Source organism: Octopus bimaculoides, chromosome 10, assembly GCF_046866305.1.
Source record: "Octopus bimaculoides isolate indiv1 chromosome 10, ASM4686630v1, whole genome shotgun sequence".
Lineage (NCBI taxonomy): Eukaryota > Metazoa > Mollusca > Cephalopoda > Octopoda > Octopodidae > Octopus > Octopus bimaculoides.
Genome location: NC_142937.1, coordinates 30,162,311 through 30,290,933, shown reverse-complemented (window position 1 = coordinate 30,290,933; position 128,623 = coordinate 30,162,311). Strand labels below are relative to the sequence as shown.

Genomic DNA, 128,623 nt, shown 5'->3' with positions numbered 1-128,623 from the left:
GGCACCAGAATATCGTATGGTATGGTATTATACAAAAACCATTCCAAAAGGATAGGTGATCAAAAAATTAAAATAAGCAACACGGATCTCAAAGATGATTGCAGTACGCACGTTTCATGCTACTCCATTTATTTAAGTAATGCGAGCATTACATTAAATGCAATATGAAGAGCAATCTTCAGCTGCACGAAAATACAGAAAATTACAGTAGAATAGACATATTATAATTGTGGCAACATTTCAAATCCAAGTGGGAGAAAGAATACATAAAAATCCAAGTGGGAGGAAGAATACATGAATCCATCTTGACATAGCCGAGTCTATCAGGCTAGTAATTGATTCTAGACAAAAGTTCTAACTGTCTCTGATTTTATTGTCTCTTATCTAGTGGTGATAGCATAAGGGACAATTACTTCTAAGGAAAGGGAAGGTGTAAGCAGTATGCATGGACAAAGCTATAAATGTATTAGATTATAAAGGTTTCCCTGGTCAGAGTAGTATCAGGTCATTTTACTACTATCAAAATGTTGAGGAATTAAAACCCTAGGTATATGGGTCAAATAGGATTTTTTTTCTTTTAGTCTGAATAGAGTATCAGTATGGTTATACAGATAACAATATTAGTTTAACCAATATTTTCACAATAAGAGGTATGTTAATAAAATAAATAAAAAGAGATGTAATTATTTTATACAAAAATCATGAAATAATGTCAGTATTGAATTCAGGGGCTATAGATAGGGTGTAAAGTTTAAGGATATTAAGTATATTGGGTTCATGAAAACTATTTTGAATTATCTTAAAAATTATAGCTGAAAATAAAATAATGATACTATTTAGGAGACACATAGGTAAGCTTTATTTTTATAATGTGAATAAAAATTATTATCAGATTTATATTAGTTTATAATAATGTGTTTACTAAGGTTTAAGGGACTGAAAAAAGAAAAGATGCTAGGAAATAACAAGGATATTCAATACAGGAACCTGATGATTGATTTAAGTAGATTAAATGTTAAGGTGAGAGATCAGGAATATATGTTATAAAGGTTCAATTACCAATTTAAAATTTTGTGCTAATTGATAGTCCTAGATGACCATGGTAGAAGTAAAGTACTATAATTTGATAACTTTAGCTACTTCTTAAGACCTATTTTTTTAAAAATTTAAAAGTGCGAGTAGAGCAGTGTACACATGATACCCTAAGGTCTAATCTATTATTGATTAGATTAGGATTATTTCTAAGTTTTAAAATTTCATATATTTCCATAGAACACAATTCACATCCATATCTATTATTTCTATAAGGTTGAGCTTTTCTTATAATTTCCCATTTAAGGCTAAAATTAATACCATTATCTTTTAACTCCCAAATTTTACTTGCCATTGTCGTACTATTTACCTTATGTCTAAGTCTAAACGAAGACCTATGGTTATATATTCTCTGTTTCAGGTTAATACTACATCCTATATAAATATAATTCTCGGTTATTGTACTAATGATGCATCTGTACACTACGTTACGGGTGCAACAAAATCCAAATAAAGGACAATGGGACTTTTTTCTACAGTTGCACATGATGGGGTTATCAACTCCACCTATATTATTTCTAATATCTCTATTATTATTATTACTACAATTATTTACACTAATATCATTTATCAATTCCTCAATTCCACTATTAGGTATATATTGATTATTACCATCATTATTTAATTCATTTCTTGATGTGCTATCAGTTGGACTTATTCCTTCAACATTAGGCATCATCATCATCATCATCATCATCGTTTAACGTCCGCTTTCCATGCTAGCATGGGTTGGACGATTTGACTGAGGACTGGTGAAACCGGATGGCAACACCAGGCTCCAGTCTGATTTGGCAGAGTTTCTACAGCTGGATGCCCTTCCTAACGCCAACCACTCAGAGAGTGTAGTGGGTGCTTTTACGTGTCACCCGCACGAAAACGGCCACGCTCGAAATGGTGTCTTTTATGTGCCACCCGCACAAGCCAGTCCAGGGGCACTGGCAACGATCTCGCTCGAAAATCCTACAGGAGCCAGTCAGGCGGTACTGGCAACGGCCACGCTCAAAATGGTGCATCTCATGTGCCACCCGCACAAGAACCAGTCCAGGGGCACTGGCAACGATCTTACTTGGCTTGCCGGGTCTTCTCACGCACAGCACATTTCCAAAGGTCTCGGTCAGTAGTCATCGCCTCGGTGAGGCCCAATGTACGAAGGTCTTGCCTCACCACCTCAGCCCAGGTCTTCCTGGGCCTACCTCTTCCACGGGTTCCCTCAACTGTTAGGGTGTGGCACTTTTTCACGCAGCTATCCTCCTCCATTCTCACCACATGTCCATACCAGCGCAATCGTCTCTCTTGCACGCCACAACTGATGCTTCTAATGTTCAGCTTTTCTCTCAAGATACTTACACTCTGACGGGTATTCACATTGACATTACACATCCAACGGAGCATACTGGCTTCATTCCTTGCGAGCTTACGTATGTCCTCAGCAGTTACAGCCCATGTTTCACTGCCATGTAGCATGGTTGTTCGTACGCATGCGTCATACAGTCTGCCTTTTACTCTGAGTGAGAGTCCCTTTGTCGCCAGCAGGGGTAAGAGCTCTCTAAACTTTGCCCAGGCTATTCTTATTCTAGCAGCTACACTTTCAGCGCACCCACCCCCACTACTAACTTGGTCGCCCAGATAGCGGAAGCTATCGACTACCTCTAGTTTTTCACCCTGGAATGAGATAGAAGTTGTTTTCTGTTTATTTGCAGTCTTTATTGCACCTGAACATCTGCCACAAACAAAAACTAACTTGCTAGTTAACCTGCCTTTGATGTTGCTGCACCTCTTATGTGTCCATAGCTTGCACCGGGTACATCTTATAGAGTTACTACCTATTCCTTTTCTACATACTGAGCAGGGCCATTAAATGCTCTTCATATTGCATTTAATGTAATGCTCGCATTACTAAAATAAATTGGAGTAGCATGAAACGTGCGTACTGCAATCACCTTTGAAATCCGTGTTGCTTATTTTTTGATTATATATATATATATATATATATATATATATATATATATATATATATACTGTGTCACGCTGAATATCCCTGAGAACTACGTTAAGGGTATACGTGTCTGTGGAGTGCTCAGCCACTTGCACGTTAATTTCACGAGCAGGCTGTTCCGTTTATCGGATCAACTGGAACCCTCGACGTCGTAAGCGAAGGAGTGCCAACAATAACAATAACAATGTTGTTCCAATAGATAAATAAAAAAATGAACATACAGTTTATTTATAAATATAAATATGAAATGGAAAACAAAAGAATAAATTGAAGAATTATAAATTCAATCCATTTTGAATATTTTATGCAAACAAAAGTCTCATCTCATTAATTACAGCTGTTTCCACTTCATTAATAGAACGAAGTTTTTCTAGAATAAACATATAAGTTTAAATATGTAACGATGCTTCATCAGACACATCTGCTTAAATATTCAAATTGAATTGAATTTATAATTCTTCAATTTATTCTTTTGTTTTCCATTTTTATGCATATATATATGTGTGTGTGTGTGTGTGAGTGTGTGTGTGTGTGTATGTATATATATATATATGTGTGTGTGTGTGTGTGTGTGTGTGTGTGTGTGTGTGTGTGTGTGTGTGTGTGTGTCTTCAAACCCACAAGAGTTAACAAGTGAGACAGAGACAGGCAGAAGCAAGAAAAATACTATACAAATATGTCTTTAAAAAGACTTTTCTTTTAAATTTACCAAAATTTAATTTTTCAATAATTTTTCAAAAATCTATTATTCATATTTACTGTTGAAAAGATCTCAAGGATCGAAACCGGTTCTGTAATGTTCTTTATAAAAGTATTTTAGCATTTTCTACTTTGTCTTTTTTCCATATATATATATATATATATATATATATATATATATATATATATATATAGATAGATAGATAGATAGATAGATAGATAGATAGATAGATAACGCCTAGTTTAGAATAGAGGCAGCTGATGAAGGAAAAATTCCTTAAGTGGCTTGTCTGTTTTCCTATGTGTTTGTTCTGTTGTCTGTAAACAAAGTCCGTTTATGTACTTTTTGATCCGTTTATTTTTTTGACGTCCTGTACCGGGATATGTATCTATATATACATGTAGATGTAGGTATGTACATATATGTATATATGCATGCATATGCTCATATATCATTTGTATTACATATATATATATATATATATATATATATATATATATATATATATATATATAAACAATATATGAGTATATGCATATATATGTACGTGTATGTATATACGTTCATCTACATGTACATATAGATACATAACTGGGTACATGACGTGGCAAAAGAACAAGGACAAAATGGTAAACAAGGTGCAACAAACAAGCAGGCCACATAGAAACATCCCCTTCATCAGCTGCTACCATTAAAACTCCAATATATATATATATATATATATATAGAAGGTTTAGATTTAGATTCAAGATTGAATATGGTGCTTATGCGTAGGCACCAGAATATCGTATGGTATGGTATTATACAAAAACCATTCCAAAAGGATAGGTGATCAAAAAATTAAAATAAGCAACACGGATCTCAAAGATGATTGCAGTACGCACGTTTCACGCTACTCCATTTATTTAAGTAATGCGAGCATTACATTAAATGCAATATGAAGAGCAATCTTCAGCTGCACGAAAATACAGAAAATTACAGTAGAATAGACATATTATAATTGTGGCAACATTTCAAATCCAAGTGGGAGAAAGAATACATAAAAATCCAAGTGGGAGGAAAAATACATGAATCCATCTTGACATAGCCGAGTCTATCAGGCTAGTAATTGATTCTAGACAAAAGTTCTAACTGTCTCTGATTTTATTGTCTCTTATCTAGTGGTGATAGCATAAGGGACAATTACTTCTAAGGAAAGGGAAGGTGTAAGCAGTATGCATGGACAAGGCTATAAATGTATTAGATTATAAAGGTTTCCCTGGTCAGAGTAGTATCAGGTCATTTTACTACTATCAAAATGTTGAGGAATTAAAACCCTAGGTATATGGGTCAAATAGGATTTTTTTCTTTTAGTCTGAATAGAGTATCAGTATGGTTATACAGATAACAATATTAGTTTAACCAATATTTTCACAATAAGAGGTATGTTAATAAAATAAATAAAAAGAGATGCAATTATTTTATACAAAAATCATGAAATAATGTCAGTATTGAATTCAGGGGCTATAGATAGGGTGTAAAGTTTAAGGATATTAAGTATATTGGGTTCATGAAAACTATTTTGAATTATCTTAAAAATTATAGCTGAAAATAAAATAATGATACTATTTAGGAGACACATAGGTAAGCTTTATTTTTATAATGTGAATAAAAATTATTATCAGATTTATATTAGTTTATAATAATGTGTTTACTAAGGTTTAAGGGACTGAAAAAAGAAAAGATGCTAGGAAATAACAAGGATATTCAATACAGGAACCTGATGATTGATTTAAGTAGATTAAATGTTAAGGTGAGAGATCAGGAATATATGTTATAAAGGTTCAATTACCAATTTAAAATTTTGTGCTAATTGATAGTCCTAGATGACCATGGTAGAAGTAAAGTACTATAATTTGATAACTTTAGCTACTTCTTAAGACCTATTTTTTAAAAAATTTAAAAATGCGAGTAGAGCAGTGTACACATGATACCCTAAGGTCTAATCTATTATTGATTAGATTAGGATTATTTCTAAGTTTTAAAATTTCATATATTTCCATAGAACACAATTCACATCCATATCTATTATTTCTATAAGGTTGAGCTTTTCTTACAATTTCCCATTTAAGACTAAAATTAATACCATTATCTTTTAACTCCCAAATTTTACTTGCCATTGTCGTACTATTTACCTTATGTCTAAGTCTAAACGAAGACCTATGGTTATATATTCTCTGTTTCAGGTTAATACTACATCCTATATAAATATAATTCTCGGTTATTGTACTAATGATGCATCTGTACACTATGTTACAGGTGCAACAAAATCCAAATAAAGGACAATGGGACTTTTTTCTACAGTTGCACATGATGGGGTTATCAACTCCACCTATATTATTTCTAATATCTCTATTATTATTATTACTACAATTATTTACACTAATATCATTTATCAATTCCTCAATTCCACTATTAGGTATATATTGATTATTACCATCATTATTTAATTCATTTCTTGATGTGCTATAAGTTGGACTTATTCCTTCAACATTAGGCATATTGATATTATATGAACTAGGTCCTTGATCACTATTATTTCTATTGGAGTTGGGCCTATCATCAACTTCAGTTAAAACCGCAACGTCATTACTGTTGCATTCTATTTGTTGGTTGAAATTATGGTTGGTAGGACTAAGCATATTGTTATTATCTTCATAATTTCTTTTGCCATTATTATTTTCACTTCTATTTGTATAATTATTAGTAGCATCATTATTGGTATTTGCTAGATTATTATGTGTATTCATATGACCACTATTTATAACTTCATTTAGATGTTCTTTTTGTTTAACCTAGCTATGATTGTACCTACATTAGGAAGGGTAGAGTAAGAAATTCTGACTGTATGACAAGAGAAGATTCTACTATATCTGTGGGAAGAAAGGAAATTTTTTTGTAAAATATTCATAAATTTTTTGTACAGATGCATCATTAGTACAATAACCGAGAATTATATTTATATAGGATGTAGTATTAACCTGAAACAGAGAATATATAACCATAGGTCTTCGTTTAGACTTAGACATAAGGCAAATAGTACGACATTGGCAAGTAAAATTTGGGAGTTAAAAGATAAAGGTATTAATTTTAGCCTTAAATGGGAAATTATAAGAAAAGCTCAACCTTATAGAAATAATAGATATGGATGTGAATTGTGTTCTATGGAAATATATGAAATTTTAAAACTTAGAAATAATCCTAATCTAATCAATAATAGATTAGACCTTAGGGTATCATGTGTACACTGCTCTACTCGCACTTTTAAATTTTTTAAAAAATAGGCCTTTATTAAGTAACTAAAGTTATCAAATTATAGTACTTTACTTCTATTATGGTCATCTAGGACTATCAATTAGCACATATTTATATTGGTAATTGAACCTTTATAACATATATTCCTGATCTCTCACCTTAACATCTAATCTACTTAAATCAATCATCAGGTTCCTGTATTGAATATCCTTGTTATTTCCTAACATCCTTTCTTTTTTCAGTCCCTTAAACCTTAGTAAACACATTATTATAAACTAATATAAATCCGATAATAATTTGTATTTTTTATTCACATTATATAAATAAAGCTTACCTATGTGTCTCCTAAATAGTATCATTATCTTATCTCCAGCTAAAAAATTTTTTTAAGATAATTCAAAATAGTTTTCATGATCACTATATACTTAATATCCTTAAATTTTACACCCTATCCAGAGCCCCTGAATTCAATACTGACATTATTTCATGATTTTTGTGGAAAATAATTACATCTCATTTTATTTATTTTATTAACATACCTCTTATTGTGAAAATATTGGTTAAGGTATTATTGTTATCTGTACCACTATACTGTTACTCTATTCAGACTAAAAGAAAAAAACCTATTTGACCCAAATACCTAGGGTTGTAATTCCTCAACATTAATTCCTCAACATTTTGATAGTAGTAAAATGACCTGATACTACTCTGACCAGTGAAACCTTTATATTCTAATACATTTTATAGCCTTGTCCATGCATACTGCTTACACCTTCCCTCTCTTTAGAAGTAATTGTCCCTTATGCTATCACCACTAGATAAGAAACAATAAAATCTGAGACAGTTAAAACTTTTGTCTAGAATCAATTACTATCCTGATAGACTCGGCTATGTCAAGATGGATTTATGTATTCTTCCTCACATTTGGATTTTTATGTATTCTCTCTCCCACTTGGATTTGAAATGTTGCCACATTTATAATATGTCTTTTCTACAGTAATTTTCTGCATTTTCGTGCAGCTGACGATTGCTCTTCATATTGCATTTAATGTAATGCTCGCATTACTAAAATAAATTGGAGTAGCATGAAACGTGCGTACTGCAATCACCTTTGAAATCCGTGTTGCTTATTTTTTGATTATATATATATATATATATATATACATATATATATATATATACTGTGTCACGCTGAATATCCCTGAGAACTACGTTAAGGGTATACGTGTCTGTGGAGTGCTCAGCCACTTGCACGTTAATTTCACGAGCAGGCTGTTCCGTTTATCGGATCAACTGGAACCCTCGACGTCGTAAGCGAAGGAGTGCCAACAATAACAATAACAATGTTGTTCCAATAGATAAATAAAAAAAATGAACATACAGTTTATTTATAAATATAAATATGAAATGGAAAACAAAAGAATAAATTGAAGAATTATAAATTCAATCCATTTTGAATATTTTATGCAAACAAAAGTCTCATCTCATTAATTACAGCTGTTTCCACTTCATTAATAGAACGAAGTTTTTCTAGAATAAACATATAAGTTTAAATATGTAACGATGCTTCATCAGACACATCTGCTTAAATATTCAAATTGAATTGAATTTATAATTCTTCAATTTATTCTTTTGTTTTCCATTTTTATGCATATATATATGTGTGTGTGTGTGTGTGAGTGTGTGTGTGTGTGAGTGTGTGTGTGTGTGTATGTATATATATATATATGTGTGTGTGTGTGTGTGTGTGTGTGTGTGTGTGTGTGTGTGTGTGTGTGTGTGTGTACAGAAAAATGAAAATGGAGGGGATCAAGAGGTGGTGTTGATCAACTTTTAGACATTATATTATGTCTATTTATTTATTCAAAAAAAATATGCAATTATAACAATATAATATATGTATAACATTATGCTTTACATATATAATATATAAAAATACCAGTAATTATTGAAATATATTACGTAGAGCATAGAAAGTAGGATAGTATCTTACAGCTGTTTCAGCCAAGAAGCCATAGCACTCCACTCTACCTCCATCCCTTCAGTGAACTAAAGTTTTTGGTAGATAAGTTTAAGGTACTCTGACGAAGCCCAGAAACACATACACCCAAGTACCTTATCTTATCTTGATCCCCTCCATTTTCTTATTGCCGTATAAATTAAGGGTAAAAAAACGTTTTACCTTCACCCATTTATTACATTCAGTAGTGTAATTGCCATGCAATGAAAAAACACTTGTGTATTAATAAATGGGTATTCTACCAGCAGTATATTGGATAGATATTATCCCTTAGGTGGTTGGATTCACAACCTCTAACTCTCTTGGAATTATATATGTGTGTGTGTGTGTGTGTGTGAGTGTGTGTGTCTGTGTGTGTGTATGTTATTATATATGTATGCATTATATGTATATATGTATATATATATATATATATATATATATATATATATATATATATATATATATATATATATATATATATATATATATATATATATATATATATGTATGTATGTATGTATATATATATAGGGGAATTTCAACCATGTTTCGTGGTCTGCTACCACAACAGCTCCTTTATAGGATCCAGTTAGCTCAAGACATCATCAGGAGGAACCACGTCCGGTTTCGGCCCCTACTTCTCTACCGTTTTGACGTGGCGCCCCCCCCCCCCCTTTCGAAGGTGTCTTCAGCTCTGGTGTTGGGTGCATTTCTTCTTTCTTCTATTCCCTGGCCTCTTCGATGCAGCATCAACCAGTGTCAGCGTCCGACTAACTCTCTTGTCAAATTCCCCTTTTTATACCTGCTGCTAGTCTCAAGCAGGCTGCCTCGGCAAGTTGTCACGTGACACTGTCTAAATTTCCCGCTGCTAGGGTCCAGTAGGCAGCCCCAGCAAGTTGTCACATGACACTGTCTAAACTTCCCGCTGCTAGGCTCCAGCAAGCAACCCCAGCAAGTTGTCACGTGACACTATCTAAACTTTAACTGATAATGGAGGGCGCGTAATCTTAGCCCACGCATGCTCTAACCGAGACCGTCACCTGTCAGTCAGCGAAACCACTTCAGTGTCAGCCTGTCTCACCTAATGATGTTATTTTCCTGCCGGCATGTTATGACTTTCAAGCCATATTTAGTTTTCTCGCTTCCAGGCCAGATTCCAAAAGTGGCGGGAACGCGGGGACCGGGGTATTGCTGTGCAAGGTAACTATTTCGAAGGAGATATATATATACACACACATATAGGAGGTGATATCAAAAAATTCCCAGACAATGTTTAATAAGAAAAATAAGTTATTTACCTATGTTTTAACATCATCTCCTTCGAAATAGTCACCTTGCACAGCAATACCCCGGTCCTCGCGTTCCCGCCACTTTTGGAATCCGGCCTGGAAGTTGTTTTCCCTAAACGAGTCAAGGACCTTCTGCGATTTGCTCTTTATCTTGACAATAGTATTAAAACAATAGTATTAAAACCATCCTACCTATACCCCGTACGACATCCTACCGCCTTTTGCGCGCCACCATTCGTTCTAATCTCTCCAAAATACACACCATCGACCGTCTTCTCCCTCTTGCTTTTTCCATCTTCTTCTCCTCTCAGTTACCCTCCCATGTAAACACTACGTTACGTTACATAATTCATTTAAATCATCTCTTTCATCAATTTGTCGCTCACACCAAAGTAAACTCCACTCACTCCGCCATTCCATCACACCCGATGCCACTACCCCTCTCCCTCCTTGATACGCTCCCCCACCCTCACCAAATCCCCATTCCTCCAAACCCCCACACACATACCCGCATCTCCTCCCTCCCAGCCTCCCACCATCCCCACCATTCCTCCTACTTCTATCCCATCCACCCCTTCTCCACTTCAGTCTGTTGTTACCGTTCCTCCAGATCTTCCCCTCTTTGAGGCGGAGCGCTCCCTCCTCAGTAGGGGTCTGCGCTTCAACCCCCTCACTCCATCTAGTAACGAATTTCAGACTCGGGCTGATATCCACACACACACAGCTTTGTGCGCCGTGTTAGGTTGCGTGCGCTTTTCCGCGACACTCCACTTGCATCTAATGAGGAGGACTGCTTCACCGACCTGGGCCGCCAACCATCCCAGTGGACACCAGCTACTGGCCAGTTCCAAGCAGTCGATCTTTTTGTGAGCGCCTGCTGGCGCATTGTGGACCGGTTTCACTTTTCAAGGCGTCCCCGTCATCTGAACATCTCCCCAGTCAAACTCTCGGCCCTTCGATGTCTCCGACGCCGCACTGACATCATCATAAAACCGGACGACAAGGGTGGAGCCGTGGTGGTATGGAGCGGACCTCTACAAGGCGGAAGCTCTCCGCCAACTTCAAGACACTTCCTTCAACTGCCCTCTGCCCTCTGATCACACGCCCAGGTACGAAAAGACTGTGTCCTCCACTATCCATGACCTCATCTCCTCCTCCTGTTTCCCCCATCGTCTCCAACCTCATTGTCCGCACCCCTCGCACCACCACAATTTACTTCCTCCCCAAAATCCACAAACCTAACAACCCTGGCCCCTCCATCGTCTCCGCCTGCAACTGCTCCACCGAAATCATCTCCAGATATCTTGACCGTGTCCTTGCCCCCCCCCTCTAGTGGCTTCCCTCCGCTCTCACAACCACGTGCTTCGTTTGTTCAACTCTTTCTCCTTTCTTACTGGTCCCTCTAAACTTCTCTTCACTCTCGACATCCAGAACCTTTACACGGTTATCCCTCACCACGAGGAGCTGCGTGCACTCCAACATTTCCTTGACCTTCGATCCAACCCTCAACCCGACACATGCACACTCGTTCGTCTGACCGAACTTGTCCTCTCACTCAACTGCTTCTGGTTCGCTAGTGATTTTTACCAGCATTCTCGAGAGTGGCCATGGGAACGAGAATGGGCCGCAACTATGCGAACTTGTTCGTTGGCTACGTTGAGGCCCAAATATTCTCAAGTTTCACTGGTCCCACTCCCGAACTATACGGCGGTTATATTGACCACTGTATCGAGGCAACCTTACTCTCCCGCGAACATCTAGACTCCTTCCTCTCTTTTGCCAAATCTTTCCATCCTGCCCTCCACTTCTCCTGCACTATCTATGACACCTCTGTCTCATTTCTTGACATTTCGGTCAGCATTCATCACTCCACTCTCATCACCTCCATCCACTACAAACACACAGAGTCACACTCATGCCTCAACTTCTCCTCCTCCCACCCTAAACACACCAAGCTTTCCATCCCCTATTCCCAATTCCTCCGTCTACACAGGCTCTGTAGTGACGACCATGACTTTGAGACTCAGTCTCAACTCATGGCACGCCACTTCATCTTATGTGGATATTCCCTCACCACTATCCACACCGCCTTTGCCAAAGCACGTTCCGTGGACCGTGCATCTGCTCTCTCTCCCCGCACCCGCCCCGCCGTCTCCCGTTTCTCCTCACCTACCATCCCACCACCCTACCTCTCCAACGCACCATTCACCGAGCTTTCAGGCGACTCCAGTCCGACGCCTCCACTTAGCACATCTTCCCTAACCGACCTCTTCCCTCCTTCAAACGAGCCCACAACCTACAAGACCTCTTGGTCCACAGCTTCTTCCCCAACCCAACTTTCCAACCCGGCTCGTTCCCCTGTTCCCACCCACGCTGCCGCACTTGCCCTTACCTCTCCAACACCACCCTCCTCACTGGCACCCATCATCGACCCTATCATATCACCGACTCCTTCATCTGCACTTCTACCAATGTCATCTACTGCATCTCCTGCTCTCTCTCTCTCTCTCTCTCTCTCTCTCTCTCTCTCTCTCTCTCTCTCTCTCTCTCTCTCTCTCTCTGCCCTTCTCTATACATCGGGCAAACGGGACGCCACCTGGCTGACCGGTTCACGGAACACCTCCGAGAAATCCGACTCGGCAATGACACCCCAGTCTCGCGCCATTTCCGCTCTACCAGTCACTCTTTGCAACACCTGTCTGTGTTCGGATTGTCCTTGCACAGGAGGTGGGTAGGAGTGAAGAGAAGAGAGGAGAGTAGGAGTGAAAAGAAGAAGTAGTAGTCGGAGCAAGAGAGGTGAGGTGGCTGAGAGAAAGTAGGTGTGAGAGGGAGAGAGGGGAGCAGGTTAGATGAGAAGTGGAGGAGAGTTGAGCCCATGTGGCGCAAAGGAGCGAAGAGAGAAGATTAATCCCTGTTCATGGTGCACACGGGTGTCCGGATATTGTTATGAAAGACCAAATCAATAAAATCTGTTTACTGATTGACATGAGCATACCTTGGGATCATAATATCTCGACAAAAAAAGCTTGATAAGCTCAGGAAATATAATGATTCGCTGACTGAAATTGAGAAAAAATGTGGCATCTGAAGACGGTTAGAATACAAGTGATTGTAGGAGAACTTGGAATGATTAAAAAAGGGAACTGAAAGTGATTTGCAGATGATCCCTGGCTTACCACCCATACAGGAAGTGCAAAAGATTGTCTTAACTGGTCACAAGTATTGAGAAGAACATTGTTGCTCTTTCCTTTTCTTTTCATCTTTTATTGTCTTTCTTTCCTCTTTTTCATCGTTTTCTTTATTCCCCTGCTCTCACCTGTCTTTCTTCCCCCTTTTTTTTCTATCTCATGACTTTGTAAATGAACAACCTGGTGTATACAATGATTTTCTTTGCTCTAGGTATTGGGAAGACACTCAGCAAGAAATGGAAACGAAAGTGAAAGAAGATAATAATAATAATAATAATAATAATAATAATAATAATAACAACTACTACTACTACTACAATGAAAACAACAACGACAAAAGCAATGATAATAATATAAATAGAATAATTTCGTAATAGTTAAGTATGTGAAGAAAACCTGTTGAGGATCTGCCAAGGTTAACTTTTCTGATGTTTGTCTGAGAAGTTAAGGTTTGGGTATCATCAACACAAACACAACCATCAACAACAACAACAACAACAACAATAATAAATAGTATGAAGAGGATAAGCAAATCCATTTCAAATAGAAACATGTGATGTGGGGATTGTAGATTATTGAAAACTTTGAAAGAAAATATCTTTGATTTTAAGATCGATGAGGATTAATTTGAGGCTAAACACCCACCACAATACAATTAGCAAGAACAATATAACCACTACACCACACACACACATTCCAAGAGCCACGTTTCGATGCACACAACAAGGAATACAGAATAGAGGAAGAGCAACTGTCAAGCTCTGACCAAGTCCACCTTTCCCATTTCACAATGGCTACAACAAAAACATAAGAGGATAGACTGGACAGTGGAAAGAGAAAAGTATGTCCAAACTGCAACTTTTCACCCCTTATGTTAAACCATGTCAAATCCTGATGACCATCCAAACAGTGTCTAGATGATTCCTATAAATGTGCCACCCAACATTTACCAGTGACCGGCCACTTGTGTTTGTCCGTAATGGTTGAATTTCTGTCCCTTCAAAGTACTTCATCAGACTCTCTTCATCTAAATAGATGAACAGAATCCTCCAGCATAAATTAAAAGAGGGTTATTTCAATAATGACTTGAAACCTGAACATCTCAGATCCACATCAATCACCCTTCTACCATTGCTAATATTTTCTCACTAGATGTGGATGCTATGTGCAATTGGCTACCTCACTTCATGCAAGTTCTTGGCTTACCTGATCATGTAAAAACACCGACTTGCACACACCATTCCACATATCTTATTCGATGGCTACTCTTCTAGACTCGTCCTCTGAGAGGAGACTCCACAGCACAATGGTTTCTTTCCTCATAGCCGCATGGATATCACTACCTCACATTTATAATAACAACATTATATTACTACCTCTGCATGTTTGGAAGATCAGTTAGAAATAGTAGCTGAATCTCCTTCATCTTACTACATAATCTCTTGTGTATGTTTACATGTATTTGTTTGACAAAGACCCTTCGGCTTGGATTTCATTCAATCAATGGCCCCTATTTTACCAGGTAATTTGATGTCTGTCTTGTCAGTATCTGTGCACAATCTTCTACCCGGCCACTTGTCTCACAATAAGAAATATTGAACTTCAATGGTTATATTGCTGTGTTTATGCAAGCCTAGCAGGCAACTTGGATGAAACATCACATGACTGTCCTTTGTTTGTTATGTTCAGCCAATCGCAACAGGGAACTTTTGGCACATTCGTTTGCCTCAAAAAGCTGAGTAAAATCTCTATAAAACCTTTTTTTTCTATTTCAACAAACAAGAATTGTTGTCTGATGATCCACACGAAATGTTTTTTTTTTCAGTTTCATGCAAATATAACTCACCCTATCTCTCTCCCTCTCTATCTATCCCTCCCTCTCTATCTATCCCTCCCTCTCTATCTATCCCTCCCTCTCTCTCTCCCTCTCTCTTCCGCTCTCTCTCTCCTCCCTCTCTCTCTCACCTACACACACACACGCACACACACGTTATAAATAGACATACACATCACTCTTTGCTTGCATTGTTTGTTATCTGAAATGTTTCATAAATTTTCTCACGACAATTTCTTCGTTAAATATAAACAACATCAAACATTATCATGGCATGGAATTTCCTGTAATAACTGTTGTTGTTTTCCTTGTTTGCTGTTGTTGTTTCGAATTTCTTGTTTTGCTTTGATCTGGTGTGGTCAATTTAATATTTTTAATGGAATAAAACATCTGTTCTCGTATTTCAGAATAGTCTTTAGCATATTTTCATTTGTGTGTATGTGTGTGTGTGTGTGTGTGTGTGTGTGTGTGTGTGTGTGTGTGTGTGTGTGTGTGTGTGAATTATCTGTAAGTATGTCTGCATTTGCATTCAGACACTACAAAACAACCCCACTCCCAATCAAACTATGTTATTATTCACCATCTCACAAAGGATAATGATCCGTAACAAAGAGGAGAGCAAAAAATAGACAAATGGAGGAGCCTGACCGGCCGCTATCAGCTTCTGCTGGTTGCAGCAGAGAACTCAGGTGTTCTCAGACCCTGCATGGATGTGTAGGAGTTACATAGTTTGAAACAGGTTTGTCATTGCCTAATTCACGAATCATGGGATGTTACAACAGTGACCGCCCTTGGCAAGCGTTCTAGAAACTTCTAAGAAATTGGATTTATGCCCCTTTTCCAATAATTGACCAATAAGTTGGAACCCTGAGGTTCCAACTTATTGGTCAATTATTGGAAAGTATTTCCCTTATGACAAAGGTAAGAGATATTGTTCGCTGTGTAATCTAGAATTATATTTTTTATTAGTCTCTAAGGGTAAGTTGATAAATAAACTCCCATATAATGCTTTCAGATGTACCCATTATCCGAGACACACATTTCTCTGGTTTAAATGAGTTATAAATTTCAGTATGATCGGGTAATATAGTGCATTATAGTATAATATTAGGTATTAAGGCAGACCATATCAATGTATAATTTACTAATAGCAATTGTATTCGTATTTGTGGTTATTTGCTAAAGTTTCTAGAGATAATATAATATAGATTTCCATTGATTTAGATGTTATTTCCAGGAATCAATATTTGTAATATGTGATTGTTTATAATTAATAACATTATGAGGGGTTTTCTCACTTTGACGGACCTTTATTTAAGGAGGAATTTATTTAAGGAAAAATTTGAATATGAACCAGACTTAGAGACGATGTTTTTGGTGTTTACTTTTTGCTCTTTACCTTTTACCCTGAAGATGTGTAAGGCAATTTATTTATTTAACTTGAATTTAAGAGTTAAATATAATTTTATACAGAAATGTCGACATAGGAATAAATTTCAATGATAATGGATATTAGCGTCACAACTCTCATTAAAATTTTTGCGATATATATATATATATATATATATATATATATATATATATATATATTTACACACACACCACAAACACGCAAATACAGTCGTTGTCTTCCCCTCCCCCTCTCACTCCCATACAACACCCAATCCCAAACGCTAGTCTTCCATTCACATTCCTCCCCTCTCCCCCATACCACCACTTACATTCCTACACGCACTCTCACACGTGATACGTATATTATATATGCATGAAAGGAGATAGAAATACTCGCTAACAGAGGCAGACACATTTAGAACTTGTTTGAAGCAGTTGACATATTTGTTCTGATAGGTTTGTTCACCATGGACTACGAAGAAGTGATTGGAACAATTGGAGGATGTGGTCTTTATCAGAAACTGATGCTAGCTTTCCTCTTCTCTTCAACCATTATGGATGGTTTACAAATTGGAAGCATGATATTTATTGTACCTGAATTAGATTACAGGTAAGTTTATAATAATGATTTCCACGTATTATTATTTATTCCAGGTGGGTGGTTGAAATGGTGGCGCTTCGACCAAAAATTCCTTAAAACATTTTTTTCCTTTGTTGTTTGGGATTAAAAACCTTTCTTACTCCCCCACCACCATCATGAGTTTACGATACCTGAAATTTTTACACTTGATTTTATCGACCTTTTGAGCTCATCCCTGCATTTTCTCTTTCCATAATTCCTTGAAGGGTCATGGGGGAAGAGTGCTCAGGTACCTCACCCATAGGGTCCTATCAGAAGCAACTTCTTAAATCTCTTTCTCACACACCTAGTTATATACTTGAAGAGGGAAGCTCAACAAGGAGATCCCGCTATAATTAGAGCCCTATTTTTTGTCTCCTTTTTAAAAACCCCTTCAGGCATCAATAAATAAAATACTAAGGATGTAACGTCATTGATCTTGATCAAGGGTTCCCTCATCCCTCCCTCCAGAAATCCTGTTTGGTTTTATATTGCTGAAAGCTGCCTTCGTTATTTTATTTATATATATATATAAATATATATATATATATATGTATATATATATATATATATATATATATATATATATATATATATATATATATATATATATATGCATGTCTCTGTGTCCATGTTTTATTGCCAAACTGCTAGGTTACAGGAGTGTAAACAAACCAACACTGGTTGTCAAGCAGTGGTGATTAACTAGTACAAACATATGCACACAGACACACACACAAATGATAGACTTCTACAGGGTGCCACACTGTGGGACTGAACCTGAAGTCACGTGGTTGCCAAGTGAGTTTCTTAACCACACAGCCATAACTGTGTTGCATTCTGTAAAATAATGAGCACCAAATGTAGTTAGAGTCAACGACAGGTTGGTTCTTTCGTTACCAAACCGCCCAAAGCCGCCCGAAAAAAATTTTGGTTCATGTGACCAAGCCGCCCAAAACCGCCCGTAATCACCTATTCATATTTAAATGAGAATATCTGAGCAAATCTCATTAGTACATTCGTGAAAACACGTGATTATTTGTGTAAACAGTTCAGCTATAGTTTTGTACGACGATCAACATGTTTTTTTAATTTTGTGAATTTTGGGAGATTTTTTTCCAAATTTGTTCCTGTTGTGTTTTCAAAATTTGTAATCCTGACAAAAAAATGGATACGAATTTTATTCTGTCAAGCAGCGAGTCAGAATTCGAAGTATTTTCCGTTGAAGACCTTGATAAATCTAACTCTGTAACCGAAAAAAAAAAAGCACGTGGTATTTGATAATGAATCTGAGGTTTCATTTTCCGAAAATGAAAGCAGTGAATCCGAGAGCTCCGATGATAGCGATAAAGAGAATGAATTAGTACCTGAATGGAGTGAAAAATTAAAAACTCCTTTCAGTGATTTTTCTGAAGAAACTGGACCAAGTCACAGTCTTACCCAGGAGAGTAAAGCTTTAGACTATTTCTTTTTGCTTTTTCCGATGTGCCTATTTGAATTGATTACGGCGGAAACAAACCGTTACGCTAAATGTAAACAAAGCGTAAAAAAGGATAGTTTGAGGTTTCCCATAAACTTGAATGAAATTAAAGCATATTTTGCCATAAATATTATCATGGGCATTAGAAAGTTACCTAGAATAACAAATTACTGGAGTAGTGATGAACCCTTTGGCGACGAATATGTCTCGAGTATAATGACGAGGATACGGTTTTTAAAATTGACTCAATATCTACATGTAAGAGACACGAGCAGTACACCAGTACGTGGAAAACCAGACTTTGATCCCTTATTTAAAATAAGACCCCTCATTGACTTGTGTTCAAAGCACATATAAAACAGTTTATAGATAAGGATATGGTGGGCTATAAAGGCTGAGTGCGTTTTCAACAGTATATGCCAGGAAAGCGCACAAAATGGGGGATCAAAGTTTGGAAAAGATTTGTGAATCAAATACTGGGTACTGCTCTGGATTTTAATTTTATACTGGCAAAAGAGACAGTAATAAATCCAGTAATGTGCACAACTCTTCTATAATAATATTTTGTTGTATACCCAATTGAATATTAGCTAATAACCCATTTTCTATAGCGATGTTTGAACAAAAATTTAAATAATTTTATATTTTGTTGAATTTACCTGTATTTACCTGTAATTAAAGTCACTTTGTGACAAAAATTTTGGTATAGAATTGGTTGAGAACCTTTCGTTAATTTATCTTCCAAAAATCACATTAATATGTTGATAAATAAAAAAGTTAGAGTTGTTTAATGAAACCAGCCTAAATTTATGATTATGTTAGAAATTAATTGAAACACATAAGGGGTGTAATTTGGTTAGAAATATGGTAACGAAAGGGTTAGCAAAGAGTTCCAGAGGTGGTCGAACCTCCAGTAGCGAGTCAACAACCCGAATGGATGGATGGATAGATGTCTGGATAGCAGAAGGTATTTTGGTACATTAGTAATTTTTTAGAATCTGTGCTTTCTCTTCTGGATTCGGTCTTTAGAATTTATTTTGACCGATGACAATATCATAAAGAAATACATATAAATGTGTATGTGTATATATATATTATATATAATATATATGTGTATATATATATATATATATATATATATATATATATATATATATATATATATATATATATATATATACGCGCAAACACACACATAACATTGCAATGGAATCTGTCCTTTGCCATTCCTGCCCAAGGGCTAAAACTTACGATCACTACTAGCATGTATTATAACTGAGAAAAAAAGGGTTAATTTAACAAGAGACCCTTTGAAAAATACCCTGACGAGACACATCTATACCAAGGTATGCACCACAGTAAGTTGCACAGTATCCCCCCATGAGGGATCGATGTATGATGGGTCTGAATGATCATTGTGACCAATAAAGTTTTATCATATATTCTAGCTCTATCATTTATTATTATATATATTGAATGGCACGTAAATAGCACCATGTGAGCGTGATCGTTACCAGCGTCGCCTTGCTGGCACTTGTGCCGGTGGCACGTGAAAAAACATTCGAGCGAGGTCGTTGCCAGTGCCACTGGACTGGCTTCTGTGCAGGTGGCATGTAAAAAACACCATTTTGAGCTTGGCCGTTGCCAGTACCGCCCGACTGCCTCCCCCCCCCCCCCGTGCCGGTAGCACGTAAAAGCACCCACTACACACTCGGAGTGGTTGGCGTTAGGAAGGGCATCCAGGTGTAGAAACTCTGCCAGATCAAATTGGAACCTGGTGCAGCCTTCTGGTGCGCCAGTCCTCAGTCAGATCATCCAACCCATGCTAGCATGGAAGGCGGACGTTAAACGATGACGATGATGATGATGATGAAAGTTACAGATAAGGAAATATTTTTATTCTCAAACGCAGGATAATGCTAATAATATATTTTTCAGAAAAATCTGTTGGTGGCCAGTCATGAAACTCGAACTCACATCCCTGTGATTACGCGTCAAGTTCTTTACCATTAAGCTAAACTGCTCCAATGACAAATTCTTCTGCAAATTTAGGATATATAAATCTAGCTTTATAAGACGCTAACGTACGTTAAATGCAACTTACGTTGAAATATATATATAGTTGAATTTAATAACTGTATATGTGAATTTAAGATTTGTATATTAAATATGTGTATCAAATTTATTTGCATCATAGTTAGTTTTTAAGATATAAATACAAATAAATGATTTCTTAAGAAAAACTCCATAGAAGACTCAAAAACCTTCATATGTTTTGATTCTAGTCATTTGGTAATACATTATTCAAAACATTTGGGAATGAACTGAATAAATATAAGGGCCTCTTCCAGAAGGAGGGACACAATGTGAAAGTTACTCCGCCAGGAGATGTGACCCACAGAGGAGAACTTTGTTTTTTAAAGCGTATATCGTAAAAAATTTTAAAATCGATATGGCCTCGAAGGAGGCAATAGAAAAGTGCCTGCAGCCTATATGGAAGGACATCACCAGGGGGGAAAAGTTCGCCTCTGTAGAAGTGAGATTCGTCACGGAAGAAAAAGCCAAGCAGCATTCCACCTCCCCGCTCAAGTCGTGAAGGTAGGAGAAATACCACCAGGTGTGGATGTTGCCTGGCTTATGGCGGCATTGACATTGGACTTGGAGGACAAAATAACGATCCTCCAGGTCACAAATTCTACCAACAAAATTGGCAGGGACAGGGATTAGAAATGTTAAGCAGTAGTTACTGCTGAAATCAGACTGAGTGGACTGCAGGTTTTTTCACACACACACACACCCACCAAATGGCTAGGAGGAGTTTATTTCTCCATGCCAACGTGGAGGGGGAGGAGTTGCAGTTCAGGCTCAGGAAAAATCTGGAATTTGAGGTAAGAATTGTTCTTGTAAACCCGAAGAGCAGGTTGGTTGTCCTTGACGTGAAGCACAGCAGCGGTAAGTCCTTCAGGTTTGCAGCTGTCTTTGCTCCTTGCGAAGCAGGGCACTCTGACTATTTCAGAAGCCTAGAGAATTTTCTAGGAACGTCCCATACTTTAGTATTGTTAGGTTTTAACACAATCTGCGATGTATGCATAGATTGTGTTGGTTCAAACCCGGGTAGGAGAGGAAACCCTTGTCTTAGCGGTCTGATAAGTCGTTTTCAGCTGGCAGACCAATTCAGACTGGATCACTCTGACGTCCCATTGTGGACATGGGCGAATAACGATCTTATCTAGACAGGATTGTTGTTAGAATTAAAGATGAGAACATTGTTGTCCACAACATCATATTGTCAACTATAGTGATCATAAATTTGTGACCTGTAGGTTTGACTTAGATAGTATGTGTAGAGAGAGACCCGGTTATTGGAAGCTAAACCGGTCACTTTTGGCCTTTGAATCCTACAGGAACCGGATTAGGCAGTCAGTGATGAGGGTATTAATTGGTACCGTCATTAACGACAAATGGTGGTGCACTCTCAAAAGACCCATTAAATTTGAGTCCTTCAGATTTAGTAAGGAGCTAGTCAATAATAGAAATAGAATAGAAAGGGTTTAGTTAAGGCTCTAGAAGCGGCAATGAGGTCAGGATCTGCATCTAGAGTTTTAGATGCGAGGTTGGCACTCGACGAACATCTCAAAGCTAAACACGAAGGATGCATTGTCAGAGCTAAGTTATGTGCAATGGAACAAGAGGCAATCAACGTTGCCGGATGGGCCCGTGTGTTAGAGACCCAACGTGGCAATAATGCAAAAATAAGGTCTTGAGGAGAATGAACCTGAGCATTTCACCCAGCTTTTCTGGAGTGGCGGTGGGCTGGAGCGTAGAGATGACCTCGCAGACTTTGCCGCGGTTACGGGGGCGGGAAGCAGAAAGTTGTGAAGAGCAGGTCACAGCTGCGGAGGTGGAGAAGGCATTGTTGAACTGCAGCGGGGACAAGTCGCCGGGACTAGATGATCTGTCTTATAGTACACTAGATACGTAGATACATTCACCCATGCATACAAAACACGCAGACGGGCACACATGGATAGGAAGGGGAGAGAGTTCGCTGAATTATTATTTTATTGTGTTGTATCTGGAAAATGTAAATTTGGTGCAGTGACAATGTCTTGAGATCTTCTCAGTATGCTTGTTTACCAAGTTTTCGTTACTTAACAGAATGTACAAGGCTTCCTCAAAGCACAAGTCACATATACTGGCTAACATATTATTAGGGTGTGCATCTTTTATTATTGACCATTCTGTTTCATATTTTACTTTTCTTTCTTTTAATCTCCATATTATGTCTGCTAGTGATGTTGTGTGTCTTTGGCTTGCCATTTGGAAAGAGGAGACATGATGGCGATAACGGACCTTGAATTGGTTTTCGGAGACAAAATTTACATATCGCCCGAGGAAACACAAATAGATCTCATAATGCAGAGAAACAGTTGCATAATTAAGTACCTGCACACCTGAAGAATTACGTTGCATAGAAACAATTGTAATGATTGGAAATAAGTGTCCAACTGTACTCTTTCTTGTTGATCCCAAATTATTTCAATTATATATATATATATATATACACATGCACACATACACACACACACACATATATATATATATATATATATATATATATATATATATATATATATATATATATATATATATATATATATATATATATATATATATATATACATATATATGTACATATATATATATACATATACATACACACATACCCACACGCATACATATATACACACATATATGATGTGCTTCTTTCAGTCTCCATCTACCAAATCCACTCACAAAGCTTTGGTCAGCCATATGGCCCTAGTAGAAAGCATTTGCCCAAGGTGCTGCCAAGTGGGACTGAACCTAAGACGAAATGGTTGAGAAGCAAGCTTCTTATCCAGATAACCAAACTTGTGTCTTAATTATAACATTTGAATACAATGAAACAGATAAAGAAAAAGAAAGTAAAAAGTGGTGGGGGAGGGGTAACGCTACAGGAGATGTAATTAAATTTAAATGAAAAATCAAAGAAACCTATTTTATATATTTTCCTAGGTGTGCTATTCCTGGTTACGACAACGACACGTATAAAATCCAAAGCGAAATCCATAAGGAACTGATCAAAGAATATATTCCAAAGAGTGAGGTTGAAGTGGAGGAGGTTTATGAAAAATGTTTGATATATTCCAATACCACAGAAAATGGAAATCGAACTACACAGAAGTGCAGCTCTTGGGTCTATGATAAAACCAACACGCACACCTCAATCACCACTGAGGTAAGGTTATTTTGAAAGTCACACGCCACATACAAGCTAATCTATCTATCCTTCTATCTACCTGCCAAGCTATTTACCTCTCCACCTAACAATCCCTCTATCTATTTATTTATCTATCTATCTATCTATCTATCTATCTATCTATCTATCTATCTATCTATCTATCTATCTATCTATCTATCTATCCATATACACACATATGTATCTATTATAGATACATACATATATATATACATATGCACATACATACACACACATATATATATATATATTTATAATAGGAGAAGGGATACAATATCCAGGCAGACACCGAATTTCTCTAAAATGCTAGGACTGGTTCCTTCAGATGGTGCATTTTATGGTAAACAGTTTATTTGTTGGCTATATAGAGTGTAAAGTACAATAAGGAGAATGAAGAATTTGAACATTCAAACTTTATGTTTAATTCCAGTTAATTTATTCATAATAATTATCCGACATGTGTTTCAATCGTATTAATTGTATATTGTTATATATTTATATGCAGTGATTTATGCATTATTAGTACGATCTCGTCGGGGTATATAAGTACGATATTGTTTGAATAAGAGTTTTCATCCGTTATTAATTTGAATTAAACTTGATAGTATTATAAAAGTATGGCCTTCCATCGATGAGCTGTTTTACTCAACAGACTCTTTGAGTAAAATTCAGCAACAACAGCAGTAGCAGTGTTTGTTGAAGTTGGCAAATTTCCTTGGTCAGTTGGGAAGCGGTTATTTATAGAATACTTTCGTTTGAAGGATTCTCGATACTTTATAGTCACGCGGATTTTTGATGAATTTCAGAGTTGATTATATTATTCGAATGTTTGTGAAGTTTATTAATAATAGTAGTCGATAATTACTAGGCACCACGTGGTTATTAAAAGAAGTACTCAGTTGTATTCTTAATTTTTATAATTTATTATTATTATTATTAAGTAGTTTTATTTTTATAGCGTGCTTTCACTTCACTACCGAGCGCAGCTCTGTGTGCCTTGGGTATGTGCTGTGGTTTGCTGTGATGCTCTTATGGTTACTGTATTGAAAGTGTTTTGCGTAGGATGTGTGCAGTGCCCAGTAGTGCTATTTTCTGTATGTTATATATATTTGTAAGTCCTGGTGTTTTGTTATGTATTTCTCTGAATATTTTTTTTATTATACCTAAGGCGCCTACTATGATAGGAATTGTTTCTGTTTTTAGATTCCACATTCGATTTACCTCTATTTCCAGGTCTTTGTATTTTGAAAGTTTCTCCATTTCTTTTAGAGAAACGTTGTCATCTGCTGGTATTGATGCATCAATTAGAAAGCATTTTTCTCTTTCATGATCTCTGACAACTATATCTGGTCTATTGGCCTTAATTTCTCTATCTGTGTGTATTGGCATATCCCAGAGTATGGTTGCTTTCTTGTTTTCTGTGGCCTTTTCTGACGTGTGTCTATACCATCTTTTTTCTGTTTTTATTTCATAGTGTAGCCAGGACTGGGCAGCCAGAGATAATATGATTTATTGTCTCTTGTCCATCGCCACACATTCTACAGTTACTTATGTTTCTTTTCATTATATGTTTTTGGTAATTTCTGGTGAGGAGGCTTTGGTCCTGTGCAGCAATTAAAAATTCTTCAGTCTCTGCTTTGACTCCTGAGCTTCTCAACCATTGCTGGGAATTTTCTCTGTCTATTTCTTTTGCATTTAGTTTAGCCCAGTATTTACCATGTAGGGGCTTTTCTTGCCATCGTTTTATCATGGTCCGTTGCTGTTCTAGTTTTAGTTTGGATTTCATTTGTTTTATAGCTTTTGTTATTTCTTCTTCTTCTTCTTCTTGGGTGGTGCATCCTAGATCCTGTCATTATTTTTCTTGTTTTCCTGTCTATTTTCGTTAGTTCGTTTAGTGTCCAGTTAAGGATATTGTAGCTGTAACTTATAACTGGGACGGCTAAAGGGATTTTGCATCAGCCGCAGATTTGGTCTGTGGCACTCAGCAGGTTGTCCCGCATGAATTCTCGGTTGCCCTCTATGTCACAAGTTTGTATCCCCTCCTCCCTCTCATCAAATTTCTCAATTAGAATCTCCCTAAATTTCTGACCATATGAAGGGTCTTTAAACTTCCAAATCCTTCTTTTCATCTGCTTCTAGGGAACCTTCTGGTTTGGAGTCTAACATAACTAATGACTAGTCTATGCTGGGTAGGGGGTACATTCTTCACCAGGGAGGGTCTTTGTATTTAAGAGCAACCATGCATTCCGCTGTTTGGTGAGAATGTAATCAATCAGTCACCTGATTGATAGGTTATCAGGTAACTGGCTGGCTTCCTGAGGCTGGTGTTGTAGATCAATAGGTTATTCGCATCACAGAACTGTAGTAGCCTTGTAACTTCTTCGTTTCGGGGACCAATTCCATGGACACCATGAAAGATACCAGTCTGCCATCTGACAGGCCCATTGAAATCCCCAACCACAAAGATGAGATCATTGTCACTTGTCTTTGAGGTAGCCTGCAGAAGAATATTATAAAAATGGTCCTTCTGTTCATTTGGTAGGCCTGCTTGTGGGGCATATACTATTCTGCAAGACTAGCCTGAGCATAATCACTCTATTGCACACTTTGACCTTATCCACCCATTTCTCAGCAAGAAGTAGGCCCACACCACCTTCCCCGTCATTGTTGCCTTTCCAGAAACTTTTATATCTACGTGTCTTACCTGTGAGGAACCTGGCTGAAGCCCCTCTCCACCTTAACTCTTGGATGCAGCAGCTTAAATCGACACGCCTCCGTTCAAGCATCTCAACAACCTCGTTTGATCTACCTTTCAATGTGCCTACATTGACAGTGCCAACTCTGAAAACTGAGAAAGGGACATGAGAAGGAACTTGGGAATAATAGTTTTTCGGCACCCGAAAAGAAGGTTTCAGTGATCGTTTGATAACAACACATCAGCTGTTCTCGCTTTGACCCATCATCTTTCAAACATGTTAAAACTGTTGCTCCTATTGGGGTGAGTGTAATGTAAGCTTTAATATTCTTGTTGCATGCAGTGGTGTGGGCGATTGTTGATGGCGGGGAAGGAGGGACAAAGGTATGCAAGTCTTCAGGTACAGAAGAGAAATTACCAAATAAAAACAAATGTGAAATATCATGATTAGAGGATATCATGACTTGCGAATTATGCTACTTAATCTCGAGCAACGGTGGGTATGCCTGCTAGTACGTATAAATATGTGTATGTATATTTACATATATATATGTGTACATGTTTACACATCATGTGTGTGTGTGTGAAAGAGAGAGAGAGAGAAAGAGAGAAAGTGAGTGCATATGTATAAAGTTGTTAGCTATGATCATGAAAAACATTCAAGTTGTTAATGGAAAGAAGTACATTTAATCTCTTCAAATCTTGAATATTGAATATTTCTCAATCATATAAAAGTTATTAATTTCGCTTTGGTTGTCACAGACGACATTGTGATTAACAGCTTTTATAATACAAACATTGAAATGTTATATGAAAAAAGTATTCATAACTTGTTGCTGTATGAATCCATACAATTTCATGGCGTCTGCATTTTATAAAAAGGGGTCGTTGTAATATTTAACCTTCGACCTATTTCTTTTCACTCGTTGCTCAATATAATTTTGCTTCAGACTTTGCAAGCGTCATAGATAAGCATTTCCCTCATAACCAAAAATATCCTTTATCTTTTATCTTTTACTGGTTTCAGTCATTAGACTGTGGCCATGCTAGGGCGTTGCTTGAAGAATTCTACTTGAGCGAACAATTCCAATAGTTATTGTTTTTCTATAAAGCTTGGAATTTAATCTATTGCTTACTTGTGCTTTAAATACGCCAACATCGGTTGACAAATAGTGGTGGGGAACACACACACACACACACACACACACACACACACACACACACACACATATATGGGGCTGGCAAGATTGAAGCAATCTCTAGTATAACCAGCCGAAATTGAAAAGATAATCTGGAACTCGACTGAAGAAAGAAAACTCCGAATGACCCGTCCTTGTTTTTCTGCATCGTCTGTCTGGATGTTTTGTTGTCCCCCCTTTTTTTTTTGTATCATTTAACCGTTTGGATGTTTTGTGTTCTTGTCCCATTTTTCGTATTCGGTCTTTGCATTGAGAAAGTGTGGTGTGTTAGTCTTGAAGACAGGCAAAATCAAATGTATGACGGGCTAACGATACCGTCGGGGAAGGTTATGAAACAGATAGAAGAGATGGGCTATAAGTACTTGCGGATTTTAGAAATGGATAAATTGATGGAGATAGAAATGATAGAAAAATTTAAGATGGAGTACTTGTGCACACTGAGACTGATCCTTAAGTCGAAATTAAACGGACGGAATAAGATCGAAGTTATCAACACCTGGGCAGTTTCACTCCTTAGATATGAAGCAGGGGTAATCGCATGGACAGTAGACGGACTAAACAACTTAGACAGAAGGACAAGGAAGTTGCTAACTAGATATGGGTCATTCCACCCAAAAAGTGTCACAGACAGACTGTAAGTACCAAGAAAAAGAGGGAGAAGAGGACTTATTGGATGCGAACACAGCATTAGAGCAGAAGAAAACAACATAGCATGGTATATAAAAAAAATTCCACGGAACGGCTATTATTATTAGAAGAAGGTCAGGCTTGTGTAGGATGAAAGATTGCAAAGATAAAGAACTGTACAAGAAAGTGAAAACGAATGAAAAAGAAAATAGGTGGGTAAAGAAAACAATGCATGGTCAATTTCATAGAGATATTGAAGATATGACAGACAGAGAAGAAAGATGGCTGTGGATGACTCAAAATGATCTATAACCGGAAATGGAGGCTCTAATCTGTGCTTCCCAAGAGCAAGCACTAAGAACAAGCTACATAAAATAGAGAATAGACAACATATCAGAAAGTGATAAGAGCAGAATCTGTGAACAAAACGGTGAAACCGTATGGCATATTACCAGCCAATGTACGCCACTAACCCAGAAAGAATATAAGAGACGTCACGACAATATAGCCAGGCTTGTCCATTCGACACTGCAACAAGTATGGACTTGACAGAGCAAAAGATTGGTATGACCACAAACCTGAAGGCATCGTCAAAAATAGAAATGCAAAGATCCTATGGAATTTTATGATTCAGTGCGACCATGAGATAGGGAATAGGAAGCCGGACATAGTCTTAATTGTGAAAGAAAACAAACTATGCTGGATCATAGATATAGCATGCCCAGCTGACAACAAAGCATGCGATAAGGAAGAAAGAAAAGTCGAGAGATATGACAGGTTAGCTTGGAAAGTAAAGCAGTTGTGGTCGATGAAAAAGGTAGCAGTAGTACCAATAATTGTCGGAGCCCTGGGAACAGTGAGCAAAATTCTCGAGAAGTACGTGGAACAAATAGGGGCTGCAATAAGGGCGGAGCACTTGCAGAAAACAGCACTGCTTGGAGCCGCTCGAATACTCCGGAAGCTGCTCGAAAAATAAGAGGTGTTACCTTAGTTCACTGGTAGTGAACAGCTGACACTGTAGTACATCTCCAGCGTTAGAAGTTGTGCAAAGGCAATAATAATAATAATAATAATAATAAAAATATGACCCAACTGGACAACGGCGAACAAACAAAAAATTGAGTAACTCTGAAAGACTGGAATATATACAATATCCTGTGAGTATTTAAAATTCCCTTCAAAATAAGTTAAGAAATTTACATGTATACAGTTTTCAAAGACACAAACTATGATATCCACAACTGTTGTGAACACTCATCCTTATATATATATACAATACAATATATACAACACAATATATACAATATATACAACACAATATATACATATCCTGTGAGTATCTAAAATTCCCTTCAAAATAAGTTAAGAAATTTACATATCTACAGTTTTAAAACACACAAACTTTGATATCCACCACTGTTGTAAACACTCATCCTTGAGTATCCGAAAAAGTAAAAAAGTAAACATACATTTTTTTTTTTTTTTAATTCTAAAAACATTAGTTTTCTCTGTGTGGACATACAAAAGACCATCTTCGGTGAATCTTAAAGCTTTCTGTGAAAATTTGACTCTTCTTGTTTTTTCTTTCCTTTCTCCCCGAGTATTCAGAAATGTAAACATCTTTTTTTATTGCAAAAACACAACTGTTTTCTCTAACTGGACATACAAAAGAACATCTCTAGAAAAGTCAACTTTAATTTCTACAATATTATCTTTATTTTCTCCCTGACTAGCCGAAATGTGCAATAACAGAAATGCACGTGGAATAATAATAATAAATTCTCTCTGGTCGAACACACCTTCTCTATTCACAAATAATACAGAACAGAGTAAGTCGGCCCGTCCTTAATTTTTCTTAAGGTCAAGGTCACTGTTGCTATTGTTTGCTGCTAGTAGTAGTAAACATTTGAACTCTTTTTGACCGATCCCATCCCATTCCACTCAAAAAACGGAGAAAAAAAATACATGAGCCGCTCTTACTACTACTACTGCTACTACTACTGGTGCTGCTATTACTGCTACTACTACTGCTGTTGCTGCTACTGCTGCTGCCACTACTACTACTGCTGCTGCTACCACTACTGCGCTGCTGCTGCTACCTCTGCTGCTGCTGCTACCACTGCTGCTGCTGCTGTCACTACTACTGATATTACTACCACTGCTGCTGTTGCTGTTACTACTGCTGTTGCCACCGCTGCTGCTGCTACTACTGTTACCGCTGCTGCAGCTGCTGCTGCTGCTACTACTGCCACTGGTACTGCTGATATGCTGTTACCACTGCTGCTGCTGATAGTGATGTTGTTGCTACTACTACAACTACTGGTGGTGGTGGTGGTGGTGATGCTGCTGCTAATGGTGAATATATTTGTAAAATAAAATTTTTTTTTAAAAATGAAACTTTAATTATAATTTAACTTTACTTTAAAAAAAAAAGAATTCAAGCAGTACACCAAATCACTTGTCCAATGGTTATAATGGAAGCGCGCCAGTCAGGAATCTGTCAGCCTGACGACGAAAAATTTTCAAATGGCAGAATATCTTCCCCGAATACGAACCTGGAAGGTCACTTAGACGGGATTTGTCCCAAATTAAACCCCCAAAGTTCACCACCACAACGACCACAAAATCAAAATTGTAAAAGAACTAAATGGAACCGAGAAGAATATAAATAAGTAATATACGCTTATTACTTTGCATTAAGTAGGCCAACCCAAGAGAAACACACCGCAAACTCCTACAGAATTTGGAGGAGCCGGAATCCAGCTAGCAGACCAAATCTAGACGAAAACAGATTAGCAACTGTTAGAAGAGATATCCTCAGAAATACCAGACTCACAGATGCAGAATTGACCTCTATTAAAAAAGCGGTAGAGAATGACCTAAATATAAGTCAGGAAAGAAATAATGAAGCAGAGGAGAGGAACGTTGGACCACAAGCATTGACTGAAAGGCGACCATCTGCCGAAACCACTCAAGAGCCCGAAGAAAAAGGAGAATATAATGACCCTAGGGAAAACAGCCAAGAAAATGATGCCGAAACAGAATTTGAAGACCACATATTTGCTGAACAACACAAAAAATCTATCACTGAAATGAAGCAGGAAGTTCTGAATGAGCTTGCAGTTGTAAGGCATACAAATATGAATGATAGGGAACCACTCCATAAACTCCCAAATGCACACCAACATAAAACACAAATAAAAATTGGCAACTGTGTTACACAAGAGATCATACAACAACTAAAACCCGATCTTAATAAGTTAAATGAAATTATCTACTCTGTTGCTAAGGTAATTGAAAGACGCTGTTTAACACCCAAAAAACCAACAATACCAAATTCGAAAAGAAAATCAAACTGGAGGAGTAGAATTGAAACTGAGATTGAATCGTTGCGAAGGGAGATATCAATATTAACTGAGCTAATCTCTGGAAATGATATAAAATCAAGAAAAAGCAGGAAGATTGTGAGGAAATATGGACTCTCAACAAGAGAAGAACTAATGTCAGCGAATGAAACACTGAAACAGAAAGTTCAAGCGAAGGCTCAGAGAATACGCAGATTTGAGAAAAGAATCAGATTCTACAGGCAAAATAAGATGTTCAAATCCAATGCTAAATCATTTTACAGGGAAATAGGGAAAGAAAAAATAACCATTGAAAACCCACCCCCAATGGAAGAAGTTGAAAACTTCTGGAAAGGGATCTGGAGTGATGAGAAACCATACAATGAAAATGCAGACTCGATCAAACGCACCCAAGATGCCTACAAAAATCTACAAGAACAGGTATGGGAAGACATCTCAGTCGCTGACCCAAGGAGGGCACTAACGAAGGCTCATAAGTGGAAATCCCCTGGTACTGATACAGTACCAAATTTCTGGCTCTCATCACTCTCGTCCGCACACAAAATCTTAGTAGTACTATTTAATAGTATTATGAAAGACCCAGAAAAAACTCCCCATTGGATGGCAAATGGTATTACTTACCTCCTCCCGAAAAATAACGAAACCAAAGATCCAAAGAACTACCGGCCTATAACATGTTTGTCTACTACCTATAAGATTTTGACATCTATTCTAGTGGAGAAAACATATACGTTTATGGAAGAGAATAACCTCTTTCCCACTGAACAAAAAGGATGCAGACGAGGCTCATACGGATGCAAAGATCAGCTCTTAATTAATCGCATGATCCTTGAGAACTGCCATAACAAGCGCAGAAATCTCAGCTCTTCATGGATTGATTATAAAAAAGCCTTTGACAGCATACCACATTCGTAGATTCTGAAATCGCTGGACATTTTCAAAATTTCTCCTGTGATTTCAGATTTTTTAAAGTATAATATGTCCCTATGGAACACAAAGCTGCAATTATATCATTCTAATGGAGTATTGCACTCAAACAATATTAGCATAAACTGTGGCATTTTCCAGGGTGACTCGCTCTCACCACTAATTTTCTGCATAGCACTGATACCACTCTCAAGTGAACTGAATAGAACAGGGTATGGCTATAAAATTGACAACAAGAAAATAAGCCATCTATTTTATATGGATGATTTAAAGCTATATGGCAAAGATGATGAAGAGCTTCAGGGACTATTACATACTGTGAAAGGATTCAGTGATGATATCAGGGTGGAGTTTGGCCTTGAAAAGTGTGCCAAAGCCACTTTTAAGAAAGGGAAACTAGTAAAGTTATGTTCAATAGAATTAGATGTCGAAACAGTAATAAAAGAACTTGAGCAGGAACAAACATATAAATACCTAGGAATAAATGAAGGCTCTGGTATCCAGCATGCAAGCATGAAAGAGAAGGTTAGGAAGGAATGTTATAGAAGAGTTCGAGCAGTTCTGAAGTCTGAGCTGAATGCTTATAATAAGCATTAGCCATAAATTCCTTAGCAGTCCCAGTTGTTCTTTATAGCTTCAATGTGCTTAACTGGAATACCAGTGAAATAGTCAGAATTGATAGAAAAATCCGCAGGCTACTGACTTGTAATAAGATGCACCATCCAAAGGCAGACGTGGATCGTCTTTTACCTCCTCGGGGAGGTCGAGGCTTGATCCAGCTTGAACTTACGTACAAAACCACCATAATCGGACTGGCCAAATACCTTGAAACAACCAACGATTGGATGCTGAAGCTTGTTGAAAAACATGAAAGACCGAAAAGACTTCACTCTATTCTGAAAGAGAGCAAAAAATTCGCTACCGAACTCTTAGATACCCACCAGCTTGATCAGGTTGAAGGAAATGCGCCAACTGCTGCTGCAAAGAAAATAAAATTAATTGCAAAGACAAAAGCACATGAAAAATTAGCTAGCAGATGGGAACAGAAACCTCTGCATGGCAAGTATGTGGCTCGTAGCAAACAAGCTGATGTCGACCAGAAACGCACGCATCAGTGGTTACGAAGTTCAGGGCTAAAAGCAGAGAGTGAAGGTTTCATATTGGCTGCTCAAGACCAAAGCTTATTAACCCGGAACTACCAAGCCAATGTGATAAAAAATGGAGCTGACCCAAAATGCCGATTTTGTAACGATGCGATTGAAACTATAGACCATCTAATCTCAGGGTGTAGAGTGTTAGCACCCGTAGAATATAAAGCAAGACATGACAGAGTTGGCCAGTATTTACAGCATTATAAAATCAAAAGCGCTGACAAATGGTATAAACACCATCCTGAAGCTGTGACTGAGGGAGAAAATGTATCGATTCTCTGGGACTTCGCCGTACATACCGACAAGACTATAAAAGCTAATAAACCGGATATTATCATAAAAGATCAGACAAAGAAGACGTGTTTATTAATTGACATGAGTATTCCCTGTGATCATAATATAGCGGCGAAAGAATTTGACAAGATCAGTAAATATAAAGACTTGCTAATAGAAATTGAAAAAATGTGGCACCTCAAGGCGACTACCATACCAGTGATTGTAGGATCTCTAGGAATGATAAAAAAAGGTACTGAAATCTATTTGAAAATGATACCAGGCTTACCATCTCTACAGGAGGTGCAAAAAATCGTGCTAACTGGAACGACTCATGTACTAAGAAGAGCATTATCGCTGTGAAAACAACATCCATTCACAATTTTTTTTTTTTTTTTTTCTTAAATACATGTTTTACCTATGAATTTGCGTGTGTAAATTGGGAATGCATACAACGTTTCTCTGCCCTAGGTGTACGGAAAACACTCGGCGAGAAATGGGAAAAAATTTGAAGAAAGAAGAAAAAAAATACATAGTAATAATAATGCCCGGATGCAGTACCAGGCAGTGGCTCTCATGGCTTCTGATCTTAATTGATTGGAAGTGTTATCATGTACATTGTTTTGTCTTGGTATAAAAGATGGGCTACAGCAAATATTCTGCTTAATACCACAGATTTGCTTGTCAGTTGTTTGACCTTAACCAGTTGAGCATGTCCCTTGGTGGCTGACGATATGTGCATCTCTGATCATGAGCAGAAGTAGTAGGGGAGCATCATAGCCATGTGTTGAGAGGAATTTTGGGGGATTTGAATAATTCACCTTTGGAAACATGGGTGTTTTGCTCAACATCCTTAAACAAACCTTATTCAAGGACCTTTTGAGTGGGATGGGCTACTCGACCTGAAGAAAATTCTAACTGGGCCCCCACCTGCGAGGTCATGCGCTGTTTATCTTGATATGAGATCACCATGTCACGCACATATGGTTGTGATGCATGTGCCTGGTGTACCCTTATTAGATGGGTAGTCACGATGGGTATAATGGACTTCGTATATTTTAACCCAGTCTCACTTTGATGGCATGCACTGTTCTATCACTCAATAATAATAATAATAATAATAATAATAATAATAATAATAATAATAATAATAATAATAATAATAATAATAACAATAATAATAATTATTATTATTATATTTGTACATCAGTCAAATCGGATTAATCCCATCAAGGAAAATGTTTCAAATCAATCCAAAAATGTTGTTATGCACATTTTTTGGTAACGAAAATTTTTAGGAGGTTGTTCAAAGCGTTTTCATTGCCCCTGCACCATCAAATTTTAGAAACTGTACACGCACTATGCCCTGCAATAGTAGCTCCTTTCCTATTATACAATCGATTCTGGGAGTGTTACATGACCGTTGTTCCTACAAAAAGTCCTTTGAATACAAACTGACTATGAAAGGGGTTTCCCAGAAACAGTGTTTCTACAATTCCAAAACATAAAATTATTATTATCAAAATTATAAAAGGTATACATTAAATAATTCTCATATTTCTCATTGCAGCTGAATCTCGTTTGCGATAAAGCAATTCTGGCAAGGCACACCTTTACCTTTTTCTTCATGGGCTACCTTTTTGCTATGATCATTTGTGGAATTTTATCAGACAGGTAAGTTTGGTGTGCCATATCTGCACATATTATATATTATAAGTCAGCTGCTAGAATAAAAATAGCCTAGGGAAAGTTCAGAGAGCTCTTACCTCTGCTGGCGACAAAGGGACTCTAACTCAGAGTAAAAGGCAGACTTTATGACGCATGTGTACGAACAGCCATGCTACATGGCAGTGAAACATGGGCTGTGACTGCTGAGGACATGCGTAAGCTTGCAAGAAACGAAGCCAGTATGCTCCGATGGACGTGTAATGTCAGTGTGCATACTCGACAGAGTGTAAGTACCTTGAGAGAAAAGTTAGACCTAAGAAGCATCAGATGTGGTGTGCAAGAGAGACGATTGCGCTGGTATGGACATGTGGCAATAATGCATGAGGATAGCTGTGTGAAAAAGTGCCACACCCTAGCAGTTGAGGGAACCTGTGGAAGAGGTAGAGCCAGGAAGACCTGGGATGAGGTGGTGAAGCACGACCTTCGAACTTTAGGACTCCCCGAGGCAATGACCAGTGACCGAGACCTTTGGAAATATGCAGTACGTGAGAAGTCCCAGCAAGGCAAGTGAGATCATAATCTGTGATCTCTGTCAGAAGTGTAGCCAGTTCACTAATCCATATCTTTACTTCATTGGACACTAAAAACCCTGCTTGTGAAGACCTGTTGAGGCAAGTGAATTTAGAATTTGAAATTTGAAATCTGAAATCGAAATCGAAGCGAATCCGACGACTGGCACCCATGCCAACCTCTCCTTCATTGAACACTAAACTCTGCTTGCGAAGACCTGTTGGGGCAAGTGAAATCGTAATTGAACCATACTCGATGACTGGCGCCTGCGCCAGTGGAATACTAACAGCACTGTCAAGCGTGTTCATTGCTAGAGCAGCTGTCTGGCTTCCGTGCTAGTGGCCCGTAAATAGCACCATTTCAGCGTAATCGCTACCAGCATTGCCTTCTAGCACTTGTGCTGGTGGCACGTTAGAAAATCATTCGAGCGAGGTCATTGCCAGTGCCGCTGAACTGGCTCCCGTGCAGGTAGCACGTAAAAAATACCTTTTTGAGCGTGGCCGTTGCCAATACCGTGTGACTGGCCCTCGTGCCGGTGGGACGTAAAAGGTACCCACTACACTCTCGGAGTGGTTGGCGTTAGGAAGGGCATCCAGCTGTAGAAATTCTGCCAGATCAGATTGGAGCCTGGTGCAGCCTTCTGGCTCACCAGTTCTCAGTCAAACCGTCCAACCCATGCCAGCATGGAAAGTGGACATTAAACGATGATGATGATGGTATACAGTAATACTTCACATTACTAGAACTCGCTTTACGAGACCCCCGGGTTTACACGTTTTATTTTTCTATCACAAGATCCAAATTTTAAACAACGTGCAAAAGTTTCTTTTACCGTAACAAATGTTTCTGCGTGTTACCAAGAAATCTATAGAGAGCAAAAAAGCTTCTAAACAAACAACTCTAGACTTGTCCCCTATTATAACAATGCCCTAGATTATAGTGGCTTCAAAGATAGGTTAATCTATAATCTATAATCCTTCTAATGAGAATCAAAATAAATAGATTTAATGGCATCAAAGTTAAAGTAATACAAAACCCCTCTAGTATTAATCAGAATAATAAGGATAAGAAACCTAAAAATAAGCCAATGAAAATTAGATGGTTTTCCCCTCCTTTTTCCTTTAGTATAAAAACTAACATAGATAAAACATTCCTGTCTCTCCTAGATAAACAGTTTCCAGCCACTCACAGATACAGGAAAATATTTAATAGGCGTTCTGTGAAAAAATCATATAGTTCCTGCCCCAATATGAAGAATATCATGACATGTGGTCAATACCAAAAGCCTAAATCCAGTTGCAATTGTGGCGACCCAGGATTCTGGCCACTTGACCAATGATGTATGATTAAATCTATGAATTATGAGACAGAAGTTACTGCAACCCTGAATAATAATACAACGGATAAGAGGACCTATATTGGATTATGTGAAGGTGAATTTTAAAATTGCTATGCCAATCCAATAGCCTCCTTCCTACATGGAGAGAAAAGTAAAGCTGCTAAGTTGGCTAGCTACGTATGGAGTTTGAAAGATAACGAAGCACTAGATGTGATTAAATGGAAAGTAATTGAGAAATCCATACCTTATGTCAATGGATTGAATAAATGTAGGCTTTGTTTGGTTGAAAGAGCGCCGATCTTGTTCAGATCTAAGATTCCTAACTCTCTACTGAACTCAGAAACTTTTAGTGGTTGCAAGCATTTCTATAAATATATTTTGAAGAATTGGAAAATTCTGCCTATTCCTGATTAACTTCATATCTTTCCAGCCTTTTCATTTAAGGTCTAAGGAGAATAGCTCTTTTAATTTTTACTTTTTATTTTTACATTTTAGTTTTCGTTTTCCGTTTTTCATTTTCCATTTTTTACTTTCTACGTTTTTTTTATATACAGTTTTTTGCCTTTCTTCTACTACTCAATTTTTTTAGTTCTTTGTCATTTGTGGTTCGCGCCCAAAGTGCATGTTTGAGTATTTCTCATTGTGTTAAACTATTAGTAGCGCTTAAAGGGCACATGTATTGTGTCCTTTAAGTAAATAATATTTATCTCTCACCAGATGGACTACTTGCTTTGCTGAAATTTCTATCAGTACATTATATATATTCTTTTAATTGCTTCAGCCATTTAGCTTTGTCCGTGCTGGAACGCTGCCTTGATTGTTTTTTTAATTAAAAACAAATCGACCCCAGGACTAATTTTTTAAAATTCTGCTTCTTATTCTATTGGTCTCTTTTGCTGATGAATTTATTTATTTATTTATTTATTTACTTATGAATTTAATCAGATGAATTTTAAGTTTGTCACTTTAATCTTTTTCAGATTTGGTCGGAAGAAAGTGATAATTGTGTGTTTATTTTTGCAAGGGTCAACTGGAATAGCAATGGCTTTAATCTCCAATATTTATACCATATATGGGTTACGTTTTATCACTGCTGTTGGTGGTGCTGGATCCTACGTTCCTTCGGTTGTCTTTGGTAAGCAAACAACAATAAAATACTATAAATGTCCACTTTTAAATTTGAATGCAAAGTAAACGCTATTTGCCAACATAATGTGGGCTGTCCTGAAAGGGACGATGTTATTGTTGTTTTAGCCCAAAGAAACATCGTTTCTAGCTAGTTATACGACACACTATCTGTCTCCTTGGTTGCTGAACTCTCTGTTCAAAGATATAAGGACACAGAGCTTTTGTGTCGTATAGCCAGCTAGAAACGATGTTTTTAAGAGTTAAAACAGCAGTACCATCGTCCCTTTCAGGACAGCCACATTATGTTGGAAAATAGCATTTGCTGCTTCAATGTCTTCTTGGCTCTGCCTCATCCACAGCTTCCCTTCACAGTTTATATACATCACATGACCAGTGAAGTTTCTTCTCCTGCACACTGCAACTGATGCCTTTTATACCCAATTTTTCGCTTAAGACATTTTCACCCTTTTGTATGTACACACTGACATTGCACATCCAGCAGAGCCTACTAGCTTCATTTCTTTCAAGCCTTTGCATGTCCTCTGTTTTTACACACAAGCATCATACAATCTGCCTTTCACTCTGAGAGAGAGGCCCTTTGTAACCAACAAAGGTAGCAGCCCTCTGAACTTTACCCAGATCATTCATATTCTAGCAACTGCCCTTTCAGAGTTTCCTCCTCCATTGCTAACTTAGATAATGGAAACTATCAACTATTTCTAAGGACATTTGGGTGTATCTCTTTCCTTTTAAATTCTCAATGTTTATAATACCTGTGCATCTGCCACACACAAAGACTAATTTCTCTGTTAACCATAAGTGGTCTACTTCTAGCAAATTGGATGTCCAATTAGTGTTCATCCCTCTTATATGTATGTTATATATATATATATATATATATATATATATATATATATATATATATATATATATATATATATATATATATATATATATATATATATATATATATATACATATGGAACAAAGAAGTGTGTTCCTCTGCAGGAAAGAATATAGGATAGGTGGTTTGGGGAGGTGAAAGTGCATCCGAGTCTTAAAATATGTAAATATAAAAAAAAGTTTAGGAAAAATTGATGGTACAAGGGAAACTTCAGGAAACCATGCTTAAACGGTCAAATGTTCATACAAACAATTAGATATTTTGAAGTTTTTAAAAGAGTCAGGGAAAAGTACCGAGTTTGATTTTCTTAACGGTTTCTTTCTCCTCAGCTGTTCTTTGATTATTGATCATCGTCTTCATGTATTGTTGGAGGTTATATTTTTTGATTCAAGTGGGGTGATGGCCCTCGAATTTATGTGTGGCTGTTGTCAATATTTTAGTTTGTTAACTTTTTTCTTTTTTTGCTTTATTTTTCTGATAATCATTTTTCTGTTTTGGGGAAATCTGCACTTAGTTTTCTTCACCGGTCTTGGTGGGGTGTGTTTAGCACATATGTTTGTGACAGGGTCTACATAGATCTTCCTAGATATTTTGGTGCTGGAGGAGATGTATGAAAGACCGGTCAACATGTGACAGCTCGTTTATGATTGGATCCCAGTCGGCACCATAGAGATCCATGGTATCAAATGAGTGGGGCTGGACAGAGGTCACTAGGGTTAGCTTTCGGCTGGTAGAATCTCAGTATACAGAGAACCATGTCATGATCTGGGTATATTAATTTGAATATTTCCTGAATTCAAATATGGCGATACAACAGAAACGGTCGACGGCTTTCTTTGGTGAATTCAACAATTAAAAATGTGATTTTCTCTATTCCTAGTTTTGTTGTCTAATACTCTGAATTTCTTGAAACTCTTCTAAATGCTATTTAGATCCATTCGGCATCCATGAGAAATTACGTTGGATGTGTATCCTACTTGCATTTATTGGTGTCTGATTGCTGGATACTGTTAACCAAATTCAGTTAAAGATGAGTGATTTATTGACGTCTGCCTGGATTTTTTAATTCCTTTTTTCTTCTTACTATATATGTGCGTGTGTGTGTGTGTGTGTGCGTATATGTATGTATGTATGTATTATTCTTTTCCTACTCTAGGTACAATACCCGAAATTTTGGGAGAGGGGACCAGTCGATTAGATCGACCTCAGTAAGCAACTGGTACTTAATTTATCAACCCTGAAAGGATGAAAGGCAAAGTCAACCTCGGCAGCATTTGAACTCAGATCGTAAAGACAGATGAAATACTGCTAAGCATTTTGCCCGGCGAGCTAATGTTCTCTATGTATGTATGTATGTATGTATGTGTGTATGTATGTATGCATGTATGTATGTATATTATATATCCCCTTTTTATATTATCATCTTCGTTATTGCTGTCATCATTGTTTCAAATTCTAGCTTCTGAAGTGTCTTCGGTGGACAGTAGAATGAAATCTTCCATTGCCGTCGAAATGATGTTTACCATCGGATACCTGATCCTTTCTCTGCTGACTTATTTTGTGAGGACCTGGAGGGCTTTGATGATCATAATATCAATCCCGTCACTGGTGCTCGGTATCGCCTATCTCTGGTAAGTAGGCATGTGTGTACGCATTCATATATGGGTGTATGGTCAATGGATTTATGTTTATGTGACTGTATGCATGTCTATGGGTGTAAGTATGGCTGAGTGTATGTATCAATGTATGCATGTATGATTGTATGCGTTTATATAAATGGATGGATTTAAGTATGTGTTGGTGTCATCATCATCCTCATCGTTTAACGTCCGCTTTCCATGCTAGCATGGGTTGGACGATTTGACTGAGGACTAGTGAAACCAGATGGCTATACCAGGCTCCAATCTAATTTGGTAGAGTTTCTACAGCTGGATGCCCTTCCTAACGCCAACCACTCCAAGAGTGTAGTGGGTGCTTTTACGTGCCACCGGCACGAAGGTCAGTCAGGCGGTACTGTCAACGGCCACGCTCAAAATGGTGTATTTTATGTGCCACCCGCACAAGAACCAGTCCAGCGGCACTGGCAACGATCTCGCTCGAAAGTCCTTACACATGCCACGGGCACAAGTGCCAGAAAGGCGACGCTGGGCACAGGTACTATCCCGATTTCGCTTTCGCTTGCCCCAATAAGTCTTCACAAGCTGAGTTTCGTGTCCAATGAAGCAGACGACGTTGGCATGGGTGCCAGTCGTCGAATTTAGTTCGGTTTCGATTCCACTTGCCTCAACAGGTCTTCGCAAGCGGAGTTTAGTTTCCAATGAAGGAAAGGTACGCATAAGTGGGCTGGCTACATCCCTGGCAGAGGCCTTGGATTTAGGTCTCACTTGCTTTGCCGGGTCTTCTCACGTACTGCATATTTCCAAAGGTCTCGGTCAGAAGTCATCGCCTCGGTGAGGCCCAATGTTCGAAGGTCTTGCTTCACCATTCATCCCAGGTTTTCCTGGGCCTACCTATTCCACAGGGTCCCTCAACTGCTAGGGTGTGGCACTTTTTCCCGCAGCTATCCTCGTCCATTCTCGCCATGTCCATACCAGCGCAATCGCCTTTCTTGCACACCACAACTTATGCTTTTTATGTTCAACTTTTCTCTCAAGATACTTACACTCTGTCGGGTATGCACACTGACATTACTCATCCATCGGAGCATACTGGCTTCATTCCTTGCGAGCTTACGCATGTCCTCAGCAGTCACGGCCCATGTTTCACTGCCATGTAGCATGGCTGTTCGTACACATGCGTCATACAGTCTGCCTTTTACTCTGAGTGAGAGTCCCTTTGTCGCCAGCAGAGGTAAAAGCTCTCTGAACTTTGCCCAGGCTATTCTTATACTAGCAGCTACACTTTCAACGCACCCACTCCCACTACTAACTTGGTCACCCAGATAGCGGAAGCTATCAACTACCTCTAGTTTTTCTCCCTGGAATGAGACAGAAGTTTGTTTACAGTGTTTATTGCACCTGAACATCTGCCACATACAAAAACTAACTTCCTAGTTAACATGCCTTTGATATTGCTGCACCTCTTATGTGTCCATAGCTTGCACTGGGTACATCTTATAGAGTTACTACCTACACCTTTTCTACATATTGAGCAGGGCCATCTACCTGAAGAGGTTTGTGTTGTATGGATGTATATATCTATATCTGTATGGGGGATGTATGGATAGATGGATGGATTTCTCTGTGCGTGTATGCGCGCGCGCGCTCATGTGTGCATGTATGTACAACCTGTCACATAGGCTGGTGGCCACTAAACTTGCAACCTTAACAAGCTCGCTTGGGAAGGAGGGTGGAGGTGGGGTGGGTGTTTATGTCGGACACCGTCCAGGATGAAAAACAAAACACGTCAAAGGACAGCTGGGGGTGAGGAACCCTTAGTCTTTGTTTAGATATCTCTCTGGGGGAAGGAAAACTCTGATCTAACATTTGTACTTTAGTTTGAATCCAATTATGAAGATTACTTCTTTTGGGGCAAAAGCATTCGATGTTTAGAGACGGGTAATTTAAGAAGCTTTAAATACAGGCTTCACCTGACTTTTAAACATCTTTATTGACATCATAGGTGCAGGCGTGACTGTGCGGTAAGATGTTTGCTTCCCAACTACATGGTTCTGGGTTCAGTCTCAGTGTATGGCAGCATGAACAAATGTCTATCTATCTACCAAACTGTCTGTCTGTATGTGTGTATGTTTGTGAGTGTGTACATATATATATGTGAGTGTGTACATATATATATATATGTGAGTGTGTGTGGTTGTACTTTCCGTTTTCTATTTGCAAGTTTCCTAGACGAATCTCCCCGATGGCTCCTCAATAAAAAGAGAACAAAAGACGCCAACATAATTCTTAGCAACATCGCCAAACTGAATAAAACAGTTCTGCCTCAAACAGAAATCGTCAACATTTTCTCATCGAACAATAAAAGAGTAGAAATCTGGAAAATGTTTACCATTCCTCAGCTTCTAAAACGGACCCTAATTTTGATGCTAAACTGGTGAGTGATATTACATTTACCATTTTCTGTGTACTCATTATCTTTTATCGTTTACTTGTTTCAATCATTTGACTGCGGCCATGCTGGGGCACCGCTTTCAAAGACTTTTACCAGAACTAATTGACCCCAGAATATTTTTATGCCTGGTGCTTATTCTATTGGTTTATTTTTAACCATTAAGTTATGGGGACATAAACAAACCAGCACTGGTCGTAAAGTGGTGGTGGATACAAATACATACACAAAGACACACACATACACATAGCTATATATATATATATATATATATATATATATATATATATATATATATATCTGCATGTATATATATAAATATATATATATGCATGTATGTATGTATGATGTGTATATATATATATATATATATATGTATGTGGGGGGGGGGATTAATGAGAGAAACGGAATATGGAAGATACGAGGATGTTTATTAATCACTACAGTTCTTTCAACCCAACTAGCATCGGTCCCACATGGGTGGGATTCTGTACATCTGGTTTAGGTGTATCAGTCGGTGTAGATGTGTCACCTCAGGTGATTTCAATAAGTATCTCACTAAAATAAACTCTGTTTCACAATATTTCTTCTTGGTTTTCGTATATAGAAATGGCAAATTAAGGTATACAGCTTTATTCTTATAGAAGATCCATAACAGATACGAAAAGAAACACACTATACAGCAAAATAGTATATACACATATGATGGGCTTCTTTCAGTTTCCGTCTACCAAGTCCACTCACATGACTTTGGTCAGCCCATGGTTAGGGTAGAAGACACTTGCTCAAAATACCGCGCACTGGGACTGAACCTGGAGCCATGTGGTTGGGGAGCAAGCTTCTTACAACACAGCCATGCATGTACCTAGATTGATCAGAATGATGCAGATATTCGTGGAAGTTTTCTTGCAAGAAATTCATGTGGAGTCAAACTTGAAAGAATATCAAAGATACTAAGTGTGCAAGGATGCTTACATGAAGATGAAATAAAGGAATTCTTTTGAGAGCAAAGCAAAGAATGATAAAATTAGAAGTAAAACTTAGTTGACCCGTTTGATATCATCAACCGACATGAGAATGTCCCTTGTTGTATCATACAGACTTCCTGTTTGATCTAATTTGAAATTTTCCATTAGAATTTCATGTTAATTTGTGTTCCAGACTCCAGATTAATTATGGGCAACTCATTTTATTTAATTTTTCATTATTTTTAAAATTAACTGAAACAAAACTAACATTTTGACAAAACCATGGTAACGAAAGGGTTAAATCTGAACAAGCTGTCTGATGTCCCTAAAAGTAGGTTGTTAAAGTATTGGCCATTCTCTGACAGGTTTGTGGTCAAGCCTGTGGCAGTGGAGACTTCCAACATTCTCAGCCCCTCGACCACATCCCTGCTCACCACTATCAGGGTGGAGACAGCTATCTGCAAGTGTGAGCCCCGTGGGTCAGAGTGGCTGTTCCAGTGTATCTGGGGCAACACCTTTTCTACTTTGTCTGCTGGGACCTTGAGGCAAACCGACAAACCATTTTAGGTAAATCTTTGCTGTGCGGAAAAGGAAGGATATGATGATTTAGGCAGAGCCCTTCATCAAATTTAGAAAACTATTTCACTAAGAATTACCGAAGGCTAACAAGTGTCAGAGACTACAGACAAATCAGTGAATTCTGCTTATCACAAAATGAACATAAACACTCCATGCACGCATAAACTAAAAAAGCCACATATACATACAAACCATCTACTCACCATTTATCCAACGCACTAAAGTTAACTGGCTCTCATTGGCTAACTCTGTCTCAGTTAAGTTGTCTTAGTTGTCTATATTAGACAGTTATTTGTATAACTCTACTTGCTGTTCGCCTCAATGTTCAAATTATCATAATTCTCTCTAAAAAGTTACGTAGCCATCTAACCAGGGTTTGGTCTGCAATTTTTGTGCAATTTTGCACATTATATAAAATGTTTCACTTCTTTTATATAGGATGATTGTGAGCATGGTATATTTCGGCCTTACTCTTAATGTTGACAAATTGTATGGCAATCTCTATATGAATTTTTTTTTGAATTCGGTTGTCGAGTTTCCAGCCTACATTCTGTGCATCCTTCTGTTAAATCGTGTTGGAAGAAGAAAATTGTATTCCAGCCTGATGATCTTGGCTGGAGTCATGTGTATTGCTGGAATATTTCCCATCCTCTTTGGCACTAAAGGTAAACAAATCATTATTATTGTTGTTGTTGTTGTTTTTTTCCTTTTTATCACAGGAGGCAAACCTTTTGTAACAGTTCTTCTAGACATTCTATTCCAGTTTCCTTTATATTCCCCTTGATGCCTTCTGATACTGTCCCCAAGGACCCAACAATAATTGGCACTATTTTCACCTTCTTCATTTTCCATAGCTGGGCTATTTCGTACTTAAAAGGGTTGTATTTATATATGTTTTCGCCTTCCTTCTTGACTATTCTTGGGTCAAAAAGGCATGCTACATCAACTATAAAGCACATATGGTGCATCTTGTTGACCACCACTAGGTTAGATCTGTTATGTTCTAGCACCTGGTCTGTTTGGATTGGAAAATACCAGAGGGTTTTGCAAGTCTCCACCTCCGCCACTCTCTCTGGTCTGTGCTCCTATCACGTCTTGCCTCTCTCTAGCACCCACTTGTCGCACAGTTTCCAATGTAGCACTTTCACTACCTGATCATGTCACCACAACTTGTAGTGGTTTTGGGCAAGTCTAGGGCATTCGTTCGACATATGGGCAATGGTTTCATCCACTCTCTTTTTTAGTGTTCCTTTCTTCTGCCAATCCCACTTATTTTTTCCAGCAACTTCTGTTGTGGTTACATAGAATTGTCTGTGTTGGCCCTTCCTGTGTAATTCTTCTTCATGTCCTTTTTGTTCTTCTTCCTTTGTTATTCCTTTTTCCTCTGTTCTTAATACTCCCTCATTCCTAACCGCCATTAGCAAGGTTTCCTTACTATCTCATTAAGATCTCGAGTTCGATATGCACGCAGTCTTCCACACTTATCAGTCCCCTTCCTCCATATACTCTCTTCATGTATCGGCGATCAGTGTCTGCACGTGGATGATGAGTTCCATGCATCGTTAGGAACTTCCTGTCCCTCTCCTTTAGCTTCTCTTCTATCCACTTCAGGATCCCAGCACCATACCGAGCTACTGCGACTGCGCGCGTGTTTATTGCCGAAATTGTGTCTGGTATTCAGCTTTGAGGACAATATTTTTCTCCCTCTCCGCAGGTATTCTCTTTTTGTCTTTTCCTTCATGTTGTGGTGTTTAATTCCATCTACCTCAAGTATTCCCAGGTATTTATAGCTAGACTGGGGTTCAATTGCCTTCATCATTTCACCACTTGGCAATCATATGCCTTCTGTCCTGACAAGCTTTCGTCGTCTCATCCCCATCATAGCACATTTTGAGAGTCCAAACTCCATCATAATATCATCAGCGAAAATCCGCACAGACTGGACAAGGCTGTCCAGTTCGGCCTCAGTTTTTGTGAATAGCTTCAGGTCGTCCATGAACAGCAAGTGGTTCAATTTTCTCTTACCTCTTCCCAGATCATACCCCAACTTTGTTTTCTGTAGTATTTCATTCAAGGGATCATTCTCAGTACATAGATCAGTGGAGACACACTGTTCCCCTGGAAGGTTCCTCTCTTGATTTTCACCTCTCCATATCAGGCCTCTCCTGTTTTCTGCTACTTCATACATTTCCATTATTATCCAGAAGTGTGTTATCATATCGTATGCTTTGCGATAGTAAATCTATGCCATGCTCAGGTATGTCTTCTCTTGCAGTTCCTGAAAATTGGATTACAAATTAAGAGCTGATCCTTCGTTCACCGGCCTCTCTTTCGGCACTCTTTCTGTTCAATAGGCAGCAGACCACTTCTTTCCAAGTATCTCTACAGTTCACCAGCCAAAACACCTAACATTGGTTTCTACATTAGCGAAATAAATATTATTGGTCGAAAGTTGGATGCAACATTCCCCTTTTCAGGATCCTTAACACATAACAATGTCTTTCCCTTAATCATTCAGGTAGGTACTGCGCCTTCCTGCAACCACTCATCTAAGTGTTGCATTATCCTTTCATGGAGCCTTCTCAGCTTCTTCATTCAATAACCTTGGACCCCATCCAGTCCTCGACTCTTGCAACTTAGGAATTTTTTAACTGTTTTATTATTTGGACTTCTATATTTCTTAACTTATCTTGGATTTTATGCAGCCACTCTGCTTAATCATTATGCTCTACAGGTTGGTTCCAGATCCCTGCTTTCCTCTGCATCTGGTATCATTGTTACATGTAATTTCCCATCTACTTCCTGAAACAGTTTCTTCTGATTTGCTTCAAACAATCTGTTTTGCCTGAACTGTCTTTTTCTGTTATCATATCTTTCCAGTTTTGCGTTGATTGCTCCTATTCTTTGTTTCAATTCTTCCAATATCACATCCTACCCTTTATCTCTTGTTCTTTATGTTCTTTCCAGCATTTTCTTTATGCTTTCCTTCTGCAATTCCCCTCTTCTCCACCTATCAACTTGTCCTAAACGTCTTTTTAACTTTGTTTCTCACAAATTCGTCTACGCCAATCTGGTTTTTTATGTTCTCTTCTTTTGTATCCAACTCTATATGCGGCAACAATAGCTGCAGCCCAAGTAATCTTGTTAGTTTCAGTTATATTTCTCATCTGGAATAGCCCAAGGACTGAATCTATCTTTTCGGTTTCAACTTTGAGCTGACGTCGATCAATGTACCTCAGATTGAGGGGTGCTTGATTCTGGTCTTCTCTAATATATCAGCACAGCATCCTCATTATGTCTTGCTGGTCATCATCGTATTCTTGTGACATAGCTCTTCCTATTACTTCTGCTTCATTTAGTGAGAATGCATTTACATTTACACTTTGCTCTACGTCTTCACTGCCGCCATTCTGTTCTCACTGGGAACGTTATCCGTTGGTGAAGTATTATTTCTATCTTCTACTTTCCTTTTTGTCTCTTCAATTTCCATATCTGTTAACCACCCTTTTGCTCTTATTGCTCTTGCCTGGTCGGCTAACCGTTGCTCACTTGTTTCGAAGAGTCTTATTTCATTCCATTTTGCTTCCATGTGTTGTCGGAATCCCCTTCTCGTAGGTTCACTCCTGATCCAGCATTCAATTACCGTTCAGTTTGCCTCCTTATCCCATTTTCTTCTCTGCCCCTGGCTTTGTGTATAAGTAGTCACTGGGTGATGACCGGGTCAGTGCTGCTCAACCACAGGCCACCTTCCGGGCGAAAGGCTTTCACCTTTGGTTCCAACCTTTTATTAAACATTTTCTCTCAACACTGATGTTTGTGTTTTAAGGTTGGCTACCAAGCGGTATTGTGAATGAGACTAGGGAGATGAAAACTGTAGAGAAGCCTACACATTGAAATTATGTACAGTTTAGTCAGCCATTGTGTCATATTATTGAATAATAAAACTTCCATTTAATCCGGTGTTTCCATTATTTTATCCAAACTCTTTTGGTATGACAGAATCATTGCTGCACCAGACAAAATGCTTAGCAGTATTTCTTCCAGTTTGTGTTCTAGATTCAAATCCTCACATGGTCGTTTTTGCCTTTCATTCTTTCACGATCAAAAGACTAAAGAACCAGTCAAGCAGTGGGTTTGATGTAATGTTCCGTATGGTCAAATGGTTAAGAAGCTTGCTTCACAACCCCATGGCTCCTGGTTCAATCCCACTGTGTAACATGCTGAGTTAATGTCATTTTCTATAACCTTGGCTCAACCCATACTTTCTACTTGCCTACTTGTACTTGCTTGTGGCATTCATCCGGGATGGATTGAACCAGCTCTGACAGGAGTTTCAGGGGGGACACAAGCTCCCATGTGGTCCCCAGTCACATGCACACACACACACACACACACACACACACACACACACACACACACGCACACACTTTGCTGGTGTTTGTTGCTGGTGTTTGTTGACCATCGCAGAGGATTCACTGACCAAGTCTCTGCCAATTATTGAAAGAGCCTGGGTTTCAAGGGGATTTCTAGAGACAGGCTTTAGCGAAAGCTAGGAAGTGACTCACTCCTTGTGGGCTTCCAGCATGTTGGGTTCCAACCCACAATTTGTGAGGGCTTTTACTTTGTGAAAGAGACTGGGTAGATAAAAACTGTAGAGAAGCCCACATATTGAAATTATGTACAGTTTAGTCAGCCATTAAGTCATTTTGATTTTACCTGAGAATTATATTAAGAGTCCACATGTCTGTGAAATACCGGAAAGGGTTTTTTTTCTTTTTTACTTAAGAATTCTGTCTTTTATCTTTTTCTTTTCAGCCCATCGATGGATGTTAACTGCCAGTTCAATATTCGGCCGTTTGTTTATCTCTGCAGCTTTTGGAATTGTGTATTTATACACTTTGGAATTATATCCAACTTGTATAAGAAACGGTGCATTGGGGGCTTTGTCAACCTTTGCTCGTATTGGCGGCGCTTTGGCACCTTACACTCTCAATTTTGTAAGTATTTAGATTCTTTCAGACTTCGTATTTGTTTTGTTGTTCGCCCCCTTTGCTAGTCCACCCATCGTGGGACCAGCACAACTAGTAAAGAGACAGAGCTAGGCTTATCTTTCCATGGATTTACATAACAACATACGAATAAGGAAATATTATCCGTCAGACCAGGCACAATGGCTATAAACCTTTTGTTACCGTATTTGGGATGAAACACTGTATTTGTTTCAAAAAATTTAGTAAAATAGCTGAGCCTTTTCTTACCACATTTCTGAAATAAACAACCTTTTGTTTCAATTAATTTTGAAATAACGAAGAATTTAGTGAAATAACTTTGTCATTATTAAGCTACTACTTCAAGTGGTGAGCTGGCAGAATCATTAACAGACTGGAACGAATGCTTAGCAGCATTTCGTCCGTCTTTACATTCTGAGTTGAAATTCCACTCCCTTTCATCTTTTCGATAAAATAAGTACCAGTTAGATATTGGGGTTGATGTAGTTGACCTACCCCAACTCCCTCTAAATTGCTGGCCTTGTGCCAAAATTTGAAACCGCTATTAAGCTACTGCTTGGAACCTAAAAGTGACATGCAATTTTGATGATCACCGTAAAACACAAAGTTTGTTTCATAGGACCAGTTATGGTCTGCACCAAGTTGGTATCAAAACGATTTGTTTTCAAAATATATTAATCAGCGAAGAATACATGTTGTCCATTTTCTTTGAATGGCATCTCCCAAATGGGTAAAACTGATGCAGTTGGTGCCCGACTTGGATATGTTTTGGCTCGATATCCGGAATAGGGTTTATACAGTCAGCGAATCAAAATGGAAAACGTTGTAGCATTGGAGACGGAAGAAGAAAGAAGACACAGTATTTCTGTAGACTAATCTTTTATCTTTTACTTGTTTCAGTCACTAAACTGTGGCTATGCATATATATATATATATATATATATATATATATATATATATATATATATATATATATATATATATATATATACATAAACAAATCTTGACTGTAAAAAGGATTTAGATAATCCTATCAGGTGGTGCTATTGAGTTAGACATGGCCTGGACCAATCCCGATCTTGATGAAACTTGACATATGTATGACGTTTGTGCCCATGTGGTCACTTGGAATTTCAAAAGAATCAATAATTTTTAATCAGCATTGATTTTTCAAAAATCAATAGGACATTTCAATGCAAATTCTTATATGAATGTTATTTTCTGCCGTAACTTTTCAACTTTTCAACTGATTTTCTTGAAATTTTATACACAGATGGAATATGCGCTATGCATGGGTTGAGATATTTACCAAGGCTACTCAAGCAAAGCATAAGATGATTTTTGATTAGCTGATTAACGAAATTTGGCCTTAATTGTTGTGGGGTTAAAATGTTCATCAATTATTTCAGCATTCTCAGGTTGTTGTAACATGTATTTTTTTAACACCTGCACTTCAAATTATCGATTCTAAACGTTGCAATCGATATTTGATTCTCACGATCAGTGGAACTATACCCATGAAACACAGTCATCAAATTAAGTACCTTTGCCCAAATAGTTTTTGTTTACTTTTCAAACTTTTATTTTCCTTTTTTCCCCAGCACTCTTTTACACTTCCTTTCTTGATGTTTCCATTGATTATATATTTGCAGCTTTCCACTCATCTGACCAAACGATTGTCATTTTCCGATTCCACACGTCTTTATTTGTATTATTGTTTCATGAATGAATACGCTTATGACTTCTATTATCTGTCCTATGTCTTGATTTCATATTTCATCTCAGAGAAATTAGGCATTGTAATGGGAACTGGGAATATCCCCGCTCCCAGGTATTACCGGGTACCTCAGCTAGTATACATATATATACTTATATACGTCTGCTGAAATTACCACAGGATGGTCATGGTGGGGACCCATTTGACCATAAGTATGCTTGTTCAGTAATGATCTGGGTCTAATCAACTACAACAACAAAATGAACAAAATATATTTTTAATTTGCTGTTTCTTTTTCTGTTTTTTTTTTCAGTCAGATTTGGTTTCTGGCAAGGTTGGTCGAATAATGCCGATGGTTCTTATGGGAACACTTTCCATAATCGCGGGGCTATTGTCATTGTTGTTACCTGAAACAAACAACCGGAAAATGATGGACAACTTCAATGATGTGACCAGATCTGGACAGCTGGAGTTAGTGTATGTGTCTCTCATATGATTTAAACATCATCACCACCATCATCATCATCACCATCAGTAGTTGCATCATGATTGTCATCATCATCATCATCATTACCGTTTTCATCAACATAACCATCACCATCACCATCACCAATGTAATTATCATCATCCCCATTGTCAACATCATTGCCATCATCATCATCATCGTTGTTATCATTATCATCATCATAGCCATCACCATGAACAACTTAGTAATTATCATTATCATCATCATCATTATGAAACAAGAAGCAAGCCTTTAATCGATCATTCGACTTGCTAGAAATTACACCCTGTCACCTTAAAGAAAAAAGGACACATTGAATATTGAGTGACCATGGTCAGAAAACAAGACAGGTTGTTTAAGGCTGGAATGCTTTTGACCCTAGGTTTCCTCAGTCAGAAATAATCTGGGTCACTTGGTGGCAGTTTTTTTGTTTGGGTAAGGGTCTGATCTCATGTCCATTGTGGAACTCTTCGACTTTGGTAACTCTGATGCAGTTAGAATTTCTCTTGTTGTGTTGTAAGTCAATGGCCACTGGGAGAAAGTGCCAGAAGAACAATGTCCTGGAGAGGAAAGATTAACTGTTGTGGTTAGCAGTGCTGTAGCATGGGCAAGACCAAAGGACAATTGCTCTGGACTCAATATTCTTAGAGACACAAGATTCCAAAAGAAAAATTAAAGTGGTTGTCTGGTAGGAAGTCTGCTTCCCAAGCACATGGTTCCAAGTTCAGTCCCACGGCATGTCACCTTGAGAAAGTGTTTTCTGTTATAACCTCGGGCCAACCAAAGCCTTATGAGTTGAATCGGTAGACAGAAACTGTATGAAGCCTGTTGTATGTATGTATAGATATAGTACGTTTTTGATGATTCTACCTATATTGGATCTACAAATTACATGTGTGTGTGTGTAGAAGAAGAAAAAGAAATGGAGATTGGGAAGTTAAGAATTGTTTATTGTTAACAACTAATCAATTATCATCCCTTACAGCTGTTTCAATTAATACTCAGTGATTATTAATTAAATATTAAATTCATATGACCTGAGCAGAACTTCAGAAAAAATATATATACCAATGGATGTCTTATATGTGTTTATGGATTCACTATAGCAGACTTATATATGAATATAAACTATGTTTTTATATAAACCTATTATTTTAAGGAAATTAATCCCCCCAAAATGTTACGTATTGAACCAGTACTTCCCTGGATGAAAGCATCCCCTCATGAGGTTAACACAATTCTTTGAGGCAGTGCTCCAGCCTGGCCTTAGTCTCATGTTTGAAACAAGAAATAACTGATAAAAAATTTTAAATAGCCCGTTTCCCCCACTTACTCATAATGTGATTGCTTTACCCCTTTTGTTGGCTGCCCTTGCAATGCCACTGGGGTTTAGTGCAAGGCAATAAAGGGTGGACACTGTAGGAGTGAAAAGAGGAGGGGAAAACGAGTGAGTCAGTGATACCTGAATGGATATGAGCCAAAACTAGCTAACTCCCAGGTGCACCAGCAGTGGAAGGGAAGGTTTGCACAACAATAACAACATCATTGATTTAATAAGAATCTTAATCATCATCTGCATCATCATCATCATCGTCATCACTAGCTGTAGCAATATCGTCCTCCTCCTCATCATCACCATCATCACTATTATCATCATATTTCAAATATTAAACATTATTTTGCTAAATGCCTGATTGGCTCTTTCCTCTTTTCCCTTCCAGTACTAAAAAGGATGCAATTCTAAAGGAAGAAACTCACCCTATGAAACCGAGACAACCTGAAGAGGATATAAACTCTTAATGTACGTATGTATGTATATACTTATGTATGTATGTATGTATGTATGTGAGCACGCACACACAGATGGACAGACAGACTGACTGACTGATAGATAGATAGATAGATAGACAGATAGATAGATCATAAAAGTAAACACAAGAAATGATACTAATGTACTACAGGATTGTAAAAGCATATGCTTATGTATATATGTGTGTGTACATACATACACACACACACACACACACATATATATATATATCTATATATATAAAAATGAGAATGTGTGTCTGTCTGTCTGTCTGTCTGTGTTTCCCTAAAACTCGAGAACTACACAACTAATTTCATTCAAATTTTACACATGTCTTACTTAGGGTTCCGGTTGTGTTTTAGTCAAAAAATTTTTTTAACTTCTTGCAGAGTTCGAGCCCACGGCAACATAATATCTCCTCCACTATTGAAGTATTACGTGTCAAAAGTAAAACAAAAACACTCATGTCAAATACTTTCACTTTAAAAATGAAACTATTCCACTAACTGAAACAATCACATTTCGATACTGTAATGACAGATACTTTCACTTTAATGGTGTGTGTATGTATATATATATATATATATATATATATATATATATATATATATACACAGAGAGAGAGAGAGAGAGAGAGAGAGAGGAAGAGAGAGAGATGTATATGTATACATATACATGTATATATACACGTATATGTATAGATATATATATATATAGATATAGATCTATATGCATACATGTATATGTATACATGTGTGTAGATGTATATATATAGGTGTACATGTAATATGTACACATATATAAATGCATACAGATATCTATACATATATACACCCATACACACACACATATATATGCACACAAACACACATTAGTCATTTGTTTTCTTATCCAAAACTACGTCAAAAGTATTGAATGGATCTTTAAGAAATTTGGAAATTATGTTCTATGAATAATGGCCATAACCCCCATGAAAATTCATATATTTTTTATGTTGATGAAATTTTAACCATACAGATTACACACAAATAAAATAATATTTCTAAAAGTTTTTCTTCTTAGAAGTTACAAAGACCCCTTCATGGGGACTTCACACCCACAATTTAGTCATTTTTCCTAAGCAAAGACGAATACAGTTGTACCATTGGTAGCTATAGGGTCACCCGAACATAACAGATGAGCATTATTTGTAATTCAACGGTACAACAGTGTAAGACTATCCTTTCAGATATACTTACATTGTGATTTCTGCAATGTGGTGCATAAATTGTCAAGTAAATGAGACTCATCTTTGCCTCCACTGATTCACTTGCAAAGTGATGAGTAAAATTATTTCGTTGCAGACCTCCTTTGAGTCTTTTTATTACCGCTGCGACACATATAGTCCCCAGTTGGTAACATTGATTTCAAGGCCTTCCCAGATGAGTGACTGGTTGTTCGAAGACATTTATTGATTGTAAATATTTTCTGCCCAGTTACCTATCGGTACAGTGGTCATTTGCAAACTCCAGAGGCGACACTTTCATTTCCCTTTACTCCAAACGTCACACATTGTTGTTTCTATTGAGTCATGCCCTTCCAATTGCTATAGATCCATAATGCATCTTAAAGCTGTACCTGTCAACTGTATGGTGAGGAATCCTACATTGGGGAGTAGTAACGACTAGGCTATGGTAGCTGACTGATTATCGTGATCATTCGTCTTTTGCTTTCCTGTAGCTTTGCTCTCTTTTACAAACCCAGTGAACATACATATATTTCCTATTTTAAAGAAATTCAAACAATACATATTACACACAAGTTAAAAAGATTCCCAACAATTAAACTTCTCTGGTTGACATTAATACACCCATCACCAATAGGGGCCTTAACTCCCACAATTTTCAGCTCCATGAGCTCCATTTTTCAGGAGCAAAATTCTTTTAAGGTCCATGTAGTGTCTTAGGCCAAAAATTTTTTTAACTTCCTGCATAGTCCGAGCCCACAGCAATATCTTATCTCCTCCACTATTTCAGTATTATGTGTCAAAAATGAAACAATAACATCACTCTACTGTAATGTCAGATACTTTCACTCTAACACTGAAACTATTCCACTATTTTAGTATTACCTGTCAAAAGTGAAACAATAACATGTCGCTACTGTAATTTCAAATATTTTCACTTTAATATTTTCAATTTCATACTGAAACTATTAAAGTGAGACTATACTCTCACATATATACAGGCATACTATAAGACCCAAGTAAAAACATTTCCCAACAATTCAACTTCTCTTGTTGACATTAACACCCCCACCCCCAATAGGGGCCTTCATTCCCACATTTTAGAGCTCCATGAGCTCCATTTTGCAGGAGCAAAATCTTTTTCACAGGTTCCAGAAGACTGAAATTTTGGAATATGCGCATAAAGATCAATAGTATGGTATACATGTCTCATGATTAGAATTTTTTTAGGGTGTGTAAAGAGGGAAAGAACCCTCATGTGCAATTTTGATGAAATTCGAATCATATGTATTCCAGTTCCTTACAGAAAATATAACAGAAAAGTCTCATTTTTCAATTGCATGTAACACGGGCAACGCCGGGTATCTCTGCTAGTATATATATAAGAATCAAATTTAGGCAAATCAAGTTCACATATTCATTTATATTTCTTCAGCCCCAGACCTAACTTGCATGAATTTCTCCAAAAGTATTACTCTATATATTATATCTATATATTTTTGATGTGTTTGCTGTATTGAATATACTTTTGGAGAAATTGGTGCATGCCGGATCTAGGACTTAAGAAATATCAATGAATATGTGAACTTGATTTGCCTAAATTTGTTTCTTACTTCTACATCATTCTAACGCCAATGGTTTGAATATCTTGAGCACTTCAAAGTGAAGTTTATGCATTGGAGAAAATATTTTTCCTTATAATCATATATATATATAAGACAAATAGTGCCACAGGGTACTGCCTTGAGACCACTGCTTTTCAGAATGGCCCTCTCAAATATGCCCTCAGCTGCCTGGATAGCCACCCTTGATAGCTACGCAGAAGATACGAAAGTCTCACCAGAAAATACAGATCCCCAGCGATGTTGCACACATTTAGCAGGAGTTGGACTCAATTTACAGATGGGCTGAGGACAATAATATGCAATTCAATGCTGAAAAATTACAAGCCCTGCGCTACCAGCATCCAAAACTGAATATAAAACTTACAAGGTACACTGGTCCACAGGGGATCTCAATCCCAGAGTCTAAATCAGTGAGGGACCTGGGTATCGACATTTTCAGGATGGCGACAAAGAGCAGACGACAGGCTGGATGGATCCTGAGAGCATTCAGAACCAGAGAGAAGGAAACCATGATGGACCTCTGGAGGATATTCGTCCTCAGCCGCCTGGACTATTGCTCCCAGCTATGGTCACCCAACAGTGTAAGATTAACGGCAGACCTTGAAGCAATCCAGCAAAGCTTCACAAAGAAGATCGTCTCTTTGCAACAGCTCAGCTATTGGGAAAGGCTGAAAGAGCTAAGAGTTTACTCCTTGGAGCAAAGGTGGGAGAGATATGCAGTAATATACATCTGGAAGATCCTGGAAGGAATTGTGCCAAATTTTGGCATTGAAAGCTACACCAATACCAGAAAGACTCAACTCTGCATAGTGCCAAAGATTGTAGTAATGCCGTCACACTTCAGGACCAGTTACTGCAACCGCCTGAGTTTCAGGGGCCCAAAGCTCTTTAATATTCTCCCAAAGAGCCTGAGGGACCTACACAAAGTGGATGTAGGTGTTTTTAAATCAAAACTGGACCTCTTCCTGTCGAGAGTCTGAGATGAACCTACCTCACGGCAAGAGGTGCAAATGAGGGTAGTGACTTCAAACTCCTTTATTCACCAAATGCCACATATCAGAGGAGTCTTTCAATAACAACAGTTTAGCAAAACGGTGGTGACCCAGCATAGCCGCAGCATTTGGCTGAAACTGATAAAAAAATATGTATGTATGTATATGGCGCTCTTAGAGACTGAGAATAAAATCAGACTCTCCCATGCTAAAGGAAAAGAAGAAAGAAGCCAGGGCGGTGGAAAATATAAAAAGCAACCCTAAAGCTTTCTACAAGTTCGCAAAAGAGTCTGCTTCAGTGAGATACAGGATAGGGCCACTGTTTGATTAAAAGGGCTCACTGACTGTAGACCCCAAGAGGATAAGGGAATCACTCATTAAAACAATTCCAAAGTGTTTTCACCTCCCCACTAGAAAACATGAAAATAAGCAGACTTAATGAGTTCTTCAACACCTCTAACCTACAAGAGAAAAAGGCGACCATCAATTACATTGACATTACAGAAGAGGATGTATTGAAGGCGGTGAGCTGGCAGAAACGCTAGGACGCTGGGCAAAATGCTTAGCAGTATTTCGTCTGCCTTTACGTTCCGAGTAACTAGACATGACAGAGTTGGTCAATATCCACACTGGTTAATATGTCAGCATTATAAAATCAAAGCTGCTGACAAATCGTATAAGCACCATCCTGAGGCTGGAACTGAGGGAGAAAACATAACGGTCCTTTGGGACTTTCCAGTATGTACAGACCAGACCATCAAAGCTAATTAACCAGATATTGTTGTGAAAGATGAAAACAATAAAATATGTTTACTGATTGACATGAGCATACCTTGGAGTCATAATATCTCGGCAAAAAAGCTTGATAAGCTCAGAAAATATAAAGATTTGCTGATTGAAATTGAAAAACTGTGGCATCTGAAGATGGTTGCAATACAAGTGATTGTAGGAGAACTTCGAATGATTAAAAAAGGGAACTGATAAATTATTTGAGAATGATCCCTGGCTTACCACCCTTACAGGAAGTGCAAAAGATTGTCTTAACTGGTCACAAGTATTGAGAAGGACATTGTTGCTCTTTCCTTTTCTTTTCCCCTTTTATTGTCTTTCTTTCCTCTTTTTCATTATTCTCCTGTCTTTCTTCTGATGTGTTTATTTTGATGGCCTACCAATGTATACAGTTTCTTTGTTCTAGGTGTTGGGAAAACACTCAGCAACAAATGGAAATGAAAGTGAAAGAAGAAGATAATGATAATAATAATAATAATAATAATAATAATAATAATAATAATAATAATAATAATAATAATAATAATAATAATAACTCAACTTTTGTCCCTTCAAAGTACTTCATCAGATTCCGATGAATTTTATTCTTCATCTAAATAGATGAACAGAATCCTCCAGCATAAATTAAAAGAGGGTTATTTCAATAATGACTTGAAACCTGAACATCTCAGATCCACATCAATCACCCTTCTACCATTGCTAATATTTTCTCACTAGATGTGGATGCTATGTGCAATTGGCTACCTCACTTCATGCAAGTTCTTGGCTTACCTGATCATGTAAAAACACCGACTTGCACACACCATTCCACATATCTTATTCGATGGCTACTCTTCTAGACTCGTCCTCTGAGAGGAGACTCCACAGCACAATGGTTTCTTTCCTCATAGCAGCATGGATATCACTACCTCACATTTATAATAACAACATTATATTACTACCTTTGCATGTTTGGAAGATCAGTTAGAAATAGTAGCTGAATCTCCCTCATCTTACTACATAATCTCTTGTGTATGTTTACATGTATTTGTTTGACAAAGACCCTTAGGCTTGAATTTCATTCAATCAATGGCCCCTATTTTACAAGGTAATTTGATGTCTGTCTTGTCAGTATCTGTGCACAATCTTCTACCCGGCCACTTGTCTCACAATAAGAAATATTGAATTCCAATGGTTATGTTGCTGTGTTTATGCAAGCCTAGCAGGCAACTTGGATGAAACATCACATGACTGTCCTTTGTTTGTTATGTTCAGCCAATCGCAACAGGGAACTTTTGGCACATTCGTTTGCCTCAAAAAGCTGAGTAAAATCTCTATAAAAACCTTTTTTTCTTTCTATTTCAACAAACAGGAATTGTTGTCTGATGAATCCACACGAGATGATTTTTTCAAACTCTCTCAAATACATAACTCACCCCATCTCTTTCTCCCTCTCTCTTTCTCTCTCGCACACGCACACACACACACACACGTTATAAACAGACATACACATCATTCTTTGCTTGCATTATTTGTTATTTGAAATGTTTCATAAATTTTCTCAAGACCATTTCTTCGTAAATATAAACAACATCAAACATTATCATGGCATGGAATTTCTTGTAATAACTGTTGTTGTTGTTTTCCTTGTTTGTTGTTGTTGTTTCAAATCTCTTGTTTCGTTTTGATCTGGTGTGGTCAATTTAATATTTTTAATGGAATAAAACATCTGTTCTCGTATGTCAGAATAGTCTTCAGCATCTTTTCATTTGCGTGCGTGTGTGTGTGTGTGTGGGGGGGAATTATTTGTAAGTATGTCTGCATTTGCATTCAGAAACTACAAAATAACCCCACCCCCAATCAAACTATGTTATTATTCACCATCTCACAAAGAATAATGATCCGTAATAAAGAGGACAGGAAAAATAGACAAATAGAGGAGCCTGACTGGCCGCTATCAGCTTGTGCTGGTTTCAGTAGAGACCTCAGGTGTTGTCAGACCCTGCATGGATGTGTAGGAGTTACATAGTTTGAAACAGGTTTGTCATTGCCGAATTCACGAATCATGGGATGTTACACACAGAGATCGCCCTTGCGAAGCATTCTAGAAACTTCTAAGAAATTGGATTTATGTCCCTTTTACTAATTCCAATGAGCTACGGAATGTTCTAGAATGTAATTTAGTCGCCAAGGTGAGCCAACAGTCTCTGGACTATGTATTAAATAGCTGCAGAACCTCGATCTCTTTTCGACCAACGGCCTTAGTCTTAGACACATTTCTGTGTTGAGAGCACACAGGTGTCGATACACCTGGCTCAAGAAACCAAATGCCTTAGAAGAGCAACGGGTACCTCAAAGATATTGGATCGTGCAACATGTGCTTTACGTCTTTTTGCACGAGAAGTAAACCAAAGTGGCATACGAAATTTACCTTCTGCAGATGGAACGTGATAAGGCAAGATAATATGTACTCATTCTTCATTTATGTGCCGTTTCAACCGAAGCAATGTTATTGGTGAATTCTTACCTGGTTCGGAACTGGTAATAGATTATTTGTGAAGTTCAAGAATGGCTCTCTCATTCATTCGAATCAAGAATGCAATTTTACCTTTCGTAACACGAGAATGTTACAAAGCCAAGTTACAATATTAACTATTATTATAGTAGCCAACGTTCAGGTTACAGTGGTGAACCCGGACTCAGAATATACATTCCTTCTCATTTTTCAACTTTGAACACGTTTTCTTCATCGTTTAACACGTGTTAACAACTTCTCATGGTGACCCTGCACATTTTTCTATACGAGGAATTTTCACCGAAATTTTTGGATTCTAGAGAAATCTTAATGTCTGGATTACGTGATATTTTCTATCTTCTTCTAACATGGCAATCATAAGTTCTTCTACTGCCGACCTTTCAGGTCATACGGCAACCCTCAAGGCCATTAAGTACTTGGCACACCAAGTTTCCTCCATATGTAATGTTCGTTCCTCTGCCGAACAATGTTCTCGGAATGGTTCTTCCTCTCCTTGTAGTCGTACAATCTCTCCGAACACCTCACATTGTCGGTATCATCGGCGTTTCAAGAACCAGGCCAGACGATATTTTCAACCATGTTCCTACTCACCACAGGACAGCTAATACAGTAGACCCTGGGACCTCCTGTTCTTTCCCGTCCGCGTTGGTTGGCACCGGAAAAAATCAAAGCAGCTCGAGTTGAATTCGAACACATGCTCCAGCTCGGACTTATTCGGCCATCTACGAGTCCATGGGCGTCTCCTTAGCACATAGCTCGTAAGGCTGATGCGGACTCCCACCTGGTGTGAGATTATAGACGTCTCAACGCCGCCGTCACCTACAAGATTTTTCGTCTACTCTACATGAGTGCAACGTTTTTTTCCAAGATAGACCTGGTACGCGCATACCACCAAATCCCAGTGAACGCGGAAGATATCCCCAAAACAGCTAAGACTACTCCACTTGGTTATTTCGAGTTTTTGTCCATACCGTTTGGATTATGCAATGCTGCAAGCACATTTCAGCGGTTCATGGATGAAGTCGTTCGTGGTATGGATTTCATTTACGCGTATGTGGACGACCTCCTCATCGCCAGTGCTACTGATGAACTTCTTCGTCAACATCTGACTCAACTCAGCGTCTGCAGTCCTACAACATCAAAGTTAACCCAGCAAAATGCGGGTTTGGCTCCAATATTTCGGAATTTTTGAGACACGTCATAGATTGTGATGGCATCCGTCCACTTCCTGCGAAAGTAGAAGCAACCCAGCAGCTCCCACCTCCAACTTCATTGCGACAGCTCCACCATTTCCTAGGACTGATTATCTTTTATCGCTGATTTATTCCAAACTGTGCGGAGAAACTATTACCTTTGACCAATCTGCTCAAGGATAGAAAGACGAACGACACAGTTGTTTCCTTTCCTCCAGCAGAGTTACGCGTTTTTGATACAGTGAACTCAGAGCTTGCCCAACTCTCTCATCTTACCTATTCTATTCCAGGAGCAAAGTTTGCATTAGCAGTTAATGCTTCAGATTTCCCAGTAGGTGCAGTTTTGCAACAAGTTGTTCATGGACAAATGTAACTGTTGGTGTTCTTCTCACGCCGTTTAAAATTCACTGAAACGCGATATAGTACATTTGGACGAGAATTCCTCGCCACTTATCCCACTGTCAAACATTTTTACCACTTTCTAGTGGGGCGAGATTTAGTGATCTTCACTAATCATAAATCGTTAACGTTCGCCCTTCATTCAAAGTCGGACAAGTACTCGCTGAGGGGCGGGGGTTCGACACCTGGATTTTATATCGCTATTTACGAACGACATCCGTCATATCTCAGGATCTCAAAATATCCCAATGGACGCGCAATTATCAAGATTTTCTGTTTCTTCGTTAACCCCTGCTGCAATAGATTTGGTCACGATAGCCTCCGACCAACCGCCCCTTCATTCAATTGACACCTCCTCTACTGCATACTCGCACTATCACTTCGAATACTTGCCTCTATCGTCAACAGATGAAAATATCCTCTGCGACGTCTCTACAGGTGCAGTGAGACCACTCGATCCTGACAATCACCGTCGAATCGTGTTCGACCCTCTACATTCTTTGTCCCATCCAGGCATTGCGGCCTCGGCCAGGCTTTTTACGGTTTGCTTCTTCTTGGATTTATGTCCCTTTTATTAATTCCAATGAGCCGAAGAACGTTCTAGAATGTAATTTAGTTGTCAGGACGAACCAACAGTCTCTGGATTATATATTAAATAACTGCAGAACCTCCATTTCTTTTCAAACACCGGACTTGGTCCTAGACACATCTCTGTGTTGAGAGCACATAGATTTCGATATACGTGGCCCAAGGAACTAAATGCCTTAGAGGAGCAACCGGATACTTCATAGTTATTAAATCGCACAACATATGCACTACTTCCTTTTACACGAGTAGTAAACCTAAGTGGCATACGAAATTCTCTCTTACATTTTAATTTACCTTCTACAGAAGGAACGCGACAAGGCAAGATAATATATACTCATTCTTCATTTATGAACCAAAGCAAGTTATTGGTGAATTCTCGCTTGGTTCGGAACTGTTAGTAAATTATCTCTGAAGTTCAAGAATGGCTCTTTCATTCATTCGAATCAAAAATGCATTTTACCTTTCGTAACACGGCCAAATTAGACCCTTAACTCTTATTACAGTATCCAACGTTCAGGTTACAGGGGCAACTACTTGTTACAGATGATTTCCTCCACAAAACCAGGATAGTTGTGGCTCATCTGAGAAATGTGCTCCGTGAGGACCCTGGCCATTCTCTCTGACAATACCTTTCCAATCATGTCCACGAGGCGTGGCTAAACACGCCATTTGGTCTGGGATGTACAACCTATTACTCCCCACCCATCATCTTCCACTGCTTAATCCACACCACCATCACCACTTTTTTCTTTTTCTTTGCTTTCGTGGTCCTCTGGCGAGAGTCATTGACACCTCTGTCGGATTGAAGATGGACTAGCCGAACTCTTATAACGAGTAGAGTTCAGTGGTAGTAGAAGTAGTAGTAGTAGTAGTAGGGGAAAGCGTTTTGGTAGCCCTCTTTACTCTGTTTACGTCGTAGACGCCATTATACCAAGGTTCCGAGTTCGCGTAAGTCGCTCGCTCGTTTCATGTAATTGTAACGTTGTTCTGTTGCGTGGTTTTCTACACTCGATTTTGGCTGCCTTGTGGCGATACCGCTAGCGTCTTCCCTCGGTTGAAAGGGCAAACGCTGTGAATACTGAGATGGACGATGAGAGGAGGACCTGAGAAGAAGTCTGGAGAGGATTGACAAAGTAATGGAAGACAGGAAGAAAATGAACTTTGCAGCTGGTGATAACGAAGAAAAAATCTGTATCAACGAAAAGGAAATGCAAAAAATACAAAGAAATGTTGAAGAGAGGTCACGAGGTGAAGGTGTCACCCCCACCCCATCTCTCATACTTTCATATCCCTCAAAACAATGCCCCACTCACTTGTGGGATCTCATCTTGCAAGTTACTCTCTAGTATTGGTGCCATGAAGGAACCACCCACTACACTCTGTAAAGTAGTTGGTGTTAAGAGTGGCATGAAACTGTACAAACCATGCCGAAGCAGACACTGGAGCTTGGTGCAGCCTCATGGCTTGTCAGTTCATGTTGAACCATCCAACCCATGCCAACACAGAAAAAAGGACGTTAAAATGAGATGACGATGAATTTCTCTTCATGGTAAAATGTTTCAATTAATACATTCATATTCTTTGACACAATCGTTTTTGCTTAAAATAATTCCCAGTTCATTTTTGGTCCTTGTAATCTCTGGAAACCTAAAAGTCTTGTTGATTATTGTATTAATGCAAAAAAGTAATGTTCAGACAAACAGAATATGAAAGCAATTCAGGATGTGTACACACACTCACGCACTCACACACTCACACACACATACTTGAAAGCCATATCTATTGAACAACAATGAAAGGAAGAAATCACATCATTTGAATCTGTGTTTTGTAGTGTTTTACAATTTGTAATGAAATATATTTTGGTGACAAGAAATGCTGGCACTTCTTCCTTTCTTGAGAATTTGGGAGAAGTCACATGACCCATGTGAGGTCACATGGGTTGTGAAGTTCTTGAGCCCACTGGATACTGTCAAATGACTGAATACTGTGAGCATAGGACATGGACATTAAAGGATGATGAGGAAGAGGAAGGACGACGACGACGAGGAGAAGGGGGAAATGGGGGAGGAAGAGGAATGAAAAGTAAATGCAGTTGGTGGCCAATAGTTCCAATGAGAATCTAAGGAATTCTTCATAACTTCACTATTTTGAACACAACGTGTACAGTATTGGTAGCGGATGTGATTTATTGCTCTTTTTCCTTTTTACGTTTTAAAATATTCCATTTGAATAACTCCATATAAAAGGAATAGAACAATGTCATTTCAACCGTAACAAACCAGGTGATACACACCCAGTGGTGCATGAAGTCAATGAGTTGCATAAGAAATAGTTTATGTATGTATATATGTATGTGTGTGTGTGTGTGTGTGCGTGTGCACATATGCACATGTGCATATGAATATATTTATTCGTTTGTGCATTTCTCTGAGTGTGCACAATGCAGAGGACTTTATGATTTACAATAACGAGTTCAAGAAACCAACCAGTCACCTGTTTACTTATTAATCTGGTGACCACACAAAGCAAGATTGATTACATTCTCACCAGAAAGTAAGAAAGCTGGTTGCTTATAAATGCAAAGCCTTTCCCAGGTGAAGAGTGCAAGACGACCCTTTCATGCTGGGATAAAATGGGAAGAAAATTGAAATACATGGAATTTAGCTTTCAGAATGCTACAACTTATACAAACTGGCCATCACCACCAACTGGCAGCAATCTGAAGGACACAAAATACAGCACCATGTGGTTTTTTCTAATAAAAATATATGATCTTCCATAAGTGATATTCTGAAAGTTTCATTTAATCTATTTCGAATTTTAATGTTTACAAGGGCGTCTATTTACTTCTGTCATGTCTGTGTAAATATAATTTAAAAACATATACATAGATACATGTACATAGACACATACATAGATACATATATATATATATATATATATATATATATATATATATATATATATATATATATATATATATATATATATATATATATATATATATATATATATATATATACACACATATACATAGATACATATACATACATACTGGAACAAGTGTATTAAATAAAAAATATTACAAATAAAATGCATCTAACTATTATTAAGTACACTGTATATATATTTACACACACACACATACCACACACCACAAACACACAAATACAGTCATTGTCTTCCCCTCCCACTCTCACTCCCATACAACACCCAATCCCAAACGCTAGCCTTTCACTCACATTCCTCCCCCTTTCCCTCGTACCACGACTTGCATTCCGACACGCTTTCTCACTTACACATCTGATACATATATTACGTATGTATGTATGAAAGGAGACAGATATTCTTGCAAACAGAGGCAGACACATTTAGAAATTGCTTGAAGCAAACGACACATTTGTTCTGATAGGTTTGTTCACCATGGACTACGAAGAAGTGATTGGGACAATTGGAGGATGTGGACTTTATCAGAAACTGATGCTAGCTTTCCTCTTCTCTTCAACCATTATGGATGGTTTACAAATTGGAAGCATGATATTTATTGTACCTGACTTAGATTACAGGTAAGTTTATAATAATGATTTCTTCGTATTATTATTTATTCCAGGTGTGTGGTTGAAATGGTGGCGCTTCAACCAAAAATTCCTTGAAACATTTTTTCCTTTGTTGTTTGGGGTTAAAAACATTTCTCACAACCCACCAACACTGCCATCACCATGGGTTTACGATACCTGTAAACTTTACACTTGATTTTATCGACCTATTGAGATCATCCCTGCATATTCTATGCCCATAATTCCTGGAAGGGTCATGGGAGCAGTGTCCTCATGTACCTCACCCATACGGTCCTATCAGAAGCAACTTCCTAAATCTTTTTCCCAGACACCTAGTTATAGACATGAAGAGGGAGGCTCAACAAGGAGATTCCTCTATAATTAGAGCTCTCTCTCTCTTTTGTCTCTCTTTTTGAAAATCCCTTCAGACATCAATAAATACAATACCAACGATGTAGTGTCATTGATTTTAATCAAGGGTACCCTCATCTCTCACTCCAGAAATCCTGTTTGGTTTTATATTGCTTAAAGCTGCCTTCGTTATTTTTTATATATTTTGGTACATTAGTAATTTTTTAGAATCTATGTTTTCTATATATATATATATATATATACACACATACACATTTATATATTTTTCTTTATGATATTGTCATCGGTCAAAATAAATTCTAAAGAACAAATCCAGAAGAGAAAGCATAGATTCTAAAAAATTACTAATGTACCAAAATACCTTCTGTTATCTAGACAGCCACCCATCTATTCTGGTTATTGACTCGCTACTGGAGGTGTGGCCACTTCTGGAACTCTTTGCTCTCTAATTAATAGAACCAACCTGTCGTTGACTCTAACTACATTTGGTGCTCATTATTTTACAGAATGCAACACAGTTATGACTGTGTGGTTAAGAAACTCACTTGGCAACCACGTGACTTCAGGTTCAGTCCCACTGTGTGGCACCCTGTAGAAGCCCATCATTTGTGTGTGTGTCTGTGTGCATATGTTTGTGTTAGTTAATCACCACTGCTTGACAACCAGCGTTGGTTTGCGCATATATATATGCGCAAACACACACGCACATGACACTGCAATGTAAGTTAAGGCTGACACAGTTGACTGAACAAGTTCAAACAATCAATGATTTGAACATTTTCTGTCAATTGTTTATAGAGAATGAACATGTGGTTAAATTTAAAACCTTTTGTACGTTTCCGCTACGTCAGTGCGTTAGTGTCATGTGACAGTATATTTTACGACTAAAAGGAAGGCCGACACGGTTAATTGAACATGTTTAGTTATAATCAAGGCGCTCCAAATTTCATCTGCTAGGAGAATGGACAGGAGTCGTTCGTATGTAGTCCAGTGGCTAAAATTTAGGTTGTTAGCTGTTTAGTTTCCTCATACGTGGCAGAATGAATTTTGTGTGTGAATGGTTATTTGTGTATATACTCTGTTAAAGTTTGTTATGTCTTGGTTTGTGCTTTTGTATGAAAGTATTCTCTTTGTTTATCCGTGCTTCAACTATGGTATTCGCTGAACACAGGTAGAGTGGGAAGACCTGGAATTTGGGAGACTTATTTTTTGTACATATGTCTATGTGGGCTCTCTGTGGGATCTGTCTAGTACTGGGGTCCCGTATTTGTTACCGGTGAATGGTCAGTCTATGTCTTAAAGTAAGCTTTGTTTGACCTATGTAATCTTCATTACATCCTTGACATTTGATAGTGTATATTAAATTCCTTGAAGAACATATAATGTGATATTTTACGGTAAAATCTGTCCTGATTTGAATTTGTATGTTGTGTCTTCAGTAAGGTTGATGCAGCTCCCGCAGTTGGGGCGGCCACACTTTTTGACTGTTGGTGTAGGAATTGTGGAAGGTAATTTAGCACTTGTGAGGAATAATTTGAGGGACTTTGATTGTCTTTTAACTTTGATTATTTTGTATATTTCGACTGCTTTTTTCATTCTTGAGTCTTGTTTTAGTACTAGGATGTTTCGGTGGATAATATTGTAAACCTCTGTGTTTCTTGGGTCGTATATTGTAATAAAGGGCAGATTATTGGATGTATCTGGAGCGTTTTTCATTTTTCGTAGTTCTTCGATATTTATTTCTTTCGCACATTCTATTCCATTGTATATTAGCATTAATGGATACTGTCTTTTAAGTAGTACTTGTTTAAGTTCCTGGAGTCTTTATTTTGAGACAATTGTGCAGATTCTTCTTGCTAGATTGAAGGGGATATTATTCTTCATGTGTTTGGGATGGCAAGAGGAGAATCGTATATATATATCCATAATAACTATTGCACTTCCTTTATCTGCTTCCTTAATTATAATTTCGCTATTGCTTTTCATTTCATGTATAATATCCCATTCCTATCCACTTGTATTGGACTTGATCTCAGGGTGTGGAAGTTCTTTATAAGGGAAGCTAGAAATAAAATCACAAAATTCATCTTACCTTTCGTAGGCTTGTAATTGCTCTTTTTTCTTACAATTGAATCGTCCTTGATTTCTATATTGTACAATTCCTCTGTTAGGCGTAGTTTTCTACAGAACTGTGGAATGTCGTTCTGTATTTCACTGGTGTTAGGGTGCTGCGGTGTTGGAGTAAATTTTAGGCTTTTTGACAAGACATTAATTCCTTCTACTGAGAAAGTATTTTTTTTTTTCGATAGTTTACTTATCTTCGGTTTGTGTTATTTGGTGTCGAGAACTCTGTCGGTTGGATCTCAAAAATGATTTTTAAAAGTATCCCTTTTATTACTATTTATATTTATATATCAGAGGACATTTTCTCTGTTAACTTTTGGTCTTTCGTATTGATTTTGTACATCTGTTGTTCTGGACTGCTTTTGTTTCTTTTTGTAATTGTCTTTTAAGTTGATATTTTTATCCATTGTGTATGTCTTCGGTTTTGGAGGAAGTTTAGTCCAGTTGCAGAGAAAACTTCGATTGTTTTGGTTGGATTATTTTGTTGTCAAATTAGTCTTGAATTGTCCTTATGGAGTTGGTGACTATCATTTCCATATTTAGGTGTTTGATTAATCAGTTGCGAATGGGGGTTGTGGATTTTAACTTTCTTTACGAATGGGTTCTCGGTAGCGTACTCATTTTTTTAAATGTGATTCATAATTGGAGAACCAAAGAGCACTTCTCTCCCACCATTGAAGAGATGTTAATTCTTCGTGTTCACATATTTCTTTCCAAAGTTTAATATTGTTTTCTCGGCCTTCGGATGTTTTTGAAATTTCCGTTTGCATTTGAGCATCAATCGTTTAAAATTTTTCTTCGTTGGAATTTGCTCTTAGCCATAATAGCTGGGTTTTCATTCAGAATTTGTTGAGAACCCTCTTTTCTATAAGTTTCTGTTGTTGTTCGGGTTCATCAGCAATAGGTTTTATTTCTAGTTTCATTGGGAGGATGATCGGCGTTGAAATGAGCCATTTTCATATATTTCTGCTTTGCCATTATTTTTAATGAAGTTCCAAAAGGCAAATTTACGGGCTGTGAAGTTTTTGGTTCCGTATATGTTTAATAGTGTTTTCGATTGCAGAGGTTTCTCGTTGCTGGTTGATGTTATCTTCTCGTTCAGCTTTTGGATTTTGTTCCAGCTTCTGGAGTATCACTTTCTATAGTTTGAGGGTTTGGACAACTGCTGTTTCTTCCGTTTTTCTTCTTTCTTCACGCGTTTCCTTAGTGTAGGCCTGTATCTCGTCGATTTTGTTGGGTAAGACTGTGAGCTTGGAGATCTCTTTCAGTTCTTTTAGTATCTCGAGGTTCAACGTGTTTTCGCTTTGGTCGGATTTTTGTGGCATTTTCGTTCCTCGTGTGGTGAGTATATATAGAAAACAAAGATATTTTATTCTACACGGGTAGAAATATAGAAAAAATAGAAGCTTAAAATGCATTGAAAATAATTAAAATATTTTATATCAAAATATTTGTAGCTTTAACCAGTTTCACAGTTTACACTGATTTTCAAAAAGTTCAAATAAAAAGGCGTGGCTTATGATGCAGCTATCTTGCATCTGACTAGTGTTTGGAGTTTGCCCTGTTTTTATAGGAGTTCATGGTTCCCTATAAAAACAGGGCAAACTTCAAACACTAGTCAGAAACAAGCCACACCTTTTTATTTGAACTTTTTGAAAATCAGTGTTAACTGTGAAACCGGTTAAAGCTTCAAATATTTTGATGTAAAATATTTTAACTATTCTCGGTGCATTTTCAGCTTCTATCTTTTGCTATAATTCTATATCTTTGTTTTCTATATCTCTCTCTCTCTCTCTCTCTCTCTCTATATATATATATATATATATATATATATACATATTCTTGATTTCAAAACCGTAATCTGAATAAGATTCAGTGATGATACGTATTTGGTAGGGTCCCCCGTATCTATCACTCCATTTTCCCCCTTTTTTCATCTTTCATTTTTTTTAATTTGCTTTTTTTACTCACCCACTCCCTTATTATTTGCCTGTCTTTGTTTCATCCCCTCTGTATCTTTGTTTAATAAAGAATAGAGTTTGAGACCGCCTACTAGAAGTTGTCGGAGATCTTTTTTTTTCTGCTGTGAAGGTATTTTCTTGATATTTTGTTAATTTGTATTGTTGTACTCTTTTGTATTTCTTGTTATTGTTGTAAAATTTTTATCTGCGTCATAGCAGATTTGTTATGTTTCCCCCCTCGTTGGATGGGGGAAATTTTAGATAATAATGACAACTTGTTCTGAAAACTTGACCTCTTCGGAGGAGGAAGATTCGTTAGCTAATGCCTTATTGGAAAAAAGCATTCAATCCTGGAAAAATGCTTCAAACACGCAACACGAAACTCAGCACAAAACTCAATCACGCAACAGAAAACTCAATCAGAAATTTCTACTTGGCCACGGCAGCAAGAATAACTAAAGAAGACTGTAGGAATGAACTGAATAAATATAAGGGCCTCTTCCAGAAGGAGGGGCACAATGTGAAAGTTACTCCGCCAGGAGATGTGACCCACAGAGGAGAACTGTGTTTTTTAAAACGTATATCGTAAAAAAATTTTAAATCGATATGGCCTCGAAGGAGGCAATGGAAAAGTTCCAGCAGCCTATATGGAAGGACATCACCAGGGGGGAAAAGTTCGCCTCTGTAGAAGTGAGATTCGTCACGGAAGAAAAAGCCAAGGAGCATTCCACCTCCCCGCTCAAGTCGTGAAGGTAGGAGAAATACCACCAGGTGTGGATGTTGCCTGGCTTATGGCGGCATTGACATTGGACTTGGAGGACAAAATAACGATCCTCCGGGTCACAAATTCTACCAACAAAATTGGCAGGGACAGGGATTAGAAATGTTAAGTGGCTTCTGCCAATTTGAACAAGATCCCCGATACTATAATAATCGGGAATGAAACTAATTTAAGGGTAATGGTGGAGAGGCGAAAGCCCAGGTGCTATAAGTATGGCTAAAAGGGCCACATAAGAGCTGAATACCCTCCACCAAACCAACAGCATCGTAAAAATCCACTGAAAATACGGCAAAACCAATGGGAAAACCAGATGAAAAAGCACCTGAAACCCAGCCACCAGCCCCAAAGGATTCAACGAAACCAATTAGAAGAACGGCAACAGAGAATGAAATACAACAACTACCCAAAGGAAACAATGAATGGACTACTGTCACCAATAAACAAAAAGGCAGAAAAAGGTAAGACAACTTTATGCTCTTGTTCAATGTAGGCTGCATAAATGTACGCAGCCTAGGGACGAATTGAAAGCAAAGCTTCCTCCTTGATGACCTCAGGTCGCTTAGATTGTATTTAGTAGTTACTACTGAAATCAGACTGAGTGGACTGCAGGTTTTTTCACCCCCTCCCCTACCAAATGGTTAGGATGAGTTTATTTCTCCATGCCAACCTGGAGGGGGAGGAGGAGTTGCAGTTCTGCTCAGGAAAAATCTGGAATTAGAGGTAAGAACTGTCCTTGTAGACCCGGAGGGCAGGTTGGTCGTCCTTGACGTGAAGCACAGCAGCGGTAAGTCCTTCAGGTTTGCAGCTGTCTATTCTCCTTGCACGCATAGATTATGTTGATTCAAACCCGGGTAGGAGAGGAAACCTTTGTCTCAGCGGTCTGCTAAGTCGTTCTCAGCTGGCAGACCAATTCAGACTGGATCACCCGGACGTCCCATTGTGGACATGGGCGAATAACAATCTTATCTAGACAAGCAAGATTATTGTTAGAATTAAAGATAAGAACATAGTTAGTTGTCCACAACATCATATTGTCAACTACAGTGATCATAAATTTGTGACCTGTAGTTTTAACTTCGATAGTATGTGTAGACAGGGACCCGGTCACTTTTGGCCTTTGAAGCCTACAGGAACCGGATTAGGCAGTCAGTGATGAGGGTATTATCTGGTACCATCATTAACAACAAATGGTGGTACACTCTCAAAAGACCCATTAAATTTGAGTCCTTCAGATTTAGTAAGGAGCTAGTCAGTAATAGAACTAGAATAGAAAGGGTTTTAGTTAAGGCTCTAGAAGAGGTAATGAGGTCAAGCTCTGCATCTAGAGTTTTAGATGCGAGGTTGGCACTCGATGAACATCTCAAAGCTAAACACGGAGGATGCATTGTCAGAGCTAAGTTATGTGCAATGGGACAAGAGGCAATCAACATGGCAATAATGCAAAAATAGGGTCTTTGATGTACCATGAGTGTTCAGTAAACGAACTTGAGGAGAACGAACCCAAGCAGTTCACCCAGCTTTTCTGGAGTGGCGGTGGGCTGGAGCGTAAAGATGACCTCGCAGACTTTCCCGCCAGTTTGCCGTGGTTACGGGGGCGGGAAGCGGAATGTTGTTATGGGCAGGTCACAGCTGCGGAGGTGGAGGAGGCATTGTTGAACTGCAGCGGGGACAAGTCGCTGGGACTAGATGATCTTCCCTACGAACTGTATTATAGTACGCCAGATACGTAGATACATACACCCATGCATACTAAACACGCAGACAGGCACGCATACGTCCTTATAAAACTACAATCAGACACACGCACACGTGGATAGGAGGAGAGAAGGAGAGAGTTCACTGAATTATTATTATTTTACTGTGTTATATCAGGAAAATGTAAATTTGGTGCAGTGACAATGTCATGAGATCTTCTCAGTATGCTTGTTTACCAAGTTTTCGTTACTTAAAAGAATGTACAAGGCTTCCTCAAAGCACAGGTCACATATACTGGCTAACATATTATTAGGGTATGCATCTTTTATTATTGACCATTCTGTTTCATATCTTACTTTTCCTTCTTTTAATCTCCATATTATGTCTACTAGTGATGTTGTGTGTCTCTGGCTTTACCTTTTGGAAAGAGGAGACATGGTGGCGATACCGGACCTTGAATTGGTTTTCGGAGACAATATTTACATATCGCCTGAGGAAACACAACTAGATCTCATAATGCAGGGAAACAGTTACATAATTAAGTACCTGCACACCTGAAGAACTAAGTTGCATAGAAACAATTGTAGTGATTGGAAATAAGTGTCCAACTGTACTTTTTCTTGTTGATCCCAAATTATTTCAATTATATATATATATATATATATATATATATATATATATATATATATATATATATATATATATATATATATATATATATATATATATATGTATACATATATATATATATATATACATATATATATACACGCAAAGATATACACACAGATACACACACGCATACACATACATATATACACACATATGATGGGCTTCTTTCAGTTTCCATCTACCAAATCCACTCACAAAGCTTTGGTCAGCCATATCGCCCTAGTAGAAAGCACTTGTCCAAGGTGCTGCCAAGTGGGATTGAACCTAAGACGAAATGGTTGAGAAGCAAGCTTCTTATCCAGATAACCAAACTTGTGTCTTAATTATAACATTTGAATACAATGAAACAGATAAAGAAAAAGAAAGTAAAAAGTGGTGGGGGAGGGGTAACGCTACAGGAGATGTAATTAAATTGAAATGAAAAATCAAAGAAACCTATTTTGTATATTTTCCTAGGTGTGCTATTCCTGGTTACGACAACGACACGTATAAAATCCAAAGTGAAATCCATAAAGAACTGATCAACGAATATATTCCAAAAAGTAAGGATGAAGGGGAGGTAGTTTATGAAAAATGTTTGATATATTCCAATACCACAGAAAATGGAAATCGAACTACACAGAAGTGCAGCTCTTGGGTGTATGATAAAACCAACACGCACACCTCAATCACCACTGAGGTAAGGTTATTTTGAAAGTCACACGCCACATACAAGCTAATCTATCTATCCTTCTATCTACCTGCCAAGCTATTTACCTCTCCACCTAACAATCCCTCTATCTATTTATTTATCTATCTATCTATCTATCTATCTATCTATCTATCTATCTATCTATCTATCCATATACACACATATGTATCTATTATAGATACATACATATATATATACATATGCACATACATACACACATATATATATATATATTTATAATAGGAGAAGGGATACAATATCCAGGCAGACACCGAATTTCTCTAAAATGCTAGGACTGGTTCCTTCAGATGGTGCATTTTATGGTAAACTTCCTTTAACATCTGAAGTTACAGTTTATTTGTTGGCTATATAGAGTGTAAAGTACAATAAGGAGAATGAAGAATTTGAACATTCAAACTTTAATTCCAGTTAATTTATTCATAATAATTATCCGACATGTGTTTCAATCGTATTAATTGTATATTGTTATATACTTATATGCAGCGATTTATGCATTATTAGTACGGTCTCTTCAGGGTATATAAGTACGACATTGTTTGAATAAGAGTTTTCCTCCGTTATTAATTTGAATTAAACTTGATAGTATTATTAAAGTATGGCCTTCCATCGATGAGCTGTTTTACTCAACAGACTCTTTGAGTAAAATTCAGCAACAAAAGCAGCAGCAGTGGTTGTTGAAGTTGGCAAATTTCCTTGGTCAGTTGGGACGCGGTTATTTATAGAATACTTTCGTTTGAAGGATTCTCCATACTTTATAGTCACGCGGCTTTTTGATGAATTTCAGAGTTGATTATATTATTTGAATGTTTGTGAAGTTTATTAATAATAGTAGTGGATAATTAATAGGCACCACGTGGTTATTAAAAGAAGTACTCAGTTGTATTCATAATTTTTCTAATTTATTATTATTATTATTATTATTATTATTATCATCATCATCATTATCGTTTATGGTTTCCTTTTATTTTAACTTTATTTCAGCTGCCTTAGTACCGGGCATCCTCCGGAGGCCAAGTGTAGCAAGGGCCTTTCGTTTCGCTATGCATGCTATCACCACATTTATTCAATTTTAGATGGAGAATGCTTTCTGTAGTATATGGGCTGTACCCATTAAGGTTATCTTTTGTAGTTCATGGAAATTGGAGTTACCAGGGAGTTACTTAATATACTCACCAGTACCCTTCTTTATCATTCCCAATGCACCAATTACTACTGGTATTATTATTGTTTTTTTTAGTGTTTTTTAGGTTATATTATATATAATCTTCTACATTGAATTCCGTTCCTATATTCTTTATGTGCGTCTTTATTAAATTATAGTTATTATAGCTACGTTTAGAGAAAAAAGTTTATTGAAATTATATAAATTAATGCGTTCTCTTATTTAAATTTTTAAAAAGTAAATGTTGTTTGTGTAAGCAATTGAAACTTCTTTCTTGCCTAGTGTTAACTAATTTATTTTTCGAAGTAAATATTTAGTATAATTTCTCCAGTCATAAATTTCATCTTTCGTCCCCTATTTTATAAGGTTTCATAGTACTCATAATTTCACATCCTAATGAATATTTGATATTTTCATCCTTGGGCGACCATATAAGCTTGCTAAGACTTGTTGAAAATTTTCTAATATTATTTCTAAACGAACTTTCATCATTTGCTATTCTTTGTTTAATAAGGCATGAGCTAGCCCCAACATGGTAATATCTATTTTTATCTCTTGTGATTACACATGTATAGACGGTATTTCTTACCTTACAGTTATTTTAAAATTTGCATTCCATTCTCCTAACGCAATTACATTTTCCATGTATTAATCTATCTACGTCTTTATTATTGTGTTTTATAATTTTTGTGTTTGTTTTATATTTTTTGCCGATTATCTCTATTATTACTGCTATCATAATAATCGATACTCTTTATAGTTGCCATGTCTTTTAGTTATAGGATCTGTAGATTTGTTTAACTGAACAGTTTCCCTTTTATCATTGTTTATTTTCCTAGCAGTGGTTTCAATAGAATTTAGATTAATCATCTTTCTGTCGTTTTAAAAATTTGTATTACTATTATCATCTTTAATTTGGTTTTCATTTTTATTTACCTTATTAATGTTATTGTCCCATGCTTTCGCAATTTGCTTGGTGTTGTGGGCGGCTATAATTTGGGCTAAATTTTTAGAGGTGGAGAACGCGATTTTGATACTTCGTTTATTAAATGAGTTATGGTATTTATTCATTACCGGAAAAATTTGTCTAGTGCTTCGTAGAACATTCTAGGTATTTTTGATTTAACTTGCTGAGCGAAGGAGATTATCATCCAGTCTATATTTTTAGAACGATTTCTTAACTTGGTATCGTAATTAGTGTTTATGGTCAGAGTTAACGTTTTCACTTTGTTTTCTATTGTACTAGAGTTTTTGAGTTTAATTTTATTATTGTAGTATCTTTTAGTTTCCACATTAACCACCAGATAAGGGGTCGGAGGACCTTGTCAAAGGCTTTCTCCAAGTCAACAAAGGCCAAGTACAGAGATGTATCTTTGGCTAGGTATTTCTCCTAAAGCTGCCTTACCAGAAATATAGCATCAGTGGTGCTTCTACCTGGAACAAAATCAAACTGCATTTCATCTAAGCTAACTCTCTCTCTAATTAGTTGGACTATGACTCTCTCCGTAACTTTCATCACCTGATCTAACAATTTGATATGTCTGTAATTGTTGCTATCTCAGGCATCACCATTACCTTTGTAGCAGTTGACTATAGTGCTGCTACACCAGTCAATGGGTTTGACTCCTTCGTGAAACACCTGATTTATAATACGGGTGAGTAGATCATAACCCACACCACCAGATATTTTAAACATCTCAGCAGTTATTCCTGATGGGCTGGGGGCTTTCCCTGTCTTCATATCCTTAATTACTTTATCTACCGAAGAACTATCAATTTGGGTAGCTTGTTCCTCAGTTGGGTTAACATTTGGCAGACTCTCATGCTCCCATTCATTCTTCATGTTCAGCGGTCTTTCATAATGGCATTTCCAAGCCTCTTTCTTTGCAGAATCGTTAAATGCAAGTGCACTATCATCCATGTGGACACATTTCTCTTCTATGACATCAGGATTTTTTCTCTCACACACTGTCTTGATATCCGAAACACTTCAGTTCTTCGGCCCTCACGTCGTTGAGCATAGGCAAACTTCTTTTCTGCTTCTCCTTTGGCTAGATACACCTGTCCCCTAACTTCCCTTCTGGCTATCTGATACAGCTTCCTGCTACCCCACTTCCAGGCCTGTTTCTTTGCTCTAATGGCCCTGTCTACCGCATCGTTCCACCACCATGTTACCCTAGGTCTGGAAGGGACTTTGCATCAGCCACAGATTTGGTCTGTGGCACTCAGCAGGTTGTCCCACAAGAATTCTCGGTTGCCCTCTATGTCACAAGTTTGTAGCCCCTCCTCCCTCTCATCAAATTTCTCAATTAGAATCTCCCTAAATCTCTGACCATATGAAGGGTCTTTAAACTTCCAAATCCTTCTTTTCGTCTGCTTCTTGGCAATCTTCTGGTTTGGAGTCTAACATAACTAATGACTAGTCTATGCTGGGTATGGATCTTTGTATTTAAGAGCAGCCATGCATTCCGCTGTTTGGTGAGAATGTAATCAATCTGGCTAGCACAGTCACCTGATTGATAGGTTACCAGGTAACTGGCTGTCTTCCTGAAGCTGGTGTTGTAGATCAATAGGATATTCGCATCACAGAACTGTAGTAGCCTTGTAACCTCTTCGTTTCGGGGACCAATTTCATGGACACCATGAAAGATACCAGTCTGCCATCCGACATGCCCATTTAAATCCCCAGCCACAAAGATGAGATCATTGCCACTTGTCTTTGAGGTAGCCTGCAGAAGAATATTATAAAAATGGTCCTTCTGTTCATTTGGTAGGTCTGCTTGTGGGGCATATACTATTCTGCAAGACTAGCCTGAGCATAATCACTCTATTGCACACTCTGAACTTATCCACCCATTTCTAAGCAAGAAGTAGGCCCACACCACCTTCCACGTCACTGTTGCCTTTCCAGAAGATTTTATATCTACGTGTCTTACCTGTGAGGAACCTGGCTGAAGCCCCTCTCCACCTTAACTCTTGGATGCAGCAGCTTAAATCGACACACCTCCGTTGAAGCATCTCAACAATCTCGCTTGATCTAGTTTTCAATGTGCCTACATTGACAGTGCCAACTCTGAAAACTGAGAAAGGGACATGAGAAAGAACTTGGGAATAATGGTTTTCGGCACCCAAAAAGAAGGTTTCAGTGTTCGTTTGATAACAACACATCAGCTGTTCTCGCTTTGACCCATCATCTTTCAAACATGTTAAAACTGTTGCTCCTATTGGGGTGAGTGTAATGTAAGCATTAATATTCTTGTTGCATGCAGTGGTGTGGGCGATTGTTGATGGCGGGGAAGGAGGGACAAAGGTATGCAAGTCTTCAGGTACAGAAGAGAAATTACCAAATAAAAACAAATGTGAAATATCATGATTAGAGGATATCATGACTTGCGAATTATGCTACTTAACCTCGAGCAACGGTGGGTATGCCTGCTAGTACGTATAAATATGTGTATGTATATTTACATATATATGTGTACATGTTTACACATCATGTGTGTGTGTGAAAGAGAGAGAGAGAGAAAGTGAGTGCATATGTATAAAGTTGTTAGCTATGATAATTAAAAACATTCAAGTTGTTAATGGAAAGAAGTACAGTTAATCTCTTCAAATTTTGAATATTGAATATTTCTCAATCATATAAAAGTTATTATTTTCGCTTTAGTTGTCACAGACGACATTGTGATTAACAGCTTTTATAATACAAACATTGAAATGTTATATGAAAGAAGTATTCAGAACTTGTTGCTGTATGAATCCATACAATTTCATGGCGTCTGCATTTTATAAAAAGGGGTCGTTGTAATATTTAACCTTCGACCTATTTCTTTTCACTCGATGCTCAATATAATTTTGCTCCAGACTTTGCAAGCGTCATAGATAAGCATTTCCCTCATAGCCATAAATATCCTTTATCTTTTATCTTTAACTGATTTCAGTCATTAGACTGTGGTCATGCTGGGGCATTGCTTGAAGAATTCTACTTGAGCGAACAATTCCAATAGTTATTGTTTTTCTATAAAGCCTGGAATTTAATCTATTGCTCACTTGTGCTTTAAACATGCCAACATCGGTTGACAAATAGTGGTGAGGAACACACACACACACACACACACACACACACACACATATGAGGCTGGCAAGATTGGACAGAATAAGATCGAAGTTATCAACACTTGGGCAGTTTCACTCCTTAGATATGAAGCAGGGGTAATCGCATGGACAGTAGACGAACTAAACAACTTAGACAGAAGGACAAGGAAGTTGCTAACTAGATATGGTTCATTCCACCAAAAAAGTGACACAGACAAACTGTATGTACCAAGAAAAAGAGGGGGAAGAGGACTTAGTGGATGCGAACACAACATTAGAGCAGAAGAAAACAACATAGCATGGTATATAAAAAATACCACAGAACCGCTATTATTAGAAGTAAGAAGGTCAGGCTTGTGTAGGATGAAAGATTGCAAAGATAAAGAACTGTACAAGAAAGTGAAAACGAATGAAACTGAAAATAGGTGGGTAAAGAAAAGAATGCATGGTCAATTTCATAGGGATGCTGAAGATAAGACAGACAGAGAAATAAGATGGCTGTGGGTGACTAAAAGTGATCTAAAACCGGAAATGGAGGCTCTAATCTGTACTGCCCAAGAGCAAGCACTAAGAACAAACTACATAAAATACAGAATAGACAACACATCAGAAAGTGATACGTGCAGAATCTGTGGACAAAACGGTGAAACCGTATGGCATATTACCAGCCAATGTACGCCACTAACCCAAAAAGAATATAAAAGACGCCACGACAATATAGCCAGGCATGTCCATTGGACACTTTGCAACAAGTATGGACTTGACAGAGCAAAAAATCGGTATGACCACAAACCTGAAGGCATCGTCAAAAATAGAAATGCAAAGATCCTATGGAATTTTATGATTCAGTGCGACCATGAGATAGGGAATAGGAAGCCGGACATAGTCTTAATTCAAAAAGAAAGCAAACTATGCTGGATCATAGACATAGCATGTCCAGCTGACAACAAGGTATGCGATAAGGAAGAAAGAAAAGTCGAGAGATATGACACGTTAGCTTGGGAAGTAAAGCAGTTGTGGTCGATGGAAAAGGTAGCAGTAGTACCAATAATTGTCGGAGCCCTAGGAACAGTGAGCAAAATTTCTCGAGAAGTACGTGGAACAAATAGGGGCTGCAATAAGGGCGGAGCACTTGCAGAAAACAGCACTGCTTGGAGCCGCTCGAATACTCCGGAAGTTGCTCGAAAAATAAGAGGTGTTACCATAGTTCACTGGTAGGGAACAGCTGACACTGTAGTACATCTCCAGCGTTAGAAGCTGTGCAAAGGCAATAATAATAATAATAATAATAATAATAATAATAATAATAATAATAATAATAATAGTAATAATAGTAATAATAATGCCCGGATGCAGTACCAGGCAGTGGCTCTCATGGCTTCTGATCTTAATTGATTGGAAGTGTTATCATGTACATTGTTTTGTCTTGGTATAAAAGATGGCCTACAGCAAATATTCTGCTTAATACCACAGATATGCTTGTCAGTTGTTTGACCTTAACCAGTTGAGCATGTCCCTTGGTGGCTGACGATATGTGCATCTCTGATCATGAGCAGAAGTAGTAGGGGTGCATCATAGCCATGTGTTGAGAGGAATTCTTTGGGTTTTGAATAATTCACCTTTGGAAACATGGGTGTTTTGCGAGGTCATGCGCTGTTTATCTTGATATGAGACCACCATGTCGCGCACATAAGGTTGTGATGCATGTGCCTGGTGTACCCTTATCAGACGAGTGGTCATGATGGGTATAATGGACATCGTATATTTTACCCCAGTCTCACTTTGATGGCATGCACTGCTCTATCACTTAATAATAATAATAATAACAACAACAACAACAACAACAACAACAACAACAATAATAATAATAATAATAATAATTATTATTATTATTATATCTGTACATCAGTCAAATCGGATTAATCCCATCAAAGAAAATGTTTCAAATCAATCCAAAAATGTTGTTATGCACATTTTTTGGTAACGAAAATTTTTAGGAGGTTGTTCAAAGCGTTTTCATTGCCCCTGCATCATCAAATTTTAGTGACTGTACATGCACTATGCTCTGTGATAGTAGCTCCTTTCCTATTATACAATCGATTCTGGGAGTGTCACATGACCGTTGTTCCTACAAAAAGTCCTTTGAATACAAACTGACTATGAAAGGGGTTTCCCAGAAACAGTGTTTCTACAATTCCAAAACAAAATTATTATCATTAAAATTATAAAATGTATACATTAAATAGTTTTCATATTTCTCATTGCAGCTGAATCTCGTTTGCGATAAAGCAATTCTGGCAAGGCACACCATTACCTTTTTCTTCATGGGCTACCTTTTTGCTATGATCATTTGTGGAATTTTATCAGACAGGTAAGTTTGGTGTGCCATATCTGCACATATTATATATTATAAGTCAGCTGCTAGAATAAGAATAGCCTGGGCAAAGTTCAGAGAGCTCTTACCTCTACTAGTGACAAAGGGCCTCTCACTCAGAGTAAAAGGCAGACTTTATGGCGCATGTGTACGAACAGCCATGCTACATGACAGTGAAACATGGGCTGTGACTGCTGAGGACATGCGTAAGCTTGCAAGAAACGAAGCCAGTATGCTCCGATGGATGTGTAATGTAAATGTGCATACTAGACAGAGTGTAAGTACCTTGAGAGAAAAGTTAGACCTAAGAAGCATCAGATATGGTGTGCAAGAGTGACGATTGCGCTGGTATGGACATGGGGAAAGAATGGATGAGGATAGCTGTGTGAAAACGTGCCACACCCTAGCAGTTGAGGGAACCTGCGGAAGAGGTAGACCCAGGAAGACCTGGGATGAGGTGGTGAAGCCCCACCTTCGAACTTTAGGCCTCACCGAGGCAATGACCAGTGACCAGGACCTTTGGAAATATGCAGTACGTGAGAAGACCCAGCAAGGCAAGTGAGAGCATAATCTGTGATCTCTGTCAGAAGTGTAGCCAGTTCACTAATCCATATCTTTACTTCATTGGACACTAAAAACCCTGCTTGCGAAGACTTGTTCAGGCAAGTGAATTTGGAATTTGAAATTTGAAATCTGAAATCGAAATCGAACCGAATCCGACGACTGGCACCCATGCCAACCTCTCCTTCATTAGACACTAAACTCTGCTTTCGAAGACCTGTTGGGGCAAGTGAAATCGTAATTGAACCATACTCGATGACTGACACCTGTGCCAGTGGAATACTAACAGCACTGTCCATCGTGTTCATTGCCAGAGCAGCTGTCCGGCTTCCGTGCTAGTAGCCCGTAAATAGCACCATTTGAATGTAATCGTAAACCAGCGTTGCCTTCTAGCACTTGTGCTGGTGGCACGTTAGAAAATCATTCGAGCGAGGTCGTTACCAGTGCCGCTGGACTGGCACCCGAGCAGGTGGCACATAAAAAACACCTTTTTGAGCGTGGCCGTTGCCAGTACCATGTGACTGGCCTTCGTGCCGGTGGCACGTAAAAGCACCCACTACACTCTCGGAGTGGTTGGCGTTAGGAAGGGCATCCAGCTGTAGAAACTCTGCCAGATCAGATTGGAGCCTGGTGCAGCCTTCTGGCTCACCAGTTCTCAGTCAAACCGTCCAACCCATGCCAGCATGGAAAGTGGACATTAAACGATGATGATGATGGTATACAGTAATACTTCACATTACTAGAACTCGCTTTACGAGACCCCCGGGTTTACACGTTTTATTTTTCTATCACAAGATCCAAATTTTAAACAACGTGCAAAAGTTTCTTTTACCGTAACAAATGCTTCTGCGTGTTACCAAGAAATCTATAGAGAGCAAAAAAAGCTTCTAAACAAATAACTCTAGACTTGTCCCCTATTATAACAATGCCTTAGCTTATAGTGGCTTCAAAGATAGGTTAATCTATAATCTATAATCCCTCTAATGAGAATCAAAATAAATAGATTTAATGGCATCAAAGTTAAAGTAATACAAAACCCCTCTAGTATTAATCAGAATAATAATGATAAGAAACCTAAAAATAAGCCAATGAAAATTAGATGGTTTTCCCCTCCTTTTTCCTTTAGTATAAAAACTAACATAGATAAAACATTCCTGTCTCTCCTAGATAAACAGTTTCCAGCCACTCACAGATACAGGAAAATATTTAATAGGCGTTCTGTGAAAAAATCATATAGTTCCTGCCCCAATATGAAGAGTATCATGACATGTGGTCAATACCAAAAGCCTAAATCCAGTTGCAATTGTGGCGACCCAGGATTCTGGCCACTTGACCAATGATGTATGATTAAATCTATGAATTATGAGACAGAAGTTACTGCAACCCTGAATAATAATACAACGGATAAGAGGACCTATATTGGATTATGTGAAGGTGAATTTTAAAATTGCTTTGCCAATCACATAGCCTCCTTCCGACAAAGGGAGAAAAGTAAAGCTACTAAGTTGGCTAGCTACGTATGGAGTTTGAAAGATAACGAAGCACTAGATGTGATAAAATGGAAAGTAATTGAGAAATACATACCTTATGTCAATGGATTGAATAAATGTAGGCTTTGTTTGGTTGAAAGAGCGCCGATCTTGTTCAGATCTAAGATTCCTAACTCTCTTCTGAACTCAGAAACTTTCAGTGGTTGCAAGCATTTCTATAAATATATTTTGAAGAATTGGAAAATTCTGCCTATTCCTGATTAACTTGATATCTTTCCAGCCTTTTCATTTAAGGTCTAAGGAGAATAGCTCTTTTAATTTTTACTTTTTATTTTTACATTTTAGTTTTCGTTTTCCGTTTTTCATTTTCCATTTTTTACTTTCTACGTTTTTTTTATATACAGTTTTTTGCCTTTCTTCTATTACTCAATTTTTTTAGTTCTTTGTCATTTGTGGTTTGCGCCCAAAGTGTATGTTTGAGTATTTCTCATTGTGTTAAACTATTAGTAGCGCTTAAAGGGCACATGTATTGTGTCCTTTAAGTAAATAATATTTATCTCTCACCAGATGGGCTACTTGCTTTGCTGAAATTTCTATCAGTACATTATATATATTCTTTTAATTGTTTCAGCCATTTAACTGTGGCCGTGCTGGAGCACTGCTTTGATTGGTTTTTAATTAAAAACAAATCGACCCCAGGACTTAATTTTTTAAAATTCTGCTTCTTATTCTATTGGTCTCTTTTGCTGATGAATTTATATATTTATTTATTTACTTATGAATTTAATCAGATGAATTTTAAGTTTGTCACTTTAATCTTTTTCAGATTTGGTCGGAAGAAAGTGATAATTGTATGTTTATTTTTGCAAGGGTCAACTGGAATAGCAGTGGCTTTAATCTCCAATATTTATACCATATATGGGTTACGTTTTATCACTGCTGTTGGTGGTGCTGGATCCTACGTTCCTTCGGTTGTCTTTGGTAAGCAAACAACAATAAAATACTATAAATGTCCACTTTTAAATTTGAATGCAAAGTAAACGCTATTTGCCAACATAATGTGGGCTGTCCTGAAAGGGACGATGTTACTGTTGTTTTAGCCCAATGAAACATCGTTTCTAGCTAGTTATACGACACACTATCTGTCTCCTTGGTTGCTGAACTCTCTGTTCAAAGATATAAGGACACAGAGCTTTTGTGTCGTATAGCCAGCTAGAAACAATGTTTCTAAGGGTTAAAACAGCAGTACCATTGTCCCTTTCAGGACAGCCACATTATGTTGGCAAATAGCATTTTCTGTTCCAATGTCTTCTTGGCTCTGCCTCATCCACAGCTTCCCTTCACAGTTTATATACATCAAATGACCAGTGAAGTTTCTTCTCTTGAACACTGCAACTGATGCCTTTTATACCCAATTTTTCGCTTAAGACATTTTCACCCTTTTGTATGTACACACTGACATTGCACATCCAGCAGAGCCTACTAGCTTCATTTCTTTCAAGCCTTTACATGTCCTCTGTTTTTACACACAAGCATCATACAATCTGCCTTTCACTCTGAGAGAGAGGCCCTTTGTAACCAACAAAGGTAGCAGCCCTCTGAACTTTACCCAGATCATTCATATTCTAGCAACTGCCCTTTCAGAGTTTCCTCTTCCATTGCTTAGTCACCTAGGTAATGGAAGCTATCGACTACTTCTAAGGACATTTGAGTGTATCTCTTTCCTTTATAATTCTCAGTGTTTATTGTACCTGTGCATCTGCCACATACAAAGACTAATTTCTCTGTTAACCTTCTTGTAATACCACTGCACTTCTTATATGTCCGTAACTTGCACTGGGCATACCATATAAAGTTTCTACCAACACCTTTTCTACATATGGAACAGGGCCATCTCACTGAAGAGATTAGAGAGTTACCTGTTTTCCTACTTACTGGGACTTTGGTCTTGCTAAACTAACTCTAAGGCCCATTGATTCCAGACCTTGCTTCCACACCTGAAATTTCTTCTCAAGTTCTGGTAGTGATTCAGCAATAAGAAAACGTCTCCCAGATGTACTCCCTGTGCCCAGAGATCGACTTGTCAAACTCTCCAGCTCCCTTTATGCTGTACTACTTGCATACAACCAGCCAGGCTTTTGTTTCCAGTCCATTCTTTGACATCGTCAGTCCACAAACGTCTTTGATGACCTCATTTTCTGTCTGTCTGTCCCTCCTTCTCTCTCCTTCTCTCTCTCCCTACACATTTTCAGTCAGGATGATTTTGAGCAATGATTCATGGCATACTCTTTACTCTTTTACTTGTTTCAGTCATTTGACTGCGACCATGCTGGAGCACCACCTTTAGTCGAGCAAATCTACCCTGGGACTTATTCTTTGTAAGCCTAGTACTTATTCTATCGGTCTCTTTTGCCGAACCGCTATGTACGGGGACATAAACACACCAGCATTGTTTGTCAAGCAATGCTAGGGGGACAAACACAGACACACAAACACACATACACATATATATGTACATATATACGATAGGCTTCTTTCAGTTTCCGTCTACCAAATCCACTCACAAGGCTTTGGTCGGCCCGAGGTTATAGTAGAAGACATTTGCCCAAGATGCCACGCAGTGGGACTGAACCCGGAACCATGTGGTTGGTAAGCAAGCTACTTACCACACAGCCACTCCTGCGCTAATCGATGACTTTTGATTTTCAGCTTTTCTAGTATTACAGTCTTTGTTACCCTCTCATTCCAGCTTGTCTTGCTTTTATTCTGGGAAAATCCACTTCCCAAAGGCTTCTATCATATTCCCCCACTACTCACAACTTTGACCAAGTTTCTGCCACCAAAAGTGCAATTGCCATAATATAACAATTTACTAGCTTCAATTTTAGGTGCAGTGTTATCTCGTTTGAGGTGAAGATCTTGTGCTTTCTTATAATGTTGTTTTAGCCTTGTTTCTTCTCCCTCCCTCCTTCCTTCTCTCTCTCTCTCTCTCTCTATCTCTCTCTCTCTCTCTCTCTCTAGATATATATATATATATATATATATATACACACACACACACACACACATATATATACACACACACACACACACACACACACACACACACACACACACATATATATATATATATATATATATATATATATATATATATATATATATATATATATATATATATATATATATATATATTTAAATAATAAGGGTGAAAAATTGAATATTAATTTGATTAATATTAATTTGAAACCAGTGGCCTAGCATATTGAAAAAATCTGAAGATTCAGAAAAATTATATTATATACATATAAGAGGTATGACCACTAAGTGGACATCCATTTTGCTAGAAGTAGACCACCTATGGTCTGACCACTAAGAAAAGATTGTTCTCAAGAAAATTCAGCAAACACCAGAACGTAAGCGAGCAAGACAAATGAAAAGATACAAAATATAATGATTAATCATAGACCGATTTCGTTGTCACCACTTACGTAATTGTTCACAACTCTTCAGTATGATCGTCTTGGCAATATAATTTGCAGAACTATACACGAGACATCCGCATGAGATTGAATATGTATACAGTTCTACCAATTACATTTGGGGTTATATTTCAAAAGTTTTTTCTCTAGGTTTTGTTTTGTTTCAGATACATGTATATATTCTTTCTTATGTGTGTGAGGCTTTGATTATCTGAAGATATTAAAGAAGTATATAAAAGAAGTGTATATATAGATATATTCTGTTTTATGGGTGAGAGTTTGGGGGTTATTTGCCTGTTTGTTTAGGGTATAATTTGTAGCTAAGTAAAAAATCCTACGAGTTTGTAGGTAAACTCGTGGTTACAAATATATATCTAAACGGTCAGTTTGGCTTTGTAGCTTTACAGCTTCCTACTGACTGTGGCAGAGGGAAGCAAGCCACGTCTGTACACTTCAAGTGTCCATGAGTATACGACAGGCTTCTTTCAGTTTCCATCTATCAAATCCACTCACAACTCATTGGTCAGCACAAGGCTATAGTAGAAGATACTTGCCCAAGGTGCCTTGATGCATTTTTGGGTATATTAATTTGAATATTTCCTGAATTCAAATATGGCGATACAACAGAAACGGTCGACGGCTTTCTTTGGTGAATTCAACAATTAAAAATGTGATTTCCTCTATTCCTACTTTTGTTGTCTAATACTCTGAATTTCTTGAAACTCTTCTAAATGCTATTTAGATCCATTCGTCATCCAGGAGGAATTACGTTGGATGTGTATTCTACTTGCATTTATTGGTGTCTGATTGTTGGATATTGTTAACCAAATTCAGTTAAAGATGAGTGATTTATTGACATCTGCCTGGATTTTTTAATTCCTTTTTTCTTCTTACTATACATGTGTGTGTGTGTGTGTGTGTGTGTGTGTGTGTGTGTGTGTGTGTGTGTGTGTGTGTGCATGTATGTATGTATGTATGTATTATTCTTTTATACTCTAGGCACAAGACCCGAAATTTTGGTGGAGAGGGCCAGTCGATTAGATCGACCTCAGTACGCAACTGGTACTTAATTTATCGACCCTGAAAGGATGAAAGGCAAGGTCAACCTCGGCAGCATTTGAACTCAGATCGTAAAGACAGATGAAATACTGCTAAGCATTTTGCCCGGCGAGCTAATGTTCTCTATGTATGTATGTATGTATGTATGTATGTATGTATGTGTGTATGTATGTATGCATGTATGTATGTATATTATATATCCCCTTTTTATATTATCATCTTCGTTATTGCTGTCATCATTGTTTCAAATTCTAGCTTCTGAAGTGTCTTCGGTGGACAGTAGAATGAAATCTTCCATTGCCGTCGAAATGATGTTTACCATCGGATACCTGATCCTTTCTCTGCTGACTTATTTTGTGAGGACCTGGAGGACTTTGATGATCATAATATCAATCCCGTCACTGGTGCTCGGTATCGCCTATCTCTGGTAAGTAGGCATGTGTGTACGCATTCATATATGGGTGTATGGTCAATGGATTTATGTTTATGTGACTGTATGCATGTCTATGGATGTAAGTATGGCTGAGTGTATGTATCAATGTATGCATGTATGTACGTATGATTGTATGGGTTTATATATATATGGATGGATTTAAGTATGTGCGGGTATATAGATGTATATATCTATATCTATGGGTGGGTAGATGGATGGATTTCTCTGCGTGTGTATGCGCGCATGTGTGTGTGTGTGTGTGTGTGGACATGTGTGCATGTATGTACAACCTGTCACATAGGCTGGTGGCCGCTAAACTTGCAACCCTAACAAGCTCGCTTCGGAAGGAGAGTGAGGGTGAGGTGGGTGATTATGTCGGACACCCTCCAGGATGAGAAACAAAACACTTCAAAGGACAGCTGGGGGTGAGGAACCCTTAGTCTTTGTTTAGATATCTCTCTAGGGGAAGGAAAACTCTGATCTAACACCTGTACCTTTGTTTGAATCCAATCAGTTCTTTTGGGGCAAAAGCATTCGATGTTTAGAGACGGGTAATTTAAGAAGCTTCAAATACAGGCTTCACCTGACTTTTAAACATCTTTATTAACATTATAGGTGCAGGCGTGACTGTGCGGTAAGATGTTTGCTTCCCAACTACATGGTTCTGGGTTCAGTCTCAGTGTATGGCACCATGAACAAATGTCAATCTATCTACCAAAGTGTATGTATGTGAATGTGTATGTATGTGCATGTGTGTACATATATATATGTGAGTGTGTTGTTGTTGTACTTTCCGTTTTCTATTTGCAAGTTTCCTAGACGAATCTCCCCGATGGCTCCTCAATAAAAAGAGAACAAAAGACGCCAACATAATTCTTAGCAACATCGCCAAACTGAATAAAACAGTTTTGCCTCAAACAGAAATCGTCAACATTTTCTCATCGAACAATAAAAGAGTAGAAATCTGGAAAATGTTTACCATTCCTCAGCTTCTAAAACGGACCCTAATTTTGATGCTAAACTGGTGAGTGATATTACATTTACCATTTTCTGTGTACTCATCTTTCATCGTTTACTTGTTTCAATCATTTGACTGCGGCCATGCTGGGGCACCGCCTTGAAAAACTTTTAGTTGAATTAATTGACCCCAGAATTTTTTATGCTTGATGTTGATTCTATTGGTTTCTTTTAAACCCTAAAGTTATAGGGACATAAACAAACCGGCACTGGTCGTAAAGTGGTGGTGAATACAAATACATACACAAAGACACACATATACACGTAGGTGTATATATATATATATATATATATATATATATATCTGCATGTATATATATATATATGTATATGCATGTATGTATGTATGATGTGTGTGTGTATATATGTGTGTGTGTGTGTGTGTGTGTGATAAATGAGAGAAACGGAATATGGAGGATAGGAGGATGTTTATTAATCACTACAGTTCTTTCGACCCAACTAGCATCGGTCCCACATGGGTGGGATTCTGTACATCTGGTTTAGGTGTATCAGTCGGCGTAGATGTGTCACCTCAGGTGATTTCAATAAGTATCTCACTAAAATAAACTCTGTTTCACAATATTTCTTCTTGGTCTTCGTATATAGAAATGGCAAATTAAGGTATACAGCTTTATTCTTATAGAAGATCCATAACAGATACGAAAAGAAACACACTATACAGCAAAATAGTATATACACATATGATGGGCTTCTTTCCGTTTCCGTCTACCAAGTCCAATCACATGACTTTGGTCAGCCCATGGTTAGGGTAGAAGACACTTGCTCAAAATACCGCGCACTGGGACTGAACCTGGAGCCATGTGGTTGGGGAGCAAGCTTCTTACAACACAGCCATGCATGTACCTAGATTGATCAGAATGATGCAGATATTCGTGGAAGTTTTCTTGCAAGAAATTCATGTGGAGTCAAACTTGAAAGAATATCAAAGATACTAAGTGTGCAAGGATGCTTACATGAAGATGAAATAAAGGAATTCTTTTGAGAGCAAAGCAAAGAATGATAAAATGAGAAGTAAAACTTAGTTGACCCTTTTGATATCATCAACCCACATGAGAATGTCCCTTTTTGTATCATACAGACTTCCTGTTTGATCTAATTTGAAATTTTCCATTAGAATTTCATGTTAATTTGTGTTCCAGACTGCAGATTAATTATGGGCAACTCATTTTATTTAATTTTTCATTATTTTCCAAATTAACTGAAACAAAACTAACATTTTGACAAAACCATGGTAACGAAGGGGTTAAATCTGAACAAGCTGGCCATTCTCTGACAGGTTTGTGGTCAAGCCTGTGGCAGTGAAGACTTCCGGCATTCTCAGCCCCTCGACCACATCCCTGCTCACCACTATCAGGGTGGAAACAGCCATCCGCAAGTGTGAGCCCCGTGGGTCAGAATGGCTGTTCCAGTGCATCTGGGGCAACACCTTTTCTACTTTGTCTGCTGGGACCTTGAGGCAAACCGACAAACCATTTTAGGTAAATCTTTGCTGTGCGGAAAAGGAAGGATATGATGATTTAGGCAGGGCCCTTCATCAAATTTAGAAAACTATTTCACTAAGAAGTACCGTAGGCTAACAAGTGTCAGAGACTACAGACAAATCAGTGAATTCTGCTTATCACAAAATACGTTTTACTCCATGAACATAAACACTCCATGAACATAAACACTCCATGCACGCATAAACTAAAAAAGCCACATATACATACAAACCATCTACTCACCATTTATCCAACACACTAAAGTTAACTGGCTCTCATTGGCTAACTCTGTCTCAGTTAAGTTGTCTTAGTTGTCTATATTAGACAGTTAGTTGTATAACTCTACTTGCTGTTGGTCTCAATGTTCAAATTATCATAATTCTCTCTAAAAAGTACGTAGCCATCTAACCAGGGTTTGGTCTGCAATATTTGTGCATTTTTGTACTTCATATAAAATGTTTCATTTCTTTTATATAGGATGATTGTGAGCATGGTATATTACGGCCTTACTCTTAATGTTGACAAATTGTATGGCAATCTCTATATGAATTTTTTTTTGAATTCGGTTGTCGAGTTTCCAGCCTACATTCTGTGCATCCTTCTGTTAAATCGTGTTGGAAGAAGAAAATTGTATTCCAGCCTGATGATTTTGGCTGGAGTCATGTGTATTGCTGGAATATTTCCCGTACTCTTTGGCACTAAAGGTAAACAAATCATTATTATTGTTGTTGTTTTTTTCTTTTTATCACAGGTTTTGTTGGAACTTCTGGTATTTTGCATGCGTAGCGGGCTTGCTACCTACAACCTACGGTACCATGCTATCCAGTCTTTACAGCTATCTAATATTTACCTGATTATTCTGATCGTGCCAAGGAGGCAAACCTTTTGTAACAGTTCTTCTGGGCACTCTATTCTGATTTCCTTTATATTCCTTTTGATGCCTTCTGATACTGTTCCCAAGGACCCAACAATAATTGGCACTATCTTCAACTTCTTCATTTTCCATAGCTGGTCTATTTCGTACTTAAAAGGGTTGTATTTATATATGTTTTCGCCTTCCTTCTTGACTATTCGTGGGTCAAAGGGGTATGCTACATCAACTATAAAGTACATGTGATGCATCCTGTTTACCATCATTAGGTTCGATCTGTTATGCTCTAGCACCTGTTCTGTTTGGATTGGAAAATCCCAGAGGGTTTTGCAAGTCTCCGACTCCGTCACTCTCTGCCGTTTGTGTTCATATCATGTCTTGCCTCTCTCTAGCCCCCACTTGTCGCACAGTTTCCAATGTAGCACTTTCGCTACCTGATCATGTCACCACAACTTGCAATGGTTTGGGGCAAGTCTAGGGCATTCGTTCGTCATATGGACAATGGTTTCGTCTACTCTCTTTTTTTAGCGTTCCTTTCTTCTGCCAATCCCACTTATTTTTCCAGCAACTTCTGTTGTGGTTACATGGAATTGACTGTGTTGGCCTTTCCTGTGTAATTCTTCTTCATGTCCTTTTTGTTCTTCTTCCTTTGTTATTCCTTTTTCCTCTGCTTTTAATACTCCCTCATTCCTAACTGCCATTAGCAAGTTTTCCTTACTTTGGGCTAGTTATCTCATTAAGCTCTCGAGTTCGATACGCACGCAGTCTTCCACACTTATTAGTTCCCTTCCTCCATTTATTCTCTTCATGTATAGACGATCAGTGTCTACACGTGGATGATGGGCTCCACGCATCGTTAGGAGCTTTCTTGACTTCCTGTCCATCTCCTTTAGCTCCTCCTCTGTCCACTTCAGGATCCCAGCACCATACCGAGCTACTGCGACTGCGCGCGTGTTTATTGCCGAAATTGTGTGTCTGGTATTCAGCTTTGAGGACAATATTTTTCTCTCTCGCCACAAGTATTCTCTTTTTGTCTTTTCCTTCATGTTGTGGTGTTTAATTCCATCTGCCTCAAGTATTCCCAGGTATTTATAGCTGGATTGAGGTTGAATTGCCTTCATCATTTCACCACTTGGCAATCATATGCCTTCTGTCCTGACAAGCTTTCGTCGTCTCATCCCCATCATAGCACATTTTGAGAGTCCAAACTCCATCTTAATATCATTAGCGAAAATCTACACAGACTGGACTAGGCTGTCCAGTTCTGCCTCAGTTTTTGTGAATAGCTTCAGGTCGTCCATGAACAGCAAGTGGTTCAGTTTTCGCTTACCTCTTCCCAGATCATACCCCAACTTTGTTTTCTGTAGTATTTCATTCAAGGGATCATTCTCAGTACATAGATCAGTGGTGGGACACTGTCTCCCTGGAAGATTCCTCTCTTGATTTTCACCTCTCCTAATACATTGATTCCCTGCTGTCAATTCCGTTTTCCAGCATTTCATGCTATTCCATATCAGGCCTCTCCTGTTTTCTGCTACTTCATACATTTCCATTATTATCCAGAAGTGTGTTATCATATCGTATGCTTTGCGATAGTAAATCTATGCCATGCTCAGGTATGTCTTCTCTTGCAGTTCCTGAAAATTGGATTACAAATTAAGAGCTGATCCTTCGTTCACCGGCCTCTCTTTCGGCACTCTTTCTGTTCAATAGGCAGCAGACCACTTCTTTCCAAGTATCTCTACAGTTCACCAGCCAAAACACCTAACATTGGTTTCTACATTAGCGAAATAAATATTATTGGTCGAAAGTTGGATGCAACATTCCCCTTTTCAGGATCCTTAACACATAACAATGTCTTTCCCTTAATCATTCAGGTAGGTACTGCGCCTTCCTGCAACCACTCATCTAAGTGTTGCATTATCCTTTCATGGAGCCCTCTCAGCTTCTTCATTCAATAACCTTGGACCCCATCCAGTCCTCGACTCTTGCAATTTAGGAATTTTTTAACTGTTTTATTATTTGGACTTCTATATTTCTTAACCTATCTTGGATTTCATGCAGCCACTCTGCTTAATCATTATGCTCTACAGGTTGGTTCCAGATCCCTGCTTTCCTCTGCATCTGGTATCATTGTTACATGTAATTTCCCATCTACTTCCTGAAACAGTTTCTTCTGATTTGCTTCAAACAATCTGTTTTGCCTGAACTGTCTTTTTCTGTAGTCATATCTTTCCAGTTTTGCGTTGATTGCTCCTATTCTTTGTTTCAATTCTTCCAATATCACATCCTACCCTTTATCTCTTATGCTATATGTTCTTTCCAGCATTTTCTTTATGCTTTCCTTCTTCAATTCCCCTCTTCTACACCTATCAACTTGTCCTAAACGTCTTTTTAACTTTGTTTCTCACAAATTCGTCTGCGCCAATATGGTTCTTTACGTTCTCTTCTTTTGTATCCAACTCTATATGCTGCAACAATAGCTGCAGCCCAAGTAATCTTGTTAGTTTCAGTTATATTTCTTATCTGGAATAGCCCAAGGACTGAATCTATCTTTTCGGCTTCAACTTTGAGCTGACGTCGATCAATGTACCTCAGATTGAGGGGTGCTTGATTCTGGTCTTCTCTAATATATCAGCACAGCATCCTCATTATGTCTTGCTGGTCATCATCGTATTCTTGTGACATAGCTCTTCCTATTACTTCTGCTTCATTTAGTGAGAATGCATTTACATTTACACTTTGCTCTACGTCTTCACTGCCGCCATTCTGTTCTCACTGGGAACGTTATCCGTTGGTGAAGTATTATTTCTATCTTCTACTTTCCTTTTTGTCTCTTCAATTTCCATATCTGTTAACCACCCTTTTGCTCTTATTGCTCTTGCCTGGCCGGCAGCCGTTGCTCACTTGTTTCGAAGAGTCTTATTTCATTCCATTTTGCTTCCATGTGTTGTCGGAATCCCCTTCTCGTAAGTTCACTCCTGATCCAGCATTCAATTACCGTTCGGTTTGCCTCCTTATCCCATCTTCTTCTCTGCCCCTGGCTTTGTGTATAAGTAGTCACTGGGTGATGACCGGGTCAGTGCTGCTCAACCACAGGCCACCTTCCGGGCGAAAGGCTTTCACCTTTGGTTCCAACCTTTTATTAAACATTTTCTCTCAACACTGATGTTTGTGTTTTAAGGTTAGCCACCAAGCGGTATTGTGAATGAGAGACTAGGGAGATGAAAACTGTAGAGAAGCCTACACATTGAAATTATGTACAGTTTAGTCAGCCATTGTGTCATATTATTGAATAATAAAACTTCCATTTAATCCGGTGTTTCCATTATTTTATCCAAACTCTTTTTGTATGGCAGAATCATTACTGCACCGGACAAAATGCTTAGTGGTATTTCTTCCGATTTGTGTTCTGGGTTCAAATCCTCACATTGTCGTTTTTGCCTTTCATTCTTTCACGATCAAAAGACTAAAGAACCAGTCAAGCAGTGGGTTTGATGTAATGTTCCGTATGGTCAAATGGTTAAGAAGCTTGCTTCACAACCCCATGGCTCCTGGTTCAATCCCACTGTGTAACATGCTGAGTTAATGTCATTTTCATAACCTTGGCTCAACCCATACTTTCTACTTGCCTACTTGTACTTGCTGTGGCATTCATCCGGGATGGATTGAACCAGCTCTGACAGGAGTTTCTTGTTCCTAGTTTCAGTGGGGACACAAGCTCCCATGTGATCCCCAGTCACATGCACACACACACACTTTGGGATAGTGTGATCCATAACAGCTCATCTTGCTGTTGTTTGTTGACCATCGCAGAGGATTCACTGACCAAGTCTCTGCCAATTATTGAAAGAGACATAGCCTAGGTTTCAAGGGGATTTCTAGAGACAGGCTTTAACAAAAGCTAAGGAGTGACTCACTCCCAGTGGGCTTCCAGCATGCTGGGCACCAACCCACAATTTGTGAGGGCTTGTACTTTCTGAATGAGACTGGGAAGACGAAAACTGTAGAGAAGCCCACATATTGAAATTATGTACAGTTTAGTCAGCCATTAAGTCATTTTGATTTTACCTGAGAATTATATTAAGAGTCCACATGTCTGTGAAATACCGGAAAGGGTTTTTATCCTTTTTTACTTAAGAATTCTGTCTTTTATCTTTTTCTTTTTCAGCCCATCGATGGATGTTAACTGCCAGTTCGATGTTAGGCCGTTTGTTTATCACTGCAACTTTTGGAATTGTGTATTTATACACTTTGGAATTATATCCAACTTGTATAAGAAACGGTGCATTGGGGGTTTTGTCCACCTTTGCACGTTTTGGCGGCGCTTTGGCACCTTACACTCTCAATGTTGTAAGTATTTAGATTCTTTCAGACTTCGTATTTGTTTTGTTGTTCACCTTTTTTGTTAGTCCACCAATCGTGGGACCAGCACAACTAGTAAAGAGACAGAGCTAGGTTTATCTTTCCATGGATTTACATAACAACATACGAATAAGGAAATATTATCCGTCAGACCAGGCACAATGGCTATAAACCTTTTGTTACCGTATTTGGGATGAAATACACTGTATTTGTTTCAAAGAATTTCGTAAACTAGCTGAGCCTTTTCTTACCACATTTCTGAAATAAACAACCTTTGTTTTAATTAATTTTGAAATAACGAAGAAATTTAATGAAATAACTTTGTCATTATTAAGCTGCTACTTCAGGTGGTGAGCTGGCAGAATCATTAACAGACTGGAACGAATGCTTAGCAGCATTTCGTCCGTCTTTACATTCTGAGTTGAAATTCCACTGAGGTCAACTTTGCCTTTTATCCCTTCGGGATCGATAAAATAAGTACCAGTTAGATATTGGGGTTGATGTAGTTGACCTACCCGAACTCCCTCTAAATTGCTGGCCTTGTGCCAAAATTTGAAACGTTATTAAGCTGCTGCTTGGAACCTAAAAATGACATGCAATTTTGATGACCACCGTAAAACACAAAGTTTGTTTCATAGGACCAGTTATGGTCTGCAGCAAGTTGGTATCAAAACGATTTATTTTCAAAATATATTAATCAGTGAAGAATACAAGTTGTCCATTTTCTTTGAATGCCATCTCCCAAATGGGTAAAACTGATGCAGTTGGTGCCTGACTTGGATATGTTTTGGCTCGATATCTGGAATAGGGGTTACAGTCAGCGAATCAAAATGGAAAACATTGTAGCATTGGAAACGAAAGAAGAAAGAAGACATAGTGTTTCTGTAGACTAATCTTTTATCTTTTACTTGTTTCAGTCACTAAACTGTGGCCATGCTGCAGCACTGCCTTGAAGAATTTCAGTTGAATGAATCAACCCCAGTGCTTATTATTTGGGGGCATCCAGCCGCAGAAACCATGCCACAACCGACATTTGGAATCCAGACATCTCCCTGCTAGCCAGCTCCGTATCAAGCCAGCATGGAGACCAGACTTTACATGATGATAATAAAGATGTATTTACTGTATCAGTGACTTTTGCCGATCTGCTAAGTTACATGGATATAAGCAAACCAACACTGATTGTCGAGCAGTGGTGGGGACAAGTACAAACATAGACACACACTCACATGTGCGCGCGCGCGTGTGCGTGTGTGTGTGTGTGTGTGTGTGTGTGTGTGTGTGTCTATACATGGCAAGCTTCTTTCCGTTCCTGTCTACCGAATCCACTCACAAGTCTTTGGCTGGCCCAAGGCTATGATAGAAGACACTTGCCCAAGGTGCCATGCAGTGGAACTGAACCTGTAACTGTGTGGTTGGGAACCAAGTTTCTTACCACACAACCATGACTGCATAGTTTTGTTGATCTTAACAACAGAAACTAATGGTTGGTGAATTTCTGCCAACCAATTCCATTGCTTTCTTTTGTAGATGTTATATTAGGTAGTTCCGAAAATAATGGCCACTCTAAATGTTGTGTTTTCAAATGCAATTCTTTAATTGTATTTTAATTATATTTTAGGTAAATTTCGACATACTTAATAATTGATGTATACTCTTTAATGATTTTCTACTTATTTCAGACAGGAAACATTCTTGAATCATAGGCATCCTTAATTATGAACATGATAAAAAAGGACCTTCGCTTACTTTTCTTGCATGAGTTCAAGCTTGGGCACAATGCCTCCCAAACTGCTGCCAATATCATCAGAGCATGGGGAGAGGGGTCCACAAGTGATCTCACAGTACAAAGGTGGTTTCAGAAATTCCCTAATGGTGGTGAGAACTTTGAAAATGAAGAAGGTAGAGGAAGGTCATGCAGTCTTGACACTGAACAAATGAAAGCGACTAATGAACAAAACCCACGTCAAAGAGTCAGAAAAATATCTCAGGCTCTTGGTGTCGGTATTGCAACGGTCTCATGCAACCTGTAGAAGATTGGTAAGGTGAAAAAGTTCAATAAATGGTTACTTCATGAGCTCAGTGAAAATCAAAAAGTTTGGCGTTTTGAAGTCTGCTCGATGCTCTTTCTGTGAAACACCAATGATCCTTTTCTTGACCGAATAGTCACTTGTGATGAAAAGTGGATCCTTTATGACAACCGTAAACGATCAGGCCAATGGCTTCATTCCCAAAGCCAAAGTTGCATCGGCAAAAGATTATGGTGACTGTCTGGTGGTCTGCAATTGGTGTTGTCCTTTACAGCTTTGTGGAAGCCAATCAAAGCATTACTGCAATCAACTCACTGAAATGCATGCTCACTTGCCAAAAATGAGACTTGCATTGGTGAATCGGCACGGCCAAATTCTGTTCCATGATAATGCAAAGCCACATGTTACCAGAATGACGCTGCAGAAACAGACTTGGGATATGAGACTTTACCATATCTTCCATATTCTCCTGATCTTTCACCCACTAACTACCATTTTTTAAAGCATTTAAACGTGTTTTTAAGTGATAAAACTTTCAGGTCCAAACCAGAGGTGGAATCAGCTTTCAAAGGTTTCTTAGCATCAAAGCCAATAATTTTTTATCAACGATGCATAAATAATCTCGTTGATCGATGGCAGAGATGCACAGATGTTTGCGGCTCATACTTTGAGACTAATCAAGACATTTCTATTGTTAAGTTTTCCAGAATAAAATTATGTTTCTGAAGTCGGCCATTACTTTCAGATCAACCTAATATTTGTGTAGCAGACATAACAGCACTCCAGTTCGAGTTTAATGCTACCTTTGTACTGAAAGGATCAGCATTTGATAAGGGCTGAAGTAGTTTCTAGCCCTTAAAAGGAATCCTGGTGTGTTCATATAAGTATATACAAAATTTGTTCAATCTGTTGTAACTATTTCCCCTTGCAAAAAAGAAAAACTGAAGAACTGTGTGAAATAGTAGCTAAATTTCCCTCACATCAAGACCTACCTTCTTAAAAATATAAAAGACTTTGGATGATATAAACCCATCGATATATCATTTAATGTACACAGTATTAAGGTATGAGCTACTAATAGCTTCTTGCAATGGAAACACATGTCTAGGCAGGTTTTCAGAACATGCCTTGTGTCTCCAAGTAATCTTTAGGCTCTGAGAACAGGGTTTGTTCCCTTTGAAGATCAGGAGACTGGTACATGAGACATCACAAGCAAGAACTGAGAAGCTAAATGCAAAAAGTGGAAAATATATAAATATATAGAATTAGAAAATATATTTATAGGTGCAGGAATGGCTGCGTGGTAAGAAACTTCCTTCCCAACCACATGGTTCCAGGTTCAGTCCCACTGCATGGTACCTTTGGCAAGTGTATTCCCTGTAGCCTCAGGTCGACTAAATCCTTGTGAGTGGATTTAATGGATGGAGATTGAAAGAATCCCATCGTATATATCTATATGTGTGTGTGTGTCTTTGTGTATGTGCTTCTCCCCCACCACTGCTTGATAACCAGTGTTGGTGAGTTTACATCCTGAAGTGGAAATATATAGTCAGTAAAAGGTGTTGATGTGGTTGCATGTATGTTATTACAATAGTTCATAAAGAGATGAAGAATAAATTCAAGGCCTATATATTTATTACGATGACGATAAATGGAATCAAAATATAGAATTTAATTGAATGAAGTAATTTATGCAAGAAAGTTAAGAGATAGGAAAGATAGAAATAACAGCTAAGTGGTGGCTTTCAGTCATGTGGTATAGAGAAATAGACGGACATAGCAATGACGTGAATGGCTCTAAGTCTAATCGACTAAGAAGTGAAAAGCTGGCTTAGCAAGCTGTTTTTATTAATGGAATGCTTGCCATTCTAGAAACTTCCAAGAGAAACGCTAAGCTTCTTGAATAATTAAAAACCACGTCTCATGACACAGATGCTTCGAGAAACTAAGAAAAGGGAGGTTACTCTATAATCTTTCTTACAAGGGAGATCATTCAACTATCTAGCTACGTAGACCACCACAATCCCAATGACTTAGCAGTCTGGCAAAAGGAATCAACAGAATAAATACCAGGATTTTAAAAAGTGCTGAGGTTGATTCATTCCACAAAACTTTCTTCAAGGCGATGCCCCAGCATTGCCACAGTCGAATGACTGAAACAAAAGATAAATGATATATATATATATATATATATATATATATATATATATATATATATATATATATATATATATATATGCGCATATATATTCTTGATTTCATTTATTCTTTTGCTTGTTTCAGTCATTTGACTGTGGCCATGCTGGAGCACCTTTAGTCGAACAAATCAATCCCAGGACTTATTCTTTGTCAGCCAAGTATTTATTCTATCGGTCTCTACTGCCGAACTGTTAAGTTATGGGGATGTAAACACACCAACATTGGTTGTCAAACGCTGCCGAGGGGATAAACAAAGACACACAAATACATACATACACACATACATACATGCACACACACACACACACACACACATATATATATATATATATATATATATATATATATATATATATATATATATATACAGGACGGGCTTTCAGTTTCTGTCAACCAAATTTACTCACAAGGCTTTGGTCGGCCTGAGGCTAGAATAGAAGACACTTGCCGAAGTTGCCACACAGTGGGACTGAAACTGGAGCCATGAGGCTGGTAAGCAAGCTTCTTAACATAAACCCACTTCTACGCCTATATATATATGCTAAAATTAGCACAGGATGGACATGGTGTTAACAACTTTGACCATAAGTATGCTTGTTCAGTAATGATCTGGGTTTAATCAACAACAACAACAAAATAAACAAAACATATTTTTAAATTGCTGTTTCTTTTTCTGTTTTTTTTCAGTCAGATTTGGTTTCTGGCAAGGTTGGTCGAATAATGCCAATGATTCTTATGGGAGCACTTTCCATAATCGCGGGGCTATTGTCATTGTTGTTACCTGAAACAAACAACCGGAAAATGATGGACAACTTCAATGATGTGACCAAATCTGGAGAACTGGAGTTAACGTAGGTGTCTCTCATATGATTTAAACATCATCATCACCACCACCACCATCATCATCATCACCATCAGTAGTAGCATCATGATTGTCATCATCATCAGTATAATCATCATCATCATCATCATCATTACCGTTTTCATCAACATAACCATCACCATCACCAATGTAATTGTCATCATCCCCATTGTCAACATCATTGCCATCATCATCATCATCGTTGTCATCATTATCATCATCATAACCATTACCATCAGCAACTTAGTAATTATCATCATCATCATCATCATTATGAACCAAGAAGCAAGCCTTTAATCGATCATTCGACTTGCTAGAAATTACACCCTGTCACCTGAAAGAAAAAGGAAGGACATATTGAATATTGAGGCACAAAGGTCAGAAAACAAAACAGGTCGTTTAAGGCTGGAATGCTTTTGACCCTAGGTTTCCTCAGTCAGAAATAATCAGGGTCACTTGGTGGCAGTTTTTGTTTGGGTAAGGGTCTGATCTCATGTCCATTGTGGAACTCTTCGACTTTGGTAACTCTGATGCCGTTAGAATTTCTCTTGTTGAGTTGTAAGTCAATGACCACTGGGAGAAAGTGCCAGAAGATCAATGTCCTGGAGAGGAAAGATTAACTGTTGTGGTTAGCAGTGCTGTAGCATGGGCAAGACCAAAGGACAATTGCTCTGGACTCAAAATTCTTAGAGACACAAGATTCCAAAAGAAAAATTAAAGTGGTTGTCTGGTAGGAAGTCTGCTTCCCAAGCACATGGTTCCAAGTTCAGTCCCACGGCATGTCACCTTGAGAAAGTGTTTTCTGTTATAGCCTCGGGCCAACCAAAGCCTTATGAGTTGAATCGGTAGACAGAAACTGTATGAAGCCTGTTGTATGTATGTATAGATATAGTACGTTTTTGATGATTCTACCTTTATTGGATCTACAAATTACATGTGTGTGTGTGTAGAAGAAGAAAAAGAAATGGAGATTGGGAAGTTAAGAATTGTTTATTGTTAACAACTAATCAATTATCATCCCTTACAGCTGTTTCAATTAATACTCAGTGAATATTAATTAAATATTAAATTCATATGACCTGAGCAGAACTTCAGAAAAAATATATATACCAATGGATGTCTTATATGTGTTTATGGATTCACTATAGCAAACTTATATATGAATATAAACTATGTTTTTATATATACCTATTATTTTAAGGAAATTAATTGCCCCAAAATGTTACGTATTGAACCAGTACTTCCCTGGATGAAAGCATCCCCTCATGAGGTTAACACAATTCTTTGAGGCAGTGCCCCAGCCTGGCCATAGTCTCATGTTTGAAACAAGAAATAACTGATAAAAAATTTTAAATAACCCGTTTTCCCCACTTACTCATAATGGGATTGCTTTACCCCTTTTGTTGGCTGCCCTTGCAATGCCACTGGGGTTTAGTGCAAGGCAATAAAGGGTGGACACTGTAGGAGTGAAAAGAGGAGGGGAAAACGAGTGAGTCAGTGATACCTGAATGGATATGAGCCAAAACTAGCTAACTCCCAGGTGCACCAGCAGTGGAAGGGAAGGTTTGCACAAAAATAACAACATCATTGATTTAATAAGAATCTTAATCATCATCTGCATCATCATCATCATCGTCATCACTAGCTGTAGCAATATCGTCCTCCTCCTCCTCATCATCATCATCACTATTATCATCATATTTCAAATATTAAACATTATTTTGCTAAATGCCTGATTGGCTCTTTCCTCTTTTCCCTTCCAGTACTAAAAAGGATGCAATTCTAAAGGAAGAAACTCACCCTATGAAACCGAGACAACCTGAAGAGGATATAAACTCTTAATGTACGTATGTATGTATATACTTATGCATGTATGTATGTATATATGTATGTATGTGAGCACACACACACAGATGGACAGACAGACTGACTGACTGATAGACAGATAGACAGATGGATAGATCATAAAAGTAAACACAAGAAATGATACTCATGCACTACAGGATTGTAAAGGCATATGCTTATATATATGTATATATATATGTATGTGTGTGTGTGTGTGTGTGTGTGTGTTCATGTATATACATACATACACACACACACACACACACATACACACACACACATATATATATATAAGAATCAAATCTAGGCAAATCAAGTTCACATATTCATTTATATTTCTTCAGCCCCAGATCCAACTTGCATGAATTTCTCCAAAAGTATTACTCTATATATTATATCTATATATTTTTGATGTGTTTGATGTATTGAATATACTTTTGGAGAAATTTGTGCATGCTGGGTCTAGGACTTAAGAAATATCAATGAATATGTGAACTTGATTTGCCTAAATTTGTTTCTTACTTCTACATTATTCTAACGCCAATGGTTTGAATATCTTGAGCACTTCAAAGTGAAGTTTATGCATTGGAGAAAATCTTTTTCCTTATAATCATATATATATATAAGACAAATAGTGCCACAGGGTACTGCCTTGAGACCACTGCTTTTCATAATGGCCCTCTCAAATATGCTCTCAGCTGCACGGATAGCCACCCTTGCTAGCTACGCAGGAGATACGAAAGTCTCGCAGAAAATACAGATCCCTAGTGATGTTGCACACATTTAGCAGGAGTTGGACTCAATTTACAGATGGGCTGAGGACAATAATATGTAGTTGAATGCTGAAAAATTACAAGCCCTGCGCTACCAGCGTCCAAAACTGAATATAAAACTTACAAGGTACACGGGTCCACAGGGGATCTCAATCCCAGAGCCTAAATCAGTGAGGAACCTGGGTATCGACATGAGTGTTGATACCTCTTTTCAAATGCACGTTATCAGGATGGCGAAAAAGAGCAGACGACAGGCTGGATGGATCCTGAGAGCATTCAGAACCAGAGAGAAGGAAACCATGATAGACCTCTGGAGGATATTCGTCCTCAGCCACCTGGACTATTGCTCCCAGCTATGGTCACCCAACAGTGTAAAATTAACGGCAGACCTTGAAGCAATCCAGCAAAGCTTCACAAAGAAGATCGTCTCATTGCAACAACTCAGCTATTGGGAAAGGCTGAAAGAGCTAAGAGTTTACTCCTTGGAGCAAAGGCAGGAGAGATATGCAGTAATATACATCTGGAAGATCCTGGAAGGAATTGTGCCAAATTTTGGCATTGAAAGCTACACCAATACCAGAAAGACTCAACTCTGCATAGTGCCAAAGATCGCAGTAATGCCATCGCACTTCAGGACCAGTTACTGCAACAGCCTGAGTTTCAGGGGCCCACAGCTCTTTAATATTCTCCCAAAGAGCCTGAGGGACCTACACAAAGTGGATGTAGGTGTTTTTAAATCAAAACTGGACCTCTTCCTGTCGAGAGTCTGAGATGAACCTACCTCATGGCAAGAGGTGCAAATGAAGGTAGTGACTTCAAACTCCTTTATTCACCAAATGCCACATATCAGAGGAGTCTTTCAATAACAACAGTTTAGCAAAACGGTGGTGACCCAGCATAGCCGCAGCATTTGGCTGAAACTGATAAAAAAATATGTATGTATGTATATGGCGCTCTTAGAGACTGAGAATAAAATCAGACTCTCCCATGCAAAAGGAAAAGAAGAGAGAAGCCAGGGCGGTGGAAAATATAAAAAGCAGCCCTAAAGCTTTCTACAAGTTCGCAAAAGAGTCTGCTTCAGTACGATACAGGATAGGGCCACTGTTTGATGAAAAGGGCTCACTAACTGCAAACCCCAAGAAGATAAATGAATCACTAATTAAAACAATTCCAAAGTGTTTTCACCTCCCCACTAGAAAACATGAAAATAAGCAGACTTAATGAGTTCTTCAACACCTCTAACCTACAAGAGAAAAAGGCGACCATCAATTACATTGACATTACAGAAGAGGATGTATTGAAGGCGGTGAGCTGGCAGAAACGCTAGGACGCTGGGCAAAATGCTTAGCAGTATTTCGTCTGCCTTTACGTTCCAAGTAACTAGACATGACAGAGTTGGTCAATATCCACACTGGTGAATATGTCAGCATTATAAAATCAAAGCTGCTGACAAATCGTATAAGCACCATCCTGAGGCTGGAACTGAGGGAGAAAACATAACGGTCCTTTGGGACTTTCCAGTATGTACAGAGCAGACCATCAAAGCTAATTAACCAGATAGTGTTGTGAAAGACCAAAACAATAAAATCTGTTTACTGATTGACATGAACATACCTTGGGGTCATAATATCTCTGCAAAAAAGCTTGATAAGCTCAGGAAATATAAAGATTTGCTGATTGAAATCGGAAAAAATGAGGCGTCTCAAGATGGTTAGAATACAAGTGATTGTAGGAGAACTTGGAATGATTAAAAAAGGGAACTGAAAGTGACTTGGAGATGATCCCTGGCTTACCACCCTTACAGGAAGTGCAAAGATTGTCTTAACTGGTCACAAGTATTGAGAAGAACATTGTTGCTCTTTCCTTTTCTTTTCCCCTTTTATTGTCTTTCTTTCCTCTTTTTCATCTTTTTCTTTATTCTCCTGTCTTTCTTTTGATGTGTTTATTTTGATGGCCTACCAATGTATACAGTGAGTTTCTTTGTTCTAGGTGTTGGGAAGACACTCAGCAACAAATGGAAACGAAAGTGAAAGATGATAATAATAATAATCATAATAATATGTTGAAATATCGTTCACTAGATGACAATGGTACTCTTCTTTTAATTTTGATTTAATAATGATAATAATAATAATAATAATAATAATAATAATAAAAATAATAACAATGATAACAATAATAATAATAACAATGATAATAATAATAATAACAATGATAATAATAATAATAACAATGATAATAATAATAATAATAATAATAATAATAATAATAATAATAATAATAATGATAATAACAATAATAATAATAATAACAACAATGATAATAATAATAATAATAATAATAATAATAATAATAATAATAATAATCATGATAATAATAATAATAATAATAATAACAATAATAATAATAATAATAATAACAATAATAACAATAATAATAATAATAATAATAATAATAACAACAATGAATAATAATAATAATAATAATAATAATAATAATAATACGTAAAATACTGTCTATGTGATCTCGAATTTTAAAACAAACTTATAATTTTCTTCTGGTTTCTTAAACATTCTCTAGAACAACACTATGTACAAATCCAAATATATGGTACCCTAGGCATAACACCAACATGAACTTCTAACTTGTTGTCTCTTGAGGTCTCTGGGTGAGACTTGGATCCAACTTGTACAAATGCAAAGCAAAAGTCAAACATAAAATAATAATAATAATAATAATAATAATAATAATAATAATAATAATAATAATAATAATAATAATAATAATAACAACAATGATAATAATAATATCAATGATAATAATAATAATAATAATAATAATAATAATAATAATAATAATAATATACACTGGAAGCTATGCCAACACTATTGAATAACAACAGAAAAAAGATGGTATAAACACACGCCAGAAAAGGTCACAGAAAACGAGAAAGCAACCATACTCTGGGATATGCCAATACACACAGATAGAGAAATTAAGGTCAATAGGACAGATATAGTTGTCAAAGATCATGAAGAAAAAAATGCTTTCTAATTGATGTATCAATACCAGCAGATGACAACGTTTCCCTAAAAGAAATGGAAAAACTTTCAAAATACAAAGACCTGGAAATAGAGGTAACTCGAATGTGGAATCTAAAAACAGAAACAATTCCTATCATAGTAGGTGCCTTAGGTATAATAAAAAAATATTCAGACAAATACATAACAAAAACACCAGGACTTACAAATATATATAACATACAGAAAATTGCACTACTGGACACTGCACACATCCTACGCAAAACACTTTCAATACAGTAACCATAAGAGCATCACAGCAAACCACAGCACATACCCAAGGCACAGAGCTGCGCTCAGTAGTGAAGTGAAAGTACGTTATAAAAATAAAACTACTGAACAATAACAATAATAATAATAATAATAATGTACATTGTTTTGTCTTGGTATAAAAGCTGGGCTACACCAAATATTCTGTTTAATACCACAGATATGCTTGTCAGTTGTTTGACCTTAACCAGTTGAGCATGTCCCTTGGTGACTGATGATATGTGCATCTCATAACGAGCAAAAGTAGTGGGAGAGCATTATAGCCATGTGTTGAGAGGAATCCTGTGGGGTTTGGATAATTCACCTTTGGAAACATGGGTGTTTTGCTCAACATCCTTAAACAAACTTTATTCAGGGACCTTTTGAGCAGGATGGGCTACTCGACCTGAAGAAAATTCTAACAGGGTCCCACCTGCGAGGTCATGCACTGTTTATCTTGATATGAGATCCCCATGTCGTGCACATATGATTGTGATGTATGTGCCTGGTGTACCCTTATCGGACTGGTAGTCATGATGAGTATAAAGGACATTGTATATTTTACCCTAGTGTCACTTTGATGGCATGCACTGCTCTCTCACTCAATAATGATAATAATAACAACAACTACAGCATAAACAACAACAATACTTATGATAATAATAATGATAATAATAATAATAATAATATAACTAGAATAATTTCGTAATAGTTAAGTATGTGAAGAAACCTGTTGAGGATCTGCCAAGGTTAACTTTTCTGATGTTTGTCTGAGAAGTTAAGGTTTGGGTATCATCAACACAAACACAACCATCAACAACAACAACAATAATAAATAGTATGAAGAGGATAAGCAAATCCATTTCAAATAGAAACATGTGATGTGGGGATTGTAGATTATTGAAAACTTTGAAAGAAAATGTCTTTGATTTTAAGATCGATGGGGATTGATTTGAAGCTAAACACCCACCACAATACAATTAGCAAGAACAATATAACCACTACACCACTACAACACACACACACACACACACACACACATTCCAAGAACCATGTTTCGATGCACGCAACAAGTAATACAGAATAGTGGAAGAGCAACTGTCAAGCTCTGACCAAGTCCACCTTTCCCATTTCACAATGGCTACCACAAGAACATAAGAGGATAGACTGGACAGTGGAAAGAGAAAAGTATGTCCACAGTGCAACTTTTCACCCCTTATGTTAAACCATGTCAAATCCTGATGACCATCCAAACAGTGTCTAGATGATTCCCATAAATGTGCCACCCAACCTTTGCCAGTGACCGGCCACCTTAGTTTGTCCGCGAGGGTTGGATTAAGGGTTCAATTTAAGCACCTTATCACTCAACTATTGTCCCTTCAAAGTACTTCATCAGACTCCAAAGAATCTTATTCTTCATCTAAATAGATGAACAGAATCCTCCAGCATAAATTGAAAGAGGGTTATTTCAATAATGACTTGAAACCTGAACATCTCAGATCCACATCAATCACCCTTCTACCATTGCTAATATTTTCTCACTAGATGTGGATGCTATGTGCAATTGGCTACCTCACTTCATGCAAGTTCTTGGCTTACCTGATCATGTAAAAACACCGACTTGCACTCACCATTCCACATATCTTATTCGATGGCTACTCTTCTAGACTCGTCCTCTGAGAGGAGACTCCACAGCACAATGGTTTCTTTCCTCATAGCAGCATGGATATCACTACCTCACATTTATAATAACAACATTATATTACTACCTCTGCATGTTTGGAAGATCAGTTAGAAATAGTAGCTGAATCTCCCTCATATTACTACATAATCTCTTGTGTATGTTTACATGTATTTGTTTGACAAAGACCCTTCGGCTTGAATTTCATTCAATCAATGGCCCCTATTTTACCAGGTAATTTGATGTCTGTCTTGTCAGTATCTGTGCACAATCTTCTACCCGGCCACTTGTCTCACAATAAGAAATATTGAATTCCAATGGTTATGTTGCTGTGTTTATGCAAGCCTAGCAGGCAGCTTGGATGAAACATCACATGACTGTCCTTTGTTTGTTATGTTCAGCCAATCGCAACAGGGAGCTTTTGGCACATTCGTTTGCCTCAAAAAGCTGAGTAAAATCTCTATAAAAACCTTTTTTTTCTATTTCAACAAACAGGAATTGTTTTCTGATGAATCCACACGAGATGATTTTTTCAAATTCTCTCAAATACATAACTCACCCCATCTCTTTCTCCCTCTCCCCCTCTCTCTCTCTTTCTCATGCACACATACATACACATGTTATAAACAGACATACACATCATTCTTTGCTTGCATTGTTTGTTATTTGAAATGTTTCATAAATTTTCTCACGACCATTTCTTCGTAAATATAAGCAACATTATCATGGCATGGAATTTCTTGTAATAACTGTTGTTGTTTCAAATCTCTTGTTTTGTTTTGATCTGGTGTGGTCAATTTAATATTTTTAACAGAATAAAACATCTTTTCTCGTATGTCAGAATAGTCTTCAGCATCTTTTCATCTGTGTGTGTTTGTGTATGAATTATCTGTAAGTATGTCTGCCTTTGCATTCAGACACTACAATACAATCCCCCACCCGCCCATCAAATTATATTATCATTTGCCATCTCACAATGAAGAATTACCCATAATGCAGAGGAGAGGAAAAACAGACAAATACCGGAGCCTGACCGGCCGCTACCAGTTTGTGCTGGTTGCAGTAGTGACCTCAGGTGTTCTCAGACCCTGCATGGATGATTTCCTCCACAAAATCAGAATAATTGTGATCCACCTGAGAAATGAGCCCCACTAGGTGGACTGGCTGCTGGAACGAATGTTGCTGGCCCATTCTCCACAGCAATGCCTTTGCAATCAAGTCCACAGGGCACCATTGAACATGCCATTTGGTCTGGGCTGTACAACCTTTTGCTTCCTTCTCCTCCCCATTTTCTGCTGCTTAATTCCCCCCCCCCCCCACTTATTTGTATTGTAGTTTTGTCACAACAAAAATAAAGTTGGAAGACTAGCAATTTTGGTGATTTGTGTGTTGCACAAAAGCCTAAACCAGAGTTCCTCAACTTTTCTCGACCTCTGGACTTTTTTGACTTCTTATTTTACTCTGAAGGAACCTCCTAGCCATTTGATGCTTAAAAAATCATATTATATTTTTATAATAAAAGTATGAGCTCTTTTATTACACATAGATTTGAATGACAAAATCTTACAGGGACCCCCAAGGGTCATATGGACTCCAATTGTGAACCCCCACTGGTCTAGAATGTTCAATTAGTGGAATCTCCCAAATTCCCAAGAAAGGAAGAAGTGCCAGCATTTCTTGTTACCAAAATATATTTCATTACAAATTGTAAAACGCTACAAAACACAGATTCAAATGATGTGATTTCTTCCTTTCATTGTTGTTCAATATGGCTTTTAAGTGTGTGTGTGTGTGTGTACACATCATGAATTGTTTTCATATCCTGTTTGTCTGAACATTACTTTTTTGCATTAATACAATAATCAACAAGACTTTTAGGTTTCCAGAGATTACAAGGACCAAAAATGAACTGGGAATTATTTTAAGCAAAAACGATTGTGTCAAAAAATATGAATGTATTAATTGAAACATTTTACCATGAAGAGTAATTCATCGTCATCTCATTTTAACGTCTTTTTTCTGTGCTGGCATGTGTTGGATGGTTCAACATGAACTGACAAGCCATGAAGCTGCACCAAGCTCCAGTGTCTGCTTCGGCATGGTTTGTACAGTTTGATGTCACTCTTAACACCAACCACTTTACAGAGTGTACTGGGTGCTTTCTTCATGGCACCAATACCAGAGAGTAACTTGCAAGATGAGATCCCACAAGTGAGTGGGACATTGTTTTGAGGGATATGAAAGTACGAGAGATGGGCAGGAGCAGGTGCCTGACTGAAGAGGTGAATATATGGCTTAGCCTTCTGGAAAAACCGGGAGAGACACGAGGTGAAGACACAAGGTGAATACATAGGAAAGACAGAGAGAGAGAGAGGAAGAAGAAAGATGGGTAAATGTGCGAGATTGAGATTAGTGTGAGAGACAATTAAAGATGAGGATTGAGTTGGACACAATGGATACTGGTTTTAGGGGGGGGGGGGGCAGAAGGAAGGAGATGACAAAGGGGAGTAGTAGTGATAGAATGGGAATAAGAGGAATCACCTGAATGAGTAGTGCCACTGACCATTGATGGAGCAGTGAGTGTTAGATGAGTTGCAATGCTGGACGAGACCTCATTTTTGCGGAGATGGTTGGGTTTTCTCTAGTGCAATACTTCATTCATCTCAGTAATATGCTGTACCTGAGGTTTGCCAATGTTTTACAGCGTGAAGAGCAAAGGTATGAGGTGTTCTGGATTGTGAGGCACTTCCTTGCCTCTTTCTTTTCAGCATCACTAAGTACAAAAGTACCATTACCATTCTGTACTCACTTCTCTTCCACAACATCTTCATTTTCTCTGATACACTGGTTTGCATTCCAGAGTTTTTCATGCTTTTTGTCCACATGCCATAAACGTTGTCAAACTTCAACCATTCTCCTTCTGCCCTCACTAAATAGATCTGTCTTCTAACATCTTTACCAGTTACCCGATATAGCTATCTGCTTCTCCAATTCTTCCAAACCTTCCAAGCCTACCTCTTTTATTGCTGTCTACTTCCCTGTTCCACCTCCACATCATCCTTGGTCCAGTTGCAATTTTGCACCAGCCTCACATTTGTTCTATACACTCAGAGTTTGTCCCACTTCCAACTGTCTTCTGTTATACATCTCCATCACCTTCTCCTTTTCATCAAATGCTTTAATCAATATCTTCCTAAATCTCTGACAGTTTAAAGAATCCTTAGGCTTCTTTATCTTCCTTTTCTAAATTGGTTTGTGCTTCTGAGTCCTTCTATCTCTAAATCTGAAGTCACTAACTACAAAATGATGTTGTGTTGTACATTCTTCACCAGGAAAAGATTTTGCATTTACAAGAATCTGCCTATCTTGTTTTCTTGTAAAAGTGTTGTCAGTCTTGGTGTAACCATGAAATTTGTGGAAGTCGAGTGGCAGCTAATTTTCCTGGTGCTAGTGTTGCAGATCTAAAAGTCATTAGCATCAAAGAACTCCTGCAGCCTTGTTCCCTCCTCATTTCTAGAACTAAAGTAAAACAGTGGAGAATAGAGTACCAATTAGATACTATAAGCCATCCAAGATGACTGTCATTTCAGAATTGCGATACAAAAAATAGCTTAATTAAATTTCTAATTAATATATGCAAAGCATAGATATTAACTACACAGGTCTACTGTATACTAATGAGTTAGAATGATTAAAAGCAAATACATGAGACACAAATATTTTTCTGCAAACTTATGGCTTCCATCATCTCAAATCATTTTGTTCTGGAGGATGTAAAACTTAGTGAGGACCAGTGTCAGACTGGGTCTAAAAATATTGGTCCCAGGAAAATAAGGGGGCCTACCCGCAACTACAAAGATTTTTTTTTTTTTTTTGTTAAAAGTATTCTTTTCAACTGTCTACAAACACAGCCAAGCTGAAATAATTAATGCATTCTTCCAGGAGTGAATAAAAAATTCTCAAACTTGAGGGGATGGGCCCCTTAGATACTAACATGCCCCCCCCCCCCGATATATATGGATTCTAATGGCGCAAGGACCCACGTGCCATCGGGCAAGCTGGAAACATGGCCAGTTCGCTACCGGTGAAAACCATCATTGTATGGGTGGATACCTGTATGGGTGGATACCTGTTTGGGTTAGAATTTTTTGATTATGAATTCCCATTGTAAATACATTCTTCCCAAAGAAAATTATCATTTATACAAGTCATTGAAATCATGCTCCACTGATTTGTTACCATTGGAATGGTATTGTGTTATTCTTTTTACACTGAGTTATTCTACTAGAATATTTTAACAAGTAAAAAAAAAACAACTATACGTGTATTTCTTCACGCCTCAAATGGCTTACACAACCACATATATTCATTCATGCATACATATACACATATAAATATGTGTGGTGGTGTGAGCATGTGTGTGTGAGCATGTGTGTGTGTGTGTTTGTGTGTGTATGTATGTATGTGTGGGGGTGTATATATATATATATATATATACATATATATATATATATATATATATAGGTACTTTAGAGGAGGTAAGTTTAGAGGTAATACTTGATAAGTGTAAGCACCTGTATATGCTAGATAGTGGCAGAGGTGAGAGAATATATCAAACATAAATTGAAAACAGAACACAAAGGATATCACGGTACATGTGTTTCAAGCTTTATAAACAATCTGTCATTACATCACTATAGGTTTATTGTTGATATAAAAGATGGTTTAAAGCTATCTTCAGCCGCAAACATTGCTAGTCCAAAGATTACATCACAAAAGAAAAAGTACGCTTAGTATTACCCATTATAATAGGTTTATTATATCCCTTTAAAAAGGTATATCTGTATAAAGATTCATTGGATTTCAAAAATCTGCCCATACTGTACCACAATTCAGCATAGAGTGAATGTTAAATTGATTGAATTGAATTTATATTTAACTAACATGTATAAGATAGAAAGAAAGGATAAAAGGTAAAAAATAAAATATAAAAGTAATAGAAGTCAAACTGAGAGTAATAAAAGTAAAAATAAGGATAATGAAGTTAGATACATATATAAATAAGATTTAATAAAATTGGAATAAAGTAACAAAAGAAATAAAAACATAATGTAGAATAAGAGATAAAGAAATATCTCTTATTCTACTTTAGGTTATTATTTCTTTTGTTACTTCTTTTGTTACTTTTCATGTGCCACAAGCACAAGTGCCAGGAAGGCGACGCTGGTAACGATCATGCTCAAATGGTGCTATTTACGTGCCACTGGCACAGAAGCCAGACAGCCGCTCTGGCAATGATCACGCTCAGATGGTGCTCTTGGTACTCCACTGGTACAGGTTTTCACTTTCAATTGCCCCAACAGGTCATCGCAAGCGGAGTTTAGTGTCCAATGAAGGAAAGGTACGCATAAGTGGGCTGACTACACCCCTGGCAGAGGCCTTGGATTTAGGTCTCACTTGGCTTGCCGGGTCTTCTCACGCACAGCATATTTCCAAAGGTCTCAGTCACAAGTCATTGCCTCAGTGAGGTCTAATGTTCAAAGGTTGTGCTTCACCACCTCATCTCAGGTCTTCCTGGGTCTACCTCTTACACAGGTTCCCTCGACTGCTAGGGTGTGGTGGCACTTTTTCACATAACTATCCTCATCCATTCTTGCAACATGACCATACCAGCGCAATCGTCTCTCTTGCACACCACAACTGATGCTTCTTAGATTCAACTTTTCTCTCAAGGTACTTACACTCTGTCGAGTATGCACACTGACATTACACATCCATCGGAGCATACTAGCTTCATTCCTTGTGAGCTTACGCATGTCCTCAGCAGTCACAGCCCATGTTTCACTGCCATGTAGCATGGCTGTTCGTACACATGCGTCATACAGTCTGCCTTTTACTCTGAGCGAGAGGCCCTTTGTCACCAGCAGAAGTAAGAGCTCTCTGAACTTTGCCCAGGCTATTCTTATTCTAGCAGCTACACTTTCAGCGCACCCTCCCCCACTACTAACTTGGTCACCTAAATAGCAGAAGCTATCAACTACGTCTAGTTTTTCTCCCTGGAATGTGGCAGAAGTTGTTTTCTGCACATTTTCAGTGTTTATTGCTCCTGAACATCTGCCACATACCAAAACTAACTTTCTAGTTAACCTTCCTTTGATATTGCTGCACCTCTTATGTGTCCATAGCTTACACTGGATACATCTTATAGAGTTTCTACCTATGCCTTTTCTACAGATCGAGCAGGGCCGTCTACCTGAAGGGGTTTGTGTTTTGTCTACCTTCCTACTTATTAGGACTTTGGTTTTAGCTAGGTTGACTCTAAGGCCCTTCGATTCTAGTCCTTGCTTCCACACCTGAAACTTCTCCTCTAGTTTTGATAGTGACTCAGCAATTAGTGCAAGGTCATCAACATAGAGGAGCTGCCAGGGGCATCTTGTCTTGAATTCCTCTGTTATCGCCCGGAGGACTATGACAAATAGGAGGGGGATGAGGACTGAACCTTGGTAGACCCCTACCTCTACCCGGAATTCTTCACTACTCGTTGCCAACCCTCACCTTACTGACAGCATCTCTGTACATGGCTCGCACAGCTCTCACTAACCATTCTTCTATTCCTAGTTTCCTCATTGACCACCAGATAAGGGATCAGGGGACCCTGTCAAAGGCTTTCTCCATGTCAACAAAAGCCAGGTACAGAGGTTTATCTTTGGCTAGGTATTTCTCCTGCAGCTATCTTACCAGAAACATAACATCAGTGGTGCTTTCCCTGGCAAGAACCCAAACTGCATCTCATCTAAATTGATTCGCTCCCTAATTAGTTGGGCTATGACCCTCTCCGTAACTTTCATAACCTGATCTAACAACTTGATACCTCTCTAATTATTTGTGTCTAAAACGTCACCTTTACCTTTGTAGCAGTTGACTATGGTGCTACTACACCAATCATTGGGTATGACTCCTTCGTGTATCACCTGTTTAACTATACAGGTGACTAGGTTATAGCCGACACTGCCAGATATTTTGAGCATCTCTGCAGTGATTCCTGATGGGCCGGAGGCTTTCCCTGTCTTCATACTCTTAATTGCTTTATCTACCATGGTACTGTCAATTCGGATAGCTGGTCCCTCTGTTGGGTCGACATTCGGCAGACTCTCTTTCTCCCATTCATTTTCTTTATTGAGCAACCTTTCATAGTGGCGTCTCCAAATCTCTCTCTTTGCAGCCTCGTTTAGTACAAGCATACCATCATCCATGCGAACACATTTCTCTCCCACGACAACACGATTCTCTCTCACACACTGTTTTGCAACACAAAATACTTCAAGTCTTTGGTCCTCACGGTGCAGAACATTGGCAAATTTTTTCTCATCTGCTTCCCTTCTGGCTAAATAAACCTGTCGCCTAGCTTCCCTTCTGGCTAAATAAACCTGTCGCCTAGCTTCCCTTCTGGCAGTCTGATACAATTCCCTGCTACCACCGTTCTTCCAGTCCTTCCAAGCCTGTTTCGTTTGTCTAATAGCCCTGTCAACAACATTGTTCCACCACCACATTATTTTGAGTCGAGAGGGGACTTTGCACCATCCACAGATCTGGTCAGTGGCCCTCAGCAGGTTGTCCCGTAGAAACCTCCAGTTGTCTTCCACATCGTGTGAAGCTATATCCCCTTCTATTTTGTCAAAGGCTTCGAGTAATAAGTCTCTAAATCTCTGTCCATTCGCAGGATCTTTAAGCTTCCAGACCCTTCTCCTCCATGCTGGTTGTCTTCTGGAGATCCATTTAGCCCTGATCCTGAAGTCACTAACTACTAGTCTATGTTGTGGGGTACATTCTTCGCCTGGGAAGGTTTTGGCATTTATAAGCAGCCATCTTTCCCTTTTCCTGGCGAGGATGTAGTCAATTTGGCTAGTGTGTCTGCCAGAATGGTAGGTGACTAGGTAACTGGCAGGTTTCCTGAAGTTAGTATTGCAAACCATAAGGTCATTTGCATCACAGAACTCCAGCAGCCTGGTTCCCTACTCATTGCAAGAACCAAAACCATAGCCTCCATGTACGCCATGGAAGCCCCCTGAATGTTGTCCAACATGTCCATTGAAGTCACCAGCCACAAAGAGAAGGTCCCTGTCATTTGTCAGTGAGGTAGTCTGCCAGAGGGTGTCATAAAATCGGTCTTTCTGTCCATCGAGTAGCCCCAGCTGAGGGGCATAGGCTGAGATAATGGTTGCCAACCCATGATGCAGCACTAATCTAATCTTAAGTATTCTATTGCATACTCTGACTACCTCAATTACCTTATCCATCCATTTCTCCACAAGAAGTATACCCACGCCCCCGACCCCGTCTGTGTTCCCTGCCCAGAAAATCTTGTACCTGTGTTCTTTGCCTGTGAGGAACCTAGCCGAACCTCCTCTCCACCTTACTTCTTGGAGGCAGCAGATATCGACACATCTCCATTCAAGCATTTTATTTTTTAATTTGGAATTAGATTAAACCAAATAATTTCATTCCTTATTTTTCTATTTCTCTTAATATACTGTTTTTTTTAGTTCTGGTATTCTGTGGTTATTTATATTATTGTCTCTACTATTAATAATGCTCCCTGGCTATTGAGCCTTCTCTGTCCTATTTTGTGCATATACTATTCTATCCTTATATCCCATTCTAGATAGTGCTGAGTTGTAATACTCAGCATGCATGTTGAATTTCTGTTCTGTCTGCGGATAGTCTGAATATTCTGTTATTCATGCTTCTTAGGATATATATGCGTTCTGGATGGTTAGATTTGTGGTTCACATATTTCAAGCTTTCATTTATATACATAGAAGAAATAGTGAACTTTTGCTACAGTATTGAATATTTGGAAAAAATGAATAAGAATGACTTTTGTGATAATTTTATTCCACACTTGGATAATTTGATGTTTACGAATTGTTTTGTGACTGTTTTTTTTTTTTTCAACTTATGAAAGGTTTTTTTATATAAAAAAATGACTGAGTTCCTTCATTAAAAGTAATATTCAAACATCTTTTGATACAATCTTTGTCCAGGTGTAGGTGGGGGGGTCTTACAAACCTACATGCAAACACGCAAACAAACACACACACACACACACACACACTCATGCATACACACACATATATACATCCACACAATTACAGAGAATTGAATACAAGTTGAGATATATCTAAATTTTTAAAAAATGGATATAAGTACAAAGGAAAAAATAGAGTGTGATCAAAAAATGATATCCTTTCTTTACAGATGGTTAGCATAAAACCTGTTTGGGTTACACTGCAATGACATCTAAATTTTTCCATACAGACATGCAAATCCACACATACACATATACATCCATACACACACATATACATCCACACACACACACACACATCCATATCCACACACACACACACCTACATAAAACATTAAATACAAAAAATGAGAGAGATGCACAATAAAAAGAAGAGAACAATACCTACATACACATGCACATATACATATACAGGCACACTTACACACATACATATGCATACACACACATATATACATACATGTGCATACATATATATATATGGGCACAGGACGTCACCAACTGTAAACAACATGAAGTACAAAACCAAGGGAGTTAAATACACAAACAAGAGAAGGAAAAAAACACACACATACATATGCATAAATGAACATATATGTACTTACACACACACAAAACACACATATATATGAGGCAGTCTATGCATATGTCTGTATCTATGTGTGTGTGCGTATGTGTCTGTGTTTATGTGTGTGTGTGCGTGTGCCGGCATATATATATATATATATATATATGAGAACAATAACTGTAACAAAACATCATATATATATATATATATATATATATATATATATATATATACACATACATATATATATATATACATATATATATATATACATATATATGTGTGTGTGTGTGTGTGTGTGTGTGTGTGTGTGTGTGTGTGTATCATCATCATCATTTAGGGCCCGTTTTCCATGCTGGCATGGGTTGGATAGTTTGACAGGAACTGGCCAGCCAAAGGAGCTGCCTAGGCTCCAATTGTCTGTTTTGGCATGGTTTCTACAGCTGGATGCCCTTCCTAACACCAACCATTTTACAAAGTGTACTGAGTGCTTTTACACAGCACTGGCACAGGTGCATCTATGTGACACTGGCACAGGTGCATTCTTTTAAGTAGTTTTCAGTACCATACAAATGGCATCTTGGCCTTCTGCTTCCAACTGCAGCATGCAATTCCACTCCATTGGGTAAGTGAATAAGATCCTTTCCACATCCTCAATTGAGATCTGAAGGAGGATGTCCAATATGGTCCTGAATCAAAACTCCCACTCTCATGGTTTTACATCAAAGAGAATATTGTTTCCCTCCAAGACAACACAGGCCAAGATCCACATGAAAATCTAATTCTGGTGGATCTCCCTCTATCGTAATGTGACAGGTATTTCTTTTTAAGTAGGCTGAGTAGTGCGCTCTGTACAGGAACTATTAGTGTGCTTCAGCAAAAGGGCTTTACTTATGAAGAGGACATTCATACTCCAAAACTGTCTTGCTCTGGTCACATGTATATCTTCCCAAATTTCTTGAGAGTTATTTTCACCTGGATGTGTGTTGGTTCTTCTAGGTGTTGAGTTTTGCTGACACAATAATAAAGTATTGTTTTATGGTCATTTGCTATGAAAACCTTGGCTGAGATTGCAACTCAGGCTCACCTGTTCACTTTTACAAGTTGTGCCACCTGTGTCAGGCATTCTTCCTTGTTTGAGCTGATTAATGATACATCTAGTGATGGTGTCACAATAAAAGCACTGGTAATTGTGCTACCTGATAATCGCTACCTCATATGAGTGACAATGAAGGAACAAAATATTGTGAATAACGGTGGGAATGAAACTGAAGCCAATGATGTTGACAGCGTTACACCCGTTAGGCTAAGAGATTCTGGTCCGGCTCCAGCCTGTCAATATCCAGAAAGGGACCACCACACATGGCATAGATGGAGCAAGCAAATTAATGCTGTGGTCATGGAGTGTTACTACCTGAGCAGCCCAGTAGATGAAAATGGTGCTCAAATTTGGGGTTGCTGACAACGTATGTATGATCATTGGAGAGAAAAGTGAAACTCACGGAACAGAGACTATGTGATCAAGCTAGAGCAATAAGAAAAAATTGTTGGTTCACAGAAGTAGAGCTCGACGCTATCAAAAGACGGGTCATGGACAATAGCAGCAGTGATAACAATGAAAATACAGTTCTTACTAATAAGAGTAATCCCACAGCACAGGAAAGGAGCAGTGGTAGCTTAAATGATGAGAGACATATAGATGATCTAAAAGAAGACGATAAAACTAATAGCGACGTGACAGATGAACAAAAGGCAATCTACGACTGAATAAAGGTAAGACTACAGGAGAACGATAGTGACATTATTTGCAACCTTAAAAAGGTTGATCAATGGAAACTGAACCAAGAAACGAAAAATGTCAATGAAATTCTGAAATACATCAGAACAAACTATGGAAAGTGCAGATAAAATGTATCGGAGTTAGTTATAGGTGCATTGGGTACTATCCCTAAAAATCAGAACAGATGGATAGAGGAAATAGGCATAAAACCCAGTTTAGTACAGCTCCAGAAAACAGTGTTATTAGGGACAGCTAGGATACTTAGGGGGGTTCTTGGCATCTAAGATTACTTGTTGTAGCCCGATGTTAGGAATTATTCTTTTCCAACAGTTTAATTTGTTGTGTGTATATGAATAATAATAATTTATATTTTAATACTGAGTTGAAATCATATAAATGTCGTTTGTCTTCAACGTTTTTATTATCGGTAAAAGTAGCAGTTAAGTATTGACGATCGATTAGATCTACTACAGCACATCGCCAAGTTGTGTCACCTTGCACCTATATTTAATAAATAATAAGAGAAAAAGGGGGAAAGATGCGTGGTCTTTTAAAACTGCCATAAAATGTGACTGGCATCGATAACTCTGGACAAATCGGTTACAACAGAAAAAGAAAAGAAAGCGAAGTGCAAGGGAGATAATACTGCTTCGAAAATATCTTAACTTTGTTCATTTAGCAACAGACAAAATACGTTAATCTTAACGTTTCGGGTTGAGAGGTTTTTGGAGAAGAAAATGACCAATTAATTCATTTAAAAAAATTATAAACAAAACATTAGTATTATTTTATTACTGTACCGGACCAATTATCCAGCAAGCTTGGGACCGGAAGTGTCCCGGATTTCTAGATTTTCCGGTTTTCTGAAGTTAGCCTAAGTTTATTAAACTATGAAAAGTCAAAAGAACTCAATTGTATTTAAGAGATTCAAATTACTACAATTGTAAAGCAGGGTCTCTCTGATATTTGATAACCCACTCAAAATTCTTAAAATACATTATATCGTATCATGTAGATATATTATACAATGTAAAGATGAAAATTGAATGAAGTCGAGAACATGATTTTATTCAACAGATGCAGGTACAAATTAATAAACTTCTAAAGCAGTGTATGTTTAATCTTTATTAATTGACTTATTGTAAATTAATAAAAATAATTATTAGTTGATAAACTTTTTTTGCGACTTCTGGAATGTATTTATTACATATATTTACAAATTTACAGAAATATAGCGTTATAAAATAGTGTTTTCCGTTTTACAAAATTAAATTAGAAAATTGGACAAGACAGAGAACACAATTAAAAAGAAAAAAAGGGGGGACTATTCTTAACACACCGTATACCAATCATCCAACTTCGCAAACAATCTATTTGGTTAATATAGGGTGGAGTTTATTGTGGATCGAACGAGTCGAAACACTTCATTGATGGGAGTTCTTCCTCTAAAGCTGTGGTTCTCAAACACTTTCTACTTAAGGGCCCCTTTAATTCCTATTTTATTCAGATGGACCCTTATAGACATTTAATGATTAGAAAATCCTATTATATTTTGTTATTGTCGCCTACTTTCAGCTACTGCAAAATTCTCGGTGGACTGTATTGATGCCCTGCCTGTGACCAACATTGGAGGTTTTCTCAGTCTAGATGAACTCCGCATCTCCATCGCACTCAGAGTAGGTACTGACGTCTATAGGAGACTGAGATATCGCTGTAGTAGGCCTCTCAATCGCACAGGTCTTCACGGTCTGTCTTGCCGCCTAAATGCTGGTCGTTTCGCTCGTCACACTGAGCTAAACCTAATCATTAAGAGGGCCAATGGCTTCGATTAATTTCTCCTCAGTTCTGGAGCCGGCGGGATTATCCACAAGGGGTGGAAAGAGACCAGATGGTCTTGTCCCTGGGTTAAAGGTAGGTGTCTCATCTAGGACGCCGCAGTCTGTGACTTTTTTGCTCCCTCCCACATCTTGGATGCTGCAGTAAATGGGATGGTCACTGCTTCCGCAGCCGAATGAAACAAAACCCTGAAGTATCGGGACCTGACAATGAACTATCTCTTCCAGCCGGTAGTGTTTGGGACGTTCGGAGGGACTGGGCCACTGACCACGAAGTTCCTGTCAGCGTTTGCTGCTCGCTTTACCGAGGTTTTAGGTGAGGTCTGTGAGGGTGCTTGGTTTCCCTTTAGTTTCGCCATCGCCCATGGTAACGCTGGGAGCGTGCTGGCACGTTTCGGTAGGTTCCGTTGAACCTTATGGTATTCGACCAATGGAAGCGCTTGATGCTGCATTAATGTTTGTTTTTTTCTTTCTTCTTCTTTTCCCTTTTCTTTGTCTTTCTCTGTGAAAATTTATATTATGGAAAAATCATGACTATTGTTTAGGGTTTGTATTTTAATGCGGTTTTGTATCATTCATATATCATAGACATACGTGTATTGTAATAAAAACTAGATGATCCAATGTTGTAAGAGCATATTCTGGTCTACTCGTCTGGTGACATGTGGAAGCTAAAGGAAGACTGATACGAATAATTTATTGTTGTGATTTTAACATTTAAATATTAGAAACTATTAAAAAATTTTTCTAAATATTTCGTGCATTGTAGAGGTATAATCAGTTTATTGCACATAAATATTAATAATAAAATCTTGTATGAAACCCCAAGGGCCGAATGGACCTCCGTTGAGAAGCACAAGAGATCTGTTGTCTGCTTGGCCCGCAGGGAGTTTCCCCTTCACCGTATTCCCGGATTTCTGGAAGCCGGATAATAGATCGGTTACTGTAACGCGGCTGGTTACAGTAAGGGAGTTAACTGTGAGTGTGTTGTTCCCCGAGCTGTTGATAAACAACAATGGCGCTTCTCGGGCCCAACTTTTAATAACATTTCATTCCCTTCAACAAACTTTCATCTTCCTCACAATAATACCAGTAATCCAACGCACTCACACATACATACACATAAAAACTTTGCATCCGATCTAAAGTAAGTAAAAGAAAAAGTACAATTCATATATATAAGTATATATATGTGTGTATTCCTGTTGAACTTTTAGTACAATGTTATGTTTATTTTATATAATCCGTTCTTATTTGCATGTTTGGTTTTATTCGTATTTTTTATTTTGTCTCGGTTTATTTATTATTTTATTAATGTATCTGTTTAACTTTCAAGTCTCTTTGTTCGAAAGCATGACTCTCACTTGAATTATTTTTCTCAGGTAGGAATATTCTCGTCAACAGAAAATTGGGATTGGCACTTGTAAAAAGAAGCTGGACATTTATTTACGATTTTTTGCCCCGCCACTAATAAATTATTGTTTCAGACCTACAGCTATTTTTATATTCTTCCCAGTTTGGGGCATTTTTCTTCATAAAAATTATTCATTCTCTAACTTATAAAAATATCACACAACTTCTTATATATATATATATATATATATATATATATATATATATATATATATATATATATATATATATATAAAACGATGTAGCAAGATGATATGATGCTTGTTTTTCAGTTATTGAATCCCATTTTCATCTTATCGATCAAATATACTCTTCTGTTTTTGTTTAATTCTTTATTATTTAAATTGGCCACCACTTTCTAAATTTACCGCTGTTCCCATCCTCGTCACTCGGTCCATATGTTTGCAAGGAGTTAAATAAACATCAACATGTGGAGTAAAACGTTTCATTTTAAGTGTTTTTGTTTTTTTATCATTATTGTTTCCTTCTCTCTTTCCCTTCTATTTTTTAAACAAAGCTACGAACTGTCAGACGCCACATCCGCATTTTATCAAAAGTTTTGTATTTACTTCAGTATTTTTGTTTTGGTTTGCTTTTGAGGACTGCACAAGGCTAACTTTGCGAAGGTGAACAAGTTGTGTTAGTAACACTTATCGGCTCCACCCGCACCCATCCGCAGAAGTATGATAGGCCAAGTATACATCAGCGGGATTTGAAGTTAGAACTGAAACGGACGCAACAATAACTATATTGAGACATTCATATCGACGTTTTACTATCTCCCCGCTTTCTACTTGTTTCTTATCGGGCACCTCATAGTCTTTTCGGAATAGTTTTCTTTATTTCATGGAGTAGGGAAAAGAGCAAGAAATTGGGTGATTGTTTCCTTCATTATTTTACTATTCCTCTGTTTCAAATGCACCGAGAATTACGAATCGCAAAGAGTTTTTTTTCCCCAAAATTCAATTTTCATTTTTTTTTTTTTTTCATTTTTGCTCTTTCCCCCATCTCAGTTCTAATCTCTTTTTCATGAGGTAGTGATATCTGTTCCGAGAGTCGGCCTTCCTTTCTTCTAACCAACTACAAAACCAATTCTTTTAGAGTGGGCTGGTATAATCAATCAATCAAATTGACTCCAAAATATCATCATCATTATTATTATTATTATTATTATTATTATTTTTTTTTTTTCGATTTTTATTTTATCGATTTAAGATGTAATACAAATTCAATTACGGTATGGATTGTATTCCGTAAAGCTTTGAACCACTTTGTGACAAAGCATTTGGTTCTATATTCCACTGTTTTTTTTAGCATTCTGCCTTTTGACTTTGATATTGACCAAAGTTTAATTCAGTCCCAGCTAATGACTTCTGAACGTCATTATAACTTTTCTGCTTTGTTGGCCATTTTTGCTTCGTTAAAAAAAATTAAATCCATTAATTAAAAGGAGAGGTTTGGGTGACAGAAGAAATATTTAGGGTTCAACATATAGGTGCAGGCATGGCTGTGTGGTAAAAAGTTTGCTTCCCAACCACATGGTTCTAGGTTCAGTCCCACTGTGTGGCACTTTGCCCAAGTGTCTTCTACTATAGACTCAGGCTGACCAAATCTTTGTAAGTGGATTTGGTAGATTTGGTAGATGGAAACTTTAAGAAGACTTGTTTATATAGGTATTTATGTATGTCTTTGTGTTTGTACCCAATGACTTGGCTGTTCAGCAACTGAGATGGATAGAATAAGTACCAGACTTTAAGGAATAACCACAATAAGCGCTGCAGTCGATTCGTTTGACTAAAATTCTTCGAGGTGGTGCCCCTGCAAGGCTACAGTCAAGTGACTGAAGCAACTAAAAGATAAAAGATCTGAGCTTGCACCCCAAAGTTGTAGACTTTGCTTTTCAGTTTGTTAGGGTTAATGTTAAAATAAGTTTCAGTAAAGTAGTGGGATCAGTTTAATTGCCTCTTCTCAGAGAATAACAATTTATAAAGTCTATTGGCAACAAATTATATTGCTCTACTTTCTCTCCTGGGACTCTTGTTTATACTTAAGTGTTTACATTTATTTATTTGCTACATTGAAAGCACAACAGCATTATTTTACCAAGATCCCTTTTTATTTTTTTCGCATATTTTCATGTGAATTCCTTGCAGTTTGTTTTGAATAGTAAAATTCCTGAATTCATCATTAACATTACTAAACCTTCACAGTCCCATCTTCTGGATGGAACAATGTTGTCATGTATTGCTGTCTTTCTCTCCTTTTCTTTCCCCTCATTTTCTTCCTCTCTCTCTCTCATCATCATCCATCACTTTGAATCCAGGTTTTGTCCTCGTTAAAGTGGGTGACCAGATCTACCTCAATGCCATAGCAACCATCTCACCATCTTGCCCTTCTCAAGCCAACCCTCCCTATCTCCTCCTCCACCTGTCCCCTCCACATTTTCCTCAGTCTACTTGGCTTTCGCTGTCCATTTACCTCTCAAACTCTAGCACCCTCTTCAGAACATGCCCATACCATTGCACTCTATTTGCCCTTGCCAGCCGCTCCACCGATTTCTCCAACCCCGGCATTCCCATCAAATCCTCAGTCCTCCTCTTATCAAACAGCTTCACTCCACATATTTCTCTCACCATTGCTCTCTCAGTCCTTCTCAAAATTGCCATCTCTCTCTCTCTCTCTCTCCCTCACACACCATGTCTCACTCCCATACAGCATTGCAGCTCTCACTCAACTATAGACCCTTCTTTTCATCTTCAATGAGAACCTTTTCCCACATAACAACGCTCCACATTCCCTGAACTTCACCCAGCCAAGTTTTGCTCTTGCTGTCACAGCTGCTTTACATCCACCCTATCTCCCAAATAACAAAACCCTTTCACTGTCTCTACCTCATCACATAGTGTTTCCCCTGAC

The 128,623-nt window shown here is 37.9% G+C and overlaps 2 protein-coding genes across 4 annotated transcripts; both read left to right on the top strand.

Annotated features, from left to right (window-relative positions):
- Positions 1 to 17,191: 17,191 nt before the first annotated feature.
- Positions 17,192 to 59,873, top strand: LOC149133498 (organic cation transporter-like protein). The gene is made up of 11 exons (XM_089358482.1): positions 17,192 to 17,397; positions 23,945 to 24,167; positions 35,996 to 36,099; positions 38,983 to 39,137; positions 41,494 to 41,665; positions 43,875 to 44,087; positions 46,088 to 46,314; positions 50,465 to 50,646; positions 52,689 to 52,852; positions 54,602 to 54,681; positions 59,728 to 59,873. The coding sequence occupies exons 1-10, from the start codon at positions 17,255 to 17,257 to the stop codon at positions 54,678 to 54,680; spliced, it is 1,662 nt and encodes a 553-aa protein (XP_089214608.1). The 5' UTR covers positions 17,192 to 17,254; the 3' UTR covers position 54,681; positions 59,728 to 59,873.
- A 7,419-nt stretch (positions 59,874 to 67,292) lies between these two features.
- On the top strand, positions 67,293 to 108,103 carry LOC106883913 (organic cation transporter protein). Of its 3 annotated transcripts, none has more exons than XM_089358485.1 (11): positions 67,293 to 67,585; positions 75,638 to 75,860; positions 83,418 to 83,521; positions 86,402 to 86,556; positions 90,372 to 90,543; positions 91,361 to 91,573; positions 93,546 to 93,772; positions 98,111 to 98,292; positions 103,221 to 103,384; positions 105,159 to 105,238; positions 108,003 to 108,103. In XM_089358485.1, exons 1-10 carry the CDS (start codon positions 67,443 to 67,445, stop codon positions 105,235 to 105,237), a joined length of 1,662 nt encoding a protein of 553 aa, XP_089214611.1. In that variant the 5' UTR covers positions 67,293 to 67,442; the 3' UTR covers position 105,238; positions 108,003 to 108,103. The 3 variants fall into 3 exon arrangements, with proteins under 3 accessions (XP_089214611.1, XP_089214612.1, XP_089214610.1); XM_089358484.1 differs by lacking the exon at positions 67,293 to 67,585 and adding an exon at positions 72,968 to 73,272; XM_089358486.1 differs by lacking the exons at positions 67,293 to 67,585; positions 103,221 to 103,384; positions 105,159 to 105,238; positions 108,003 to 108,103 and adding exons at positions 72,966 to 73,272; positions 99,222 to 99,389.
- Positions 108,104 to 128,623: the final 20,520 nt, after the last annotated feature.

Excerpts from the sequence above, each read along its gene's own strand:
- LOC149133498 (XM_089358482.1), top strand. The coding sequence starts at position 17,255 with ATGGACTACGAAGAAGTGATTGGAACAATTGGAGGATGTGGTCTTTAT. Across the intron at positions 39,138-41,493 it reads CGTTCCTTCGGTTGTCTTTG|CTTCTGAAGTGTCTTCGGTG; the intron begins GTAAGCAAACAA and ends TTCAAATTCTAG. Across the intron at positions 41,666-43,874 it reads CTCGGTATCGCCTATCTCTG|TTTCCTAGACGAATCTCCCC; the intron begins GTAAGTAGGCAT and ends TCTATTTGCAAG.
- LOC106883913 (XM_089358484.1), top strand. The coding sequence starts at position 73,112 with ATGGGAAAACCAGATGAAAAAGCACCTGAAACCCAGCCACCAGCCCCA. Across the intron at positions 83,522-86,401 it reads TGTGGAATTTTATCAGACAG|ATTTGGTCGGAAGAAAGTGA; the intron begins GTAAGTTTGGTG and ends AATCTTTTTCAG. Across the intron at positions 91,574-93,545 it reads CTAATTTTGATGCTAAACTG|GATGATTGTGAGCATGGTAT; the intron begins GTGAGTGATATT and ends TCTTTTATATAG.